This window comes from Dicentrarchus labrax, unplaced genomic scaffold (assembly GCF_905237075.1).
Source record: "Dicentrarchus labrax unplaced genomic scaffold, dlabrax2021, whole genome shotgun sequence".
Classification (NCBI taxonomy): Eukaryota; Metazoa; Chordata; class Actinopteri; family Moronidae; genus Dicentrarchus; species Dicentrarchus labrax.
The window spans coordinates 16,201,805-16,306,359 of NW_026136718.1; the positions used below are offsets into that span (position 1 = coordinate 16,201,805).

General features: G+C 40.5%; 4 protein-coding genes and 1 long non-coding RNA gene across 8 annotated transcripts; 4 read left to right on the top strand and 1 right to left on the bottom strand.

The window, feature by feature from the left end:
* Positions 1–5,168: 5,168 nt before the first annotated feature.
* LOC127350916 (fizzy-related protein homolog) lies at positions 5,169–10,657 on the top strand. Of its 2 annotated transcripts, none has more exons than XM_051377981.1 (14): positions 5,169–5,304; positions 5,896–6,013; positions 6,146–6,265; positions 6,430–6,493; positions 6,586–6,716; positions 6,955–7,037; positions 7,121–7,304; positions 7,385–7,450; positions 7,553–7,655; positions 7,874–8,058; positions 8,147–8,380; positions 9,135–9,239; positions 9,331–9,423; positions 9,525–10,657. In XM_051377981.1, the coding sequence occupies exons 2-14, from the start codon at positions 5,945–5,947 to the stop codon at positions 9,564–9,566; spliced, it is 1,479 nt and encodes a 492-aa protein (XP_051233941.1). In that variant the 5' UTR covers positions 5,169–5,304; positions 5,896–5,944; the 3' UTR covers positions 9,567–10,657. The 2 variants fall into 2 exon arrangements, with proteins under 2 accessions (XP_051233941.1, XP_051233942.1); XM_051377982.1 differs by having other exon boundaries at positions 6,589–6,716.
* Positions 10,658–10,827: 170 nt separating this feature from the next.
* Positions 10,828–18,438, top strand: haus5 (HAUS augmin-like complex, subunit 5). The gene is made up of 19 exons (XM_051377980.1): positions 10,828–11,200; positions 11,325–11,387; positions 11,634–11,666; positions 12,035–12,059; positions 12,202–12,334; positions 12,496–12,655; positions 12,758–12,854; positions 13,562–13,653; positions 13,753–13,807; positions 13,909–14,036; positions 14,135–14,216; positions 14,304–14,458; positions 14,678–14,840; positions 15,055–15,135; positions 15,305–15,450; positions 15,802–15,898; positions 16,847–16,985; positions 17,162–17,294; positions 18,155–18,438. Exons 1-19 carry the CDS (start codon positions 11,103–11,105, stop codon positions 18,255–18,257), a joined length of 1,983 nt encoding a protein of 660 aa, XP_051233940.1. The 5' UTR covers positions 10,828–11,102; the 3' UTR covers positions 18,258–18,438.
* A 402-nt stretch (positions 18,439–18,840) lies between these two features.
* Positions 18,841–34,689, top strand: sin3b (SIN3 transcription regulator family member B). 3 transcript variants are annotated; one of them, XM_051377976.1, is made up of 19 exons: positions 18,841–19,356; positions 20,617–20,723; positions 21,020–21,173; positions 22,520–22,885; positions 23,281–23,484; positions 24,019–24,147; positions 24,334–24,423; positions 24,610–24,728; positions 25,121–25,334; positions 25,713–25,829; positions 26,019–26,257; positions 26,728–26,911; positions 27,749–28,628; positions 29,968–30,137; positions 31,284–31,457; positions 31,836–31,928; positions 32,061–32,152; positions 33,032–33,230; positions 33,392–34,689. In XM_051377976.1, exons 1-19 carry the CDS (start codon positions 19,246–19,248, stop codon positions 33,626–33,628), a joined length of 3,879 nt encoding a protein of 1,292 aa, XP_051233936.1. In that variant the 5' UTR covers positions 18,841–19,245; the 3' UTR covers positions 33,629–34,689. The 3 variants fall into 3 exon arrangements, with proteins under 3 accessions (XP_051233936.1, XP_051233937.1, XP_051233938.1); XM_051377977.1 differs by having other exon boundaries at positions 23,329–23,484; XM_051377978.1 differs by lacking the exon at positions 18,841–19,356 and adding an exon at positions 19,500–19,649.
* A 1,530-nt stretch (positions 34,690–36,219) lies between these two features.
* Positions 36,220–103,706, bottom strand: xpr1a (xenotropic and polytropic retrovirus receptor 1a). The gene is made up of 15 exons (XM_051377979.1): positions 103,199–103,706; positions 96,936–96,987; positions 57,205–57,306; positions 53,313–53,533; positions 53,018–53,167; positions 52,818–52,901; positions 51,883–51,964; positions 51,516–51,703; positions 50,967–51,146; positions 48,232–48,400; positions 47,087–47,287; positions 41,704–41,870; positions 41,439–41,578; positions 41,107–41,331; positions 36,220–40,529 (listed from the first exon to the last, which is right to left on the bottom strand). Exons 1-15 carry the CDS (start codon positions 103,265–103,267, stop codon positions 40,472–40,474), a joined length of 2,088 nt encoding a protein of 695 aa, XP_051233939.1. The 5' UTR covers positions 103,268–103,706; the 3' UTR covers positions 36,220–40,471.
* LOC127350919 (uncharacterized) lies at positions 48,266–51,672 on the top strand. Its single transcript, XR_007880673.1, has 3 exons — positions 48,266–48,414; positions 49,499–51,223; positions 51,525–51,672. It is a non-coding gene; the product is annotated as an uncharacterized LOC127350919 (long non-coding RNA).
* Positions 103,707–104,555: the final 849 nt, after the last annotated feature.

Below are 104,555 nucleotides of genomic sequence, written 5' to 3' on the forward strand. Positions count from 1 at the left end.
TCTGCGATTTGGATATCGCACCATATTGCGATTTCAATAATATTACAATAAATTGTGCAGCTCTAGTTTGAACTTATTTCCCAAGTTTTCCAATACGACATACCTCCCTGCTTTGTACAACAAGAACCAAAATTATAATTGTACTATCACATATATTAGTATTTATTCATATTTTTCAAATATTTTATGTTTGTGTGTTTATATTTTCTGTTAACAAAGAGGGCAAGAACATATGTCACTTCTGGCTACCCACATCAAGAAAAATGTGTTGGGAGTGTTGTTTGGGAAACAGGTTAAAAATCTTTTATTGAGCAGCAGAAATAATATTTTTTCATCCAGAGGAGTCTTTGAACATACAGTTAAATGACCCACTCAGGTTTTAAAACATAGAGAGGTATTTCTTTTTCAGAAAATTGAATGCTTGGCTCTGTGACTCAGAACTGGGTCCAGTTGTTGGTAAAAGCAGCTATGAATCATGTGACAGAACTTGATCTACAAAGAGAAGCCATATTTGAGCTCAAATCTGAGAATTACACAAACTCCATTTTACATTTACATGCATTTTAATTTAATTTTATTTACTTTATTTATTGGTTTTCACAGTTGAAAATGTGACAGCATGTATACAGAAATACAAGAACAAACTTTTTCCAACCCCGACCCCCCAACCCTATGGACAAGCAAAAAAAAAAAAAAAACAAAAATAGATAAATAAATAAAAAATAATAATGGACCTTGTATCAATGACAAGAGCAATCAAAGCAGACTAACGGAAAAGCAAAACAGACAAACAAACAAAAAACAAAAACAAAGACAAAGCGTGCGGTGTGTGTGAGATAACAAACATATGGCTTTCAGTAATAGTAAAAGACAGAATTTTTAACACAACTTTCACATTTTTGTTTATCTGATCACATCTCATGTTGTTCTCAAAGAGCTGAACAAACATTACTCTCAATGAATGAGAAAGAAAAAAATGCTTTGGACCAGAAAGGATGAAAGGAGAGACAGAGATTGTGAGGAAATCAGAGTGAGAGAAAGGAGAGAGAGAAACATTAAGAAAGAGATTAAGCAGGAGAAAAGTGTGGGAGACAGAGAGAGAGAGAGAGAGAGAGAGAGAGAGAGAGAGAGAGAGAGAGAGAGAGAGAGGTGGATGGAGTCAGAGTGGAGAGGAAGAGAGGGGAGGGAGGAGGGTGGGATGGCTGCTCATCAGAGTTAATGATGTAGAAAATCCCCCAATTAGAGCGTTTTCCTGTGTTGCAGGATGAGTTCAGAACGGGGTCCTCTGACAGCCTGAGGATTAGTACCCGGGCCGGGCCGGGCCGAGCCGGGCCTGAACAGACACTAACTAACTGCTGGACAGCTTGGCACTGCTCAGCTGGGGCCGGGTCGGGGCTATAGCCACAGCCAGGGGCCGGGGTAGGCATGCGTTTAGCCAGAGTGAGTGGCACAAAGAAAAGCATGGGAAAAAGAGCAGCACCACATCAACATGGGAAAAAAAAAAAAAAAAGTTCTGGTGGACAATTTTTCTCAGATTTATTCAAATGTGAGTCAAATAAGACTTTATCCAAGCTTCTCAAAAAATTTTCCAGTTTTCTAAAGATATTGACCCTTTTTACGTCCTATCCCTTTTGGCAACCCGTCCCCGTCTACTAAAAACAATCTTCAGCTAGTTAATTAGTAATCACTTACATTAGCTATCAGATGTAACTAGCTACCCAACGATGGATGTAGATCAGCTAGCTAGTTATCTAGTATGTTTTACTAACATTAGCTAATTTAAGATTTGTTAACCATCTTCAAACTGTGGTTGTCTTTTCAACATAGACAAGCAGCATATATTTAAGCACAGGAAAGGAGAAAGCGGACTGAGGTTCTGGCCCAGACTCGCTCACGTGATACTGGACCACAGAGCAAAATGGGCTTAAAAAGGCCCAATTGGGTACTAATATATGACGTTAACATTATCTCAGCTCAGTGTTTCTGATGATGCGTCTATTTTGTAACAGTATTACATCCAAAACATAACCTAATCTAATCCGGACATCTGGATTGTACAAAAAAATCAATCTGTCCACAAACTGCTTTATGTCGAAACATAAATCACGAGAGGGCGAAAATCCTGAGTCTTCTGGTGGTAAGAAGACTCAGAGTCTTTAATCCTCCTGACCTGGTAATTGGGACAGTAAATCTGAACATCAATCTGTCTCTCTTCACACAACCATGAGGTGATTACTGTTGCAATATAACCAATAATAGCTCTTTGCCCTTCATAAGATATTCACCTGCAAGTGGGAGAAGCAAACAAACACATAAAGGCACAGATGTAGAGACTTGTATTTGACATGGAGAGCATGTCACTTCAATCAGTCTAGACCTTGTGGACACATACAGTATGTGTGACACATATTCTGAATGCAAGGTCTACATACTTAGCTATTACAGCTCTTGACTGTATCCCATGACCGGTCCTTAGCTATGACTGTCTATAGATTTGACCTGAATTCTTTGACCAAAAATAACAATAATACAAGCTTCAGACATACCTTCTATACCTTCACTGCTTTGATTATTAGGCCTTTGCATTGAAACAAGTGGGTATCACTTAAGTTTTAAGATTCAGTGACTGGAAACAGCAAGAAAAAAGTTCTTGTAGAGCTCTTAAAAATCCCAAAGTTATTAAAATGTGAGCTAAATATAGTTATTATAGTTGGAAGTTACTCTGTTTTATTTTAATCTCTTAAAAACTGGAAATAGTATTTAAATTAGCATATAAAGACGTGAGACGTAATCTGGACTATAGTCCCAAAAACCTAAAAACAACTCTGCAAATAAGTGAAGAAATGACATGTAGCCTGGTAATTATAGGAGCAGAGTGATATCGTTATAAAGTAATTTGCACATTTTCCTGTTTTTCCACTGTCAAACTGTAAAGGTCACAGAAATTAAGGTGTCAGTCTTCAAATTTTAAGGTTGTTGTGTAAATTGCAAATAGGAAGACAAGCGAGGAAGCCCTTACTCAGCTCTGCTACACAGTTACTGTGTTCATTAAGAACAACTGAGTCCCTAATGACTAATTGATTAATTGTGCAGTCTATTATTTCGCTCCCGCACCCCAGTAGATCTGAAAGGGCCACGGCTGGAGTTAACAGTCTTATTGGAAAGACGCGTTCCTTGCAAAGGACAATAAGGGAAAATAGCGGAATTAATTGGGTTTGATTAAGAGAGCTTTTCAATGGGACACAGCTTTTTCGCATGACATAATTAGAGGTCAGTTGGGGTGGGAGGTGGAAGGGGGGATTTGCTTGTTGGCGCCACTGATGTGTGGGTGTGTCTGTGAGAGAGACAGACAGACAGACACATAGAGAGAGAGAGAGAGAGAGAGAGAGAGAGAGAGAGAGAGAGACAGGGGGTGCTTCCTTCACACTTGTAGAGCTATGTTGTGTGTCCGATGTGGTACATTTCTATTGGCTCACTCACCAGAAAGCCCACAGTGAAGTTCACATGGGGCCCTCTGTGCGCTCAGTGTGGGATTATTATCACTACACTGCCAGCATTAAAGGGACAGTGCTCAGTCTTTTGTTACAGCTACACGCTCATTAGCAGTGCACTACATTATTGTATAGAACAGGGCGGTGACAGAAGAGTACATTCAGCAGTGTTTTTGGATGAGAGCAAAACATCTAAACAAACTCAAAACATTTATTACAGACACACACATTATGAATTTATAATCCTGTTGCAGTATAATCTAAAATAGGAGGCCATCAAATCTAAAAATACATCTGAACTGTCATGAACCAAAACCAGGCTTCACGCCTGATTAGATTATCAAGTCTTTCATCAGAAGCCTGCAGAACGGCCATGATTTCACTGTTCTCTGTTTTACTGGGATTTTGGAAAAATAATGAGCCCAAAACTGTTCAGAGGAGTCAATCTTTAATCCTGCAGACATGGAAACGTGTTCTCTACTTTACAAAATAGTCAGACAAAGTGGAAGGAGAATCTCTCCTGTGGGCATCACATTATATTGGTTACTACTTTTATCACTACACTAGGATTCCCCCTGCATGGGATCAATCAAGTCTCATCACGTTATGTTTATGTATTTACATATTTTTACATTTGTTTGCTGTTGTTATTAAACTCACACAGAGATCAATCAATGTGTGTTTCAAGGTACATGTTTTGATTGTAGCATAAGAGGAAAGTGTGTTCGTCAGACTGCAGGCAATTATTAAAATAAGTTAATTTAGGAAAAGACAAGCATAGGCTGGTTTAGAAGGACTTGAAACAGATACACAGTGTTTGAATGTAACTAAGTAATTTTACTCAAGTACTGTACTTAAGTACAATATTGAGGTTCTTGTACTTATTCCCATTTTATGTTACTTTATGGATCTATTCCACTACATTTTGGAGACAAATATACTCCACAACATGTGTTTGACAGCTTTAGGACTATTTACTTTGCAGATTTAGATCATCAATATAAAATAAAATATAATGAATACATTGTGATATCTTATTAGAGTCTTAGAGTTTAGGCTATCCAGTATATACAGTAATTAAAATTAGTCCCTACTCTGCATAATAAATACTTGTCATGCTTTTTAATTTGACGCAAACAATTCTGTACTTTTCCTTAAGATTTTGAATGCAGGACTTTTATTTTTACACTGTAGTGTGGCTACTTTAAGTATAATATGTGAATTCATCCAGCACAGAGGGACAGTACTCCTCTACTCCTGCCTCCAGAGGATCCTGGAGAGTTTGAATATAGATCTAGCACGCCCTCTATGTTTGGTGCTTGCACATGACAGGAAACTCAACTCATCCATATTAATGCACAATAACATACAGTATATTCACTTGTGTGGTAAGTTAAACAGTTTGATCTACATCAGAGGTCCAAAACATGTTTCATATAGTTAAATTACGTCCAGTTAACTAATATTAAATGTTTGATAAGATGTTTTTACTGTTTATAAGTGTATATAGTAAGTGGGAAAATTAGGACACATTATAGTGTTGTCTCTGTTATGATACACTTATAAGGACCTCCATCTCTTACTTACCCACAATCCAGCAGTCCTTCACGTCCTCTGGCAACAAACAAATGAAGCATTTCCGTGTTTTGATTTGAGAGGCACACGTCACAGGGGTGTCAAAAATCCCACAATGCACTGCAGTTGTCACCCCCCCCTTCAGGCTAAAGTGAATTATATTTTATTACATCTGAGAGTGAATAACTTTAAATATATCGCTTAGTTTCATCAGATATCTCCGACAGCTGTTGTTCGTGTGAGTGTGTGCGCTGATATTCAGTGTGACGTTATGTTGTTGTTGTTGTTGTTATTGTTATTGTTGATGATAGGAGTGGGTTAGCCACTAGCTAGCGAAATTAGCCAACGCTAGTTATCATTAGCTAGCTCTAGTTTTTGGTACAAACATGAATGTAAAGCAGTCGTTTGATGGCATTGAGTTAACTACAAACAGGGCTTTTTAAAGAAATGTAATTTCATGATTTGAAGTGGTTGAAAGTTAGTCGACTCGTAACGGAATTAGCTGCTAGCTAGTTCATCTGTTGTCCTTTAAATCTAGTTTAAGAGTTATTACAGTGAGTGTATTATATTATATTCTTTAATCAGGGGGTGTTTAAGGCAGGGTAAGTAGGTTAACTGTAAAAACCGCGCTGAGGTACGTGAAAGGTCGTTTATATTTTCTATCAACAGGATTAAATCACTATTTTTCAGAGTATTGTATAAGATAACTTTGTAACCCTGCATTATGGGATTCCTTCCACAATACAAGTGGAAACACCATCAAACAAAGACACAATAACATTTTAATTCAATTTAAATGTATTACTAATCAACTTCTTGTGTTGGCCAGGTCTTCAACCTCCCGGCCTGTGGCTGCGGGATCAGGATTTCAGTTTAGGATGGATCCAGAATATGAACATCGCCTCCTCCGCCAAATCAACATTCAAAATGACAACTTGAGCCCTGTTGTGAGTTGTTTCTTTCCCCTCTCTTTGCTGTTTTTCTGTGTTCCCTAACAATGTAACTGTTGTTCATCAACACTGATTTAATAGTATTTAAATGACATGATCAGAAAAGTCACCAAACTTCCAATTTTTCAGAAACTGACACAGAGTCGGACACCCACCTGCTCCCCATTATCGTCACCCAGTAAACTTGGAGACAGATTCATACCGACCAGAGCGGGAGCGAACTGGAATATCAACTTCCACAGAATAAATGTATGTAACATTTTGTGGGTAAACTGTAGTTTATCTGTGCTTTTGCAAGAGAAAAGTATTATTTGTGTGTATTAAACTCTTTGGTGAAGTTGATTACTGTATGAATGTTCTGTCTGAGGGAAGTTTGTGTCTCAATTTAATGACAGTATCTATGTGATTTTAAGGAAAATGAGAAGTCACCAAGTCAGAACAGAAAAACCAAGGATGCCTCTTCTGATAACATCAAAGGTAAAAACATTTTGTTCTTTTGTAAATGGACCTTTGTGCACCAAGGATTGTAGTTTGGTGCTCATGTACACATTATATTTTTGCTCATGTAGCAGATGGGCTGGCCTACTCTGCTTTGCTGAAAAATGAGCTGCTGGGAGCAGGAATAGAAAAGATCCAAGACCCCCAGACAGAAGACCGGCGTCTACAGCCATCAACCCCAGAAAAGAGAAGTCTCTTCACTGTAAGAACATTTTATCTCATACCTCTTATATATTGAATTATAAAGCACATTGATCATACAATGTCAGAACAGACACACATACAATATGCTCTCTGAGTCTTGAGTAGGGGTAAAAAACTAATTCAAATAATATAACATTACTGTCCAGTCAGTGTATCCTACAGTTTTTCTTCAGTGTTTGTTATTTTAATGAAGCTGGTAGAGAATATAATAGTTTCTGCCTGTGTGTTCTTTGCAGTATTCACTAAATACCAAAGGGTCATCACCAGACAATGGTACCAACATCTCCCCGTACTCTCTATCACCTGTCAGCAACAAAAGGTAGAAGCAAAATGTTGTTTTTAGATCCATTATTGTTGATCACAAACAAAGAAACTCATAATGTCCAACTTTTCCTGTTGCAGTCAGAAATTGCTGCGTTCACCAAGAAAGCCAACTCGCAAGATCTCAAAGATCCCTTTTAAAGTCCTGGATGCTCCAGAGCTACAGGATGACTTTTACCTGAACTTGGTGGACTGGTCGTCTCTCAACGTGCTCAGTGTCGGGCTGGGTACATGTGTTTACCTGTGGAGTGCCTGTACCAGCCAGGTAGGTTAGAGTGTTTAAACTAACTCGATTTGGAACATGAATTTGAATTGTTTGATGTGTATGAATTGTCTTTTCCTCAGGTAACAAGGCTGTGTGATTTATCAGTGGAAGGAGACTCAGTCACATCAGTCGGGTGGTCTGAAAGGGTAAGTACACATAGCTTACTGCCCCAGGAGGAAACTGTCATGGTGGATTTTTGGTCAATTTTGGTCAGTTTTTGTTAATGAAAGGGTTCTTTGTGTTTTTAGGGTAACCTGGTGGCAGTGGGGACTCACAAAGGCTATGTTCAGATCTGGGACGCTGGTGCTGGGAAGAAACTCTTTGCCCTGGAAGGACACACAGCTAGAGTTGGTACGAACATTTGCTCTGTTTAAACTCTCAACATGGGTTATTATACTCAATTCACAATAAAAAACAAATGAACTGAAAACTAACAACCAGCATTAAGCTGAATTAAATCTTAACATTCTTGATGGTCTCCTATCAATCATCTATCAATCAAAATATTTCATTTCTGTCAAATGTTGAGAGTGTGACCAAACATAAATTAAGCTTTCCTCTGTCCGCAGGAGCGTTGGCATGGAATGCTGACCAGTTGTCGTCGGGAAGCCGTGATCGTATGATTCTTCAAAGAGATGTGCGGACCCCTCCACTTCAGTCAGAGAGACGGCTGCAGGGTCACAGACAGGAAGTGTGTGGCTTAAAGTGGAGCACTGATCATCAGCTGCTCGCTTCTGGTGGCAATGACAACAAGGTACAGTTGTTACTGTTATTAATCCTGCCTCTGTCTTTCTGCATGTACTCGTTGTATTTACTGATGTGGCTGTTATTTGTCATCTCAGCTGCTGGTTTGGAACCACTCCTCGCTGAGCCCAGTACAAACATATACAGATCACCTGGCTGCAGTGAAAGCCATCGCCTGGTCCCCCCACCAGCACGGCCTGCTGGCCTCAGGGGGCGGCACTGCCGACCGCTGTATCCGGTTTTGGAACACCCTCACCTCACAGCCGCTGCAGTGTATGGACACCGGCTCTCAGGTCTGCAACCTGGCCTGGTCCAAACATGCTAATGAGCTGGTAAGTGAGTCCAGATACACATTGTGCACAGTTCATTTGTTGGCTACATTATATGACGATATAAAGAAACATTTGTCATGAAGGTAACACTTGCATTCAGAATAAGGTGTTACATGGCATGTTTTTTTAAGCGTTGACACAATGCCTGTAAAAAAAAAAGCTGGCAGTGATAATTTGGAAGTGTTATATAAATGGAGTGAATATATGGGCAATTGATTGTTTCATGTTATACATTTGTAGTTACTTTATATCAGTTTGCAGAGATTTCTCACAGACATTATTAATTGTGAATCGGCCCAACTCACTGACATCTGCTGCAATTCACTGTTAAAAACAACAAGCAAACAAGACCAAGGTGGTTAATACTCTTAAAAAGCATCATATGTTCATGTTAACTGTAATACACTGGAACATTTCCATAAACCAAGACATTTGGTAGCATCTATCTAATGCCAGTTTTTCTCAGAATCAAGACAACATATGGGATGATGTATCTACGCTCTTTCCCTATTTACATGTGAGATACTTTGGAAAATGCACCTGTTTACACTGGAAGAAGTGTTGTCTCTTTCTTTTTATATCTTTGGCACACAATGTACGATATGCATTGTTGAGGCCAGTATGTCATCTCTGAGAAGGTGGTTTTGTTTGCAGTAATAACATTAATGTGTTAACTGAACTTAATTTGTTTATGGTGACTTACACAAAGTCCCCTTCTGAATTATATCTTCTATAATAATGCCTCTTTTTGCAGGTGAGCACTCACGGCTACTCTCAGAACCAGATCTTGGTGTGGAAATATCCTGCTCTCACTCAGGTTGCCAAACTCACAGGACACTCTTACAGAGTGCTCTACCTGGTCAGTGTGTGTTTTCTGTCTGATGAGAATGTGATCTTGCTGTTGGTCATGTTAAGCTGGTCAGATTTATTTAATTTTTTTTTAACATTAGGCCATGTCCCCGGATGGTGAGGCAATAGTGACAGGAGCTGGCGATGAGACCCTACGCTTCTGGAACGTATTCAGTAAAACAAGGTCAACAAAGGTGAGAAAGCACTTTTTGGGAACAGCTTTGTGTAATTACACCCCCCCCCCCTCCCAATATCTGCAAAGCAATTAACCAAATGCCTTTATCTTTTGTTTCAGGAATCTGTATCAGTTTTAAATCTCTTCACCAGAATACGATAACTTAAAACAAATATTAAAACTCTAAAACTCTAATTTGAGTGGAATCTGGTGTCACCACTGGGTAGCTCATCGACATGGTGCTAAGGACATACAGTACAAGCTAAGGCATCTTGTGACATTTTTCACAGAGGTAATGGCAGTGAGAGCAACTGAGCAAGTTTTTTCATGCTAACAATTGTTTGGGGAATTCTTTTTGACTTTTGTGCTCTCGTGAATGTAGTAATTTTTTTTTTACTTTTTAAAAGAAATGTATAAGTGGAGTGAAGAAATCATAGGCCTTACTTAAAAAAATATTGTGACACAATTTTCTTTGTTGTGTAATCTGAAATGTGGGGAGAGCATTTTTAATTTTTGTTTAACTCAGGTCTTATTTATTTAATGCTGCAGTGGCCTCAATGGAGAAAAATGCCATCACATATTATTACTAAAACATACAAACTGAAAATAATCACCTACTAAGGCCTTTATAGTACAGTGCGCCCTGTGAACCTTAGAGTACTAAGGTTGAGAGTGGTTGGCTGAAATAATGCAGTTTGGCTCCTGTGGACAGAAAGTCTAATGCTGTGCATCTAGACATATACTACATGGTGGATTCTTTGTAGTAAAGGAAGAAATAAAAGATGGAACTGAAGAACCGGTGTCTGACTTAATATATATTTTCTTTGTGGCATTACAAATACCATACTGTTTTCTTTTGGGCTAAATTTAGCTCAGTTGCACTTTGTTGGATTACATTTTGTAATTCTGTGTTTTAAAAGTATGATTGTATAAAGTCCGTTCAGCTTGTCTAACGTTACATGAAAAAATATGTTGGGTTGTCAGTAAGATATTTCCTTTTTAAGTGGTGTGATTTTGTTTGATACAACATTTAACATGCTTGAATTGTGTTTATTTCACCATTTTATTCAATATCATGTAGTTTAATCGACTATTTACAGAAACAGTGGTCAGTTTTACATTTTTTATTTACAAGATTACGAGGTTATTTAATCGTGACAACGCAGGATTGTATAATGAAATGTTCATGATACTAACAAAAGTGATCATACCATTCATTTTCATTGAAAAATAAAAAAATAAAGTTGAATCAACTAATGCACGAATGTTATATTTGTGTATGCAAGAGTATACATGTGGTGCCACTTTCAAGCAGTTAATAAAACTACAACCATAATACTTCTCAATAAAGTTAAAAACAACAACAAAAACAAACACCCATAACACTGCGTATCCATGGCAACAACCGGCTCCAACCGGCGGCGGCGCTGCCTCGGCCGGTGTGCTAACCGGAAGTGCTGTGAACGGGCGGGAAGTTGAAAGTTTGATCATTTCAGATAAAAACAATTCAGTTACCAAGTCAAAGTGTGTTAAAGTAGAGACGCATCTTCCACACGAGCAGACTGTAAGGAGTATATTTAACTGCGTTAGCGGTAGTAGACTTCGCTAGCTGGCCGACAAGGGCAGTAGCCTGTCGGTGTTGCGAGCTAACGTTAGCTCGCTCGGCTACAAGTTGTTTACTGTCTGTTGTCTGTCAGGATGGCGGACAGAAATCTTGTGCAGGAGTTGAAACGTTGGGCGACAGAGGAGTTCAATCTGCCTCCGGACAGCTTGCCCAATGACAGCTATTTTAAAACGTGGGTATCAACTCGTGTATTCTTTCCCTTTTGTCTCTTAATAATTAGCTACTAAACATAAAAGGTGCTCATAGAGGATGCTTACTTTGAACAGGTGTTGAGATGGTGATCATTTGTTTTCCAGGCTCTGTGTCGGGACGGGGAAGTCAATATGGAAATATGTCATCCAACACGTCTTTCAACAGAGGTTAGTCTTTTACACTGCCTTCCTTATATGTAACTTATCTGTGATTTGTAGTACTGCTGAGGTCTTCTTTCATGTGATCCCAGAACTCACTCTGTCCCTGTTTGTCTGGTCAAATAAAGAACATCATAGCATCTGATAAAATGGCTTGGTCTGTAAGATAAACTGTAGTCTCTCTGTGCACTCTTTGACTGGGCAGATGAGCAAATAATGGATTACAGCTTCTTGACCTTTTCTGTGTTTTTCCAGGAATGTGAGGATCATGCGGGGCAATCTCCAGTGGTATCCTTTTTGACCCTCATTGAGGATTTTAAAGCCACCATTGTCTTAGCAACTTTATGTGACCATTTTAGTCTTCTAGACGAGCTCAAGACTTACTGCTGTTTGTATGTTTTATATTCTGTCAATGTACAGTCTCACATTGCATGCCAGGGATGTCATACATACAGTGTATACCTTCTTGGGGAGCCTTAAGGAGCCCTGGTGATCCCTGGTTGTCCCCTGCTCGATCCCTTGCTATGTTGTCCCCACAATAATTTCAAATATGCCCTCTTACTCTACTTGGTATCATTCATTGTACATTGAGGTTTCTCAGCTACCATGATCACTATGTTTTATCCATTTATTTCCTTAACATTATGATCTTCAAGGTACAAAGTTCTTCAAGACAAAGAGGTAGGCTTGTTGTCCTTCCTCGTGCTTCATTTCTATTTAATTTAATCTTGAGTGATCACACTAATAACAACAATTTGACGTTTTTAATTTCAGTTAGAAAACCACTGATAATTTTTATCTGCTGGTTTTTTTGCATGCTCAGTTGAAGCAGGCTGATGGCCAGAGTGAGGCTGCTAAGCAGAGAGAACTTCAGAGGAAGATCGAGCAACTGAGAGCCGAGATCAGTCACCTGGACTCTCAGATCAGTGGAACAGACGAACAGTTGGCTACTCAAGGTTAGTCCATCACATGCCGTAAGGGGCTGGGTATGTGATCAGACCACATTCTTGTTTAGTAGTTGCTGTGGTCAGAAGGCAGAAAGCCAGCTCATTGCTGTCGTTTGCTTTGCTTCCATAGTTCAGCAATATGTTTTAATATTTCTCTATTTTACTAACAGAGCAGTCCATCAGCCGTACCTGGGCCCAAGTGGAGGACAGCCAGCGCAGAGAGCTGCTTCTACAGGCTTTCAGGCAGCGCTGCATCTTGGGCCGCCAGGTGCTCGCTGATGACACACAAAAGATCTCTGAGCACTGCCAGGCGCTAGAACAAATGGCCAGGTAAGGCAGAACATTGAAAGTATAAGTCAAATAAAAACAAATAAAACTGGGGTATTTATTCACTTGTACTAATAAAGTACTGAATTGTATTGTGTATTGCAGGAAAGCTGAGATTGAAGTGCTGTTTGATAATAAACCTTCCAGTGGCAGTGATGGTGACAACCTCAACTCCAAAGCTGCAGCAGAGGCACAGGTCCTGGTAAGAGCAGCCCCAGTCTGGTGTTTAGAGGGTACTTCATCTGGCATATGCTGTGTCAGTGTATTGCTGCTTTTATTTAATAATAATAGAGAGTTAATAGGCCAACTGACAAAAATGCTACAGTAGTTGTGTCCAGAATCACTCCCTATTAACTATATAGTGAAATATATTTACCCTCCATCGTCAGTGTCAATTTTCTGAGTGTGAAATTCATGCGATATGTATAACCCTCAAATATTCCCTCAATGGAATGAACAAAGGACTGTCCACGGCATGTAGACCTTGTTCTGCTTACAATCCTTTAATCCAGTGCTCTGAAGTTATGTGACTACATTTGTCAGTCATTGCCGAAATCTCAATTTACAGCTCACTATAGAGTAAACAACTGACTATATACAGCATTATATAGGGAGTAATAATGAATTAGTGAGGGAAGGAGTGATTCTGGAGACACAGTTACATTTTAAGTGGGAAACGACAGTGGATTATGTTACGTATGCTACGCCATCTTGAGAGTAATTTCATAGTACTACAGCTGGTAGACACACTTTGATGCGCCTTTGCCACCTGTTTAAAAAAAGAAAAGAAAATATACCAGTTGATCAGCAATTATTTACACACATCTCAGTAATGTAGACCAAGCTGTCTGTAATACATCAGCTGCTGACTGAAGGTAATCATAACATTTCTTTTATTTTTCCTGTTAGCGCGAAGTGAGAGAGCTGTGTGACGACAGGCTCCACTTCTATCAGTCTTTACAGGAGAGTGAACTGAAAACGGGACACTCTGCAGCCAAACAGTAAGGACTATAGTGGATACAGTATTTGAGAAAACAACTATTAAAAAAACTCTTCTTCTTTCTTGAATCTTTAATCCCTCTCTATTTGTTTCCTGTCAGTATGACTCGTGAACAAAGGACTGCTGTGTTTCAGTACTGGCTCAGTGCTGTGGAGGTAGGTGTTTGTTGATCAAATCTCAATAAATATTTTGGAACTTGTTTATATATATTACTTTTTGCTTTGAATTAACATCTGGTTGCTTGTCATGGCATCAGAACCTGTTGGGTTGTTATCCTCCAAACCACGTCTTATCAGCATTGGAGTATTTAGCCTCAAGAGAGCAGAAGGAACTAGAGGACAAACTCACCTCCCTGGATGTGACACGGGATGTGACAGCTCTACGGTAAACTTCAACATTATTATAATGTTCTCTCTTCCTTCAAGACTATAACAACAGCAACTTTTTAGTGTTAGATTATTTATCTTGCATTTTAATTGCAGGTTCCGCTATGAAAGCAATCACCTACTGGATATGTCAGCAGAAGAGGATAATGAGTTGCCATCAGTTAAGACCCTCCTAGAGGTGCTAAACACGTGTACACTATCATATAATATTTAGGAAGTTCATGATAGAAGAAAACGTGTTCATTGCACATGTTTGTTGTTCCAGGCTGCTTGGGAAGAGGTGGAGCAGAGTTTGGTGGAACTGGCCCAGACCCGCTCCAGAGTCCAGCAGCTCCGAAACCAGCTGCAGGCCCGCAAGAAGGAGGCTGAGCTGGAGGTGTCTGGTATTGCAGAGGATCTCCACAATGATACCTTGGCACTGTAAGCTGACTCACTAATGTGGAGTTAATTGATGAGGTTCCCACAAGTGTACTATCCCCTTTGTAGTAGGAGATCATTGTTTTAGTTTTGGAGACTGAAAATACTTTCCTTTTCTTCTGTCTTTGTTTTGCTATTTTGTGCATTTGCAATACATTTGTTGCAAACACAAAGAACTGATTTGATCTCAAGTGCAAAACTTTTTGTCTTTGTCGCTGTCAGGACAGCTCTAGAGGTGGAACTCCAGTGTGTGATGCAGGCTGCAGCCAGGGATCACATCAGAGATCGTTGTATCCAACTTGACCAGCATGCCAGAAGTCGTCAGGAGGCACTTAGGAACCTCCGCAGCCAGTGGCAGAGCATCCTTGACTTCAGACAACTAGTGGTGAGAGTGATTTGACCATAACATGTGCTATTGTCACTCTTAAAAATATATCTGTAATTATTCAAATGTCTGTCTAGAGGATTGGTGTGATATGTGTGCTGTTAACTGTCTGCAGATAAACATCTTGATTTGCCAAACCTTTATGAATTTGTAATAGGTGTCATTATTTCTCCAGCGTATCATTTAAATAGGTTCTGTTGTTGTATCTCTCCAGGTTCTCAGACAGGAGCATATCAGAGGTCTGATTAAGGGGAACTCCACAGCTAAGACGGAGCTGATCCGTCTGCACACAGAGGTGTGGATGTTCTCCATCTATGACACTGAAGTAGAGAGATTATAAGATTTGCTTCATTCTGTAGTAAAATAACTGTTTTGGTCTTTTTAAACTAATAAACGTTTTCCACAAGAAAACAAAAAAGTTTTGAACATCTCTTGAAGATTTCTATTCCTCTGTCTTGTTTCAGTTACAGGACTTCGTCCAGGACAAACTGGTGCCACAGTTTGAAGATATCACCACTGCAGCCACCAGTCTAAGGAACTTTATTTCCAAAGAGGCCAGACAGTTAGGGATGGTTTCGCTTCTTGCTCTGGACCGTAGGACTGTTGAAGGGTAAGAACAAGTTGCTTGATACATGAAGGGCTAAACCTCAGTCAGATTAGTATGTAACCAATGAAGTTCTGTTTTGGTAAAATATGTATTTGGAAATTAATCAAAAAGGGTTGAATGACACATGCTGCCAACCTTTTCTCTATGATGTGTTGAGTTTTGTTGCATTGCATGATCAATTACAAATTCAGAGGGAAGGAGATGAGAAAAGAAATGATCCTACTTTATCAGTGGTTAACCTGTGGCTCCATTGAAAGTGTATTACAAGAAGAGACATTTTTAATCGCACTGTTGATCAAGTGGTGACACTTGCTTCACAAAATTAGAGATGTGACATTTTTTCTGTTGTTTCAGATTGCAAAGAGTCCCGGCATCGTGGTTGTCCATCCATCGCTTGCAGTCCCCGACCTTCAGCAGCTTGTGTCAGAGCCTGGCATTCCCACTGTACAGGGTGAGTCTGTATATAAAGCATCAATCTGTTGTAACAGAAGTGAGATCTCCTCTTTGATCTATATGCTTGTCAGTCCTTGGGTTAAGTCTGTTTGAGTCATAATTCAGTGGTTGATAATTCAGTTCAAAAGCAATTCAGTAACTATTAGTTATAATCCTATAATTGTTAAACCAGAGAAAATTATCATTCTTTTTGTTATGGTAAAAAATCTGATTAATCTAATCAAATAAAAGAGCAGTAATGGGCATTTTAGACATTCTGTTCAATTACTTTACAAAAAAAAACCATAAAATGGTATTATCAAAGCAGCAGACCAACTTCAAATAGAATTTAAGATCGAATAGCAGTTATACTAAAAAACAAACAAAAGAAATAGTAGTTTGATAGTAGTTGTACACAAAGTGTGTCCATTCCTTAATTGTGATATCACACCACTCGTCTTGATAGTGTGAATGTTGTACTGTGTGTTTGTTTTCACATCTTTTGGAATCCTTAAAGAACTTTAAAGTCTTTATAGGATCTAGCATGGTAACTGTACTCTATACAAATGTAATTACATTTTGATAAGTACTTTTGCATGTGAAGTTAGCCTGTGGACACTCGTGGCATTCCTATAAAAGTTGTGCCAGCAGCTCATAGAGTTCCCACTGCTGCTTAAACTCCACATGCCCAGAGTGGTTTGGATTAAACAGCTGACTGTAACCAACATAGATAGACCCCAGTCCTCTCATCACCAGAGCTGATAAAAATAATATCCATGAAAATCAGTTTCACTGCACAGAGGTAAAACACCAACAGCCCTTTTAGGCATATCTGCTAGTCCTACAAACACTCACAGCTAGTTTTTGCTTTGTTAAAATATGAACTTTATTTATGGAATTTCTTCTCATTTGCCTTTTTCTCTGACTGTGACACAAACATTTTTTACTCCTTCTTCTTACACTTCAGGCTCCAGAGGAGTTGTGTTCCCACACACGCTCCCAGCAGCTTGAGCTGCGTTTTCTCCGTCAGTTACTGCAACTTCACTCTGCTACTCTGCAGAAAATACAGAAGGAAGCAGAACAGCTGCATGCATCTGATCAAAAAGGTAAAAAAACAACAACTGACATTTGAAATACACTTCTGTTTTGCATTTGGCTGTTTGTTCACATGCTGTATATGATGAAGAATTTATGTTCCCTGGGCAAAAAGAAGTGTGAAGAATTTTGAGCAATTTCAGCAACAACAAAACTACTGTTTGTCTGTCTACACTATGCCTCTTAGCTCTGCTGTCCAGAGTCATGGAGGAGGATCAGAAGCTTCTGAAGACTCTGGTACCAAGAGTCAGAGGCCTCACGCAACGCTGTGCCCAAGGCCTTTCTTATGGGGTCCAAGTCAAAACTGCCATCTCTTACTGGTGAGGAACATTTCCAAAGTGCATGTAGCATTTTATTGTATGTCTCTAGTTTCCTTTCAGACGTCTATGAAAGGAGAACTCTTCTTTTCAATCTGGGTCTGCAGGTATTTTACAGATTCACCACATTCCTATCGGTTCACATTTTACCAGACAGCTACATTGCTGAGATCTGCAGACGACCCCTCTAGACACGTCTTTACAGTGGAGTGCATTGGTGCATGCAGTTTAAGTTGTCATGCAGGTTTTTCTGACACGTCTGCTGTCTTACTTTAACAAAATCACATGCAAGCGAAAATGAAAGTGATTGTGACAAGTTATCACTAAAACATCAAATCTATTATTTTTCCAAGAACTACTTCCTGGTTCAACTTGGAAAATAGTACTTTCATTTAATGTCTGCATATGATGTGTTTGCTTTCCAAATAAGTGGTTTAGATAAATGTGTTTTACTGAATTTGAACTACATTCTGCTGTTAAATGATTGAGCATTATTTATTTGCATTGGAAGTCAATGTATTTTATGTGATTATTTTGTGATGAGATATTTTGACATCAAAATACTCAAACATTTTACCTAGCCCAATGCTGAGTAAGATGTTATCATAAATGACAGAAGTTACGGCTATAAAACTATGAAAAGAGACCTTATGTGTTTTCCTTCGTGGTTCAATCTCAGCTGTAGCATTTTAATTATTTTGGACTTACACCCTCAGTCTGAAGTGAAGGGTCTGGATTGCTGGTTAACTTTGTGTGTGTGTGTGTGTGTGTGTGTGTGTGTGTGTGTGTGTGTGTGTGTGTGTGTGTGTGTGTGTGTGTGTGTGTGTGTGTGTGTGTGTGTGTGTGTGTTTTCTTGTATCTAGGTGGGAGAAGCCGGCCCAACATGTCCTACCTGAGGTCAGTAAAGGAGGACTGACTTATCAACAGTGGCTACAGAGGTGGAGACTTGCTGCCAAAGCCTCGTAGTTCAATAAATATATAAAGGAGATCAATCACAGCACCTTTCAGTGGCAAACTGGCCATGTTACAGTACTTATAAAATGCACATATAGCTATAACTAAATCACACTTCTGTTTTTATTCTCATTACTCCTGTTGATGTTTTACCATGTGAAAGTCAGTCACTAATAAATCATTTTAAATCAAATTATTTGCTTCTGTCGTCCTTGAAATGCACTCAGAAATACAATAAAGTTGTCGGAAAAACCGCCTCTCTCTCTCTCTCTCTCTCTCTCTCGTATTGAACAAGCTGAATGGGTGCTGCGTTTCGCTCATGTGCCCGCTGAATGAGCGGCAGATACCTATCAATAGCCTCCAGTATTGATCTGCCCCCCCACAGTCCGGTGCCCCAGTCTACCGTTGATCTTGTAGTTGTGGGTACGGTGTGAACTATGTAGCTATCGTTGTGCATGGAGTAACATTGTTCCTTTGTAGCAGTGAAGCAGTGAAGGGGGAGTGGAGCAATCTGATTCTTGTGAACTCCGCTCCTCCCATTGTTGCGGCTGCGCAGTTCAATTTTTTTTTCTTCAATTTTTCACTCCTACTCTGGCTTCCGGACGCCAAGACAGACCGCTGCCGCCGAATTTAAAGAGACAGGCGATAGTTATTTTAAATACGATAAACGGCAACCATTGTCCCTTAGCTTATTTCCCGACGCTTCTTGCCTGAGCTTGTTTAAATCGATGGTGATGTTTTAATCAAAGTCGCAGCGAGTAGCAGCTTGTCTGTCATCACCCTCTACTCCTGCTGTGGATTTCTCTCCCGTCCCTTTTTTTAGCGCTGTGCCGAGAGAGAGAGAGGACTGTCCAGCTAGGCAAAGTAGGGTTTGCTCGCTGGCAGGCTGGCTCCCCGACCGAGAGGAAGGTTTGTCGGCTAGCCAACAACTGGAGGTAACACCGAAAGCTTCCCTCTCAAGTTGTGGTAGCGGCTCTCAAGCTCTCCTGTCGCCGGGATAATGGCGAAGATTCAGGCGCACAGCACGGCGAAGCAAATAAACCAAATCCAAGACAAGCCTTACGTTATAACACAAAAGCAAGTGCAGCAGCAGCACTTCCAGAAGCTGAAGGTAAGGAGACAACAACGACAAGGGGAAAAGTCCCTCAGAGTCAGAACCATTTTGTTCGTCGGATCATTGCGTTGGATTTTGAGGCTCTTTCTCTCTCTCTCTCTCTGTGTCTCTCTCTCTCTGTCTCCCTCTCTCTCTCTCTCCCCCCCGGACGTCGAGAGTAGTGAAAGCATCGGCTGTGCTAACGTTAGTTAGCTCGCTGGCCTATTAAAAGTAATTCAACCGCTAAAACAGCCGAACGTTGACGGTTGGGGGTTATAGAGACGTGGACGCTGTGTTTCATTAATGAACGTGTGAGTGACAGTTGAGTGGTAGTTTTCTTATTTTACGATGTCAAAAATAACAGCCCCTCTTCTGTGAGCAAATGTTAACTCAAACCTCGGTTGTGGGAAGTTCCTCTTGTTCGGGTTTTTTTTTTTTTTTTCTATCAGCCACCCTGAACAAAGTGGAGGACGTCAGCCAGCCAGCAGGCTAGCCAACAACGGCTATTTCAGTTGATTAGCAGCTTCATTACACGTTTTCTTTTGTTATCGCAGTGTTTTGAGTATTATCATGTTGTTGGTTTTTTCTGCCAACACGACACCGTTGTGCCAGAGTGACTAAAACGTGTTGTATAAATGTTGTATGTGGGTGTTGTTAAGTGTTTTGTGGAGTTATTATCGTCAGTTGGCTAACGCTAGCTAGAGCAAGCCCCTCTGTAGGATTGTGTTTGTGACAATTGCTTTGTGTGGACACATATTTTATCGTAACCTAACCTAGCCTTGGGTGTTAGGTTGAATAAAGACCAAGCGAGGATCCCGGGAACAAAAGCTGTTTGCTGTTTCTTGTATTCGCCCATTTATTTATTTATTTATTTATTTATTGTGGTTACTTGTACAGCTTGTACCGCTAACTAGTGCATTTGTTGATACAGCACTTCATTTGACAATGAGGGAAGCAAACATTGACTATTTATGGGACTGCACGTCCAAAAATATCCACACACAGTGTTAAAGAAATAATGCAATACACATATTTTCTGGTTTGTTGGTGGCACCATTTTAATTTTTATAGTAGTGCAATTATTAATGCGACCCAGTGTTGCAATGATGTATAGACTATGGCGTATTAAACATGTTTAAACAGCTTTTCTCTGTAACATCCTTCTTCATCAACAACACGACAGGATGTTTGCCATTTACTTCTCCACAGGTCCATGTGAGACTGATTGTACTCAATGCTGTATTCAGGATTTTTGTTCTTTTCTTCCTCTGTGTTTAGGTTGAAGATGCTTTGTCATATTTGGACCAAGTCAAAATTCGTTTTGCAAACGATCCTGGCATATACAACAAGTTTCTCGACATCATGAAAGAGTTCAAGTCACAGAGGTATTTATGCAAGAAGTTTAGCAATACATTTTTAATGAGTTGATTCTTAATGCCAACTCTGAATGGTGGAGCTTGTGTGTGGACTTTGATTACGTTGCAAAACATAAACACCCAGGGATCAACCACACATTTTAAAGCATTTTCAATAAGTAAGAAATTGCCGATCCTGCTCGAATCACCCAGCAGTTTATGTTCTCTTTTTTGAAAAGGACTTGGTTGTCTTCATGCAGCATATGAGAGAGGAAGCTGTCATCCACACCACTAATGTGTTTGTGTCTGCCTGTTGTCTTGAATAGCATCGACACACCGGGGGTGATAAACCGCGTGTCTCAACTCTTCCATGGACACCCAGACCTAGTCTTGGGCTTCAATGCCTTCCTACCACCGGGGTATCGGATAGAGGTCCCCAAGAATGGGGTGGCTTTCCTCCAATCGCCGTTCTCCACACAGGTGAGACACTCTCCTCACAGCAGAAGTTGAAAAATCTGTGCTTTATTTATCTTCAAACCTATTAAACTTTCAGTAGATGCATCGTAACAATCTCGCTGTGTGCTGAAATGTACTGTATGTTTATGCCCACAGAAAATTTTAATTAAGAGGAAACTGGTTCTTGTTGGCTGCTCTGCCTAAAAAAAATACAGAACAGATTTGTCAGTTAATTAGATTTTAATAAGATTCACAATAATAAAGACACAAGGTGATTATTTATTTTTCTTTTTAACCACTGGAGAGTTATTTGGAGAAACATTTCAACTTTTAAATTCTGTTTTAAGATCCCATATATGCCATGCTAGATTGTGCAAATACATTCAGTTGTCATTTTATTAGGAACGCCAGGGCTAAAACTAATGACTATTAAGTTGAATCAACACCTGTTTAATCAAAAACTGATAGCTGTAACTTAAGTAAGATTTATTACAGGACTGTTGTATTAGACTGCATTAGTTTTAGCTAAGTTTATGAAATGTGACATTAAAAAGTCACTCTGAGGCGGACCAGTGTACCTTGAGGACCAGGGTGGTGTGTGTCACATACAGATTGTTACTTTGCATTTGCAATAAAACCGTGTTGATTTTAGAATTTGTCACTGAATATGGTTGGACGTGTGTTTTTGTATCTCTTGTATTGATTTTCCATTCGACATAATAGAGCAGTCTTTTAAAAATATAATCTTGGATGTAAACATTATAAGCATTTATTACAAGAATACAATATGTGATACTACTTAAGTAAGGTAGACATAATATAAAACAATGTTTCAAGCTTTTAAGCTTCTTAATTGGAAATTTAAAAGAAACACTGGTTGTATCCAAAAAAATGCCATAATGGAATAAAAAAGTAGTGTCCATAAAAGTTTATACTTTCTGCCAACAATCCTACAATTCAACGAGCCACATTTTATTGATGTGAAAAGACCATTAATCAGGTTTTTTGGTTACGCAGGGTTGTAGCGTTTCTCTTTTTCCATCCGGTTCCACCTCAGAGAATTTGACTTAGTGGTATTATAGAGATACAAAAATTACAGATGTTTGAGTCCTGTAAGTGTAAGAAATCACACTGCTCACTATAGAGTCTATTATATAGTGAGTATTGAATGAGTGAGTGGGACGCAGAGAGTCAGACACAGCTACTGAGACAAGTGTTTACATTATCTAGCATCAGCATTGTTTTCCTCCAGACTTTAACCACCATCTGAACTTGTATTTACTGGCATTTTTCACTAAACTTTATTTGACGCAAACGACTTCAATGAATGCACCTCTAATCACCCAGCTCAACCTCTTTCATTTGTCCAGGTATCCCCAGGCCAACAGGGGAAGAGTCTCACCACCTCTGCAGTGACCGCGACCTCAGGTAGTGCCTCTGCCGCCCAAACTGAAGCTGGACCGGCCCAGACTACTGAGGTCAAGGCGGCTTCATCAGAGCCCCCATCTTCCTCAACCCCAGCAGGACCTCCAGAGCCTCCCAGCAGGCTTTCTCTTCCTTTGACAAACAGAGAGAGCCAGAATCAGGCAACCACGTCGTCTGTATCCCCGCCTGCCTCAGAGACAAGCCCTGTAGAGTTTGACAGTGCCATTAGCTACGTAAATAAGATCAAAAACCGTTTTCTGGACCACCCAGAGATCTACCGAGCCTTCCTAGAGATTCTTCACACGTATCAGGTACGAATAAAATGTGGTAATTGAAGTAGCCTTTTAGTTGTATATATATATATATATTTATATAGACAATTTAGGTTTAAGTTATTGTGATGTAGTTTAGTTTACAATCCTAATTTTCCACCTTAAAGATTTTGATTTTGGTAGGACTTTTACAGCAGAACTCTCTTAGTGCTGGTATTCTGAGAATCTGAGTCCTCTCTAATGGCTTTATGGTATTTTAAATTAAACTAATAAATAAAGCTCATAGTTGAAGTGTTCAGTGTGCAGCATCAAATTTCCACAGCAGTCTGTTCCTTGAGGACAGTGGTGGTGTTTGTGTCTCCTGCACCAAGATTATTGACCATGTGTAGCCAGGCCAAATAATTTCAACTTTGCTCTGCTTTTTTAAAATTAAGTTTGATTCCTCACGTCTGATCAACATTTACCTCCCTACCACCCCTCAGAAGGAGCAGCTGGAGGTGAAAGAGAGTCGAGGCAGCCGAGGTAGCAGTGGGATGACAGAAGACGAGGTGTTTTCTAAAGTTGCCAGTCTTTTCAAGGGGCAAGAGGACCTGCTGGCTGAGTTTGGACAATTCTTACCTGATGCCAAGCGATCACTGGTCAGTAAAGCAGCAGACAGAGATCAATAACGTTGTAATTTTAAGGTGCATTAAAAATCAACAAGGTCAAACAATCAATGCCCTGTCTCGGCACATAAAAACATTCTCTGTTGTGATTTCTTCTTTTTAGTGTTTCACGATTAAAAAAAACCCAAAAACCTTCCTCACAACCTAGACGACTATATAATTTATTTCCATGCTTCTGCGCAGAAATGTCATTCTTCTATATTCCTCATAGTCAGTGTTTTTTTTTCTCAACATTGTTTGAATACAGTAAAGTTCAATAGTTGTATTAGATAATCAATTAGTTAATAGACAGCATGTTATTTGGCAGTTATTTTGATATTCAAATCATCAATTTTATTAATTTTTCAAGCAGAAATTCACAGTTTTTTGCTTCTCAAATGTGTATATATGTGGGTTTTTGAAGTTGTCTATGAAAGTAGTATTTAGTTGCAGAAATCAAGCTATTTTAGCTTGGGCTTTGAGAAATTGAAAGTCACTCACTTTTCCCGTGTGCTTCCTCTCCTGTAGTTCACAGGGAGCTCACTGACAGGGGGGAAAGAGACGCTGAAAAGACCGGAGGACGAGGACACGATAACCAAACAGAACAAAAAGAGGCCCAGGCCCATCCTACTGCAGCACATTTCCCCACTGCTCAAGGTAAATTCTCAATTTAGAATAACCGCCTCAGGCAACGCGCCAATGTATGTATACATGTCCTTGATCTCAAACAACTCTTTGTTTCGTTCCTGAAGCAACAATGCAGTGCTCCCACTACAGTGACTTTAATGATTATTGACTATAAAGATCATTCAGCATTCATTTCTTTCTTTCTTTTTTTTAAAGAAAAAAATGAAGTATTCCTGTACCAAAGATCAGTCCTTTGCTTCAGTTGGCAAACATGGAGTCTTAAGAGAATTCTCCTTCTTTGATAAGGTGAGGCATCTTTTTCCATGTTGGATTTCCTTCTTCCTGGGTTCATACTGTTTATTTGACCCACTGCCACTATACTTCCTTTCATTTTCCCTCTTTTCTCTACTGCTATTATATGGTTTGTTTTTTTAATGTCTTTTTGAATAATGTAATTGGTCTGATTTCACTGTCAACCTTCACATCATTCAGGTTCGTCGCCTGTTTAAAAGCCAGGAAGTGTATGAGAACTTCCTGCGCTGTATCGCCTTGTTTAACCAGGAAGTAGTCTCGGGAGCAGAGCTGCTACAGCTAGTCACTCCTTTCCTGGGGTGAGTGGATGGAAACATAATTGATCTGAATAAATGTGTGAACTGGCTGGATGAAATCAGAGACTTGGGTGCACAGATGAATGGATACAGTGGCTGCAGGGAGCTGACAGAACGTGTAGACTGTAATGTCTGGTCTTGTAGAAGAGGCACTCTGGTATAACTGCAGGAAAGGGCAATAACTGTTAAAATGTTGACATTTATTAAAGGCTTTCAGGACTTTTTAAAGGCATTTGCAACTGTTACTGATATGACCATTACATATGCAACATAATTCAGATTTGTATTCACATTACATTCTCATAGGATTATACTGGTGGATAGCACTTGTGTTTTGGTCAGCTGTTCTCCTTCTGATTTATCTGTCATTCCTTATTTCATCCATCTCCTTGCAGGAAGTTTCCTGAACTGTACACACAGTTCAAGTCATTTCTGGGGGACAAAGAGCTCTCTCATGCTGTGTCAGGGCTGTCGGATCGCTACATGGAGGGGGGAGGGGGCAGGGAGGTGGATTATGCCTCCTGCAAGCGCCTGGGGTCCAGCTATAGAGCACTGCCCAAGACCTATCAGCAGCCTAAATGCAGTGGACGCACTGCCCTATGCAAGGAGGTACACCTACTTACATTTTCCTAATGAGTTGTCACGAGGTCAGTGCATCACTTAAAGACGCCCTGTGAAGTTTTCTTGTAAGCAAAGTTTCTGTTTACACTCAGTGTTACTCACAATTGTGTTTATCCTTGAGATCTGTTGAATTAATTCATTTACTCATAAAACATCTGCAAAGCAGATTGTTCTTAAAAGTTTGAGAAGTGTTTATTTGCTGACAGTCTTCTTCTTCCCTGCCTCTGCTGACATATTACTGCGTTTTCTAGCATAAATAGTAGTAAAAGATAGTAAGTTAATACTATGTAATTATAAAATATATTCCTATAAAAGGGTTTTACCATTCATAATTTAATGGGAACTTTTCTGCCTGAATGTGTGTAGGTGTTGAATGACACCTGGGTGTCATTCCCCTCTTGGTCAGAGGATTCAACCTTCGTCAGCTCGAAGAAGACTCCTTATGAGGAACAGCTGCATCGCTGTGAGGATGAAAGATTTGAGGTATGTACATCATAACAAGAACTCTACTTACAATTCTTGCAGAGCCGGGAGGTTTGTATAAACACCACAACTTACTTAATACATGTTTTTATCTTTGTGTCCCTGCGTCAATAAGCTTCAAGTCCTTGGCTACACTGTAGTTGATGGCTGCCGTCTAAAAGCTGTATGTCTGTAACTCTCCACTTACAGTTGGATGTGGTTCTGGAGACAAATCTGGCCACTATCAGGGTGCTGGAGAGCGTCCAGAAGAAGCTATCCCGTCTTTCACCTGAGGACCAGGACCGATTCAGATTAGACGACTGCCTGGGCGGCACCTCTGAGGTCATCCAGCGCCGTGCTGTGTATCGTATCTATGGTGACAAAGCCCCTGAGATCATTGAGGGACTGAAGAGGAGTCCCGCTACTGCTGTGCCTGTGGTGCTCAAGAGGTCAGGACGGTCATTTTATTTTAAATGTCGTCACTGGCAAAATGTTTAATGGAAGAAATTCAGTGGCTGAATTCTGGTGTTTATGATCTTGTTGCGTGTGTGTATTACGATTATCAGTCAGTTAGATATTTTCTTGTATATCAGCATTTGTCAACATTGAAAGAAGAGTAAGATCTTTATATCAACAGGGAGTGAGCTTTGTATGTCCTGCCAACAAATGTGAACCATAACAGGAAGGTGATTTTAAAAATAGTTTGTGTGTTCAGTGAACTTGTTGCAAATGTGTGTTTTACAGGTGGCAGACTTCCACATAAAGGATGAATTCTGAAAACGTTCCTTCCTACAGATCTTTACATTGCCATACAATCAAATCACCAAGAAAACTCACTGACAGACATGTTATGTAACATAGTTATATATGTGGTTTGTTTTGTTAAGTATCTACATTTAAGGTGTGTCTTCCTCTGCAGGTTGAAAGCCAAGGAGGAGGAGTGGAGAGAGGCCCAGCAGGGTTTCAATAAGATATGGAGGGAGCAGTATGAGAAGGCTTACCTGAAGTCCCTCGACCACCAAGGAGTCAACTTCAAACAGAATGACATGAAGGCCCTGCGGTCGAAGAGTCTTCTCAATGAGATCGAGAGTGTCTATGATGAGGTAAAAACTTCCTGCCGTCCTTTGACATTAAAGCTTTTGTAATATGAAAAGATGATGAGGTGTTGAGTGTCTAATTACATTCCTGTGTAATTTTTGGACTAGGTTGTAGATACATACTGGAGCTTTATATTTTAAAGTGTTAATGAGTCACTTAACATCCTTTTTTAACTTGGAACATGACCCCCTTCACATTTTCAAAAGATGCATTCAAACCCAGAGCTGACCAGACAAAAGAAATGAAAAAGAAGTTTCATAGAAATCCACTCAGTCTGGTAGTCATTGATGTGTGATGATTGTGTGAGATGTTACACATTAGTCATCACAGTTAATCCTTGACATTAGAAACAGGAGTTGATGAAACAATCTGAACTCCAGGGCCTTTATTTCATAGTCTGCATCAACACATTGAGGTTGCTGTAGATGTATAAACTTTCCATGTGTATCTCTCAGGCTACCCATCCATGTTTACTTCAACGTTTAGCAGATCATTCTTGATCTTGCAAACAGCAGTGGAGATAACGATCTCAGCTCGAGATTCAAATTAATCAAAATCATAGAACGTTTGAATATCTACAGTTTGTGGTTATACTCATCTGCTGATAAGGATCAAATGCAACACAGTAAATTACCTTGAGTTGATAGTGTTTTATTTCCTTTTGTGCAGTGCTGCTTTTAACAGACAACTTCATTGCTGCAAAAGAATTTATCATATTTTTCTGTTAAATATGAATGTAGGAAGAATAATTTATTTAAATCAGTGAAACCTATCAAAACTCGTGGTTTTGTATTTTACGTTTATTTTAAGTTTCCCTCATTAATCTCTTTTTTTTCTCTCAGCGTCAGGAGCAGAGCACAGAAGAGGGTGGAGTTGGCCAGCAGAGCCGTAATGGCTCTGGTGCATCCAGTGAGCCTCACATGGTGTTTACGTATGAGGACAAACAGATCCTGGAGGACGCCGCCTCGCTCATCATCTACCATGTCAAACGCCAGCCAACCATCCACAAAGACGACAAGGACCACATCAAGCGCATCATCCAGCACTTTGTCCCCGACCTGTTCTTCTCCCGCCGCGGTGAGCTCAGTGATACTGAAGAATGGACAGATGAGGAGGTTGAGCCTGAGGAGGGGGCAGAGAGAGGAGGAGGAGGCGGCAGCGGCAGTGGAGCAGCGGTGATGGCAGGAGGAGGAATTGGTAATTCAAATAATGCATCAGGAGCAGCAGCAACCCCAAGTAGTCAGTCTCAACCCCAACCTGCCCAATCACAGTCCCAAGCCCAGTCCCAACCCCAGCAGCAGCAGCTCAACGGGGAGTCCAGGCGGAGGCGCTGCAGCCCATCCCAACCTGCAGACACGGAGGCCTCCACCACCTCCAGTAGCATGAGCCAGCCTGCAGGGACTGCCTCATCCACCCCTGGATCTACACCTATGGAGACGGGTTCAGGTGCACCCGGGGAGAAGGTGGACCTGCGCGACCCTGAAGCAGAGCACCAGAAGGACCTGGACGGCGTCTACAACCTTTTCTTCGTCAACAACAACTGGTATTTCTTCCTGCGGCTGCACCAGACCTTATGTTCGCGACTGCTGCGGGTTTACCGACAGGCAGAACGTCAGCTGCTGGAGCACCGAGCTGAGCAGAGCAGGGAGAGGCTGCTGATGGCAGAGGGAAGGAGAGAAAAAGCATGTGACCTCGCTATGGAGCTCCGCCTCAAACAGCCCAGTAAGTTCAGCTACTGGTTGGTTCTGTAGATCCTAGATTGGTTTAATTTAATTTGAGTTGGTGCAACAAGCTGTGATATCTGACTCAACATGGACAAATCATCTCAGTGTAGGAGGTTGTTTTTTTCCTGTTGTGACCAAGAGCTTTAATATCAGTATACATATGATCTCATCAGGGAAATTAGTTAATTAGTTTTAATTAATGAGCATGAATCATAAAGTTAACCTAAATCAAACAGTTTCTGATGTCAGTCAGTCCTACTACATGAAAGTATTCCAGATGTGTTGAAGGACTGATGTTCTTTTCTTTGCCAGCATTTGAAAACAACATGGTGTTGAAGATTGGAAAGTTTGACAAAAGAAACAAAATGATAACAGATATTGTTCAATGGGTTTTTATTGGACTTGACTGGTTGTTAGCTTAGTGTAGTATTGTGTTATATTGTCTTGGTTGAGCTGGAATTTGATGAGGTGTAGCAGTATGGTGTCCTGAGGTGATTTGCTTCAAGGCCATTCAAGGCATTTTAAAAAATAGATTTTAAAATGGCTGATTAATTTTGGATCATTTGTTTGTTGTAACCCATTGAGCTCAGGATAAACCAGCTGTCATAAACAGCCAATTAAAGGCTATTCTGATACAGGTAAGACAACCGCACAGTAGAGCTGCAACTAATGATCAATTTCATTATTGATTTAATCTGATGATTATCCTCTCAATTGATCACGTGGTTTTTAAAACAATGAAAAACTCCATCACTATATTGTTGAGAACAGGTCATTAAATGTCTTCTTTAGTCCGACCAACAGTCAGTAAAATTCCATTTACTTCACTACATTTAAAAAAACAAAACAATCCATTTTCACATTTAAATGATCAATCAGTTATTAAAATAGTTGCTGATTGGTTTTCTTTTGATTGATTAACAGACTAATTGTTGCAGCTCTACGACAGAGCAGCACAAATCTCAACAATTTGAATTAATGATACCTGCACCGCCTTTTTTTTTTTTTTTTTAAGTTATTTTTTAGGCCTTTTATAGCCTTTATTTGATAGATACAGCTGATGATAGACAGGAAAGGGGGGTAGAGAGAGAGGATGACACGCAGCAAAGGGCCGACTCAGCCTCGGTACATGGGTCACCAGCTCTACTCACTGAGCTAACTGGGTGCCCACTGACCGCCTTTTTAAATAGCTGCTTTTGGATAAAAACTGCATTTGACCTTCTAGTATGTATTCATGCTGGAGATGAAGAGGTGTATCCAAATTCAGCCCAACACTTCTTCACAGATCACTTAATTACATTGTAAGGACCTGCTGTGACATCCCTTTGTTTCCACAGGTGAGGTGGAGTTGGAGGAGTACTACCCAGCCTTCCTGGATATGGTGCGCAGCCTGCTGGATGGCAACCTGGACTCCACACAGTATGAAGACACACTGAGAGAGATGTTCACCATCCACGCCTACATCGGCTTCACCATCGACAAGGTCATCCACAACATCATTCGGCAGGTAAGAAAAGTTTACCGTCACACTGAGCGCTCGTATCAGACAATGAAGATGTGTAGAACCAGTGTTTCCCACACGTGGCGTGGGTGATATGACCTAAAGTTTTTTTACAGTGATGATGAGTAGCCTGCCCCATTATGTAGGTTAATTATTAAATTAATTAAATTATTTATTCTCAGAGTTAGACAAGGGTTAGTATTGGGCACCTCAGTAGCATTTAACTTTTGAATGAATTTCCAAATTTTATTTGAAAGAATACACTATTTCTAGTTCTGTTTCTTATTTTACCATTTTAATTCTCTACCTTATTTTAGTGTTTACTCACAAACTACTCTCACCAAGCTTTTCCCTTTTACACAAACATATGCACCCATCTACACCAATAGCACTGCCCCCAAAAGTTGATGATTCAAATCATCACTCGAGAAGACCCAGATTGACTCGCGTTTTCCTCATCTGTGATGACAAGGAAAGGTATTAAAACGTAAGGTAGCTAAAACATTAGTGTTAGAAATTTAGTGTAGCAACAAACAGAAAGAAAATAACAAATAGTTGAGTCTTGGTATTGAACAGCCAAATCAATTTCTACTAAGACAAATTCTGAGTCAGGTACAGCTCTAGTCCGCCCTGCTCTCACTCTCAGCTCATCAGATACTACCTCTTGGTCAGCGGCCGTAAAACACAACTTTTTCCTCCACAATTCCATATTAACAACAGCAGGTGAGCCGCCTGTAATGTCGCAGTGTGTTGAAACCAACGTGGTACCGAAACCACATGCGTTCACTGTTGCTTTACCTTGTCTGTGCTTTTAAAATATTCACCTTGTCCCCAGTTTAACTTAATACCAGAGAATCTCTCTCTCTCTCTCTCTCTCTCTCTCTCTCTCTCTCTCTCTCTCTCTCTCTCTCTCTCTCTCTCTCTCTCTCTCCGTGTGATTGTCAGTAGACGTACGGGAGGGGTAGAGCGAGGGGGGGATTTTCCACTAGTTATTTGATCGCGGATGGCATCATTCTCTCAGACGGAAAAAATAAAACAATAAATAAATGCTAAAATGGGTCACCAAATATACCTGGGATCCTGCCGAAATAAAACCTGCTTTGTCAACACTTAACATTGACATATTCTGATATGCACTTTCTTTGACTTCAGCTGCAGCACCTTGTGAGCGACGAGGTGTGTCTGCAGGTGGTTGATCTTTACCTGGCTGAGAGGAAGCGGGGGGCAGCGGGGGGAAACCTGTCCTCGCAGTGTGTCAGAGCAGCCTGGGAGACCAGCTACCAGTGGAAAGCCGAGAGAGTCATGGCTGAGGAGAACTGCTTCAAGGTGAGCACAAAGTCCTGGTGAATCAAATATACTCTTTACACCTGTTCAGTACTTTTAATATGATAGTAAAACTGACTATCATGTATCTGAGGGTGTAGTTGGTTGCAGTTTTACCTTCTATGTTATGACTTGGGATTTATTTTGATATGGAAGTGACATTACTTGTTCCACAGCAAGATGAACGCTCTTTAAATGTACTTACATATAATTGAATTAGATCATCATTAAACTGTTAGCACCTTTCTGTTGCACTCTTAAGAGATTTTAACAAGTTAAATCTCTGTTGTATGAATATGAACCTCTGAGTTGTGACTCTGGTGTCATTCAGCTGTAGCGTGTTGAGTTTGTTTACTTAGTTTCTTTGCATTCTGTCATCAGGTGATGTTTATCCAAAACACGGGTCATGTGACAATGACCATTGAGCTGCTGGACACTGAGGAGGCCCAGGCGGATGATCCGTTAGATGTACAGGTAAACACACGTGGAAAAACAATCTAAATGTTTGTTTTTTACACGCACTTTGAAATATATAAAGCAATTTAGTTAAATATTTATTCATTGTAATGGATCAGTTATTAATGTCTTCACCGTCTTCTCCCACAGTGCCTGTCGAGCTACATGGAGCAGTTTGTAGGAACAGAGTCCAGCCTGTGTTCTCAAGAGGGCTACTTCTTCAAACCTGTATTTCTGCCAAGGTATAACAGTTTAATATAATTATTTCTAAACATCAGATTTTATAAATTTGTGGTTTAGACTTCAAACTGTGCATATACACATCTTATAGCCACCTATCTCGTGTAAAGAATACAGACAGATCAGCTTGTAAACACTCTTGGGCCTCTTACTGCTAATGTTTTGAATATTTTTTCCACAATAGACAAAATACTTGACTGCAAAGAGCTACATGAATGCCAGAAGAAAGAATGAATTTACACACACTGTCTGCTCTGACTTAATTGAAAATGCAGCATTACATATGACCATAATGTCGTATTTCAGGGAACTTAATCAATCTTTGCACACAATCAGCATTATTTTATTTTCAGTCAAAAAAGGCCACAACATTGAATCAACATCTCTCTGACACAGTCTCAGTATAAAACGCATATAATAACCTTCAGGGTAAAGTGTTGTTTATGAGTACACTAGGGTGTACAGGTTTTCTGATTTACCTGTATTTCAGTAAACACTTTAAGAACAATACTGGAAAACAAACATCTGCTTTAGATGGAATTTGCATACTGGAGGAAGTGGTCTGTTACAATGCATCTTTGTAATATTAACTGGAGGCCCTTTATCATTGAATTGAAAACAGTTTTGAGAATCATTCACAGGTACAGTCAGCAGATGGGGAATATTTTAAGTTATTGTGCTCTTTTTTAAAAATGCAGAGACTCTGTTGCCCACCTTTGCCTCATTGTGAGCCAGGAAAAATCCTGTTAAATGTTTGACTAAGAGCCTGGAAAAGTAAAAAGTTTCTGTTCAAAGTCATTAATTTGATCTCAAACTATGTCAGACAAATACTGTAACCCAATCAGCACGTTAAGGTCCATTAAATGTGTCTCTTCTTGTAGGAACCTGCGTCGTTTCCGTCGCTGGCAGGTGCGGCAGGTGGAAGCGATGCGTTGCAGGAGAGAGTGGCACCGCCAGCTGGGCGTGGAGAACGCCGGGAGTCTGGACTGTCGATTTAAACTCAACACACACAAGATGGTGTTTGTCATGAACTCTGAGGATTACATGTACCGCAGAGGAGCGCTAGTCAAGGCCAGGAAGGTAGGTCATTAGTATCCCGTTGTGGCGTGTTGTAAGACTCTTGTGTCGTGACGTGGAGAATCTGGGTGACGATGTGGTGTCAGGATAATCGAGCATCGCCTTTTCTGCTCGTTAAATCCTGTTTGGACGAAGCTCTGACAGTTGTTCCTCTTCTTCCACAGTCGCAGCACAGAGTGGCAGCGAGCCAGCACGAACGCTTTGACAAGTGGCACCAGGGCTGGCTGGCCAATCACGTTGCAGCCTCCGCTGAACGCTCGGTGCAGAACTGGCTATTGGGCGAGGAGGAAGAGGACATGATCCCCTGCAAGACGACCTGCCTGTCGACTGAGGTCAAAGGGCAAGCAGTGAACAGATACCAAGTTCATTACAGCGGTAGCAAAGCCCCAGCCTCACCGTAGAGGCCCGCATAGAGATGGACATACAGCGCACACACACAGGTAAATGCATGGACGTACAGGACATTCATACACTAAACACAGACATGAACAGCTGCAGTCCCACTTCTCCACCTTCCTCCACAACACATTCACTCATTCACTTCCGCTCATGGATGAAGAAACAGTGCAGACTCTGGACTGTTTACACCAGGGAACAGTGAGTCAGTGAATGAGTGCACAGTGAGTGATGATGTGGAGAAAAAGGACCAACGCAGACGGTGAAGTAATCAGTGAGAGTGAACTCGGCCCTGATCGATGGGACGAGTTGGACACGACGGCACAAACGAAGCATCATCATCATCATCATCATCATTCTAGCTTCTCTGGTGGCACTAAAAGTTGATAAGACTGAGGCGGTTGATCAGGTGAGAAGTTATGAGATCATGAAATTTGTTTCAGAAATGTGAATGTCTGTTTCTTTTTCTTTCTTTTTTTTAAAGTCAAGTGTAGTTTTTAGCTTCTAAAGCCAGAGAGCCTTCTGTTTGTTTGTTGGTTGGTTGGTTCATGCGTGTTTATATGGAGAGATAATGGTAAACGTGTGTATGTATGTGTATCCTGCTCTCTTCATTTTGTCTGTTTGTATGCCCAGTACAGGCTCTACAACTCTAGTAATTGCATTATTACTGTATGTGCATATATACAACAGGGGTCCTGTATTTTTATATATGCATCTACACGAGTTGATTGATACATCTTAAGATCATGTGGTTCTTTACAGTGTTTGCTGTCAGCCAACTCTTGATGTTTGCATTTTGTTTTTTTGTATTTTTTCCCTTTTTTGTGTTGTAGCTAAACAAGATATCACCAGGGCAACAAGGAGTCCTTAAAATTAATTGGTTTAATATGGATGAAGCAGTCAAATTATGTATCATGTTCATGATACTAAATGTTTACTTTGTATTGTCTTTTTTTTGCATACTGACATTGAAAATAAAAGCAAAATATCAGTGTTAAAATAGAATGTATAACATTTATCCTGTATCAGTTATCACAAAATAAACAACCTAGTTGTGACCTTCTTAGATGTTGACTGGCAGGTTGTTTGTTGGATACAGAAGATTCAGTCAGTGAAGTGACTGCATGTGAAACTAAAGCTTATAAAACGGAGTTGAAACAACATCTTTGACACTATCTACAAAAACATTATTAGTTGATCTGCAGAAAATTAAACTTATTGATCGTTTAATTTACTTTTTAAGACAGAAGTTCCAGTTGTTTAAACATCAGGATTTGTTGGTTTTGGACTGCTGATCAAAACAAAACCAATAAACTGAAGACGTCACACTGAATTCTGGGAAACAGATTAAAAATGACATTTCATAGACGAAACAAATAATTGATTAATGGAGAAAATAATCATCAGATTAATCTATAATGAAAAGTATTTAGGGCTGTTTACTTGTATAAGTTTATGTTGTTCTTGTATTTATTGTACATTTTAATGAAAATGCTGACAAAATGTTGACAAATGTGTCTCTACGAAGTCCATTACCAGCTGTTCTGCAGCCTTCGTTCCCATCATGTGATCCTCCTCAGCACAGAGTTACCAATTGTTGAGCAGTTGTAGATTTTCAAAATTCCACTTTTTTCCCGAGCACTTGAAGGACTTCTCGTCCATTTGGGTTAGAAGTCGATTCAGATTATATTTAGATGTATTGATCTGAGGGAGACTGATACGATTGAAAACCCCAGAACAGCCACTAATTGACCTCGTGGTAAGATTGTTTTGTTAACTGCTGTTTGCAAGGTCAAAAAAGTCTTTCAATCTCAACTGACACTTTGTTTTTCTTTAAAAAAAAGGAAAAATATTGGGATTTTTATGTTGGATGATGAGGACTTGTTTGATGGCATTTTGTCAAAGTTAACTGTGTTCTCCTTTTGATTTCGTGGGTGCTTCCTCTCTGCCAAGAAGCAAGATTTTTCAGGCTTTTCAGCATGATTCATTCGTCCTTATTGGCACACTGAACATAACGGCGCCAGACTCAGTTTACCCTCTGGGAACAAAACAGAAAAATGCATCAAATCCCTAATCGCTGCTGGTGGTTTTGGACGACTTCCTCAAGCTTTTTTTGGACAGAGCCGACAAACCTAAATCTTGTCGAGACCCGCAACGCCACTTTTCACCACCAGGCCACAAATCTACTTGTAGGTAAGAGGGGCGAATGACTAACAGCTAATATCTAAAAAGGTATACATGGTTATAATCTACTTTAGAGTGCACTGCAAACAAAAATTAACAATCATAAAACCACATAAGCAAACATGACTAATAAAAGCACAATGCAGAAGAGGAAACTGCGTCGACCACAGCAAAGGACTATTAATAGCTTGAGGAATGGCCTCTATGCATGTGTGTGTTAACGTGCATGTATTTATATTCACAGCACTGCATCAACGATACTCAGCAAAAGCTTCTTGTCCCCCGCGAAGGTCAGGAAGTCCACAAGACCTAAAAGGGACAATCTGTGCCAAACTCAAAGATCAGAACGTGTTGGAGGTGATAAAACTTAGAGTAAAAGAGTGAGGGGAAAAAAAGAGTCGAGAGGCAGAGCGAGTTTTAAAAATAATCGTGGTTTATAAAACCCAGATATGACAGGATCACCAAAGTGTATACAGAAATACAAATACCATCAGGAAAACCATCATGGAACGGTGTTATACACTTGACATGTACAAACTACTCTGTAAAAGGGACTCGAGGGGGAGGATGGTTCAGACTCCAAGACATTTTCCTTTCTTTATGCCTCTTAAAATCACATTTAACCACAATGTATTTATCCTATTATTATTCTTTTTTTTTGTATCTCATCAAAGTAGAACATCATCTACCAAACTACAGGTACTATCACATTCAGCTAGATTAGAGAAAGGGTACAAACAACATCGAGAGAGGGGAGGAAGGTAGGCGAGGGATGCACACATGTAGAGCACTTTAACATCATGGGGGGTTTCAGCAAGCAGTGAAAACAAAACCATCTTCGATTTTTACACCCATGACAAAAATGGGATGTCACAACGGGGCTTTGTCACCTTCATCGTCTCGTCAAACAAACTGTACAAAAAGAACCCTGTTTTTTTTTTTTTCGTCAGTGGGTTACTGAACATCTGCGAACAGACACTGGTCACTTAAACATTTGTTTCGAAGCATGTCAAAAATGCTTTCAGCGAGCAAATAAAAAAAGATCCTAAATCTGCTTGAGAGGTATTCAAAGTGAAGCTCAGGCAGATCTGGGATCAGTTGAACAGTATTTAGTTATATGGCGAGGGTCCTCTCTGTTCCTGTGCCCTACAGTATGTCAAAGTGCTTCTGTCAGCAGGGCAGTTTATAACAACAGATGTAACGTCCACAATATTTTCATGCACATTCACAAATGTACAAACAGTATTACAGCTTCAGGACACAGTAATCTGCCCCCCTCCACCCCCTTTTTTTTTTTTTTTTTTGTTCCCCCACCTCCTCCATGAGCCCTGGACGCAAAAAAACCCCCCGGAGATGACGGAGCCTTGAAAGAAGAAGGAATCACCAACGAGATACAACCAATCACATTCTCCAGTTCTATGGATTTTTTTCTTCCTATTTTTATACAAACACATTTTAAACAGATTTACACATGAAAAAAGAGTGCAGGATTGTGACCAATCAAAGAAAACAAAATAAAAAGCTCCTCATCACCTAAAAAATACTGTTTGTCTCGGAGCAAAAATGGCAACGTATGAAATCGATCATTGTCATGGTGGCTCCAATGATCGCTAATATACACATCATGTCAAATAAATTAAGGTCTATGTACAATGTAGAACAAAAGCAGCATGCAGGCAAGACAACAGAGCCTTTTTACAAAACTATCTGCTGTAGTGTTGTGCTCTCCGACGAGAGAGAGAGAGAGAGAGAGAGAGAGAGAGAGAGAGAGATTTGTGTGTGTGTGTGTGTGTGTGTGTGTGTGTGTGTGTGTGTGTGTGTGTGAGATGTTTTATGCCCCTATACACTTACATGGCATGTATCCAGTGTATTTAAATGGATAGGGAAGCTACCCGTCTTCTACATTCTAACAAGTACAACACATTTGTTTTAAATTTCTAGCTTTCCAAGTTCACATTAACCTTATCGCACACAGAAGCTTTTCAGTCTTTTTTAGCCGCTACGGGAAAAACAAGAAGTAGAAGAAACAGGACTTTGTGTAACACATTTTGTCATATAGCTCTCTGGGCTTTGTCTCATGACTGGCTGGTGGTGACGGGGTGTAGCCACAGGGAGGAACAGCAGAGCAGAGAGCAGAGTGTGGGGGTCGAACAGGAAGAGAAAGTCAAACACACACACACCAGCATTAGATTTAGCATCCTTTTCTCTGAAAACCAGAGGGGGCCCTTCAACAGCAGCGACACAATTTCAAATTACAACCAAACAGCTGTCAAAGTGTGAGCCGCTGGTTTAAAAGAAGCCGTAGAGGCAGACAGTGGATGTCAGATGTACAGCACATTTTTTTTCCTGATTGTTACTAACTTATCTAAGATTAATAGATTAACAAATAAAAAACACCTGAAATTATTTTTTTTAAAAGTGCTAAAATGAGGCGACATTGAACATTAGAGACAAACAACATGTATCTGGTAACATGAACGCTGAATGTGGTGAAACCGGACTGATACAGGAGCTGTGAAACACGTCACAGGTTAGAGATATTTACTGTTAAAGAGACCTGAATGTTATTTTATTATAATAATATATTTGACTACCAACCAAGGAGCTCAATCAGAGCCTCAAACGTGCCCAATTCAGATGTTTGTTGAGGTTTTTCTGTTTTATAATTAGGGGAACCAAGTCAAAAGAGGCTGATTCATTGGGTTATAGCTTAACTTTTTGTTAGAAGAAACCACCCAAATAGTAACCCAAATGATCACAAGCTGCACAAACCGTTTTTATCTGCAACCATTGAATAAAAGACCGCCTCATCTGGCAGCGCTGAGCTTTTTGTCAGGGAGCTCAGGATTTCTAGCAGCACTCGAGTCTGGTGAGAATATGAAGTGTTTCAACATACCGGGTGGTTCTCAAACTTCTTCTGTCACATCCAAAGGTGAAATAAATTCACTTCATGTTAATAAAACTATTAACAAAATGAGCCAATTTGAACTTCACTCCAGTAACATCTTGAACATGGTCTGCCTTTTTCTTTCTGTGCATGTTTTTCTCTCTCTTTTCTTTCTCATGCACAACAACAGGCCAGCTTGTACTTGACACGTCGTGTTTTGCTGCGTGAATAAATCTTGTTGACCTGAATGTTGAAGGCCTTGCTAGCATCACAGCACTCTTGTTTGATTATTGTAACCATCATGAATCAGAGTCATTCAATTTTTAAACATACTCCATATTTTTTCCCCCCACCGTATGGTCCCACTCCCGCTTTGAGAACCACCGGTATGAACACTGTTCTTGACTCACAGACGATTCAGCTGAACATCTGAAGCGGTGCGTCACATCACTCTGTTCCTGACACAGTTCTGCTCATATCACTCAGATTTCCAACAAGACAGACAGAACCAGCCGGCTACAACGGCCCAGTGAAATATGCACTTTTGTAAATAAGCTTTGTACAGGTTGGGTTGGCAGAGCTAAAGTAGCCACGGACACATTCATAAAAATTAAGCTTTGGTAGTTAATGCAAAGAACAGCCATGCACATACGCATGTAGCTAATCGGGGCACTTTAAGATGACATGACGATTCACGAGTCAGTTTGCCCTAACTCGAGGTTGGGTGTCTTAACTATGATCTTATTAAAAACATGGCACAACCAAGAAAAAACATTCCAAACATTATAAAATACATCAACAATCATCGTGGAGATGCTCAAACTAGTCTCACTAGTATAAACAACACATGTAGAAGTACTCAACGACTACAATAGAGTAATAATGCACATCAAAATATATGAAATATATTACAAAGCAACTTCGTAGACTAGAAATGTTTAAATCAAAACATCCCTTTTAGTGTACAAGTAGGTTTTTTCTTTTTGTGTATTAAATGCACTTTTCCTGCAAGTGCCTCCAGGGCTGTGATTGACATTATTACAACTCAACCAAAACAAAAAAAAGTTGGAGTATAAAAAGAATCAACAAGCTGAAACCAGTTGATTTGTTTTTGATATGCTGTGATGTGTGTAGAGTCCTTCCTCAAGTTCCTATAATTATTATTTAGTCTTTTGATTGGCTTCTCCCTGTTAATCCTAGTTTAGTTTTAAAAAGCTGTGTAAACAGTCATAAATCCAGAAAAAAGTAAAGAAAAAATCTAAACAAACACAAATATCTCAACATAAGAAATCCTTTTAAAAAAAAGAAGAGGATAATAATCCCAGGGCAGTGTGGTCTGTGTTTCCATTAACGTGCAGAAGATTTCCCCTGATGTCTGTCTGTGTGTCTATCTGTGTGTGTGTGTGTGTGTGTGTGTGTGTGTGTGTGTGTGTGTGTGTGTGTGTGTGTGTGTGTGTGTGGCATTAGCGCTCTCCTCAACAGTAGCAATACTATACTATTCTTGTGCTTCAGTAGGTTTATCTTTATGTGTTTCTGCATTACAGTGTGTATCGTGTCTGTGTGTGTTTCTATACTTATAAAGACCAAATATACTCACATGTATATGAGGTAAATTGTCCAAAGTGAATGCAGCCGGAGGTCCTCACTGCTTTAAAGGTTTAGACTGAAGGTTACTACACTTATATCTATAAGGGAGAAGGGTTGAGGTTGGGTGTTAGTGAATGAGGTCCTTATAAGTATAGTATGTTCTGTGTGTGTGCGTGCTGACGTTGTGGACTCAGCTGAAAGCCTCATCATCCGTGTCTTCAATTAGCACCTTTGTGTCCTTTCTCGATCTAGAAAAGAGGATTAAAAAATATATATATTATCTAACATATTAATTTTATATTACAACTTCAACAGATATTTTAATGTTGTTTTATGTTTTAAGTCAGTGATAGTTGCATCTTGAATCAAATCATACAACCGGTGTCTTATGTGTTTTAATTTGATATGTCCCTTACTTCAAGGACACAACTTACCTTCTTTTAAACTCTCCAGCTGTTTCCACTCAGTTTTAGTGATGAAATTGTTTAAAAACTGGCTTGTAAGTCAAAGCACTACTAAACATTTAATACAGTTTTATAACTTCTTTAGTTCCTGTTTTCTGATGTTTCCTAAAGTCAGACATTGAACCTCTGTCTCCATCTTGACAAACGGTTGAAAACACCAGGGAAACAATGGAAATCCCTGACGAAGGGATATTGTATTTTATATTATAATGTTAATGTAAACCAAACTTTCTTTAAGGTCTTTGATTGTTTACTATTAATAATATTATACTTTTTTACCAGCTCAGTGTTTATAAATCAAACTAAAATAAAAATGTATGAGTGCATGAGGCTGATGTCAAGTGTCCATGTTATGTCTTACTGTGATGAGGACAGTAGGGGGCGTCGGAGCGACAGGCTGTAGGACCTCTTCCAGGTCTTTTTGCCTGAGCGGTTTCGCACGCCATCATCCTGGTCCATCATCTGCTCCAGCAGCGTCTGGTCATCGGCATTGAGTGGTGCCACAGAGATATCCCTCACAGCACGAAACTCACCACAGTTATTCAGGTGCTCGTTCTCCAGACGGAAGAAGTTCCACACAAAACGCCTGCAGAGAGAAGGTTGAACTGTGTCACTCATCAATGTGGGGTGTTTGATGAACTGCATCTAAAGTATATGTGCATAACAAGAAGGTATCATGTAAGTGAGACCCACCTGAAGACCTCGAGGGGAGCCAGCACCGTGGCTACGATGTCGCCCACAGAGTGGATCTTGGTCATTGTGATCAGAGAGATCTGGATCGTCCAGGCAAAACGCAGGATCACATCTTCTATAATGGCACAGTAGTAGTAGGCCTGGACGCAGAGGAGACAGGGTTAGGGTAGCTGTGTGTGTGTGTGTGTGTGTGTGTGTGTGTGTGTGTGTGTGTGTGTGTGTGTGTGTGTATGTATGTATGTGTAGTATTCCTCTCAGACTCTACCTTGTGTGGATAAACAATTTCTTCTCTGAGGAAGGTGTTTTCTCCAGCTCCGCGGTCAAACAGGCCCCAGTCCATGCGCAGATCCCAGATCAGTGTGTACAGCGAGCTGATAGCGGAGAACACGATCAGCAGGTAGAAGAACATGTCGGCGTCTGTATGTCCTTGCTCTGGAATAAACACACAAACACAACACATTAATACATTTTCTTCAAATAAGACTCAAAGATCTTTTCAAAATCTGTTCAAAACTTTAGCATGAAAGGAACTGGATTTTTAAAATGAAACTTTACAGGATCTACCACCTTTCTCAAGTGAGTCAGTGCAACAACACTTTGGCCACTAGAGGGGGCTCTCCTGTCATTAATACACAGGCAATGATTAATAGCTGTCCTGTAGACAACTGCTAAGAGTTTAATTTCTTCTTGCAACATAACATTTTCCACCAAATGGAAGATGGCAAAACATGAAATAACTTGCTGGGTTGCTGCTTTGGTTGTAGCTCAGTTCAGACAATACCTGCACTGGGCAATAATAAAACATATATTCTTTTTTTCATAATTTCATTTTTATATAAGGGGGTTCTGTACAAACACTACTACTGCTGACTCTTTATGGAGGAAAGCTTGTTATTACAGTTACATACAGGAACTGAAATTATGTGTCAGTTCTTTAATGTTAATTTGACCTATATGTGTGTATTCTTCTGAGGTAATGCAAATATATATATATATATATATATATATATATATATATATATATATATATATATATATATATATATATAGGCTCAAGTTAGGGTGCCCCAATGCTAATAATAATAATAATAATAATAATAATAATAATAATAATAATAATAGTTGTATGAAACTGTGCATCTGTTGAACTGTATGTGCACATATACGTGTGTGTCTCCATATATTGTTTCTGTTTCAAGTATTCATGTGGTTCAACCTGGTTAAATCAATTGGCTCAGGAGCGTCTGTGTGTCTATGCACAATCACTGTGGATGTGATTAGCTTGTTCCTCAGTGGGTGCTGATACATAGATCAGCACCCGGTGGCCTATCACAGTGTCTCACACAGACAGCGGCCACCAGACAGAGACCAAGCTTGCTCCCATTTGTCACAGTCACTCCTTCTTCCTGCTAGCAGCCAACAAGACGCCGGGGAGCAGAGGGGAGGTATTTCTACCAGAGAATTACTGCTGTGCTGCTCTGTTAACTGCTGGGTCCATTGTGCTGTTTGCTTCTTCAGCTGAGCGATGGGATGCAAGTAGTCCCTACGGCCACACTGAGATTTCCCAGCCGTAGATTAAACTCAGTCCTGGACAATAGACTCTTTTCACTGGAGAATATCCACTGATGTGATTTGCTCAGCTTGTAAAGTGTTGAAGTATTTAACCCTTCAGTTTCTGTTAGGGCTGGGTTTTTTCCACCAGGCTGGTTAGCCACTGGGCCATTAAAGGTTAAGCATGGTGAGATGGACATTGATTGGATGCTCAGTAGGGACTGACGGTGGTCACTGGCTCCTGTCACACACACTCAGTTGCTAGTAGTCTGTCTCTGTCTCACACACGTCGTTCACAGGCACCGATGAGGTTAAACACTATTAACGACAGAGCACTTCATCGCTGCTAAATGTTGGAGACAGTGTGGGTTTCAGGAAGCCAGTCACTGGCTGGTGTCCTGTGACAAGACCTTTCTGGGATGAGCTCCACAAAAGACTAAAAAGAATACTTAACATTGATTTGCCCTTAAAACTTCCCACATAATTATTTTAGGAAAAGTTTTTAGGAAAAGTTGAAGTTGTTTTGATGAATATATGTTTGGTATCTTGATATCTGCTTGTAAAAAAGGCGCTGGTTGCTTCGTGAACCTTCAACAATACATGAGTGTATAGATATTGTAAATGACAATTATGTCTTTCTCTCTTCATCTTCTGAAAAATGTATTCCTTAAGTTTTGGACCAAATGGATTAAGGGTGTAAGGCCCTTACGATTAGATTTTGTGGAAGTACTGAAGTTATTACCCTGTAATGCTGTTTTATTTTTACCGAACCTTTGACTTTTATAGTTTCCTCTCAGGTCTCCCGCTGACCTGCTTTTCAACGCTCTTATACAAACTTTACCTCTTACAAAATGTACAAGATTTTGTTTAATTATTATTTAAAAATTTGAAAAAAAAATCAGTGGATGGCAGAGGAAATGAAACTGTCATTGTCCTTCTTATTTTATGCTCACGTTCCACACTGACAGAAACAAGTTCACAACAAGAGCAATCAGTCCCTACTATAAAGAGCGATATCTCATCTGTTGCCATGGCAACCCACTCCCTCAACAAGATAATTAAGAATCCCATATCTGGAGACCTCTCAACCACAGACCTCATGCAACCAAATATATTCATTCCAACACTCAAACAGGTATGTATGTGAGTATTGTTGTTTCGTGAAGCCCATTGTTTACATCCACAGAGGATGTAACTTTATCAGACGGTTAACTCAGCTCCTTTCTGGCTCCTGATGTAAATATATTAGCTGTAGCAGGAGGAGGAGCAGGGGTGAATTAGAGTTCAAGCATGCAGAGAGAGACATTTGACTCAGAGACGCATCTTTTATCTTCATTGGGTAACGTGTGTGTTTGACTGAGGATGTGTCGGTGTGTGCTGCAATTCCTCTCTTTATAATGAACGAGGGGTCAGTACATTAAATGCAGTTATAAAAGCTGTCAGCTCTGGGCTCATCTCTATTCCAGCAGAGTCCAGCAGACATGTGTTCAGCCCCGGGCTGGTAATTACACCTCCTCTCCTCTCCTCTCCTCTCCTCTCGTCGTCCTTTTCCTACTGTTATTTGTGTTTTGATATCTATTCAATCTTTGAATCTCCATCCCTTTCATGCCAATCTTTCTCACCTTCCTCTGGTGCTCTCCTGTTTTGTCCATTACTTCTTTCCTCTCTCCATCTAACCTTTCATTTTTACCTCCCTCTCTGGGCTCAATCAGCTCTAAATTTACTGAACCTTTGCTGCAGCTTGACTCGATTTATTTCTGCCTCACACCACCGCGGTCAGCCTCTCACAGAGACCAGCAGGACTAATGTTCCTCTTTGGTCAAGGTTATTTCAGCTGGTTTTGGGGGTTTTTGATGTTGATATCTATAAAAGAGTCTGTGCATTGACTATACAAACACCTCTGCAGTTTGTCTCATTGATGATCTCTCATTTTTTACTAATTTCCCCCTACAAGTAACTTTTCTCTGTCCATCAGATGCTATTCCTGGCCACTATGCAACATCTTGTTCTCCTGCCTTTGCATGTCCATGAGCTAAATCCCAAAGGTTTAAATTAGCATTAGGCCTGTAACTCCCCCTGAATCTGAAACAGCAATAAGTCTCAAGCCACTGTACATAAAGCTGAGCCTGTATTGATCCTGAGTAAAGTAATCTTCTTTATTGTAAGGCATCACACTGTTCTACAAGGTTTGGGAATTCTGCCTAAACCAGGAAATCCTCCATCATCTCTTCCGGTTACAAGCCTCTGAGCATCTGCTGAAATTACAGTTTCATGACAGTGTCCAATCAGTTCTTCACAGCACTGAACTGAACGTTTCTCGGAGGCTTCGTTTGCTGCACCACATTAAAGATATTCAACTCTCAAATCCCACAATGACTCAACACAGCCAAAAAAATTTACTTTTCTAGCAACAGAGAGGAAAGTGTATCTCATAATATTACAGATTTAGATTTGCAAATAGAAGAACTGGTCACTGAATACCACTCAGCCCTCTAAAGATAAGCCCATGATTTATTTGCTTAATTTTTTTCTTTCCTGGAGCTAAATGTGTGCAGTTCCGGGAATGAGTGAGGCGATGAGGTCAGACAGAAACCATCGGGGGCTGTGAGCAGGTTAGCAATGAAGGTGACACATCCACAGACAGACGCTGGGAGCTCTGCCAGATACTGACTGACACTGCAGCCACCTTTTACAGCTGGACCCAGCGGTGTGAACACGACACCACCCCGCTGTCTTTTCAGGCAGATGCTGGGTAATGCAGACATCATCTGTCCTGCCTACACTAACACTACAGACAGCATCAGAGGCTTCTTCTTTCATTGCTTCTGAGGTTTACTTATCATTTCCATATTTGGATGCAGGATATACTTCCCACGTTTGTTAATGTTCAAGATTTACCAGAACATTAAGTTCTGCAGAGGATACATCAAATATCTCCACAACAGGCAATTTCCTCAACCATCCATTCACTATCTATGTGTGTATGTCTGCAGTCGTCTGTCTTCCCACCCTGCTCCTCCCCTTAACCAGCGATTGGTCTCAGCCTCCATTATCATGCTGGATGAAAGACAGCTTCATACAGAATAACACATGAAGAGAGGCCATTAGTCTACAGGCTTCAGACCAGAGGAGGAAGGAGGATATGGTTTAATGGACGCCTTTCCTACCGAGCTGTGGAAGAAAAAAAAGGTCCATCTGTATGTCTGTCTGTCTGTCTGTCTCTCTTCCTGGTTCATTCAACATCAGATCACTGGCGGTCAGCTTAAGAAGCAAGCGTATTGATTAAAATTCAAATCGGAAAAGAATAAAGTCAAGCTGGGAAATAACATTTAGCACTTTCAAAGGTTGAAGATGAAGTTGGCATTTTACTGGCAAATAAATATTTATATAAAAAAATGCTTTGAAACGAGTGAGGTGAACAAATATCTATGACGGTGAACTGAAATACAAAGATGCATGTTAAAGGGATACTATTATTGCCTGGGTGCTGTGTCTTTGAACATGAACTCCTTTGTGATATGACTTCTAAATCAGAATATTGCAGGCTAATTGTGAAGCTGTCAGCGGGAGTGACTTGAATTTTAATAGTAATATTTCTCTTTCTTTCTCTTTCTTTTTCTATTCTGTTACTTCTGCTTTTCTCTGCTCCATCTCTTCTCTCCTGCTTTGACCCTGAAGGCCATATTGTGGGAACAGAACCTTGTTTATCTGTGACTGTGTTTGACAAAGTCTTTACCATTTCCATTATAAAGCTCTAAGCACCGACAAGGAAACCAAGGCCAACTTCTAGCATTTGCACTCAAGGTCACCTCTGCCTTCTGAGCACATATGACTCAGTACAAAGGCTCAAAAGCTTGTGTGTTGTTGACATGCTTCTCTGACAGGGACACACAAATATTGTTGCTGTGGTCTGTAGACTTTTAGCTTAATATCAAATTTCTGTCTTTTCTGGGTTCCCCTGTGTTTGTGAGTTGGATTTACAGCATTACAATTGAAGATCCACTTTTACGTGTTGACTCAGCTCAGATCAAACCTACTATCTGAGGTACATGACACATAAAATAGATAGAAAGTGTACATATGTTTGTGTGTCCTACCTCTGTGTGTGGCGTAGAGCGCAGCGAATGTGACAACAAAGAAGGTGGTAGAATATTTCCCAGCGTTCACCAGGTGAGGGAAGGCCCTCTTGGTGTCACGGTAACGCCTCAGGCATTGGATGAAACGGAACCAGGCGGGCAGACACTGAATGATGGCACGCAGACCGTATGAGTAGCTGTGGCATACGTAGTCATTAGGGTCTGGAAAAGAATAAAACAGAGCATGATTATGTTGTAATCTCTTGTCCTCTTTTTCATTTTCTCTACCATAATGCCCTCCCAGCACATTCCCCTTCGCACGGAGAAGCTCATCATTATGAGAGTCACGTGGCGAACTCTGAGTGGCCAAACATTTCCGTTCCATTAGCTCTGTGTTAATTGGCTGCGTGGAGGCCGAGGTGTCACTGTTGGTGGAGTGGACGGACAGCAATTAAAACCTCATTCACATCACATTTCCTGACAGCTCAGCTGGCAAACAGTCAATTTAGTCCGTCACATTTACAACCAAAGGATTTGTGTCTTTATCTCCATATCATGATGACATGCAGCAGGTGAAGAAAAAACACTATAATAACCAAGAAATATGAAAAATATATTAGTTTACTACAGTCCAGGATTGTTTTGTGTTCAAGTTTTGCTGTATGTTTTTGGTGTCCCCACTTTCCACACACCTCATTTATGTATATCTACTTCAGTTGGTAGATTTTCCTTAATATTTCCTACTTTCCCCATATTGCTTTTCAACAACACCCTGAGAACAGGTATTTATTCAGGACTACGAATATTGTGAGGCTGAACTGCGTTACTGTTGACTGAGGCTGCTGTCGATGCAGAGATATCTCTGCCTATTCTTCAGGGAAATGCTGAGTCTAGAAAGAGCGACCTTTCTCTTTAACGTTTCATGAAATCCATATAATAAAGAAATAAGAATTCATAGCCAAAAAACAAACTGGCATTATATTACATTGCTTTTAGCTCTTTTACGATGTTTACAAAGTATTTTTAGATATTTTCTTTTTCTGTAACAGAGCATTAACATTACCGTCCCTGGCTCCAAAGTGCTATTTTTGATCTGTTCACAGACAGAGGTACAGAGGATATAAAGTTAACGATTAAGCCATTCTGAACATGGATTAATGTCCCACCTTTAAACTTGGGCAGCAGGCCCTTGCTGTTGCTCCACTGCAGCTCAAAGATGTAGAAGCAGATCAGATACTCCAGATCCATCAGAACAAACACCAGCGAGTTGAGCTGATCAGCCAGCCAGAAGTCTGCAAACTCCACCCGGTGAAACGGTGCGGTGAACACGCGAAACTGGAAAAAGGAAGGTGAGAAAGACACACTTATATACACTTACCTTCTACTACTAAAAAAGGAAAAGTATCTAAAAGCATCTAAGAAAAACATAAATATTCCCCATTTTTGAAACACCTTGGCTGACATAATTGACCACAGATGTTAGAGAGAATTATGATTGTGTGTGCGTGCGCTTTCAGCAGTGCGACTGAATTAGTCAACAATTAATTTGTGTGGAATTGTCACAGTACTTCAGTAGAGAAGTGCAAAGCAGGGAACAACCTCTATTAATGATCTGTAACACACAAAGGGATTGAGCCTCCAGACTACCTTATCAGCACACCACAGGACACCCTAATGAGTCACGCTTTGTGTCTGCGTGCAAGCTTGTTTATTTGTGTGTCACTACTCACTGGTGTGCAGCACAAACGCATGAAACAACCTGGCAGTGTTTTGTGGCCAGCTTTGGCTTCTATGGGCATGTTATTTGGGATATGACTTTTGGCAGGAGTTCAGTTATTGACCACGCTTTGTAAAATGATACAACCCTGCTCGACTCTTTCCATTTACCCCCGCGCCTCAGGCCACATCTGACATTCAGGAGCGACTGTATGCCTCTCTCCATGTACACTTTGAGACGTAAACCCCGCACACACTCTCCCCTCCACTGCAAATGTCAGAGAATATTGATCGTTTCTTTTTTACACGTATCAGCTCATTGCATATTTCTCTTAACCTGTCAATCAAAGTCTGTATTGATCGAGTGGCCATCTCACCCATATCCGCTCTATCTGTGTGGATGTCTCAAGGCTAAGCCTGCTGCAGTGATGTGGTTAGATTTTCATTTCTTGAGCAAACACTAGTAATCCAGGTGCTACCTGCACAGTTTGTCCTGTAATGAAATCTTTGTCTTTTGTCTGGTTTTTATTGTCAGAGGAAATTAGCACAACTGGATCATTTTAGAGCACTGATAGTAAAAAAACACAAACTGATTGTTTGTTCCAATATAACTACAATTTCTCCTGAAACATCCATAATAACATATTGGTTATTCCACGAGGCCACATGTATGACAATCATGAAAAACAGCTAATTTCAGCTCTAATTTCTGTGTAGGTTGTTGCTCGGGACCAATCAAGACTGAGGCTGATTACTATCAGCGGAGGAGGGCTGAGGGAGCGTTGCTAAGGACTGTGGGGAGCTGTGAAGGGAAGGACAAGAATATGAGGAGGGGGTCTGCTGCTGGGGGAGAGGCAGGCGGGCAGGCAGGGAGGAGGGCTGAAGAACGAGGAGGAGGAGGAAGACACGGAAGAGGAGGAGGGACAGAGGAGCTCTGGGCATCAGCATACTGATAGATCTATGCCTGTAATGATTGCACAGTCACAACCTCCACCTCCCCTGGGACGAGGCTGCATTCTATTATCCCTCAACCCTCTGCCCTCTGTTTCACTACAGCCCCCTACACACACACACACACACACACACACACACACACACACACACACACACACACACACACACACACACACACACACACACACACACACACACACACACACACACCCTCTCTCCTGCAGCCCTGTAGCTTGGCTTAGACAAAGAACAGAGTAACATAGGAGGGTTTTGTAAACATGAGACTTGAGATAGATATCTGAATTGTACATGCACCCATTGTGTGAGATTAGGATGCACACACACACACACACACACACAACCAACCACACACACTCACACACAACCAACCACACACACTCACACACAACCACACACACACCGCACACACACACACACACACACACACACACACACACACACACACACACACACACACACACAGAGCATATTTAAATTGTCAGCAGCACAATACAATACAAAATACACAGCTGTAAAAAAAATAATAGTTCACACAAACACATTTATAATAGTTTTCTTTCGTGTCAGTGACCCACATATTAAGGACAATGCAGTCAAAACAAATCTCTAGCCCCTCAAACTTAAGCAAACTATGATTTTTTGTTAAGCACAAATATGTTATATTAAATACGTTTTCTGTCTATTTTGGGGGTTTAAAGTCTGAAAAATGATTTTAGTTAGGGTTAGAGTAAAATAGCTTATTAAGGTTTGGGTAAACATTTGGTTTGGTTGTTTTACCCAAAAACAAATGACTGGTTGAGTTCACGTGTATAAAAATAACCACCGCTCTCTTTAATATGAATACCTACAAATTTCACATTAAACCTGGCTTTTGCACATGAATTTCTTCCATGTTAATTCTACATTCAGCCCTCTCAAATTGTCTCATCTTGTTTGCATTTGGTTCATTTTGCTATGGCAGTTTCCTAATGCATTACTTACTGCTGGTTCACAGCTGTCAACATTTGTCTTTGTGTATCCATGAACTTTGACTGTTGGGCTCATTTATCCAGTTCGACATTCTTCTTACAAAACACACAGCGGTTAGACACATTTTCAGAGAGAGTATGATTGGTGGCACCGAAGTTCAAATGGCATCATTGTAATTCTTTCAAACTAAAGCCGCAGCTGTGTAAAATAAATGCTCCAATAAATAAGTGAGTGTACTGACCAGAAGCTTGAGAAGCCAGAAACGTGATTTGTAGTAGCAGGTCTTGAAGGGGTTGAGGAGGAAGAGCACCATGAAGCCATAGAGGATGAGCGGGTTGATCTGCATGGGGATGTAGGTGTACTCTGAGTAGAGACAGGAGAGGATGCTGAGACACCACAACACACCCAGGAAACCAGCAATCTGCAGCACACAGAGGAGAAACAGAAGAAACTGGCATTAAAAGAAAGCACTTCTGACACATAACCACAATTAACAAGGTAATATGAATAATTCAATACAAATTATGTGTTTTGTATAAATAAAACCGTGTGGATAGGCATGTATTGTTTCTGCTGAATAAAATCTTCTTTTTTTACACAGTAATATATTTCTTAAATCTGGATTACCCCTAATGATTAAACAACCCCATTCATTCCTAATGCATATTTTAAAAATGCATCATTACCCAAATCAATTTGAAAACAAAGTTGGTTTTCTTCATTACAGAGAAAAAGTTTATTTTCTGAAGAATTGGGGCTCCAACAGAAATAATTGTTTCTTCGTTCTGACCTCAAACAGGTGTTGGTGTGAGAGGTTGTTTCGGGGGTTGATCTCAAAGATGAGGACATGGTTGACTCCGGCCTGTCTCCATCCGTATGTGTTGATGCCCAACAGGAAGAGGAACTGGATCAACAGGAAACCGCCCCGATAGATCCGCACCAGTGGCCACACATTCTCGAAGCGGATGAACACAGCACCTGATAAAACACAGTGGATATTCTGAGGGGAAACAACAATAAAAACCTGCCGTTTCATGCTCCCAATTAACCTTAAACGATCTACTAGAACTACCTGTTATCTTAAAGTGACACTATAAATGGTGCTGGGCTCAACAGGATATGAAAAATGTACGAATCTGGATGCCTATGTGACTCACCAGTGAGAATGAAGGAGATGGCGAGAATAATAAAGAAGCCGCAGTAGAGACCGACACGAAAGGTTGTCCAGGCCAAAGCAGGCTGAACCAGGCAGAGAGAAATACAGAAAAACATTAATAACGTTGATAATAGTACTTAAGAAGACACTTAGCCACTGTGTATATTAACAAGAGCACAGATACTGTATCAATAGAGTTCAATCATTTTCATAAAACATATGAAATAAAACTTATTGAATGTGTCTCGATATAAAGGCCCTCTCACTCTTTTTATGTGCTTGAATATATTTACATTATACACATGCCTGCGGGGGGAATGGAGAGATCAATAGTCACATAGCACAATTCAAGTCAGACATGACATTAATTAATGCAGTAATAACAGTAGATATAACATAGGGGAGTAAAGTGCCACTAGCCTCGATTGTTTCTGAAAGATATCCTGTCTGTTCAACAGTGGAAAGGCACTTATAAAATCAATACTGGAGGCACTCGTGGTTTCTCTTTCTTTGTCTCTTCCCATCTTCCTCCCCCTCTCTATTTATCTCATAACAAGGCTCTCACATTTTGTTTTTAATCTTTGTTCACTACCAACAAAGCATCATAAAACCAACATTATAGTAAGATTATTATTGCTGGGATATTTTCTCAGGCACAAGTTTGGATCCAATTAATTTAACACTATAGAGTTGAATGGCTATTTTTAGGGGAGACTGAAAAATATTATAATTGCACACATCCTACTTGCCTACTTTGAACATAAATCAAATTGTATAAACTGAAGCGAAAATGGCTGATATCATAAACACTCTTCGTCACTCTTCTGCATTTGAGGCCTGTAAGTGCTTGTTCCAAGAAGGCATTAGTTTGCAGGCAAAAGTAAATTAGGCTCATATCACTGAGTAATTTCCAGTGTAACCAGCTGTACTTCTGACCTGAGCTGCCCCCAGTGGAGGAACTCTCAACCTCTTCATGGCCTTCTGACGATCTCCTCCCTCCAGCTCTGTGGTGACGAGGGTCTATACACACAAATACACACACAAACAACAATGTTTTAATGTATGTGCATTGTTTTCCACCAACATCTTTGTATCATACTGTGTATTTATGTGTTTGTGTATATGCCAGCAGGCACCTCTGTCTCTGAGATAAGCTGTGTGATCTTCTTGCAGGTGTAGAAAGGTGCCACCTCCACGTGAGCCACACGCCAGTCTGCCCCGCGAGAAGTGTCCAGGATCTTGTCATGCTTCTTCAGGATCTTACGGAAACCAGTGAAGTTCAGGTTCTGTGGACAGCAACAATGAAACTGTTATAACTTATCCTTCCCAGACAAACAGATTGGACATAAAGCACAAATTAATTTGTACTGAAGAACTTTTCGATCTTGACTGCAGGTGTGTCTGAGAATGCATGAGTGTGTGTGCTGAAACCTGGTAGTTCTGGAGCAGGATGAGGCTGAGGTAGAACTCGCTGAAGGCTAGCTTCAGGTCCTTGATGTTGTGGTGTTTGCAGCGCTCCTCCTGGGACAGGTGGAACATTGTCTTGCGTTTTCGCAGGCCGGGCGGAGCGTTGCTCTCACGCTGAGCGTCCAGTGAAGACTGCAGCTCATTCTGCAGTGTGGCAAAACGTCTCTGGGCTTCAGCAAGCTTTTCTACAAGTGGGAAGACAAGAACATAATTAAAAAGAGGTCTTAGCCTAGCTTATTGTGCGTATACTGCACCACATTCATGCTTTTTTAAAAACAATGCACATATTACATTTGGAGAACAACTGAACTACTTTTAGCCACTGTATACCTGACTGACTATTATCTGTATTTTATTTATTTTAGTTAACTTTTATTTATCCAGGAAATCCCTTGAAATTTAAAACTCTTTTCTGAGGGAGACCTGGCCAACTTAACTTTCTCAGTTAGATTTTATGTAGTCTGATCTGATGACTTCATGGGTTAGGGTTAGGGGGTTCTACAATCTATTGTGGGTAAAACTGGACAAAAAATAGAATAATTTATTAATAACATCCATTATTAAACCAATACACTAAACTAAATAATCTGCATTAATGAGTTAATTCTGTTAAACAAACTGAAAAAAAAATCTTCACTCTGTTTGACTTGTGTTTAGATAATCTAACCAGTATAACTGTAGGAGAGAAGGAAGAAGACCCTGACAAACTACTAGTAAGACACATCAACTAGCTGCTTCAGTTTGACATCAATGATCTTGGTAGAGGACAAGGAAAAACAACTTTTATACACCCTGTCTCTTCTGCTCTCCTGCTGTCTGTTCCAGGAAGCAGAAGCATGGAGACTATTAGGCTGAGCTGACATGTAAATGCTGCAGAGGGAGGAACCATTATCTGGGTCAAAGATAGGTTAATATACCCAGAAAGAGAGAGAGGAGGGGAGGGAATCACACAGGGCCTGGGCAATAACCTGCATTTCATTAACTTCTCTTGCACTCCCACCTACTTCTCTGAAAAAGATTAGCCCCCATTCTTCTGCTGCTTTTTCTAGTTGTTTTTTTTTTTAATCATCAGAAGTCACACCAGCTTAATTCACTGAACAGTGAAGCCCACGTCTTTTATGGCCTCTTTACTATCTCCTTCATCCATTCTCTTCCTTCTATTCTTATGAATGATGTGCTAAAAATAGAGGTACAGACTCCCAGTCACACAGACTAAGACAAGCAGTATTTATTAATGAAATCAAATTTGCGTGTGTTTAATCAGTGTGCAGGCTGGCTGGCCAATTTTATGCACATCCTCTCTCATCACCCTAATACACAGTGGCTTGTACCTAGTCAACATTAATGATTTATTGATGGACATGTGTTTTAGGTTATATTCATACTAGTTAACTAGCTTTAGTATAACGCTAGTGTGTTTACTTCTTGTTTGGAGAAATGTGAAAGTCATTTTTAGTCCTGCTGTGACGTCATCCAGCTGTGGTTTGGAAACCATTAAAGGAACTTGGAGTCCCAATAAGAGCAGTGCAGTATGTGTCTGACAGTCTGGGGAACAGAAGCTCCAATAGCTTTGTCTCTAGCCTAAACTGAGACAAGCAGTGGTGATGATGTGGAGGGCTCACTGTTAACTTTCATGCTTTGTTGTTTGAAAACACACACACACACACACACACACACACACACACACACACACACACACACACACACACACACACACACACACACACACACACACACACACACACACACACACACACACACACACACACACACATTCTCCAGATACCACACTCACTGAAATCCTTCTACTCCTCTCATACAGTCATAACAATGCTTGGATGAACACATGACAGCAGCAGGAGACCTGAAAAAGTCAAGACCCTGACCGCCCACCATTAACTCTCAGGTCCGGATCACAGTGGCACTTTGCAAGAGAGGACATACCTGGACAGTGTGTTAGGCTAATGAACCTTAAACAGACAGGTGTTGGTGGTTTAGATTTCCACTGTGTGGGTTTACTGGAGAAGGTTAAAGTCTGTTGTTCTTCCTAAGCTTTCAAGAACAAACGGGGTGAAAGGATTTTCTATTAAAACAGCAGTCTGCAAAAATGTGTTCAACCCATCAAGATGAAAGTGTCCAACAGACTGGGTTTCAGCGCATTGCAGCAAAATTGTTTTGAGAGGTCAAGGACCCCTTTCAGAGGGAGATACAGAGATAGAGCTATGTGGAGGCAGGTGTCTTATGTAAAGTCAGCACAGCTCTCTCTCTCTCTCTCTCTCTCTCTCTCTCTCTCTCTCTCACTCACTCACAACCTAACCAGCTTTTTCGAAAATACAGCCAGTAACTGGCATCAGATAAAGCTGCCTGTCGGACACAATTTGGCAATTTCTTGCTTCATCCTCCTGTGTGTGGAGGATAAACAGGACGCCTGAGAGCAGGAAGGAGACGCTGATGTTTTCATACACAACATTTAACTAACCTCACACCTCAGGTCTGCTGAGGAGGCAGTGACTCACTGACTGTAATACTGATGCTAAGCGACTCTGCTGTCAACAGACTTACACATGTCACATGTAGCTCTAAAAACATCATTAATGATGACTGTTTGTTTTGTTCTATTCCTTATCCTGTTTTTATTCACGTAGACAGACAATAACATTTATTTATGAGTAGACCAAAAAAAAAAAATCCAAAGCCTCACAACTCTGACCTTCACCTACCCAGATATATATAAGAGGATTTAAGTGTTGTATTTATCAACAACTTTAACTCCTCCTGTGGGCAACCATGAGGTGAAGCTGGTGTATAAACAGATAATGTATGATAAAATAGTCTTCACAGAATAAGTTATAATTGCTAAGAAATACTGCACATTATTAAACACTTGGAAATGTCTTTAGATCTGTTTACAACTAACGTATTATTACAAAATAAGTAAGTGCTAAATTACGGGGGACTTAAGTCAAGTGTACTGTTCTGTCCTTAGCAAAGGAATTACATTATTATCTCCAGCAGATAATGGATCAGGTTAATACAGGACGAGATAACAAGACATGGATGTTTATTCAGTATCTCAGTAAATCCACGTCCTGCTAAACAAGCTCTGCAATGATATACATCTTGTTGTTTAGCTGCTCGAACCATCCATCTGCCAGTTATTTCCCATCATTATGAGCTGGAACAATCTTCCCCGTCAACCTTGGCCCTCAGCTGACCTGTAGTTTCACAAACAGCCTCTAGGGGAAGCACTGTCCCTCTTTAAATACCTCCCAATTCCCCCTGAGCTGGAGTTCAAAACCAGAAGGCAACCTTCTGGTACCAGAATACCAGAATATATTATGGCTTCCATCTCATGTTACATGGCATACACATACTCCCCCCTTGCTCCCTGAAATACACACAGGCAGGCCTGCTCGACTAAACATGACAACCACTGGCTACTTCAATCAAATTACCAAGATTGGACACAATGTCATTTCGCACTAAAATAGGCAGCTTAGTACAAAGTTAATCAATGCTAATTTGTAAAATGATGATAGGCGATGATAGCTAATACCTATAAGAGTCTTTATAGCATGGTATATACAAGATATTTTTATATACCACACAAACTGTTACGACAATAATAGGTTAAGTTAATTTAAAATCAGGGAGGAAGGATTATTACAGAGCACAATCCATCATAAAGAATATTCTTTTATTAAATTATGGTGATATTGCTTCAAAATTGGTTCCTCTGACTACCAGCCCCACAATCACACAATTGATGTGAAACAGCTTTCCTTATTTGACTTTGATTTTATATACTCCGTGTCCAGCAATCGTTACCTCGAGTGTAATTGAAGTAAATAAATACCTGAATAGAATGTGTTGATTTTCAGCAGCTCCTTCTCGCAGGTCTGGAAAAACCTTTCCTCAAACTTAGCATAGTATCTCTTCACGGTGTCTTCATCTGTGACTGGAGAAAGAACAAGAAGAGAGACAAACAAATGGTGATTAGGTGATCGCCGAAGGAAAAAGTACATAAATATAAACATAATCACTGTTGCACTTTTATGACCTTGACCCAATGAAGGGTTTTAGATTGTTGTTTTTTATTTGAGGCGAGAAGTACTGAAAGATGAAGCCACGTCAAAACTTTTTCTAAACAAGAACAGTGAGGAGACAGCAGTATACATACAGCAGGGCCAAAACAAAAGTGATGAGGTTAGACATTAAAATCACCCCTCATGTCATCTCTCCATGCTTACATGTAATTGTACACCATGTTAAGTGATAATAGGTGAGACGACAAATAATTACAGAGAAGGTGAGAATCTATAGTTGCTATAAAGATAAACAGCTGAATAATGAATACTTTCAGCTACAACAAATACCTGCTTTTCTTTTTTTTAAACAGAGGTAAGTGAGAGTTCTCCTGTTCACCTGCTATTTCTCTTTCTTTTTTGTTACAGTTTTGAGTTAGACATGTATCTGAGTACATTAACTGTAGGTTAGTGCAGAATTAGGTTCAATAATGAGTTAAAGTCTTTGCCATACTGTTAAATATCTTAAATAACCATTGCATGATCTCAGTAATTGTGTGTGAATGAAGGAGTAGCCCGTCACATAACTTTGAATGATGTTGCCTACTATCAGTGTAAGCCATTACTAGAGTGAACAAGGGGGACACACAGTTGCTTATTTGGGTGTCTGTGTTTTCATGACCTACTAGATGTCCAACTCTGCCAATTTTCAAAAAATGTATTCCTGTAGGTGCGTTCCTGTAGGATTGTCTGCACCGAGCCAAACAGACATCCATTCAGTGTTACAATTAGATCAACAGCTTCCTTCCGTCTCTCTTCGGTCTGACAAAACCCTGCATGTCTTTTTCAGGAGCAGCCAATTCAATCAGCATTGATGCTCTGTCTCAAATAATCCTCTGTCTCATTCACAGCAGGATACCTGACACCTGACTGAGTTACCCACCAAGCCCACATACTGTACACGAACAAACACACAGTGTGAACTTCTGCATTATGTTCACACAAACACTTCAATTCATGTCAGTGGTTCTTTACTGGTATGGGTCTTTAACATACATTGTACCTAAACTGCAATAAAACAATGTGACAGCCAGGTCTCACAAATATTTATCAAATATCAAACTATAATCTCTGTGTGCTTCACATATTCTTTCCAGAAGCAGTTGACCTTCTCATCACTCAGACCTGGTCTGTCACCAGTATTTAAATGTCACATGAAAATGTTTAGTTCAAGCAGAATAAAAACAGATGTGGGTTTCGCTGGATAAAGTAGATATAATGTCAGATCCAGTAGTAATGCCACATCGTAAACATTTGCTATTATATAAAGTGAGCCTAGGCTGCAGCTGGGAGATGAAGAGGTTTTCTATTCAACACAGTAATAAGAAAGAGACGCCCGAGGCAGCAGCCAGTCAATATCACTGCTCTATTCACACACACACGTTACTTTTATTTGCAGGTGTGATGAAAAGCTGGAAAAACGTTAACAGCAGTTTTTAAGTGCAGCAGCTCTACAAGGAAAATACATGAGAAACTGCCTCCACACCCGATAAGGTAATCAATTAAGTTAATTAAACTGTGAAAACACTGTACAGCCTAAAGTATACTGCAGACGGCCAAAAAAATCCTCCTCCTATATAAGAGGAAAACTTCCTATAGCAGATGAGACCGGCTGCAATAACCTTCACTCTATGTTCACTCAAACTCAATGAGTACATCAAAGTAGTGCTCATTAAACATCCAAAACGAGATCATTACGGTAATGACAATTGAGAAATGGGGCTGGATTATAGTAGTGGTTTGTAAACAAGAACAAACTTCCACTTAGCATCAACAGTGACTTTTTATAGAGACTGAGAGACAGAGAACAAGGAAACAAAATATCTTTTAGTACATTGAGTGGTACAGATTCAGTGGCAAGGATAGACAAGAGTTTAAGTAAAGGACAGGAAAAAGAGGTGTACAGAAAGGTGACAAATTAAAGGAAAAACTAATAAATTAATGAACAAATGAGTAGAGAAACATGACAAATGCTGATGATTCAATACAAGACTTGAGGGGTCAATAAATGGTTTGATGAGAAAGAAATGAATCAATTAAACAACTATAAGAGAATGGAGAGAGTTCCAGAGACGAGGAGGTTTGTGTTGTTTCTTCCTTTAAATTGTCACCCATATATAATGCTCTACCTGGTTCAACAGGTCACTTGCATGTCAGAGCTCCCTGACAAAACCCCTTAGTGGAGAGCAAAAGACAAGAACAGGATAAGAATGGAGGAAGAGAAGAAGATGAAGCTGCCGAAAGAAGAAGTGACAGAAATGTAGAGAGAGAGACAGAAAAGGAAGCAGATGGTCCCCAATCTGCCTCACATGTCTAAACAATTGCACAGTTCAGCTGCAGTCACAACTCTTTCAGCATTACAACCACCGCCTGGCTGGCCGCTGCAGAAGGGTGGGTGACTGGATAGAGGGATGCATGCTTGACTTGCTGAGCGATCGGCTGGCCAGCAGGTTAGCTGAATGACTGAGAACCGGGCCAGTCAGTGTGCCATGACAGAATGACTAATGGTCCAACGTGCTCCTTTAGTTAGACCTGCAGGCAAGCAGCAAAATGAGCTATACTGTAATTCAAAGTAAAAGGTTACGTGGTTAATGAACACTTTGCATAAAAGAGCACTAAAGGATAGAGACGCAGAGTAATAGAACGGAAGAGACGAGGAGCAGTTAGTGAACTGTGGATCATGTACATCAAACATTAGCTTTATTATAAAGCTATAAAAATAATCCAAAAACCTATTGTCAGTTAGGCATTCAAAACCTCAAATTTTCAAAAAACAACTTTTCACAAAAGCTTCTGATCTAAAGCACCTGTTTGGACAACTGAGGACTTTTGGGATTTTCCTTCTTTCTTCTATCTGAAACTGTGGCGTACCATTTAAACAGCTGAACTATCTGAACCACCTGATGTCACATAATCTGGAGGAAAAAACAGGAACACGTTAAAAGGTCCAGTGTGTAACATTTAGGAGGCTCTATTGGCAGAAATGGAATATAATATCCATGGGCAGGTTTTGATTAATGTATAATGACCTGAATATAACAATCCTTATGTTTGTGTTACCTTAGAATGAGCCTTTTATCTACAGACACCGCAGGTCACCTTCAGTCCGCCATGTTCAACCGCCATGTTTCTACAGTCGTCCAGGACGGACAAACCAAACACTGGTTGTTGTAGATTGTGCTTTTGTGTTTTTTTGTGAGTTTCGTAGCCATCGTAGTTTCTCTTACACACTTCACAGCCTGTTCTCATTCCCAAGTTCACCGCTAGATGCCACTAAATACTACACACTGGTCCCTTTACATTACCTGTAATTTCAACAGTTTTCTAATATCATTCACATTGTCAAGCTTTTTTCTTCACTTTGATACTAACTAACAGAGTGAGTGTGTTGGTGGAGTGGAGCTGTGGTGGATGAAAGTGTAGATGTGAGGGCACTTTGCAGATATATAAGGGGTTATGAAATTACTTTGCACCCCCGTCTCTGTTTCCTGCTGACCTTATGTGCTACCGAACACATCAGTGGAGGTGTGTACGTGCATTTCCACATATCAGTACATGCACACGTCTTTTTGTTCACACATTTATGTGCATGAGGCGTGTGATGTGTAAGAACAAAGGCCACAGTCAGAGCCAGTTCATCCTCACAGCTGTGTTTTACTGAAGCTTCACCAACAGACTCTATGCTAACATCTCTACAGCTGCTGAATCAATGCTGTCATTTACTGTATCTCCCCAACCTGCCACACACTTTACCTTCAACCAGCATTAGCACAAACAAGCATCATTAACATCTCATAATTACATTGTCTCAACTCCTTACCTGCCTCCGCCGATGGACTGTACTACAGTGTAGATGCAATGAATCCTAATTACAAAAACATTCGGAATTCATGCAACTACTAAGTCACTTACTGTCTCTTTAATTCAATCTATGGTGTCGGTGCCCATGTAAACCTGACAGCCTCTCTTTCAGCTACACAGTATGGCTTCTCATTATCACAAGTCTGGGTGGATGATAATAGAGATGGCTTTCTGGAGTCCGACAGTGTTCACCAAAAGGACTTCATGGTAGATAAAAGTTTCATGGGAAAGAGTGACAGGATAGAAAAGCTTTAATGCTCTGAGCCTACAAATAAGTTCAGCCACAATCAATATGTTGTTGATGTTCTACACAGATACCATTAACCATACTATTAGATTTGCAAATTGTGTTTTATTTTACAATGCAACACTGAGTGTGTTTACACTTGTCTACAATAGTATCCTGGTTATGTTTTGCGCATATAAACAGTTACAGAAGCATCTCTTGGTGGCTGAGATGGTGTGAAATCAAGATCCACCTGCAGGCAGACAATCAGACACCTGGATACTGTTATGATCATGTATACAGGGATATGAATAGCAAGGTTTTTCATGTTCCATGTACATGCTACATCCCAAGTCAAAAACAGGACAAGGCTCAAAACCAGGATACTAAAGCACATGTAAACACACTCACTGTTTTTCAAATCTGAATTTTTTTAATTTGAAAATTCTCTCAGTTTTTGCAACTCTATTGTCAGCGGTCTTCTCTAGGTCTCGAGAGGGATCGCTGCCTCTACAGATACAGACACCAGGGTACACAGAGCACCCTTCTGTCTCCTGCAGCCCTGAATGCCTTGGCATTTGGTGTGTTTGTGTGTGTTTGTGTTTGTGTGTCTGTGTGTGTGTGTGTGTGTGCATGTGTGTCTGTGTGTGTGCGTGTGTGTGCATGTGTGTCTGTGTGTGTGCGTGTGTGTGAGAGAGACGATGATGGAGCCAACAGTAGGGGCTGATAATGGTTCTGTCCCTGTAGGGCTGTGTAGTGATATACGCTGTGTGTGTGTGTGTGTGTGTGTGTGTGTGTGTGTGTGTGTGTGTGTGTGTGTGTGTGTGTGTGTGTGTGTGTGTGTTGTGTGTAGGTGTGTGTGTGTGTGTGTGTGTGTGTGTGTGTGTCTTTAAACTGTGTGTTGATGCTTCAAGTGTCAACAATAAACACTATTTCCCTTTTGCCTTCAGAAAGCTAAATGGACTTGTGTTTACAGTACCTGTGAGGACATTCAGTAACTATGATGAAGTAACCAACCAGGGAAGAGAATTAATCTTAAGCTTAATCAATTATGATCCAGTTATAACATAATATAATAATCAATTTCAAGTTTCCAGAGCCAAAAGGGATGTATTGACATTGATATATTTTGTCTGACAGTTGGTTAAAAAACACAAATAAATGAAAAACTATGGTTGTGTATTAAATATAATATAATATAAAATGAACATTTATTAAAACTAGCAAATGTTTGGTATTTTCACCCAATAAATTAATTGCTGATGATGTGTCAACATATCCATTAATCAGCTCAGCCATAAAACCCAAGCATTTGTTTCTTTGTTTCAGCATCATCAGCACCAACAGCTAAATCACTGGGCTGTCTAAACAAGCAGGAGATGCATGTGCCTCAACAGCCGTGTATCAAGAGTACCAAAGGGGTTTTGTGTTAAAGATAATGAGACATTCTTGGGTACAACAAGCTATGAGGAGAGTAGACCCAGTTCAGTTTTTCAGACAAAGAATTGTGCTGGTAGCTAGAAAAACAACTCTTGACCTACAGTATTCCCAGGGCGGCTTGTAGAAGACAGCCCCCCTCTCTCCGCTAACCCCTTCTTCTGTAGATTGTATAAATAAATGATGAGACAGCTTCCCCAGAACCCTACTACTCTAACCCCCGAAACCCTTCACACACACACACACACACACACACACACACACACACACACACACACACACACACACACACACACACACACACACACACACACACACACACACACACACACACACACACACACACACACACACACACACACACACGCACACACATACCCCACCCCCAACTTCTTATATTCCCATACAGGCATTCTATGACGCGACCCCATAAAACCAGCATATAAATCCTTCATGGAGATCTGCTGACAGTGAGAGAGAGCAGCAACAAACACGTACATGTCACTCTGTATCATATCCTTCACAGCTCAGAGAGAGTTTGTCACTATAATCCAATGTTATCCTTCTGCTCCATCACTTGTTTCATGCTGAAAATCTAGTGTCATTAATTTTTGAGAGACAGGAAAAGTGAAAAGGCACTGAGAAGAAGAAGAAGAAGAAGAAGAAGAAGAAGAAGAAGAAGAAGAAGAAGAAGAAGAAGAAGAAGAAGAAGAAGAAGAAGAAGAAGAAGAAAGCAATGGTTTCCTCTGGGTTAGGAGCTCAGATATCATCGTTCTTGACACTGGAGCCTGGGGAGAGGAGCGAGGACACAGCATCTATCTCTTCACAATCCTCTAAAACAAACAGGCCCACACATTCAGAGACACACACATTTTTTAAGGTCCATTTGTCTCATTTAATGACACCTCACTGTGGGAACTATGTTCTGATAGCATTACTGTCGGGGGACCTGAGGAGGCTATTACATTATGATTGTCGCTGTATTACCCTCGCTTATCTCTTCCCTCCAAGCACACAGGTGTAAATCACGAATGACGAGTAGGACAAACTGAGCCATGAAAGAGAATAGGACTGAGTTAACTGCGTGCTTATATTAATCTAGGGAGACAAAAAGAGAGGGTGCATAAAAACAACTTCAACATCCTCTTGTGCCAGGCTGTAAGGAAGGAAACACAACACTAAAACCAGCCAGATAACCCCCCCCCACACCTCCCATTCCTCCATCTCGCCTTTTTTCCCCTTCCACTTATTCCCATTCGGCCCTCCAGCCACAATTAATTCTACCAATCATCTCTCTCATCGTGGCCAGGGGAGCATTAAGAATGCACACTCACTGGGCTAGACTGCCAGCCAGGGAGGACCGGAGGCACGATGAGGAACTACTGTAGCTCCCAATCCATTGTGTACTATTAATACTGCCAGACTGCAAGCTAAGCAGCTCCAAAAAATACAAGATCCCAGCGTAGAGTAGAGAATGATACGATGGAGAGAACCACATATTCAACACATTCAGAGAAGTGTTAATATCTCTATCTTGTGTGTGTGTGTGTGTGTGTGTGTGTGTGTGTGTGTGTGTGTGTGTGTGTGAAAGAGAGAGAGAGAGAGAGAGAGAGAGAGAGAGAGTGAGAGTGTGAGGCACATGGGATGAGGACTGCGTATTACTAGCAGCCAAGTCAATGTTTCATGAGAGGGAAAGAGCAAAAACAAGAGGCCAGATGGGGTGTGAGATAATCCTGAGGACCAGACGAAAAACACACAACACCCTAAAATACTGAAAGATGGTATGGGAGAGTCATACTGGTGGAGGAAGAGAAAAACAGGAGTAAAACACCAAAAAGCCGTAACATATTCTCTTTGTATAGGTTTAATAGTTGAGCATCTTTAAAAGTGTATTAATGTGTGGAGAATACAGTGCAAATGCTACTTTGTTAGATGGGACTACTGTAATTACTACTGTCTCTGAATTACTTATAGTATTATGTATCAATTTCTGAATGGAAACAAATGTGCATTAATGGCCACAGAACAATAAAATTCAACTTACTGGAGAGAAGATGCTTGAACATTTATGATAATTATCTAAAGTCACCACAAATTCAAAATAAATAGAGAGCAACACTATAAGGCAAGAAGAGACAGGACTGGCTCGGTAAACATGATATGAAGAAAGTAACTAAATCAATCCTCTGATACTTGGAACAAATTAGTGAGACAACTTGTTACTGTTCAGTGTTATTTGTTGTCATTATGTTGTATAGTTATGTTCTAGTGAATGCATGCTTTGAAAATGCAGTAATGTAAAGTGCTGGTGTGGTGCTCTAAATACTGGGGATCTGTCCAAGGTGCTGAACTCACACGACAAATGGGTTGCAATAGGCCTTTTCTACAGAAGGCATTTTGAAATGTCACTATAGGAAACTGCAGGTGTGAATAGTAAACTTAACAATGGCTGAATTCCATTTAGCTGATTCAGTTTTAGGATCCTAGTATTGTGCATGTTGGCTCACTGTCATGGCTTACTGGGACACTTGAAGAAAATGGAGCCATTGTTAATGTTATTAAGGTCTGCGCTTTTCCTAGTATGCTATGAAAAAAGTCTAGTGTTAATATTAGTAAGGGTCAGTAGGGCAGTTTTATGTGGAACCAAGAAAGATAAAGTGGAAATTACCAATCTGTGTGTGTGTGTGTGTGTGTGTGTGTGTGTGTGTGTGTGTGTGTGTGTGAAAGAGACTTTTACCTACATGAAAGTAGGCTAACTATATGAACAAGTAGGTATAAAAGACACAGAACATTGTGCACTGTGTAGCAATTACCTTAGTGAGTCCCTAAACAAGACATAGATGTTGAGACAAGGGGCTGATAAAAGTACACTAATAGGCAAAGTTTCTAAGTTTTTGAGAACCACATGAAGTGGGTCATGTCTGTTGTTACACAGACTTATTGTTTTGTCCATAGTACTTCCTGTAAAACAGGAAGGTTTTGTGCTTCCGCCAATCAGTCAAGTTGCATATTACGCTTTGCACATGTCTGTCCAGAGAAACTATAAATTACTACAACGTGGATGCTTCACAGACATCTTCAACCCGACAGCACAGAATATCTCTGCAATCGCTGCAGTTTCAAGGTGGGCACCCGAGATTAGTGTCACCAATGCAGTATCCAACCGATGTATCTGCGCCAGGATGCGTTGTGGTTTCCATGCAAGCGGACGATGAGGTGAACGGATGAATCGACAAGCAGATACAGATTAGCTGCACTGCAAAAAACAGACAGGCCGAGTCTCTGTGTGACATTGTTTGATACTTGGTAGTATGGGTGCAATTCGGTCGGTGTCATAAAAGTATCGAAGTTTGGGATCCAGCCCTATTAAAATCTGCCCTGTCAGTTACCCTTGCCTTCTCTCAGCATATTTGTATTAAGCTCTGCTAGTTCCTGTATCCCTGTGCACACATTTGAGGCAGCACACCACAGAAAAAGCACTGGAGTGACTCAGTCTGGAGTTCAGTGGAAGGCTAAATGTGCATGGTCGAAAGCACAGAGGAGGGTAAATGGGAATAAGCGAGATGAGCGAAGAAGTTGGATGAGGTGGAATTGGACAGAAAAGAGAAGCAGGCCACAGATTCTTCCAATCGGACAAACAGGAAGTCCACAGAATGCCGTACTATTGACCAGGGTGCTGATGGGAGAGTTAATTACTCCTGCTCTTTATTCTTCAGAGGCCAGTATTTCTCCCTCCCTTCTTTCCAGCCACTTCTTATTTTACTAAGCTGCTGCTGTGAAGTGTTATCTCTGACAGTCAGAGCGAGGGACAGTTCGACACAGATATCTCTGTCTCCTCGCAGCACCATGCAGGGCCTTGAAGATCAGGATAGTTTCTCTGAAAGTCTGACACCCTACATCTCTCTATAGGTAGATAGACACTGAAGGAAAAGGCAAACTGATAACAGTGTGAATTAAAAGCGGTCTGATTCATCTCATCGGGCAAAATGTTCGCCTGGACTTTTCAGCTTCAATCACGTCTCTCAAACTTTGTAAGACATCTTAAGCTCTTTGGGATCCTTAATATTTAATTATATATTTGTCTGTCAGTAAAATGAAGCGCACTGTCTAGTCTGAACAAACTTTGTTTTGATTTGCATTTGTTATATTTCTCATTTTAGGCCATTTCATTGATAGCTTTATAATGTGATATTTATTGTCAATATCATGTTTCTATACACAGTCTGCCACGGCTCAGATAATGCAGACTTTATTCCTGAGGCAGCAGTGCAATAAGGGATGTGGATAAGTATCAATGTCTTAGTATGCAAACTCACGCACTGCACGGATCCCTTATAAAACATTAACTGAAGCAAATCTAATCTTAAGAGATCAGGTCTGATTTCATGGAGGTTCTTTCAAACAGAACAGCCACTGTGGAGCCTGTACGTTGATTGTAAGATGACTCTGCTCTGACAAAGAGACTCTCCAGGATAGAATTATACATTTTACCTAAAAATTAAGTCTAATGTGCAATATCATTTCATTCAAAACACTGTTTGAATGTCATTATGTAAACACACCTCTGTCCAGGACTAGCTGAATCACAGGAACTAGTACTATACAAATATTTCTGTGTTTATTAGTTTTGGTTTTCCTACAGTGTCACTGTATTACATTTCAGTTTGTGGTCCCCATATTAATGTTAAAGAAGCTGGGATGCCAGCTAATGCACATCTTGGCACAGAAAGCATAAATCAAGCTTAGTTGGGTCCAAAGGTTGCATGCATATGGAAAACCTCAGTTCTGACATTAGAAACCTTTCTTAAACTCTTGGAAAGCCTAGTGAAGCAAAAGCATAGTTTTTTGCATAATATTAATAGATTTATACCTACGGACACTATGGCACTGCAAGAACTTCAACTTCATAGCACACAAACATTTTGCATATGTATGAGCCTGCTATAAGACAGACTAGACAATATGGCAGCACAGAACTCAGGATGGCAACATACCAGGCTGCTCGTGCAAAATTATTCACTTATTCACTGAGCTGGAAAAATGACGGTTATATGAAGCAAAACCTAATTAAGAAATTAAAGAAGGTGTGCAAGAGGATAGAGGGTGTAGGAGTAAAATGAGGAGTACCAGAGAAAGAGGAATAGGGAGAACAAGGGAAATAGGAGGAAGGCTGGTGGTTGAGAGAGGGGTGGAGGGCACCAGATCTCATCTGCATAGTCTGAATTCACAGGATATGCCCAGTGCCTGAGGGGTATTTGTGCATTTGTGTGACTTTGTATGTGTGTTTGTGTGTGAGATTGCATGTATTTTCTACTGTATTGTTTGGTTTTATGCTTAATCTAATCTTAGGTAAAGAGAGGGGGAAAGTCCTTATTCCACAATTTAATGACCATTAAATACAGATGAAGTTTATGGTACATTACAAATGTAGGTTGAGGCACAAGAAGAGAGTGATAAGAGCTTTGCTGGGGTTTAATGAAAGAACAACTCTCTCCACAGTATCTCCTCAGGAGGATAAAAGCAAACTAAATAAATTGTATAGCGTGAAGCCTGTGAATAGACAGACAGAGTCTTCAATCTCTTCTTAGGATTGCCTCCAACAGTTTAACCCTATTAGTCAGGGCTGGTCTACATGGTCATGGCTCATTAAGATAACAATAAGGTTTATGTTGAGCTCTTAGCGTTACGCAAACATGATTGATATTAATCATCATCTAGTCTGTGGAGAAAAGAGAGAATCAGAAATGCTTGACTGTGCTGTTGATGTCTCATTTTACCGCTCTGCTGGAGAGGAAGAGAGAACTGGAACCTCTAATCTCTCTTCTGTTCTGTTCATCATCTCTTCTCCTTTTCGCCACCTTCGTTATCTCCTCTTCTCTTCTTCTTCAGCTCTTTTTGTGGCAGAATGTATGTTTACTTCCTCTCTCACCTCTCTCCCTCCCTATCTTTCCTCTTCACCGAGCTTGTTCAGTTGAAACATACTCAACCAAGTGGAAAGAGTAAGGGCGGCATCCTAGACTCACCGCCTTCAAACGGAAAATATCAGGGCCACGTCTGTACTGTGAAGTCATCAGGGTCCTGTCTGCAGCTGCACTGCGCTACATGTAGCAGTAATGTACTGTCAGAAGGAGGGGTTGTAAAACTCAAATTGTGTCCTACTTTCAAAAGGGACGAAGAATATTGTGAATATTTTTTTTTTTGCTTTACTTTTCAGCACCTGACAGATGATGGAGCAACACTATTCTTCAGTAGACATAGAGATGTAACAGCTTTTGACATTTATTACAAGCTCATAATGAAAATGCCATGTCTCACTTCTCTGTTCATGCGCTGTTCACTTGGTGACAATTGGCATTCAATCTTAAGGCCTGAGTGAACAAGCACCCAATTTTAACAGGAGAGCAGAGAAGCTGTCCTGTAGGTTTTGCATGACCTTACATCATCTCCATCAGCTCCATTGTACTCTTGGCCTGCTCCATTGGCCTGCTGTTACATTGGAAACACACAGCATGTCGTAAGACAGAGGAGTTCCCAATATGAACAATAAAACCATATAAATATATATAAGACTAAAGACTAACAAATATTTAAATTGTGACTTGCATAACAAAAAGGGCTGATGCTTGCTGCCACCTCATTTGTTGTGCACATTGGAAACAATTGATAACGCTGATGGATGGAATAAGGATATTAACTGTCTCACAGCTAAAGCACCCATAATACACTCAAGGACCAGGGCAGGCTTAATGAAAAGGGCAGACTCTCCCCACACTAATATGATAACAGTTAAAAGATGGTGGCAATATGAATAAAAGTCAAAGACAAAAGCAGTGATTTACAAAAGAAGAAAAGCTGACCTTTAAATTTAAATAAATATTTAGGGAAATCATATGTTGATTATTTTACCTGCAGTGTAAAATAGAAAAGAAAACCCTTTATTCAAACATAAGACCTGGAGCCAAATTGGCCCTCTGGAGCAGAGTCGCTTTTTGACAGCTATAATAACACAAAGCCACCTGGCTGGAAGAAAATTGCTCTTCCATTTCAGCGTCTAGGTGTTTGTCTGTGTGTACGTACTATAAATGCACCAATAGACTTGCATGTGTTTGAGTAAGTGTGTGTCCTGTCCCATTTTTGAGAGCTGGTTGGCTGGGAGTGACATTGTCATTATCGACATCTCTCCCCGCTCCCCTGGATCCTGTAGCCATTAGCAACCAACTCCGGGAGTTGGCCTCTCCTCTGCTGCAGCCAATTGCTTTCACATCACTGTGCGACTATGTGCATGCATGCGAATGAGCAGGTGTTCTTTTTCGTTTGTGTGTTTGTGTGTGTGTGTGTGTGTGTGTGTGTGTGTGTACGCACTAATGTCTGGATATGGCTCTATGATAGCAACATGATTGAGGGTGCCTGTGTTGATTATTTGATAAAATGCAGCCTCACTGTTACCCATTTATTCCCAATTTATTTCTGTGTTAAGATAAATGTTCAATGACAGCATTTTATTTTCACAGAACAAAACACACACACATTTCATAGCAGACATGCTGAACACAGAACTGCACACCAGAAGGAAGCGGTCAGCATGTAATAATCAATAGGTGTTGATTAGGCCTACTCAGTACCTCTGTATTGCATAGCAAGCAACAGCCCTTTTTTCTGTGTGCCTGGAAATCAATACTCTGATCTCTGATTAGGCCGGGCTGCACGTCTCACTGAGCAGAGGAAAAGAGCAGTACACGCCAACTGACTGTGAAATGAAACTGAAAAAGCACTAGTCCATGAAAGATGGCCAAATAAAACAATATTGCAGGCCTAGTTTCCCAGAACACAAATTAAACTGCATTCATGTTTCTAAAAGCCATCAGAGGACAGCGTTTTTATTTGTAAATGTGACATTATGTTTACTACACTGCAGCACAATTGTTATTTTCCAAGATAGCAGCACTGAGTATCATGTGCATCATGTGTCTGTTATAATGGAGTTATATACATTCATAGCTCCGTGCTCTCTAGCACAGCCATTACACAGTTAAGGGGAGGAAATGAAATGCCTCAAAAGCACCTCAGAAACAGCTGAGAGAGGACTCACTTCCACCGTCTAGACTCCTACAGACGGATTGGGCAATATTTTAACCTTTAGGCTGACTCTGACCCTTTACATAGCGGAGTCAACACTCCAGGCACTTGTTGGCACAGTAACATGAAAAGCCTTTTATACTGAAGGCCCCGCTGGGAGAGTAAGTGTACAGAAGAAAAAAAAAACCCTTCTCTCCTTTGAGTTTCGCCTGGAATCTCTGGATGTGTTTTAGGAAATATCACAGATGTGGGAGTTATGCTGTATGTCATGTTTGTATCAGCTGACTAAACACTGCCATAGCTTTGTAGAGCTACTATACAACAAACCTAATTAAGATGTTAAAGGTGGAACCCCACAAAATGTCTTCTGAAGACTTAATATGTCAGACTCAAGAGATTCTACTTTTAGGGTAGTTGATGTTCATAAATATTGACTGAACCCTCAAATACTATGAATATGGTGAGACGGATCAATTTTTTCAGCACCACAGATTAGATGGTGAAAAATTTGCAGATATGTATGTAGACATAAATATACAGTACTTATCAAGTATGCTAATAAGGCTTTGTCTCTGTTACCATGGAAGCTAGTCATGTGACAAATCACTGGGGTGTGTCTATATGCATCTAAGAATACCTGAGAGAGAGAGGAGAGAGAGAGAGAGAGAGAGAGAGAGAGAGAGAGAGAGAGAGATCATATATTATAGCTACATTACTGGCTGGCGGGTGAGTTTAATCAGGCCAGTAATAAAAGCAGGGTGGGCTGATGGAGGAGAGTCCTCTGGGAGTCGCACCTCTTTGTGTCTCTCAAATCCCTCTGGACCAGGACAACCTCTCCCTCTCACCCCCACACTACTATCTCCCCGCCCCCTACTGACAATCCTATTCCCGTATTTCCCTCATCCTTCCCTCCCTCTCTCTTCTTCAGTTGTTGTTCCTAAATTCACATTTAAGAAATAGCTAAAAAAGAGGTTAAACCTTGTTCCAATCACCCCTGCTCCTTAGTTCCCCGGACCCTGCTAGCAGGACATAAGACCTTCAAATAAACCATCCCCCTTTGTGGACACACACCTGTACCCCACTCCTTTGGCTAAGCGGCCTTCCCTTTGTGCAGAACGGCCCCTCAGCAGATGATGGATGTGACAGGGAAGGCCCTTGTGGCGGCTGGGAGCCCCAACCTAGCTGATGGCTTATTCATTACAGCAGGCCTTCCACTGTCCTTTAAGGACCCTAAATGCCACAGAGCAGAGCTGTGCTCAACACAAACACCTCTATTGTGATGGATGTGGCAGCAGACGCCCTGCTGGATCTACAGGTATCCACTCTGCGGCTGGCTGTGCCGAATACAAATATCTGTAAATGTAACCTTTTAGATGGTGATCTTACACAAGAGTGGAAGTAATTAATTACACTTAGTTAATCAATTACACAACTAGCACATAGCTTGTTTGTATACTTGTACTTAGTGACACTGCTCTACCCATCATACTGTAGTTACATCAGTCGAATGTTAGTAGTGACATTTTACTAAATTACTCAAAAAATAAATTAAAAACCAATGCCACTGGAGCAAACACAGACTATACACAATACACCCTGCCCTGTATTGCCTTGTACTTTTATTTACATAGCACATCTTTGAGTCTTCATTTCTGTTCACTTTCATTTTGTCTATATATTTCATATGCCTGATGATGGATTTACACATGAAATCAGTATCATCAAATGCATCTTATGTGTGTGTTGAGCTTTCTTTTCTGATATATTCTAGAGGAGACCTGTACATTGACAAACAATGCATTTTATTTATTCTGGGTAATTTTTAGGTTTGTTTTAAAAATGTTTTGATGACTGATAATAAATTAATTCAGTTAATTAATTCATTAATCAATTAATTAACTGGCAATGTGACTACTAGCAGCACATTTACAGTTATCTAAATATAACCTGATGGCAAAATATTTCTGCTGTTGGATTCTGTACAACTCAGACTGAGGCTGACTGCATTACTTTGGGTCTGAAGTTTTTCTTTTTACAAATAGGAAGGTTATTGGTCTGCTTCTGGGCAAGTGTTTGTTAATGTTTTACAGAAAAAAGTTGCAGTGGTCTCACTGCTTCATTTGCTTTTAGCCACTCATCAGGTGTGTATGCTTGTGCAACATGTTGTACATATCTGAGCCTGTCAGAAGCTTCACACGAGTGTTGTCTACCTGTAGTCCACATATACAGTATGTAAACACTTGCAAAGTCACAGCCAGGAACATTTAAACGGAACAGTTATCCAATTCAACAGTCTTTGCCTGTAGGGCAAACACAGACTTCAGGCAATACGCACTTGTAACTTTATCTGAGGGCAAGTTCAGTCTGAATTATATTAGTCTCCTTACCAGACATTTCCTACATAACACTTCCCCCAGCTGTCTGTCTAGTCTGCCTATGAACTGTCCTGCGAAAGAGCCCAAACTGCTGCAGTCCTTCCTCACTATAAACAGTGGCAGTGACAGTGCAAAGGTCCTGTGTGGGCTGGTTAGCTAAAGAGGAGTGATTACAGCTGAGTGGACTCTGGCCTCGGGGCCAGCAGGAGATGGATAGAGGCCAGAAAACAGAGCAAGTGACAAACAAGGCGTCTGCTGAGAGGACGATAACAATACTGAGAAAGAGAAAACACAGCTGGAGGTTTCAGTCAATTTATCAACCAAATAAAAGGGTAGATGAAGGTCATTTCTCCCTTAAATGATATTCTGCAATCAAAGAATAAATGATTAGCTATGACAATAAGCATCTACAGAAAGTCATTGTACATGTATACATCCCTTTCATATGCAATCACAGAAAATCACCACAGTGCTTTGTCTTTGAAGTGACTTGCTCTCCTATGGTCTCCACCCACCTCTCAACTCATTTTTCCTCTGTTCAGCTCATGAAGGAGGGTTTAGCCCCTCCTTCGCAATTCCTAATGAGGCTGTGTGTGTGTGTGTGTGTGTGTGTGTGTGTGTGTGTGTGTGTGTGTGTGTGTGTGTGTGTCTGTTCCATGTGTGTTTTTGTGTGTGGTAAGTATGTGTGTGTACATTACTGACTGCCCTGGCCTGGTAATGGGTGCCTCATTGTATTACCATGGATACAGCTGGATGTCAATGTAGAGAATTCTATTATGTCCTGTTTGTCCCTCTGGAAAATCCTGAGCAAGGAAATCCTCATGCCAGTTTCACGTCTAATTAAAGACGTAATCAGAAGAAGAAAAAGATCACAGTCCCTTTTTCATTTCAGTAATTTATGAATGTTCAACCTTGGAACTATCTTGCAACTAAATGCTAGGACTGCAACAAACGATTATTTTCATTACCGATTAATCTGATGACTTTGTTTATTTTTTATAAATAGATTCAGAAAATAACCGAAAATAGAGAAAAGTGCAAAAAAAAATTTGAAGTACCAATATCTTCTGATAGCTTGTTTTGTCCGACCAACAGTTCAAAGCCTGCAAGTATTTCTTGCAGTCTAGAACCAGCCATTGTTTGGCATTTTTTGCTGGATAAAAATGACATTTTAATGTCAAAATATTCATTTATATTTTAATCAACTAACTGACAAATCGTTTCAAAACTAAAAATGATTTCACAATATTAAAAATGGTTTCTTAATTTTGTAATGACAAAGTTACAGGAAGCCCTCAGATATAATCCAGGACAATATGTTTCATGTGACACACCTCAAGCTCCCGCAATGTCCTGTCCATAGTGACCTTCATCAACTGGCACCTCTGAGACTGATATTGTGGTTATTAATATTCTAATGTTATTCTAGAGCCAGTTAGGAGGACACAAGGGGCCAAATTGATCCAGAATATGTTATTGTGTGTGTGTGTGTGTGTGTGTGTGTGTGTGTGTGTGTGTGTGTGTGTGTGTGTGTGTGTGTGTGTGTGTGTGTGTGTACGCACATGTGCATTTCCCATTTGCAAGAAGCAGCAGCAACAGCAGCAGCGACCAGTGTTCAGACTGCTAATGTGAACATGATGGGGCAGTCAAACAATGAATGACAACAACAAACAAGGTGAAAGGTCAAATTGCTACTGATGAAAAGTCCCCCTACTGTGGGGACCCACGCACACATACACACGTACACAAGAACAGACACAAACAAGGATACACACACACACATCTTCCACTTCTCATCCAACAGAGGGTAGATGAAAGAGCCTGTAGCTGTGGTTGGAGGATGGGAGAGGACGGGAGGATGGGTGGATGCTGGGTGAGTGAGAGGGGGGTGTAGAGAGCGTGGGCGACTGACAGTCACGAACAACAAAAGACCAGCACTGCCCCAAAGTTCAAAAGATCCCTTTCAACCAAGCATCTACCAATGTGCATACAAACACACATGCATGCGCCAACAAACATGGTCCAACTGAATCATCCTTCATCCACAGGTAGGACTGTATTTTCACGTATTATCTGTGTGTTTAGTTGTGCATTAAAAAGAGCTCTATGGTAACATTTAACTGAGTACGTGTGTGTATGTTTATAAATGGTTGTAATCATTCTCTCTGTATTGGATAATTAGGGGACCCTCCAGACTCAGACTCAATGACCACATACTCAATGACGCCTTTCCTATCCAAGGGCTCTTGAGGATGGTATAGACATTTTCTCAACAAGGGATGCAGGCATGCAGGCACAAGAATGAAAATTACATTCAGGCCAGTTTGCCAGAAAGCTGCTGAGTCAAAAGAAAGACAAATCTACATTTCAAAATGAAAGCAGCGACTGTCTTTAAAAAAACACCACTGCTGAAGTAGCAGAGCTCCACAGGTGGCATCTTCTTTGTGGTCTTAGCAGCAGCATCACTCCCTGTGGAGAACAATCAACTCTAATGTACATTCCTTACTCCATTTCATCTACACACACAACATCTGTGAGTATACACACACATACATACACAGAAACTCTCCCTTTCCCATCGATTTGTTAACTATCTCATAATTCGCCATATGGATGCAATACTTTCTATCTCCTCTTTTCTATAATACCACAGTTCCATAATACAGTGTACTATTTAGTTTTACATTACAAACAGTTACATTTTGATTCAGAAAGTGGTGAAGCAACAGAGACAACAGGGAGAAGAATGGCAACACATTGACAGGCCAGGATCCAAGCCTTAGCTCTCCAGGGATACACTTTAAGCCTCGTAACAGCAGCTTGTGCCAAACTCTGCTGCAACACTGCTGGTGTGACTGTGCAGCCCCCGAGAGTCTGTCTCTTAGGGACAGGGTTGTTATTGAAAGAGGGAACAAGAGCTCTCTTAAAATGCAGACAAGCACATGCACAGACAACCATAACAGAAGCACAGTAAACAGGATTGTAGAAAGCTCAGTTGTAAACAGATGATATAAAAGAGCAGAGGGTGACTCAGAATAAATCAATTTAAGAAATGTGACGTTCTAACAAGGCTTAGGAAATATGCTGCAAAGTACACCTAAAGTTTTAAAGGCTTTGACAGAAGAGTCAACAGAAGAAATGTCACACATCATTAAGATAGATCTGCAAAACAAAACACAAATACAAACTGCTTGGCATACAGTAGTAGCCAGATTTGTTTTATTGGCTGGGACATCCTAATCAAATCAGGCTCTGGACAAATAAGTGAAATATACAAAGACAGATGTTATTTATTTCAAGAAGTAGATGTCTGTATATTTACTATTATTACTGTACTACAATTGGACCTTCACGTCATTGCGTTTCCTTTTAACAGTCCGATAGTTGTGCTTTCAGCTCATAGCCAATATTTGAGATTTCTGTGAGCTAAAACTGATGTAAACTGTTTAATATCATGAAGTAGCATCTAATCTACCTAATGCACTACTTTCAACCATTCTATACAGTATCCTCAAAAATGCCCACAATGGAGCAAAACATTAAGTGTCCATGACATACTTTTAGCCAACATGTAAGTGCTTATCCATCTGTATATCTAATACTGTATCTATCCATTGATCTACTTCGGTGGACAGTTTGCCCGTTTCCTCTGTTCTCCAAAAATGACGAGTGGAAGAGAGAAAAGATGAACAAAGGATAGATTTAGAGGCATGCAGTAAAGCAACAACGCAGGACGGATTGTTAGCTATAGAACTTAAGAGCTGAAAGCATCAGGCCAAGAGCTTTTCAGCTACCTATGTTTTATCTGCAAAAACACTTTGGTTGGACAGAATTTACATAATTGTAGCACTTATCGCACCATCACTGAGAAAGTGAGAGGTACCCCGCCCAGTGAGAGAACAGTTGTCAAGGCAACTGAGGCGAGGGTTCAACAGGAGCATGTCACTGGCCTTGAGAGATAATCAGGGTGGGAGGGGCTGAGGTAGCTGAGGTGACGTTAACACCGGGAGCTGACAGGAAGTCATTTAGTCATTTAGCCATGTCTGTAAAGAGTACATTGCAGTGCAGGTAGGTGAGGTCAGTTCAAATAATTCCCACAGAGGGAAACAAACATGGATCCTCGATGCTTCTGCTGCTGCTGAACGGCACATATCCAACTCACAGCAGGTGATAAAGCAGGTCAAGGGACATCATAAAGGTCCCATTTAACTACAGTCCAGTTGTGGAGAACCATCTGTAGGTCTGTTTACGCTCCGCTGGCCACTCAACTGACCACTGAGCACATTAAGTTTAATGAGTTAATCTACTTTGAGTGTCCACAGATAAATGGCTGCAGAGCTCTGGCGTAAATCTCTCTCTGTCTGTTTTCTGCTGCTATTCTCAAATGCTTTCCTCTCTGTGTTCTCTCTTTTTAGGTCTTTATCTCACTTTCACATTGCCTCACTGCTTCTACACTTTTCTCTGCGTAATAGACATGGCTGCAAAGGTTAGAAGGCTATCTTGTGTTTCTGAAAGTGAAATACGGTGCGTATTTTTGCGCATGTGTGTGTGTGCACGATTAACACTGTGCCTGAAATACGAATCAACAGCAGCAATCTGTGGCCAAGCTCAGAGAGAGACGAAACCTCTAACTGTCTAAACCTCTATCACACGCACATGCACACATGCACACACACACACGCACACGCACACACACACACACCAAGAGTGGCCAGGAGAATGTGTAGTCCTGAAGTCCTCTGTCTGTCAACCAAGACAAACAAATTAGCAGGCGGTCTACTGGGCTCAGAGTCTGGAGTGCGGCCAGAGCATGCAGCACTGTAGAAGGAACCACATAGTGCAGTTAGTGGCCACAGGCCCAACAAGAGTAGTGTGTCTACCGTACTGCTTTTGGTCTTAACAAATAGAAGCGACAAAATGATAATGTATTGCACATATGAGATTATATACAGTGAGTTAGTAGTTTCTGCAAACAAGGCCCAAAAAGGTTTTGAAACCTCAGTTTCAACCAGTGAGAGCCATGAACAACCACTGCAAATTTAATGGAAATACAACTATTATTACTTTAGTTATATCTGTTAAGGACCAAGAGGATCCCTGAGGACCATGTATATCCACACCAAACGTAATAGCAATTTGACAAACTATCTTGCTCTGGATTAAAGTGATGAAGTAAAGGGGCTGTCAGACCAACATCACTGTCCTTATGTCCCAACACCAACAGGATACAAATACATTATAAGAAACTGGTGCATGAATTAATATCACAAGAATCGGAGAAACAATTTTTCTTCACTTGCTTGTATATTTGCCTATATTGTACAGTAAATCTTCTTTAGAGTTATGGATCAATCCAATGACAAACGCATATAGTGATAAGGAGAAAAAAAAGAATGAGAGCAAGAGAGATGAAGAGAGAGAACGATACAGATCCATTACAAAGACAGATAAAGAGATTCTCAGCAGAATCAACAGATTGACAAATTCCTCTGCAGAGCACTTATGCTGTCCGTCACTTTGCCAAGGCCACTAACACAGTGAGGGATGGCTGTATCCAGGCAACTGGGCGGCTAGCATCAGCAGCCTGTATCTAACCACCATCAACCAATCACAAGCATCAACTCCCACCTTAGCCAATCATGACTGATGTCAAGCAGCTGTTGTTCAGCGGGGAGCTATTATCACGGCCAACAGGCTCTGTGAATGCCCGATTGTCTGGCTACCATCTGTGCTAAGGGGTTAAAACCCACCTGATAGCACATCATACCTGCCTGGGCCGAGGGGAAGAAATTACAGCAAGTATCAGTACACCTGATTCTTAATAAAGCTGTTATGAATACCAGCTCTGGGCCGGTCATTTCAACAACTAATCTACATATCACAGAAATTCAATTAGTGAAGTTTGTTTTGTGTTTTCATTGTTTGGATTCCCATTAGCTACTCAATAAAGCAGTCATTTCTTCTCCTAAATCTAATTAAATCAGCTGCAGTAAATAGAGAGGCTATTATTGAACCCTCAGAACTTTAATTTCTCAGTGATGCAGTATTGAGAGGACTATGTGTGCTTCCTATTTGCCTCAATCTAAATTTCTCCATCTCTCCCTCAAACTGTGGCAAATAACATTTAAACTAACCTATCCCTGCAGAAAAACATGGGCCATGAGCTATGAAGTGTAAAAGAGCATGGAACTGAACATATTCAATTTTTAAAAACATAACGAGATATTGGACTATTTTCGCTTTGGTCTGGTGGGACTCAGCAGCTTGTAGTAAGCAATCTGGATCTGACAGATGAAAACAGTTCTATTAGAGCATATTATTACCCAGCATACTTGCTGGTCAGACCCTGTGTGTGTGTGTGTGTGTGTGTGTGTGTTTTTTGTGTGTGTGTTGTGTGTGTCGGTTGCATGTGGTGGAGGTGTAATAGTTTGTATCACACCAATTCCTCTCCTCTCTTCTCTTCCTCCTTCTTTCTTTCTTTCTCTGAGAGACAAACACACACAAAAACAAAAAAACACACAAACACACACACACACACACACACACACACACACACACACACACACACACACACACACACACACACACACACACACACACACACAATATCCCCCTCACTTTGACAGACATAAGTTTGGGCAAGGCAATCTGTTAGTCTAACTGTGGCTGACGGTTCCTGTGATGTTTGGTTCACTCCTTGTGTTTGATCCTCCAGGTACAGAGGAAGCGAAGCCTACAGGGACATCTCATCCGCTCATTCTCATTCTCTCTTCCTCTGATCTGCTGCAAAGCTGCATAACAATACAAACGTTACCAATACACAGAGCTTGGCGTACCTTCTCTGTAACTGAAGTTAACAAGCTGGTGTCTTTCTCTACATTTGCTTCTCTCTGGCATTTGAAAGGACTTCTGATCCAGGCTTTCAACCCTAAACAGAGTTTACAGCCAGATCTCTGCCAGCAGCGCTTTGAGCTAAATGCTAATATCAGCGCGCTAACAGGCTCAAAAAGACAGCTCTAAAATGCCCATGGCTTACTAAACACAAAGTACAGCTGAGGCTGATGGGAATGTTTTGTGGGTATTTGGCCATAAACCAGGGCAGCTGCTGCTCAGGTCCTGGAGCCGGTCATCTAGTAATTGGAGGGTTGCTGATTCAATTCCCAGCTCCCCGAGTCCAGCACACAGTGTCAAGTCAAGTGGCAAGATACTGCAACCTGGATGCCTGTGCCGTCTGTGTGTAAGTGTGTGTGAATGGGTGAGTTTAGCATCATCATGAGCACTTTGGATAGAAAGCACTGTATTGTGTATGAATGTGTCTGTGAAAGTGTTGCAAAGCGATCTGACTGGTCAGTAGACCAGAAAAGTCAATTTACCATAAACCAGAGTATTGTAAAAATGTTTAATTTGACTTTGATAGTGCAAGATGAAATGTTAAGGGATCACTAAAATTATTACAATTCAGTCTGAGGGGAACACGACAATCTATTCAACAGTCATCTGAACGGTATGTCCAGTGCATTTCTCTGATATGGACCAGTCTGTGTGAGGTCTCCTAGAACAGAGATTGTGGTCCAAGATGCCTATATATGCTGATAAAGTTGTACTAGTGGTATAGTTGAGTTGTTAAGTGGCACTTGAAATAGTGTATTGGTAATAAATAATTGCGTAATGGAACTGGACCATTTGACCACTTGCGATAATAGTTGATAATGATTGTAAACAACAAGATAATGACAAATCAGAGCTTGTGATGGTTAAAGGTAAAAAGGGGGTAAGTATATTATATTTTCAGTAAAAATAGTTACTTGGAGATATATTATATATTTGGAGATATTAGTATTTAAAAAGAACACAAGTAATATGTGTAGTGAAATGCAATGTAGTGTCTGACCAACAGACTGATACTGTCACACTGCTGGCTGTAAAAAAGAAAAAGAAAAAAAGCAATTTTATGTAAACCTGCCAGAGCATCAAATATCATTGTCTGTCTCTGTGCAGTCTGGGTGCACTGTGTAAAAGACCAGGTCAGCTCTTTACATTATCTTGAGCTCAGAGCCATTAGGATTGAGCTGGGAACATCAATTGTGTTACAAAGAGTAAACAGCATATATAACTGTAATTGAAATGTACATGTAGGAGCCACAGTGTGTCTGTGTGTGTGCTCTTAGGTGTGTGGCTGCACACACATGGGCCTCTAAGGTTTATAGATAGAAGCCGGTGGAGCCATAAAAACAAGATAAGTGTTGTGTCAATAGTCCAAGCTGGGGCCATTAATCTAAACAGAATAAGAGCCCAGGCTCCACTACTGTAACCATGGCAGACAGAGCGATCCCACACTGTAGAGGTGGAGGAAATTCAGTATCCATTAACCTACAGGGTGGCCATGCCATTAACAGTGGGGGTCAAAGAGGTAACGTTATAGCCAGCACACCGACAGCATGGATGTTGCCGTAGCTTGAAATATATCATCACCGATGAGACTTGAGATACGTCACCATATTGTATATATATCATGGAAAGACTTGTGCAATATTGCTATTTTTCATGCTATTTATACACAGTCCACTACAGCTCCACTTCTCAAATTCAGAGGCAACAGCAGACATTTAATGAGAGTGGCACACAGCCAAAATACTGTATGAACAACAATATTGATCACGATCATAACATTGTTGATTTTCATGACTGATGGTGGAAATTATGATGGAAAAATGGCATAATCAGTAGCTATACAAATGTCACATGCTCATGAAACATGCTTATAGCAGTGTGTAACTTAATTAGTGTAAAATTAATGAGAGAATCCCTCAGCGATTGCAGGTAAATATAACAACAAGCTATTATTCATGCTTGTTTAGGGGTGTATGCCTTAGTCAGCTGGGTGCGGATAAACCAAGGTGTGTGTGTGTGTGTGTGTGTGTGTGTGTGTGTGTGTGTGTGTGTGTGTGTGTGTGTGTGTGTGTGTGTGTGTGTGTGTGTGTGTGCATATTGGTGTGAAGGTGTCCCTCCAGGCTGCCGTGGTATTCTCACCACGGCAGCTGCAGCCTCTCGATAAGAGTCACACTAAACGGCTTCACTTTGAGGACAAAATGAACTGAATGTAAGTAGAAAAACATTTAGGGAAAAAAACAGACTGACACACACAAACCCACACGCACATATTTCTGTAACATGGCAGATATTCAGAAGCTAGTAGATTAGCAGACATGAAACAAGGCATTTTCCTCAGAGAGGGAGAACAAATTTTGCACAGCGTCTGGAAACTCTGCAGTCAGGCAGAGCTGACATTATAGCCAGGAACATCTTGAATGCATCCTATAAAAAGCACAGCCCAATATTATGTCAGACATTACAGCGATATTCCAGTTCTATTCTGGTTTAATAACTTTATATAACATGTTTATTAAATGGATATATGTGAATGGAGGGAGTAGAAGAAGGATGAAAAGGAGACAGACAAAAGACCTGAAGGAGGAATAGAAGCAGAGATGATCAACTGGGTGGCAGATAGAAACAATAAAAGGTGACATGGTAGCACAAGATGGATAAAGAAAGCAAATAAAAAGGAAGTAAAGGCATTTGAGGCTTAAAAGACTGTCAACAAGAGGCAGAACAAAAGAGTGAGGATGAAACATGGAATCAAAATATGATACAGAAAGAAAGTGTGAATTAAAATAAAGACTTCAGACAAAATAAAAAGGTATCCTTTTAAATGTATCTTGTTAAAGAAATGCAACCCTAATCCTGAATGAACACATTAGTGTCACACATGTCATTTGTGAATAGCCATTTACTGCTATCACAATTGAGTTACCAACATAAACTGAGGCCAAATTGCACATTGTTGTTGGTAAAGTTAATTTGAGATAATGGAATTTTGCAACTCACTTCCCCATTGGAAATTTCTTCATTGTAATACTGTAACTCTAATTTATGAATGAGCCATCATACTGCCCATTCTACCTTTGCCATCCAGGCAAGGAGGAAGGAATCCAATACTTGATATTATTAGATTAGCAGCAATTTCCTGACTCAATCAGATTAGGAGCATACTGACCTTGTGGTGCTTGAGAGTCATATCATTAACATGATTTACATGAGCAGGAAGAAGTCAGGTTTCTTTCTACAAAGCACTTAATAAAAACACTATAAAAACAAACATGAATATTACATAGCATTCATGAAGAATTAAGTATCTTTCAGTAAGCCTTGAAAAAGCAGGGGGCTACATTATAGCAGCTTTAATATAAATCCCAATGATTACTGTTGCAGGTTGCAGTTTATATTTTGGTTTGTTTTCAAACTACAGGATTTAATAAGCATCATCTGATTATTTAACCATCCTGCATTAATCAACTGGATGCAATTATCAAACAGTTACAAAGAGTTTAGCCTGACAAATGTGTTTTGTTACTTGAGCTCAGATCTTGTATAGGTATAGACATGCATGCGTATGCTTGTTCTGGGGGGGTTGTTTTGGAAGCATATGTGGCTCGTTTGCGGTCATGCTGTGTAGAATTATGTGTGTGACATACAAACTGAAGAGCGTCCTTTGTGAGGCATTTGTGTTGTGTGGTTGTGCGTATGTGTGAGAGTCTGTGTGTGTCACTCAGCAGCATGGGGTAGATACTGGCTGAGTTTAAAAAGCAGCATGTAGAGGAGAAGCAGCCACTGTCTGTCAGCCACCAGCGAGCACTGGGGCTCTGAATTCCCATTCATCCCATTCATCTGGCCTCAGTACAAACAGACCACCAAATCAGAGCCGGAGATTTCTGTGATTTCATTGTGGCGACTGTGTGAGTGTGTGTGTGTGTGTGTGTGTCGATGGATGAACCATACTGACAGAGCCTCCTAAAGCCCTGCAGCAAACAGTATCTGACTGGGATTTTTTCAGAGCAGACAAATCGACCCTTGAAGATCTGACCTGCTCCTTGTTAACCTGGGTTGTGCAGACAAACACAAACACACGCACACACACACACACTGTACACACCTCTTGAGTCACTAGAAAAGTGTAGCCAAGGCAAAACAACTCCATATTAAGAATGAAGAGGATGATAGAAAGGACAGAGACTTTATCCTCACAGAATATTTTTTTTTAGCATTTTCAGTATCATGTTTGAATTCATCAGTGTAGACCAACACAATGGTGCTTTGAATACATGTCAAACACACAAAAGTTAACATAAAAAGTGAAGTCATGAGGTTTAATGCATTTACAAGTGCTAAATGGAGACAGGGACAGAGGATGGTGCCATAGAAGTGATGGTATATTCATAACTTGTACCAACAGAAAATATTGGGGTATTTAGATCAGCAGCAACAAAACACACTGACTATTACAATAAATGTCACTCTGGTCTGTATTTGAGGAAATATGCAGGTATAAATAGTATACACTGACATATACCATTCCTCTTTGTGTATCTGTAAAAATACAATGAAAGTGATCATGATCATCATACATACATATTATATACACTGAATATGTACTGGAAAACACATTCCTATTGTGGTTAAGTATGAATAATATTTTTGGTTTGTTTGTGTGCTCAAGAGGTGTCAACATACTTTCACAAGACAGTATTAAAATTCAACCTAACACCCCAGCCCTTGGTTCTACATGTTCTACGGTTATTGTGTTTGGATCCTGAATGTCACAGCAACAAAACAAGGCTCAAGTGATTCTGGTCTCTTTCTTTGGTGCCATGGTAACTGTGATGGAGAGAGTTCAGCTCGGCTTTGTGTGTCCAAAGAGAGGTACGGAAAATAAGGTTGCAATCCTACAGTGAAACCAACTTTTAAACATTTGGCAGCAATTGTTTTTTTTTTTTATATTACCAAGCAAATTTAGCACAATTGCTATGAGTTTGCCACACCACTTCCTGGCTACATTAAAAAGAAATGCTTTTGAGATTAACAATGCAACAATTTAAGTCATTACACATACTGTATGATTCATTCTCATAAAAACCCTAACAAGAAATTTACAATAATCCTCTTACAAATGGCTGCTGCTCATGCCAGGGGAACAATAAGCTGTTCTCTGCTCAATTGAGCTGCATACTAATAGGGTGATTATGAGGCCTAATTATCAGATGGCACTTGTCAAGAAGAAGCCGTGCAGTTTGCCCCGAGGACGAAATGTAAAATAGAGACAAACTGTTGTTTCTGCTTAAAAAGCCACTGGAGGAGCATCTCTATTTTATAATACAGCTGGTTAGAAGTCAAGAGAACACTTCAATAGGTGAGAGCCATGACGGGAAGTCAGAGAACATACCATCAGGCACAAATATGCAGTATAAATGTAATGTACACACAGGACACGACCCTAAGTGAGTCAACCCTGCCAACACTAAAGTCACTGGATATTATTAACGTACATCATGAATACATTAGTCATGTAGAGGAGGATATGAAATATGCATATTTCCTGAGGCCAGTATATGAGAGCAGGGATGGTTAAGAAGAATTGTTAAGAATGATGAACACCAACGGTCCTGACATGGTGACTTTAAAAGAAAGCTTGAGACGTTGAGTGAGTATGAGTGTGAGTGTGTGTGTGTGTGTGTGTGTGTGTGTGTGAGAGAGAGACAGTCCGGGGTGTGAGCTAACACACAGTGGAGTTGTCTCAGTGTCTAATCCACCCACATGTTTCTAATGTACCAGGGGTAGGCAACCTGCGGCTCTGCAGCCCCTCTCCAGTGGCTCCCTGCGGCTTTGACAAAAAATGATATGGTATAAATAACTTATTTTTTGTCTTTGTTTTAGGTCTAAAGTGATTCTTACATTCTCCAATTGTAAAAATGTGTGGCCATTACAAACAGAAAAAAAAAATGTTTTAACATCTTGTCAATTAAAATGTGCGTTGTACGTTACATCTTGACTTGGTACCTTTTCCTGTGAACACAGTCTTGAGTCACCTTAGCTCGGCTAGCTCCAAATCTCAAAAAAGAAAATAGAATATTTAATAGTGTGTGGACTGATTTATTTGGTTTCACCATGAATGCTGCAGGCTTACCTGTATGCTTGTTCAGTGGCGAAAAACTAGCATTAAGAGGCTTAAATATATTTTGCTGGCAAGGGTTGCTGACCCATAACTTGCCATCTACCTGTTTTTGGCACTCTTGTGGCTGCCAGTGAGCGACAGGATAGTTTTTGAAGACTCATGGGCATCAGGAGGGAGATTTGCCATATTTCCAATCTCGCACACTGTTAATAATTCAACATTTAATATAAAAACAGAAGGGCTGTCCGGGAGGGAACAATAGCTGTGAATTATTGATATCTCTCTCCCTTCTTGTCTCTGGATTAGAAAAAGGTGATATAGTGTAAATAAAAGGAGAAATTAAATCTGGACTAATATTCTTCTGCCGCCTGAAGAAGAATTCCCTGACCTCAAATGTATTAAACTTAAATTACGACCAGTTATTGCTGTCACCTCTGGAAAGCAGTTAAAATGTGCTTTGAATCCAAATTTATTGAATAAGCAAACGAAAGCGCTTCAGCCAGGCTGTAATTTCTGCCTCCAGTTCCTTTTCTTTTCACACATGTATTATGTGAGTCATAGTAACGTTTGGGAAAGGAGGCTCCCCAAGGCATTAGCTTCCTTTCCTCCAATTACCACCAATGTCACCTCTCTTTTTTCTTTCATGCTTCCTCTCTCATTTTAGCCATCATTCTCAGCCCTCAATGCTCCTCTGTCTACCTGTCCAATTGTCTTGTGTGTGTGTCTCTCTCATTTTGCCTGTGGGCAGACTGGTACAGGATGAAATATAGGGAGACCATAGCAAAGACAAATATATGCCACCTCAGTAACCTACCTTCTATAAACACACACGCATGCACGTCAGGCACACTGGCACTGACCCCTGTGGGGCGAGACTCAATTTAAAGTCAGACTCTCTGCTGCTAGAGAAATGTTTCCATTAAATATCAGTTCTGATATAGATCCCTCTGCTACCAGGTGTAGTGCTGAGGTCTGTGATTGTGTTGACAATCAGCTGAAAGTCAATACAGTAATACGATAGAGATGAGCAGACGGTCTCATATGAGCTTCATGTGATTGGTACATTTTCACCACGTTTCTGTGCCTCAGAGCCAATCTATGCCAGGTTCTGGTCGTTTCTCCAGAGAGACGATGCAGCAAAATGGTACAGTGAAGGACACAGTGTCTTCTGCAACGCCCTACTCACCAACTAACACATACAGTACAAACCCACGCACATACAACCACCATGTATCACTTGACCATACAAATGCACACACACATCTATAACAAATCATTTGACTAGTAAAAATAACACAACTAACAGCTTCCCATTCCTAGAGTAGAGAGGTAATTTAGACAACAGACTTAAAATGTTAAGATCGTAGAGTGACATACTGAAAAACAGCTCTGTGTCTGTAATCCCTTCAAGCTTTTGTAGAGATTGAAGGTCCGTTTTATCATTTCCCAACAACATTTATAGCAAAGAGTGCTTACAGCAGAGTACGGACACTGTGTAATGATTTCAATGGTTGCACTCTAATTGCAGTGCCAAAAAAACCCACAGAAATAAATCAGCATATGGCCCTGCTGTCATCACCTATAGCTCACAATCACACCCACACCCCCTGTAGCACAGAGCTCCTTATGTGCCTGTGTGTGTGTGTGTGTGTGTGTGTGTGTGTGTGTGTGTGTGTGTGTGTGTGTGCAGATGTCTACAGTCAGTTGTATACAAGTGCTGCAGAGAGCTGCAGTCTGAGAAGATAAAAACATCAAAATACACACAGCAGAGACAAGGTTACATGTCTCTATTCTTCTCTCTATCCATCCATCATCACCTCCTTGCTTTGCATTTTTATTTTCTATTACTTAGACTGCTGATCTTCAATGTCTGAATACAGGACAGATACCATATGAGTGGACATGACATCCAACTCTGCAAATTGCGATTCACTGCCAATTTTTTTGGTCTAATTTCAGCCCGAGCAATGCAGTCGATAAAGCAAACTATTCAAATGAATCTATCACATCAGCCTTGTGTGAATCCTTGCTAGTTAAATGCCATGCGGTCAGCTATGACTGATTGGTTACACTCTGCAAGCCTGGCTGATCTGCTGGCTGACAGCCAAAGCTGTTGATTAGGCTTCTCATCACCGATTAAAAACAATAACTTGCCTCATAACAGAGGTTAGATTATGGCTTGGAAGCCCTACTAATGCTAAATAAATACACCAAACCCCTGAGACCTTGGCAGCTGATTTCTAATCAACAGAGGCAGATCTCATTACATCTACATGCCTCCCATGCTTTAGATCGTTGAAATCACTCCTGCTGCTCTATGTATATGATCTCCAGTTGTGCACCTGGCAAAAAGCCAGATCATACATCATGATGGATGCTTTCTGTTTATTTTACCTTTACAGGATTGTATTTGCATAGGTGTAAAGGCTTGATGTTTAAGAAAACTATTTATTGTTTATCTTAAAAATTAATGTTAAAGCTTCTGTCCATCTTTGAATATGTAGAAACCTCAGCCCGTTCCTGTCACCCAGATTAAAGCATAAAGATCAGGAGAGCTTTGCCAAGGCCAGAACAGATGTGCACACATATGTAAATAGACATACATACAGTAGAGAGGCACAGTAATGACAAGTTGTTGACTGTAGGATTCATAACCCCTAGAAGCCCTCATAACTACTTTCAAGAGCTGAGAGGGCTCCAGGATGACCTTGACTCCTTTGAGCACCACTAACCCCTCCTTCAACCTTCTCCCTGATCCTTCCCCTCCAAGAACACACAAACACACCATTATTTCTCTTGTACTTGCACCCCAGCCCCTACCACCTCTGCATTTTCCTTGCCCTCTTTTTTTTTTTTTAAATCCATTTTACCAGCACTACATTTGCACCAGTGGAAATCTTATCCTGCCAGACTCCTGTAAAATGCCCAAAATCTAAAAATACCATCCCTGCTGGAGCCACATCCTCATCTGAACTACTCACCTTTTCCTAACACCACAACAGAGCCCTTCTTCTCTAAACCACCCCATACCTTTTCCCTACCCCCCCGCCCTCTCCTTTCCTTTACTTCATTCAGGCGAGATCTAATTCACCGATGAATAATGGATGGATGGATGGATGGATGGATGGATGGATAGAAGACTTTCATCTATCAAGGTTCTCTTTCTCTCTGCGTCTTTCTCTTGCGGGATGGCTGTAGTGCTAATGCAGGGCAACATGCATTGGAGATGAGCCCAGGGACCTCCCACTCAGTCTGTTTGTCTGTCTGCTGCCTGAAGGATCTCTCTCTGTGTTTCTATATCTTTCTGTTCCAGGGTGTCATTGACAATCCCATTCAATCCATGTATCATTGTTTTCAAACATCTTTTCTTTATTCTTTTATAATAATCACATCAGACATAAAAGTGGAAAGTGCTGGCCATCAGTCTTCATCCCTGTTTACATCAAATTACCTATCGCCTTTTTTATCATTCATTACCTCTGTTCGATTAGTCCCTGACCTTGGGTTAGTAATCCTAGGCTTGTATTGACCCTGACCCCCCTGCTTCCCTCCCCTCTAATACCCTCAGAAGGCCCATCAAAGGACCAATCTCACAATCCACTGCCACCTCCCTCGTTTACTGCTTCGTCGGCCAGTTTAAATCCACTTTGGAAGGTTTGGAACTTGCTTGAGTGAAAGAAAACCCATTCTGTAAGCTTGATTGTGGATGTAACTGCTCAAGCTAAAGAAATGTCCTGTTTGAATGGCACTTAAGTGTATAATTCTGAAAGGATCTTGACACCATGGCAGTCTACTGTTGACTAATAATCTCCAGTGGATAAAGAGCCTCAGGCGTCTTCACTTCTCCTGGAAATATTGATGGTATAGAGCAGAGAAACTGGCACTGAAAAACAGCCTCATATACTTTTTATAGACAATAAATAAGGTTTTGTCTAAAAGCAGCAACAATAGAATTTGTCTGCCTTAGAGCTCTAAAAGATCTTACTCAGAGTGGGCCGACTCTTCCTTCTCACTTACAGATGTTTGATTTGTATTTTCTCTATATTTCTTCTAGGTGGCACCGAGATTAATGACAAAAAGAACCACCCCCCACAAAAACCAAACAATTAGCGCTCGGAAGCGGGCAAGAGCAGCAGCTTGTCAAAGAGCCCATCAATAATGCAGGCCAGTGGGAGACCCTGGCTGACACACTACTGTCCTACTGAACCCTCCTGCCTGTCTACCTGTCTGTCTGCCTGTCCATCTGTCTCCCTTCCATCCACTGCTTCTCTCACCTTCTGAGTGCCTGCCTGACCTCCTGCCATCCTACCAGCATCTGCCTGTCTTTCTAACCACACGCGGAGTTGTATACGTTTCTCAGCCTAGCGGCCTGTGTGTCTGTAATGTATGCATCCTTGAGCTGCTGTGTCTGTGGAAACTCACTGTATACATGTATATACTCATGTATTTATCTACTGAAGAGAAACATCCAAGGTTTTCCATAATAAATACAGTTTGCCAGTGTGGACACAACATGTATTATTGTTTATCACTTGCATACTTGATGAGCAATAACACAAATAAATCACAAAGAAAGCATTTACATGAAGGCAACAAACTCCTCCAGTGGCTTAGACCAAAGGCAAGGTAAACAGCATATTTTAGAATGCAAGACTGCCTAAACAAAACATGCCAAAGCAAGAAAAATTAGAGAAATCTGAATGTTATTCCAAGCAGGGGGTGAGGACAGACTCTGAGGGGAACCGACAACAGTAATAACAGCTGCTGTTCCATCATATACGCCAGCAGAATAATAATCAGCACTGTATAACACAGGCTAGCAGCCTTCAACCAACCTCTCATCTAGTTCGTCAACAACAGCAGACAAAATGGCGGGCGAGCAAACGGCATGGACAACAATAGAAAGAAAACAGCTGATTGAAAGGTGTAGTTGAGGTGATTCATGTTGCCGCTTTCATTACGCAGATTAGATACGATGGCTCACACACAGACACAAAAATATTCATTAGGAAGTGGTAAGAGGGCTGCTGGCAGAGCTGAAAAGGTGCAGCACTGAGCAGGTTTACTGTTCTGTTAATTCTCTGTAATCAAAGCCATGAAGAGCCAACTAAAAGGGAGACAACACTGTCCGGAGGAAGCGTGGGAACAAAAGCCTAACAGGCCCCATAGAGACTAGGCAGCTGTGATTGTGAAGGTGTCTGGGATGGGGATATGAACATCTGGCTTTGTAGTTACCTTGTTCTGACTTAATGAGAAACGGAGTGAAACATTATTTTCATCCATACAACCATCTGGCTCTATGAGAGGTATTATCATGTTTGTATTCTTCTTATGTCCATCACATTACAGTAAAGTAAAGTTTGAGTGGTGGTTTTATATTTCTCTCTCTCTCTCTCTCTCTCTCTCTCTCTCTCTCTCTCTCTCTCTCTCTCTCTCTCTCTCTCTCTCTCTCTCTCTCTCTCTCTCTCTCTCTCTCTCTCTCTCTCTCTCTCTCTCTCTCTCTCTCTCTCTCTCTCTCTCTCTCTCTGATGGCGGCCCAGCAGCACTAGACCACTTAAATACAAACATGGTCTGGCCTGGGACTGGCTAGACCCCCGAGCCAGACACACCAGAATGTGTTCAAGCACATCAGCTATCTGTATAAATGTGAAGCCTGTACCCAATAGCTCCAGAGGCAAACCTCCACACACATGCATAGAGACATGTACAGTGCACCAATACCTCAACATCAATATCAATATCTCAGATTCAAGACAGATTCAAGTCAAGTAAAACACAGGTAACATGCAACGTATTTTCATTTCAGTGTGCTGTATGATGAGATTGTAAGTCCACAGGATGATGTGATGAGGGCTAGTGACACAACACATTCTGAGATCAACTAAAACATGTTTAAACTTCTTACAAAGCTAGACTTTTGGTTGTTCACACACAACCATATCTTGCTCTTTAAACACACAGTATGTAATTCTCTACCACTAAGAGGCCTCTCAAATCAAAACAATAACAAAAGCTAGTTTGATGACATCGTGAAATAGCGCAGGGTCATGGGAGTTGTTGTCTTCATTGTTAAACAACCACTGTTGGTGATTAAACAAATCTATCCAATGTGACTCAGGCAGAAATTGTGCATGGGCAAGGAAATAAAGTTATATTCCTGCTATGTTCAGTCATGTTTGCCAACTTTCTTTCCTCACACTCTGACCGATATATCTCATGTTTAAGTTACAGTAACTAACCCGTGCACCGTCACCAGAATATTGTGAACATTGTTGGAAACACATAGGATGACGTACACAAGTCAACAAAACATCAAACACAGAACTAGCATCTTAATGAGGACATTTTACATATCTTTAAAGGGATTGGTTAGGATTCCTTAAATAAAAGTAGTTATTTCAACACAATAAAACTGAACAGATTTGATAAAAATATGGGAGGCTACATAAACTTTTTGGTAAATACCATCACATTATTTTTTTTGGAAATGGTAGAGCAATTCATCACCACACAAAGAAGCACTGTAAGCATCCTGTTTTCACACCACTGCTTTTATACTGTTATTGATTTGACTGCATAAAACATGAAAAGCCTTAAAGGGATGGCAACTGACAGTAAAGCCACAAGAGTGGGAATAAGGTGGACATTTACTGAAAAATTTGCTTTTTTATATAAGACAGAAAAGTAACATGAGAAATCATCAATTAAATATAGTTTTTATTTATTTTTCAATGTCTGAATCTTTCATCTCTGACATCCAGACCTTGTGATACAGAACAAAATCTATTCTCTTGTCCCCTGAGCTGTAAGTCAATAATGTAGCCCCCATTCTCTTTCTCCGACAGTGTGTGTGTGTGCGTGTGTGTGTGTGCGTGTGTGTGTGTGTGTGTGTGTGTGTGTGTGTGTGTGTGTGTGTGTGTGTGTGTGTGTGTGTATGGTACTACACAGGAGCCCCACCCAGTGCCATCACTGCTATCCTCCCCCAGCTCCCCCCTTACTCCAGGCCCACACAGATACCATCACAGTAAGAGACTGACCATTTACAGAGTAACAGAATGAAGGGCACAATGAATGAATGAATGAATGAATGAATAAATGAATGCAACAACAAATGAATGACTTGTAGTGTAAAACCTCCCTGCAGGATTAAAAAATATGCTTAATAATATCAATATAGGCATGTACGGCATGTACAGCATGTCAACACTGGTGGAAATAGTGTGACACACACACATACATTCCTGTTAAAGCTGTGTGTTTATTATCCGGGGCCATTGTTCTCAGATATCCGTCATAATCAGCAGACTAATTGAATTAGATTGTGGCGTAACTCATTCAAATTGTTGGAACAGGGGGAACCAGAGATCCAACCAGCTGTTCTCTCCGTTGTCTTCCACTGGCTCTCCACAAAGCACTGAGACAGGCATGTTTTAATTACAATTACGCACCGTCCAATGGAGGAACAGAGAGAATGAGAACAAAGGATCTTAATGAGGGGTGAAGGGTCATATGCAGCAGCATGGCCACCATCATGTGCATGTGTCTTTGCATGTCTTGCAACAAGCTCTCTTAATTACTGTACATCTATCTTGTTAAAACTGAATGATTAATTTGAACTGGTGCTGAAAGAAATGCATGTTCCCACAGAAGCTCTCTAGCGTGGAGGTGCTGATGTTTAATGTCTGTTTGGATAAAAGCCACACTAGCACGGCAACACATAACACAGCACGAGAGACAATTATGCACTTATGGAAAGATCAAACCATGAACATTACAGATATTTTTTTTAAGTTGTTGGCCATGTGTTGTCACGATCTGACAACAATACATATACAGAGGCCCTGACAGAGGCTTTGAAGTTCTGCCTGTTCAGTGTTGCGTGTATCTATTAAACAGCTCTATCAGGTACAGCAGGGTGTCCAGCGAGAGAGCAGAGTGGGTGAGCAAGTAGTTATATCCCAGTTAACGGTTTCCCTTGGGCAAGAGAAACGTCTTCTGAATACCAAAAATGCAATTTTTTGTAATGAATGAGGCAGGAAGCAGATGAACAGAGCAAGAAAGAGAGAGAGAGAGAGAGAGAGAGAGAGAGAGAGAGGTGAGGTGCACTCTTGAATCAAATCTTCATAATTAGGCTTCCACACAGGGAACAGACGTAATAAAAATGAAATTGGGCTTAAAATATATTGTTTCAGCATCGATATGACAATGTATGTATGAGCAACATAAGCATTAAGCTTCACTTTTTCCACTTTTTCTGGCATCTAGTGGTAAAGTTGCACATTGCAACCAACTAAATACCACTCGGTGTAGGAAAAACTACAGTGGTCGTGGAAAAAGCGAAATCTAGAGCCAGTGTTTGGTTTGTCCGTTCTGGGCTACTGTAGAAACATGGCGGACTCCATAGAACAGGACCCGCTACCTCAGTAGATAAAAATGACTCATTCTAAGGTAACAAAAACACAACGATTCTACAGGTGATTATACACTAATGAAAACACAACTATGTATATTATATTCCACTTCGACCAATAAATCCTCCTAAATGTTACATATATATATAAAATTTGATAAAAGATGTAATTTAGATGTAATGTTCCAACTTACATGATAGCAAAGCGCTTTGTCCACTGAGGTAAAACAAAACTAAATAAATAAATAAGTGCAGTCCATTTTTCCAATGTCATTGTGGCCCGGTCTAAATTCACTCAGATTTGACAGATTGTGTCTAGTGGATGTGAAGAGAAAGTGCTGCAGTAAGCTTTGATCTTATAACACCTGATAATCTACTTTCAGTTATGAAAAGTCAACAGAATCTCAGCCACAGGAGAGGGTGACAGGGTTCAATAACACTGTTTGTCTACTGCTACTGCTGTTTCCATTCCTCTCTCATTCCCATAAAAACATTAGAAAAGGGACAGACAACTGTTTGATACATTCAAAGATTTCTTCTCCTACACAACAAATTGTTGCCATTGCTGATACTCTTCTCTTTGCACACTGCTTCAGTGTTTTAGTGACATTTTGAACTGTGTAAAAAAAAAAAAAAAAGTGTGAAAGGCACACAAATCAATTTGATTGAGCGGGGAATGTTGAAACATCACAACGATACCAGATGAATGACACAGTATGATTTTCTACTGATTGATTGATCCCGTCTCTATTTATAAGACACCCTCACCTATCTTGCGACAGGCTGACAGAGGCAGAGCAGTGACCCATGAGTACAGCTCAGACCTGAGACAGGAAATGATTTATCATCCACATTGAGCTCACCTAGCATGGCTAACAGCCTCTGGAGACGGCGCTCAAAGGAGAGACACAGCTCATATGTTATCACCGAACAAGACGCGTGTTCTACAGTAGTATTAAACGTACTAGTTAGGATTGAGCAATACCAATATAAACAGAAACATGTATACAAGCTCATAAAAACATTAAGCATTCATATACACACACTCCAATCACATTTCATAGAGTATTTTACATAATAATTCCTGAGTGTCATGCCTGCTGCAGTCAAAAATAAAGTCAACAAATGTCTGAAACTAATCTTTATGCCTGAAGCTGACTCATACAAGCATGCTTGCACACACAAAGAGATGGAGTTCTGTCATACATCTATGTCGCTCATGGATAGAATAATACTCCACATCAACACTGCTGAGCTGGAACTGAGCTCTGGGAGTCTCAGCTCTGTGAGGGGCATGTTGCACAACAGAGGAAAATCTCTCACTGTACACACACACACACACACACACACACACACACACACACACACACACACACACACACACACACACACACACACACTCATCCCATCAGATCACAGATCTGACATGATAGAGGTCAGTCTTGTGCAGCCGTATCTCAAGACCTTTTTTTCCATTCCATCACAGACACACTGTTACACACACACACTTCAGCAGTCACATAGATAGAGCTGCACGTCACCACATCATAAAGTCAGTCTCAAGCCTGCAGCTAAAGAAAGTTGTTTACCTCCACAAACGGGGAACCAAAATAAAAACAAATACTTTACATTCTTTCCCCCATTACACATAACTTGCAGTCTAATGCCAAGGATTAATTATAGCCAGTGGCCTTCCTTATCTTTGCTGTGTTGAGTAGCAACACTGTTGGCCAATGAACTCCAGCTCTGGTCTGCCACATTGACTACTGATGCACAAAGAGTCTTTACTTCAGTTTAAAGAGTGCAAAACATCCACATGTGCTGTTCACCACTTCATGCAGGTTAAAAAAACAAAGCAAGTAAGGTAGAAGGTAATGATTTGGTACTTGTCCTTGGTCTGGTTGAGTCATAGCCTATGGAGTGAGTGGCAGTACATTAGCAATGATTTCCACCTATTTATAGCAAATGAAGGGATGTTATTTCTGGGGGTGCCCAAACAGGCCCCAAGCAGGGGGCACTGGGTACAGAAGTGTATGTCTGTGGGAGTGCGTGTGCGTCTGTCTGTCTCTGTGTCTGGGTTTGTTTATCCAAACAAGGAGTCTCCTTACCTTCTATGGATGGGGCTTGGTCCTGGGCAGCATACAGCATCTCCTTGAACGCCTGGTGAGGAAGTGAGAAATAATAAATCACTCTCTGTGAACACTGACCCAAGCACCACTAAAGACTGTGCACTGATGTACTTTTGCCAGGATGTTGAAGTATATGTCAAGCCCATAGAAATCATAAGGATTAGTCTACAGAAGTATGGAGTAACTGTGGAGTAATTCAGAAGATGGACAACAAAATGTCAAAATCACCTCAGTCAGTTCCACATCGGATCAAATGAAGAACGTGTATTGACATCATACACACTGGTGTAAGTAAATAGAGATTACATGAGACCACAAGGCATTACACAATTGTTAGCACCATCTGCCTTTACAGTAGCATTTAAACCATCTAAAGCCATTTGAGAGCCATTAACTAAACTGTTCATTTGGGAAGATTACAGCAACTGCCACACAGCTGCTAACTTCATGAACAATGCACAATGCAACATAATGAACAACGCACAAACATTTTGTTGGTCTCATTTACTCCAACTTATACAAGTTACGCAGACATTCATATAGCTTGCAATAGCCCAAACAACTGAGAACGTATGGGCCCAACAGTTTAGGGTGGTTGCGTAAACAACAAAGAATGTCCACTTGCAACCAGTTTTTGTCATCACTCTTGGTTTATAATCTTTGGCTTTGGTGAATGAGAGTGCTACCATGTTGCTCTGATCTTAAATAGTGAAAAAAGTAAGGAAAGGGGGGAAGGCCTGACTCTTCAAGACTTAACAACTGCTACTTAAAAAATAAAAAAAAGGAGTAGCACCCTTGAGTGCTGCTGCTTCTTATCAAGTTGTGTTTGTTACATTCTTTATTATCTATTGTAAGGTCTCGTGGCCTCCAGCATACCTCCTCTCCTTACTTGTTTCACTTATTTAGTTTAAGTAAATCAAAGCAACAGGACAGCAGCACTTTCATTTACCAGAAGATTACACTAAAAGGATAACACAAACTAGTTGCAAAACAACTTCTAAAATAAAGATGACAAATGAGGAACAACGATTTTTTTAAATTACATATTAAATTAAATTGTTCTTTGCCAGGTGTAGCGTTTTATAGACTATAATATTTTAATAAAGTGTACATCTGTCTAATTAAAAGAGGAGATTGGGAGAGAGAGAGAGAGAGAGACAAGCAGACGGACCAACTGACAGATACAAAGCAGAGAGAGAGAGAGAGATAGCTGCCTGCAGTGGTTAAATGAGGTTGTTCCTCTGCAGTAAGATTGATCTTGAAGATAATGGAAACTGACAGATAATTGCATGCTGGCTCATCTGAACATATCAGTGGTAATCAGAGAACAGACTGGAACTGAGTCCTGTTTCTCCAATAGAGATGTCTTTAAAACTAAACTGCAGCAAATTAGAAAAAAAACAAAACCTTTTGGAAATCATTAACACAATGTTTACCTTTACAGGGCTCTGACTGCACAACACTGAAACATAAACCACGTGCCAAACTTCACTATCATTTTCCATTCAGCATTGAGCTCATACTGTCAAATCTGTCATCGTAATCTGACAACCTGTATGTTTTCCTGTCTTGTCCACTGATCATATCAAACTGCTCTGTGTCCAGGTTCCTATACAACCTGCTGCTTTTGTAATATGGCAGTGAGAGAGTAGTGTGAGTAATCCTGTGTGTGGGTGGAAACCACTCAGAAAACTGCTGTACATTAGTAGCAGCCTGGATTGTTGCTACTTAAGTTCCTCTGTGAATCACAAGCACAATGAGACTCCGACACTGGAGTCTAATCCAAGAGGTAAACATTTCATTTGTATGTAGCAGTGTCTCTACTTTGTCTGATAAAGATCACAGGAGACCAACTGTGCTCACACACCACTGGAACAGGGCCCAGTCCTGGCTAATCTCTGGTGAGCAAGAAAGGGCCCCCCGACTAATAGGTGGGAAATAGACATTCAGATTCAGACAGGGAGGCATTGCCATGGTGATGGCAGAGATGGGAAAGGGGGGCGAGTGGCTCTTTGGGGAACTGAGATAAACCTGCAGGCTTGGCAGTGATCAGTGGTGAAACCTGTAGAAAATAAGCCAAGCCTAATGGGGCCCATCAGTTTGAATGACCATGCATTAACACGATGATGAGGCATACTCACCACACCAAACATGTGCGTAACACAAGTACCACATTTAAGTCACTATGTCCGACTGAGGCTCACACTGCAGCGTGTCCAGCCAATTGAATGTTGTCAATGGATCTGTTAATAGTTGTGACATGTTGAGTGGACACTAACCAAAATATCTGAGGGCTAGATGGTGAAACCCTTCCTCTAAGACACTTGAGGTTGTTATCCCTGTGCTTGAGAATATCACGCAGTGTGCATCATTAGTCTGAAGAGATCTCCGGCTCAAATAGAAAGCCAATGGTGGATCACTTGAATCCCTAGCTCTGTGTCTGAGTGGATCCCTGCATGCAGAAAGAGGAGTAGAGAGGATGGGAGGAGACGATTGAGGGAGGAGAGGAGGGGCGCAGAGGGCAGCTCTGGTCGGGGACCAGATGTCCTCCCAGTGGGGGAGGAACGATGAGGTGAGGATGGAAGGAAGGAGGGAGGTATAGAAAAGGGGGTTCGCAGCAGTTGCCTTGCCATGCCTGTTGTATACATAATGTTCATATTGTTGAACATGCTAATAAATCATTGCGTAACATGTAGATGATGAGCAATGTTGTATATTTTATGTCCCATTTCCATTATGTCTGTCACAATACAAAGCTCACTGAGCTGGTTTAGACATTTAAACTACATCACTCAGATTAATTAGAGAGAGACAAGGCTTCACCTTTGAACAAAGAACAATCACTCACTGAAATCACACAGGCACCTGCTTTTCGTCAACATAATGTCACTTTGCTGGTATGAATTGTAAATGCGAGACTCCACATGCACTCTCCTCCTCCTCAACTAAGCTTACAGAAATGATTAGACTGCAGAGGTAAATGCATAAGTGGCCTTGTTCTCTCACCCACACACACATACATCTGCATCTGTATCTCTCCCTCTTTCTATACCTCTAATGTTCAATACACATTAGTTATTCAATATACATCCCAATTCAACAGTTGCCACCTGATTATTGTCTGTACACATCTTACATGCTGTAATACAAGAAAGTTTGCTTTTATATAAAAAACCCTCGGACATGTTTTGAAATTGTCATCAGTCAGAGTGCATAAAAACTGCTTTTTTAAATATTTTTGCACTTAATAACTATCCCATTTAAAGGCAAATCCCCTCCCTATCTATCACCCTATATCCCCTGCCCTTTGGAAGCAGAAGAAGCCTCTGGAGTCAGCTGGACATGCACACCTCCATACCAAACAGCTGTTTAGCATACAGGTTTATAACTACAATCCCACAGGATAAAGCACACACCTAATTACTCTATCACTCAATCGCCTTGTCAATGCCTCCATGTTTAAATGAAGTGTCTTACTAACTAAAGCCTGTATTTTCTGGCACGGCCACTTTGCCGCATCCCTCTCATCTGCATAGAAACTGGCTAACCAATCTAAACAGACTGCACGGTTTCCCACACAATAGCGTGCTCTAAAAAAAGTAGGAGAGTGAAAACTGGGCAGCAGGTTAATTAATCCACCTAGCACACAAAGGCAAGAATATCACTTCAAACCACAGACAATTTGGATGTGAGCAGCTGTAATATACGCCACAGATACAGCCAGTGTGGAAGTGTTATATCTGACTGCATTGTTTAAGAGTAAAAATGCCTTGTGTGACTGGAATAATGTGTCAGTGTGTCGTTAAATGGAAAGGCAACTGTATTTCAATAGAGCAACTGTGTCGGACGCTGTGGTCTCTGCAACACATAAGGCAGAATAAATACATGAGAGGTGGCTTTCACTATGACACACAATTTGTTTTATGCATTTCTCAAGGTATCTGTAATATTCACTTCACTGCCTAAGAGTCAATGGACTCACACAGCTTCTGTTGCATCACAGTAGCATATCAAGGCTTTGCATTTTTCAGAATTACATTAAAATTTATTTCTGTTTTATCTCAGTGACCCACTTTAGTCAACAAGTAAACTGATTTCACTCGTTGCAGATAACTTTGTTTTTGTCCTCGTCTCTTCACTTGTTTCACGGGTCATAAATGCCTTGAATAAGATGTCCATCATCTGTAGATGTGAGCTTTCTCCCTGATCTCTCGCTATCCCGCCCACCCACGAGGTAAAGGAGTTTACAGAGGGCAGACAAAGACTGAAGTACACAGGAATCCATCATTGCTGCAAACTCTATCTATAATTCAGATTTGAGCAAGAATACTGTATGGATAGGGGATGGGCCCTGTTCTTCTACATAATTCAACAATAGCTACACATGTGACAACAATATATTATTATAGATTGGGTTTTTGGGACTTTGAAAAAGGAAAAAAAAGGCAATGGCTTTCTATGAGTAACATAGCAATGGTTGATTACAGTTGTGTTCACACCAGATTTTTGTTTTGTTTGTTTTCAATTTAAATCTTATAGAAATAAGAAGTATTAAATATAGGCTGATAAAGTCAATCAGTCTTTCATGCTCACAGAAATCATATTTTTACAGTAACAAAGTATTCTTTGATATATCTATACATGATTAACATTATGCACAATTCCAGTTGCAAAAAAACATGCAATTATCTGTATCGAAAGCAGTTTTAAAATTGAATTGCCTCTATTATAATATATATAGACATTAGAGTTGTAAATATACAATAACAATAAAACTTTAATGTCAATTCAAGATTATTATATCTTACGGGTAACAACACTAAACGTAGATGACAGAGAAAATATATCATCATCCATCTCAGGTCAGTGAGTGCCGAGTCGAAGACTGAAGGTGTAAAATGGCTGGTATGGCCATGCATCTGTCCCTGGGCTCACTGTGCGTCAGTCTGTGCATACAAAGACCCCACATAGGCTCTACATGTATGTTAATAATCAATTCAAATAAAATTCTACAGAAGAGTTGTCCACTTATCAGTGTGTCCACTACATATCTGACATATCTTTAATTTTTTTTCCACTTTAATTATGTTGCTTGAAGATGTTTTCACTGCACGATAATGACAGGCTGGACCGATCCAAATGTCTACTGTAGTAATTATCCAACTTAATAACAATATTTAGGGCATGTTTCCAAAATAAAACCAGTGCAGTGAGCTTCTGTTGAGTCTGGGATGTAGGCTGCTGAGGTTGAAGAGAACAGGGTCTTTGTCTATAATTCATAGAGCTAAATGGAACGGAGCAGCCTGTCCTGTCACTACATGTCTGCACTAAAGCTCTTAATGTGGATGCAGCAAAGCAAAGAAGTGGGGTGTGAAAATAAAATACTGCTCAAGTACTGTACACCACCAAACAAAGACCATGTGTGCACACAAAGGTCTCTTTAGATCCACAGACAACCATGAACCAGACAGAATATTGTGTTAGATGAAGACTTAGAGATTGGTTCCTAGAGACAACGATTCCTGTTTAATTGTGAAAAAATATTAATAACAACTACATCACTGCGTACTAAAATTACTCTGGAGATGTCCTGTGTGCTCAGTTAGGTTGTTGCAAATAACAAAAATGAAAGTATAATCCAAAGAAGGTGAGTTTCTTAGATGGAATTATCAAAGCAATTGACAATGAACACCATTTTTCTTTCTTTTTTAAATATATACCCCCTCAGTTATATGATAAACAAACTTAAAAAATAAATTTAAAAAATCAACATTGTTGTTTTGCCAAGAAAATGTTAAAAATAAACATATAAAGAAGCTAAAGAAATTAATTATTCATAGAATATTACGAAATATTTACTATGAATTGTTAAAATAAAGAACAGAGTTGATTTGTTAATTACTCCAGTATGAATTGTTCAGTAAACGGTTAATTCAGTTAACCTTTAGGTGTTGTAAAGTCAGCAAACAGCAATAATAAACCCTGAATGCTCCCTATGGCTCTTAACACCCGCAGTCAATTTCCCCTCCATAAACAAAAGGACATCCCTTATTGCTCTCAGGAGAAGGCTATACTGAAACTGAAAAAAAAGAAAAATTACAAGAGATTGTAAAAAAACCTGTCATAGTTAATGTCTCTTATCTTCCACTTTTCCTTAAAAAAGGATGTATTTGTAGGAGTTTCCCCCCCATGCCCACATTCACAAAGCGTTTATTTCAAATAGCAGATATATTTGACTTTACCTCATACTGAAGATACTGTTTCCTCCACTCTGGAGTGATGTGGGACGAAAGATGCTCCGCGAATTTCATTTTGCCGGAACAACTGTCCCCTCAAACCTCCGTTAAAATCCGAGATCGGCTGTCCCCCTTCCTCGTCGACGCGACTTTTGTTATTTCAGTGAACTTGCTGGCTCAACATGCGGTGCGTCAGCCCGGCGCACTCCGCTCCTCTTCACTCCACTTCTGGCTCGTCCCGGTCAGTGCACTCCGAGCGGATCCCGTCCCACATACTATATCACGGGAGGGACGGCTAGGGCAGCGGGCTTCTCTTTTAACAGGTGGTCGGACGGCGGTTTCAACGGAGCCTTTGAGAGTGGCTTAGTGACTTTGCTCCGTCCCTCCCTGGGCAGGTCTGGGGACATTGCGGTCCGCCATCGCATTGAGCCACAGCGACGTGGTTGCGTCAGCAGAGCGCGCAGTAGCACCGGGCGTAGTTGGGACCTCCTGTGAAAACTAGTTAGCAGTGCGGTCAGGGAACCCCTCACCCCCTCACCCCCTCACCTCCTCCACAACTCAATTCAGACCACAGACCCCCCTTCCCCGGGTTCATTCAGGTTTTATCTCAGGTGCTGCCGGCTCAGAAGCGTGTTGCTACTGCTGTGTGTCTGCAATGAAAGAGAGGATAAAGTTAAACTTTATAATAGAAATACATTATCGGATACTTTAAAGTTTACATACACTCCGTGTTTTGTATCCAACCAGCTCATTCAAAGATCACATAATGATTGCAAACATACTTTTTTTTAATGTTTGACTGTCCCAGTTTTGTTTTTTTTTATCTCTCTTCTAACATTTCTGATTAAGTTGTTTTATGGTAGACTTTTCCCAGAGTCCTCTTGCTTATTTCTACAATTCATCTGGAAGTGGGCCAGCGAATTATAGATAGGCTACATGGATGCTTAGTTTAATACATATGCCTTTGTTTGAGCTCTGGAAAAACATATAACAGGATAATAGGCTACCATTACTCACAGGGTAGCTATCAAAAGGATCTCATTATTGTGCCCATACTCCAAAGTTCTGTAGTTTCATGAGAGTGAAACTATAAACATCCTAAACAAATTGGATAGTCTATTCTCTGTGCTTGTATAAGAGAAATATATAAGCTATACAGTTAGTTTATAACCTTAAGAGCCTTTTGGGACAACCGCTCAGTGCCTGGTTGTACAGGTGTGAATTCATCATTGTGCCAATAGCAGCATCTGCTGGACAAACTGGGCTAATGCGTCTGACCTGCTAATGTTGACAGGTGACACCAAAAACTTTCACATTCAGACATGCTATCCATTTTGTGTTAACTAATGGCAGCAGGAGACAA

What these genes read in the sequence shown, in the direction of transcription:
- LOC127350916 (XM_051377981.1), top strand. Translation starts at nt 5,945, where the DNA reads ATGGATCCAGAATATGAACATCGCCTCCTCCGCCAAATCAACATTCAA. An exon ending in TCAACTTCCACAGAATAAAT is followed by an intron (nt 6,266 to 6,429) that starts GTATGTAACATT and finishes TGTGATTTTAAG; the next exon opens with GAAAATGAGAAGTCACCAAG. An exon ending in TCACCTGTCAGCAACAAAAG is followed by an intron (nt 7,038 to 7,120) that starts GTAGAAGCAAAA and finishes TTCCTGTTGCAG; the next exon opens with TCAGAAATTGCTGCGTTCAC.
- haus5 (XM_051377980.1), top strand. Translation starts at nt 11,103, where the DNA reads ATGGCGGACAGAAATCTTGTGCAGGAGTTGAAACGTTGGGCGACAGAG. An exon ending in CGAACAGTTGGCTACTCAAG is followed by an intron (nt 12,335 to 12,495) that starts GTTAGTCCATCA and finishes TTTTACTAACAG; the next exon opens with AGCAGTCCATCAGCCGTACC. An exon ending in CGGGATGTGACAGCTCTACG is followed by an intron (nt 14,037 to 14,134) that starts GTAAACTTCAAC and finishes TTTTAATTGCAG; the next exon opens with GTTCCGCTATGAAAGCAATC.
- sin3b (XM_051377976.1), top strand. Translation starts at nt 19,246, where the DNA reads ATGGCGAAGATTCAGGCGCACAGCACGGCGAAGCAAATAAACCAAATC. An exon ending in AGATTCTTCACACGTATCAG is followed by an intron (nt 22,886 to 23,280) that starts GTACGAATAAAA and finishes TTTAAAATTAAG; the next exon opens with TTTGATTCCTCACGTCTGAT. An exon ending in AATTCTCCTTCTTTGATAAG is followed by an intron (nt 24,424 to 24,609) that starts GTGAGGCATCTT and finishes CACATCATTCAG; the next exon opens with GTTCGTCGCCTGTTTAAAAG.
- xpr1a (XM_051377979.1), bottom strand. Translation starts at nt 103,267, where the DNA reads ATGAAATTCGCGGAGCATCTTTCGTCCCACATCACTCCAGAGTGGAGG. An exon ending in CATCTCCTTCATTCTCACTG is followed by an intron (nt 51,704 to 51,882) that starts GTGAGTCACATA and finishes GTGTTTTATCAG; the next exon opens with GTGCTGTGTTCATCCGCTTC. An exon ending in CCCCTACTGTCCTCATCACA is followed by an intron (nt 40,530 to 41,106) that starts GTAAGACATAAC and finishes CCTCTTTTCTAG; the next exon opens with ATCGAGAAAGGACACAAAGG.